Below are 144179 nucleotides of genomic sequence, written 5' to 3' on the forward strand. Positions count from 1 at the left end.
TTGATTCCAGAGAGAAAAAAAACATTGATGTTGATTCTAAAATGGGCAGCAAAATTAAAAGAAATTTTAACCTGTCGTGGTTGAATTTGATTCCGAGTAGGGAGATAAAAATATATAAGAAATATTTTTTTACAGATTATAGGGAGTTCCCCCAAAAGTTAAATCAGCAAAGACAAAAAAAAATCCACTCACTTTACTATTCTATCTTTCTTTTGTGATGCCCCTCCTGGAGATAGGCTGTTAGATGAATTCCCCGTTTTATTCAAAGATTCCTTGATGAATTCCTCACCTTGGCGACTAGATAAAACGAAACCGGTTTCATTTCGCTCTACTTCAGGGCTCTTACGATAGTGACTAATCGTGGGAAGTTCCGTGGCATCGAACAGAAGTAATAAATTAGAAATCATTAGCCCAGCTGTCAGTAGTCCAAATGCCATTGGAATGTCGTCCATACAAAGATTCACTCAGTCACTGTTTATAGTTTTACTGGCAATTACCGTCAATGTCCGAAACAACGATTCGATGAACTGTGTCGCGAACTCATTAAATTTATGAATGATTTCCTGGTATTTAGAGTGACACAACAACCCACACGCGCTTTCTACACGCACTAAAGCAGACGAAAATTTTAATAATGACGCAGCAAAGTCAATGCAGCTAAGTCGTCTGCTTTGACGCTACTCGGTCCTAAAGCTGACTGCTTTATGATACCGTGTACCTTGTCTGCAGACACGGGGAACGCGTAACTGTCCATGGCTGTCAAACGCCCACCAGTAAAGCTTAAATGAGTACCGAGACGATCTCTTGGGTCGCGTCAAATTTTTCCGTTCTAGCACGCCGACAGTTTCTTCCGGTGGGAATACACAGTTCTTGCTTTCTTGCCTCCATCTATCCCGTTGGTTGCCAAAATTAGAAAACATGCTGAGGGAATCGCCCTTTCTTCTACTCTTTTTTTTTTTTTTTTTTTTGTTTGTTTGATCAACACTTGACTGCCAGGAGACCATATGTGAACCATATTATGGCGTATAATCCACAAGAAAAAATAAATAAGGATTATATCAAGTGAAATCCACTTTACAGGATATCTGAAAGAAAGCTTTATTAGAAGAACTATTGATAACTTTTACTGTTATAATGATTTATTCAAGAAGAATTTTCCTGTTCAGTAAACTTAAGCAGTCCCTACAGCCTCTCCGGGTGCTCTGAGGATGTCAAGGAGGCACTCCTCTTGTCCTGTGCCTTATGTTTGAATAATAGAAGCAGTTTGCTTTTATTTCAATTTCGATTATTTTGGTCTTCAATGCGGAGAAAGTAATCTCTTACGACATGAATAGCGTGACCAGATTTTCAGGAATGAAAATTGGAATTAAACGAATTCTGAAGATGAAAAAATCGGGACATTTCGCCGGACTAAAAGCCAGGAGGACGTAATTTTACTGCCTGGCTTTTCTATGGCACCTTAATATTAGCGACACTAATTATTATATTTTAACATAATGCACAAAAAGATATGTCATTTTATTTTTGCTTCAAGTAAAATTATCAATCAGTTAACAGCAGCAACACAAAAATCCTAATTCAGGTATAGTTATCATGTTTTACAAGGTGTGATCAAAAAGTTCGGGGACAACTAATATTTGGGAAAATGATGAAGTTTGCCGGCTATACTTAATTCTATTTAGAAAGATTTGTAGAGCCGTCATAAATTCACTAAAATCCGACCAACAGAAATCCAGCAGTTATCATCATCATCATTATTATTATTATTATTATTATTATTATTATTATTATTATTATTATGTCCTTCCGTCCGTCCGCATGTAAGAACTCGACTTCTAGTGGATGAGCCCTCGTGGGTAGGATCGCCATCCTATCCACATCGGGTGGAAAAGACCTGAGTTCGAGTTCCGTCGTCGATGATGTGAGGAATTTTTATGGGCCTTTTTCACATGGTGGCTGAGTTATTCGGTCTCAGTGAGGGTAGCATGGTTTATTCTTCCCGAAAATCGGGTTTTTCGTCTATCAAAAAACAGAAAATCTACCTCAGAACATACGCAATTTACAGACAAACACGGAGCAATATGACTTTAGTCGCTGATGCTCCTTAAAAAAGGTGTGTGTACCCTGTACGAACGAAAGATGTTTTATGTGAAAACATCTTTGACGAAAATATTAAACGGAAATGACTCAAATTGCTCACGCCCGCTACTTACTCTACCGAATCTACGTTAGTGACTGCATTAGAGTCATTTAGGAAGTGACGTAATTTGTGTCATTTCCGTTTCATTTTCTTGACAAATTGGTTTTACTTCAGTCCAAAAATTGGTTGATACCGCGAAAGATGTTTTCACATCAAAACTCTATTACAAACTAGTAGATGAATTTTGATGAAATTTTTATATTTGACTCTTTTAGAACGATTTCTTGAGCTCTTCCAAATTTCATTACAATTAGACCAATAAAAATCCGACCATTATTATTATTATTATTTCATTTATTTATTATTTATATATATATTTTTTTCATACGTATTACTTATCCATATCCAGGCTACCATATTTCGATTTGTGATATGGCATGTCAATTCTGTATGCAAAAACTCTTTCGCGGGTATTTAGTATTCGATACTAGACTTGACCTTGGTACTTAGCCCAGGAGGGCTAAGTACCAAGGTCAAGTCTAGTATCGAATTCACTTGTCGGATACGAAAGTAGCAGCATGTTAGGCAACAAGAGGGAGTAATACTCTTGATATGATTATCAGCAGCGATTATTCGTGCATTAAGAATCTGCAGATAAAAGACCCACTAGGTGGCAGTGATCACAAAGTATTGATATGGCATTTCCTTAAAAAAAGATGTAAATGCCAGCAAGGGAAAAGTTTTGCTTTCGTAAAGGTGACTACAATGGTCTCAGACAGTGTTTAAATTCTGTGCAGGGGACCAATTGATGATGTTACCATCAGCAAATTCGGAACGGGAAACATTCGAGGAATTAATCATAGGACCTAGTAGGCTTTTCGTACCAGCGAAGAAATACTCTTCACGGTATAGGTATTCTATACCATTAGTTTAACTGACATCCAAAATGGATGTCAGATGAACTAATGAGACTCGTGGCGGGGAAGAAAAATGCGTGGGATGCATATAAATTATCAGACGAAACAGAAGCCTATGGTAGATATAAGCTAATCAAGTCACAAAGGAGGTTAGGCAAATGAAGACTAATTACGAGAAATCTTTGGCAAAGGAGAAAAAGAAAAACAGCAAAGACCTCTTTACTTATGTAACTCTAGAAGAAAGGGGATGAATCAGATTGGTTCACTGTTGATGATCGCACTCAGTTTGCTGACAAACTGAATGAGTATTTTGCATTCACACAAGAGGAATTCTTTAGGGAAGTGGAGGCCAAAAGTTTATCAAACTCTTAACAAGGTGCTAAATGATTTTGCAATAAGTGAGAGGAAGGTGAAAGAGAAATTGTTGAAGTTAAGTATAAGAAAGGCACCTGAGGTAGTTGTTGGTGCATCAGCTTCTGTGGCCATAATGCACCTCCCAAGGTTTTTGCAGTACTTTGATCCAAGCCCGAGACGGGATTCGAACCCGCGACCTTTCGGTTGCCAGGTAGGCACTTTACCCACCCGGCTAGCCCGGTCGGCAGCACTTGAGGTGGATGGGATCTATCCAGTTATATTAAGGGAGACTTAATCATAAGAGTATCCTTGGATTCAGGGGAGGTCCCCGCGGACTGGAGATGTGTGAATATATCCCCAATTCACAAAGGGTGATCAAAGGGTGACACGAGTAATTAGACCTGTTAGTTTAACTTCTGTTCCAGAGAAAATAATGGAGTCACTGGTAAAAGAAGTAATGCAGGATCGTCTAGAAAACGGCGCAATTATTCTTCAAACATAGCATGGGTCTGTTAAGGGAAATCTTATTTGACCAATTTGATGATTGGTTACTGTGATGTGATCACAAAGGAACTGGCCGCAAAAAATAATTTTGATATCATACTTGGATTTCAGAAAGCTTTTGTTACTGTTGTACACAAAAGATTGCTGTACAAATTGAAGCAATATAACATTAAGAACAAGTTGTTGCTATGGTTAAAGGGATAAAGGTTCAGTGGGAGAGGACAGAGTGGTAATCATTGGGCACTGTTCTTCATGGACTAATGTTATTGAAGTCCCCCGATGTTGGGCCCATTGTTGTTTTCTATATTTATCAATGATATTGATGAAAGCATATCAGGCTTAATGTCCACGGGTGCTGATACAAAGGTTGGCAAGTGGGTGAATAGCTGTAATGACGGTATGCTAATGCAGCAGGATATAGAATAGTCAGATAGATGGGATGAGATGTGGCAATTAAAGTTTAATATTGACACATGCAAAGTACTGCATATGGGTAGCAGGAACCCCAGAGTAGCGTACTAACTGTGTACTACACTCAAGATAGTGGAAAATGAAAAAGACCTGGGGTAATTGTGCAGCAGATATGAACTTCTCTGAGCAGTGTAGACAGGCTTCTGGGACAGCTAATGGGATTTTGTCAGTGATATACAGGAATTTTTCTAGGAGGGATAAGGAGGTGATTTTCCAGTGTATAAGGCAATAGTTGTGGAAGTTGATAGTTAAATAAATTCAAGGAAGAACTAGACAAACTATTGGAGGGAATGGATCGGTGAAATAGGAATTATTATTTTTATTTTATTTTATTTTTGGTTGATGCTGTATAAACTTGCTTTCTTGAGTCATTTTCCTCTATTAATGCTAATGCTAGTGCTAATTTTCCGCCTACAGAACAGGCAAAGCGACCTTTTGAATACAATGCAGAAGACTGGTGAGAGACTTAATTCAAATGCCCTGTAGATGTCTCTGATGTATAAGAGACTAAGACAACTTAGTCTCTTAGCTATCAACTAATAAGAGGAGAATACAAGGGTAGCGAAAATCTTCTTTGGCAAGAAGTTCCACCTTCCCCCATATACACCGATGAACCAAAACATTATGACCAGCGAGTCGTTAAGCAAATCAAAGCAACTACAGGTGGACTTCGGCGCGCGCGCGGGTCGGGACACGGTATAAAAAACACCTGATACTGAGCTCCGTTAATCAGTGTTGCTCTTGTTCTTCAGATGGAAAAGGCAGCGGACTTAAGCGAGTTTGACAAAGGCCAAATTGTAATGGCCAGACGACTGGGTCAGAGCATATACGAAACGGCACGGCTGGCGGGATGTTCACGGTCAGCCGTAGTTAGTACCTACCGAAAGTGGTCCGAGAAGGGGGAACCCACGAATCGCTGGCGAGGTGTTGGACGACCACGACTCATCGATGCTCGAGGTGGGCGAAGGCTCTCCCGGATGGTACGTGGCAACAGAAGGACGCCTGTGGCGCAACTAGCCGGTAATTGGAATGCTGGTGACGGGAGTAATGTGTCACAATACACTGTACATCAAACACTGCTGAAAATGGGCTGCTACGAGTGCCCATGCTAACCACGGTTCACAGGCGACAGTGCTTACAATGGGCATGCAATCATCGAAACTGGATCTTGAGTGAGTGGAAGAAAATCGTCTGTTCTGATGAATCACGTTTCCTGTTGCACCATGTGGACGGCCGGGTACGTGTGCGTCGTTTACCTGGGGAAATGATGGCACCTGGATGCACCGTGGGACGAAAACAAGCCGGTGGCTGCGGTATCATGCTTTGGGCGATGTTCTGCTGGAATACCCTGGGTCCAGTCATCCATGTGCCTGGCTCTCTGACGTCTACCACCTACTTTACATCATTATCGCTTCTCGGCCTTTTGGCTAAGTTCTGGGGGGGGGTTGAAAAGGAAGATCTTTACGTCTTATTTTGTTGTTTGTTTTTATTTAATGATAATATTAAATATTCTTATTTTGTTCCTTTTATTTATATAGACCCTTTTTTCTTATACCCCCACTTACACATCTGACTTTGGATTCACAGGAGAATTCCAGATTCAAGGGAACTTCTCAATTACGTATAATTCCCTTCGGAAAGGCTGAGTGTTCAAGAATGACAAAAACATACACTAATTTATAACATAACATAGTTTATTTACATATATATATATATATATATATATATATATATATATATATATATATATATACAACATGATAAAGTGATCAAAACTCAGGCATATACTAATATTATTCAGATAGTATGAATCAGAGCTGTAATACTCAATATGTTCTACGTTGATAATGATATTAGTAAATTAATAAGAGGAGTTTACCTCAATATAGTACGTGGAACACTTCCGTATGATACCCTCCAGAAATTAAAACGGAAAAAACGAAAAAATCGACAACTTACCGGTACATTAAAGTAAAATATAAATAATTAAAGTAAATTATAAATAATTAAATAATCAATTTAACACAATTCAAAATCAATTCAAAACAATTAAAATTCAAATTAACGCAATTAAAAGAATCTAACGAAAATATTCAAAACGATTTTCCTTCCTGAAGCTGACAATGCTTTTCGACCGACTGTCGTGATCACAGGAATGAAAATTATCGAATCAGGCTAAACCTGCAACTTAAATAGTGATTATGTGTCTTCGCGCATGCGCGTAAAGGTCCACGCATCGGAGATCAAATATGGCCGCCGAACATTAACAGAATTCTCGTGTAATTTAATTTCAACGGTTTCTGCAATTAATAGTCGCGTATAATTACGTTGAACGTTAAGTATTTTGGCCTCGTTAAATAAAAAAGTATGTTTTTCGTTAATGGCATGAAAGGCTAATTCTGACGCTGCTGAACGAGAAGCACGAACAGAGGCTTCGTGTTGATTTACACGGATATTAAGAGAAAACCGCGTGGAACCCTGATAAGACGAGTCGCAATCACCGCAAGAAATGTTGTATACTAGATCATTAATTTGTGTTGCGAACGCCGAAAGAACCGAGCGATTGTTCAGTATAGTGTGTAACTTCCGTATAGGCCTAGCTATAATTTTAAATTCGGTATCTTTAAAGAATCTGTTAAGCTGTTTGTGCCACTGTTCAACATATGGGACAGAAATAAAGTATTTTTTGATATTACTATTGTTGATTGGTGCAGTATTTTGTATCCTATCCTTAGCTTGTACCCTAATTCGATTTATAGTGTTAATGGGATAACCCCTGTTCAAGAATCTGCTAGTTAATATTTGTATTTCTGAGTCTAAAGCAGAATCCGTCGTTGAATATTTATAGGCATTTAGAAATTGATTAAAGATAATCGATCTTTTGTAGGTGAACGGGTGGTAGCTATTATAATGTAGAAGCATACCGGTGTTTGTGGGTTTTCGATAGATGCTAAATTGTATTTTGTTCGAGTCCCGGGTAAGCGTGAAATTTAGAAAGTTTAATGACTTAGTATCCGTATCTTCCCTTTCCAATGTAAATTTGAGTCTAGAATGAATATTGTTAAACGAATGTAAAATGTCTTGGATAGTACTACTATCGGTAATAACTAGAACATCGTCTAAATACCTCCCATAGTATGTGATACGGGGACGAAAAGGTGTCAAATGTATCTGCTCAATCGTTGAGAGATAGATCTCTGACATTAAGCCACTCAGGCTCAAACCCATTGGTAATCCAAAAATTTGTTTGTACACTTTGTCTCGAAAGGTGATGTAGTTAGCCTCAACTAATAGTTTAATTAAGTGAAAAATCTCCTTTATAGGCAGCTTCGTATAATTAATCGGTGTCGAGTTTTTATTTAACATATCCCAAATAATATCTAATGTGTATTCAACGTTTACATTCGTATATAATGATGTAACATCTAATGAGAATAAATTGTCATTGTCGCCGAGTCTACAGTCTTTAAGATTATTAAATAATGTATCGTAATTCTTGATCCCAAATTGTATAACCTGTCTAAAAGGTTTTATAATGTTATATACATGTGTGGCTAAGGCTGAAAATGCCGAGTTCCTGTAGGAAACAATAGGTCGAATCGGAAATCCAGGCTTGTGTAATTTTACCTGACCAAAAAGTGCAGGAATATTGTATGTTCTGGACTTCAATTCCTTCAACTGAACCATAGTAATGTAGTCGTTTTTACGATATGTGGTTAACGTTTTATTGTATTGATTTACCAAATTGGTAAACAGTGTCGGGTCCACTTCACAATAAGTGGAGCTATCAGATACAACTGAATCTAACTTATTAATATAATCATGTTTATCTAGTATTACCACTGTATCTCCTTTATCTGCCCTCTGTAGAATAATGTCCTTATTTTCTCGAAGTTCTCGTAAAGCTGAACTGTCATGTGTATTCAATTTAGGAAGTCGTGTTTCTTTTATGTTATTTACTACTTGGTTAACTTGTTGAATAAATACATCTTTTTGTGGAACACTACGAAGTCCAAATTCAAAATCAATTACGCATTGTTTTTTTGGCAGCTTTCGAGGTGGTAAATTATAATTTAATCCTTTGGATAAAAGTGAAATCTGGTCCTGCGATAGTGTACACGAGGAAAGATTTGTAACCTGTTGATGTGTCGGTTCGTTGGATACTGGGTGAGGGGGTGTTCGTGAACTAGCCGACATATTCTGTGGTAGTGCGTTATGTGTCTGTGGGGGGGATGTCACCCAACTCGTGTGAACTTGGTCGCAAGCTCGCGACAATGTGTTAGAATTCGTATGAACGTGTCTTGAACTATTCGATAATGTTTGCAACTTATTAACGTGTCTGTTTTTTATTTCTGAGGCTTGTGCTTCCCGTCGCAAATCTATGGAGGTCTTCAATACAGACCAATCGTTCGGATGTAGATAATTTTTTAATTTATCGCGAAGCTTCCTAACCTGGGAAAGGTATTTTTGTTTATCCGAATATCGAGATTTTAAGGCAAGCTTAACAATATTACTTGATGTCGCCAGTGATAGTTGTTTTATGCCTGAAATTTTTTGATTTAAATTCACCCTGGCAAACTTCGGAACGATGTTGTTTTGAAGGCAATATTTTAGGAAAGAAATATGGTAACTTTGGGCCGAGTACCTTAGTGTAGATTTAATGTAATTTTGTACCAAGCCATTCAAAAAATCTCCCATAATTGTGTGTATCGATTGTATACTACTGGAGAGACAGGAAGTGAATGAAATAGTCAATAAGAGTATGAAAATTAATTAGATAGTATGAATCAGAGCTGTAATACTCAATACTCAATATAATAAACACTATAAATCGAATTAGGGTACAAGCTAAGGATAGGATACAAAATACTGCACCAATCAACAATAGTAATATCAAAAAATACTTTATTTCTGTCCCATATGTTGAACAGTGGCACAAACAGCTTAACAGATTCTTTAAAGATACCGAATTTAAAATTATAGCTAGGCCTATACGGAAGTTACACACTATACTGAACAATCGCTCGGTTCTTTCGGCGTTCGCAACACAAATTAATGATCTAGTATACAACATTTCTTGCGGTGATTGCGACTCGTCTTATCAGGGTTCCACGCGGTTTTCTCTTAATATCCGTGTAAATCAACACGAAGCCTCAGTTCGTGCTTCTCGTTCAGCAGCGTCAGAATTAGCCTTTCATGCCATTAACGAAAAACATACTTTTTTATTTAACGAGGCCAAAATACTTAACGTTCAACGTAATTATACGCGACTATTAATTGCAGAAACCGTTGAAATTAAATTACACGAGAATTCTGTTAATGTTCGGCGGCCATATTTGATCTCCGATGCGTGGACCTTTACGCGCATGCGCGAAGACACATAATCACTATTTAAGTTGCAGGTTTAGCCTGATTCGGTAATTTTCATTCCTGTGATCACGACAGTCGGTCGAAAAGCATTGTCAGCTTCAGGAAGGAAAATCGTTTTGAATATTTTCGTTAGATTCTTTTAATTGCGTTAATTTGAATTTTAATTGTTTTGAATTGATTTTGAATTGTGTTAAATTGATTATTTAATTATTTATAATTTACTTTAATTATTTATATTTTACTTTAATGTACCGGTAAGTTGTCGATTTTTTCGTTTTTTCCGTTTTAATTTCTGGAGGGTATCATACGGAAGTGTTCCACGTACTATATTGAGGTAAACTCCTCTTATTAATTTACTAATATCATTATCAACGTAGAACATATTGAGTATTACAGCTCTGATTCATACTATCTAATTAATTTTCATACTCTTATTGACTATTTCATTCACTTCCTGTCTCTCCAGGTAGTATACAATCGATACACACAATTATGGGAGATTTTTTGAATGGCTTGGTACAAAATTACATTAAATCTACACTAAGGTACTCGGCCCAAAGTTACCATATTTCTTTCCTAAAATATTGCCTTCAAAACAACATCGTTCCGAAGTTTGCCAGGGTGAATTTAAATCAAAAAATTTCAGGCATAAAACAACTATCACTGGCGACATCACGTAATATTGTTAAGCTTGCCTTAAAATCTCGATATTCGGATAAACAAAAATACCTTTCCCAGGTTAGGAAGCTTCGCGATAAATTAAAAAATTATCTACATCCGAACGATTGGTCTGTATTGAAGACCTCCATAGATTTGCGACGGGAAGCACAAGCCTCAGAAATAAAAAACAGACACGTTAATAAGTTGCAAACATTATCGAATAGTTCAAGACACGTTCATACGAATTCTAACACATTGTCGCGAGCTTGCGACCAAGTTCACACGAGTTGGGTGACATCCCCCCCACAGACACATAACGCACTACCACAGAATATGTCGGCTAGTTCACGAACACCCCCTCACCCAGTATCCAACGAACCGACACATCAACAGGTTACAAATCTTTCCTCGTGTACACTATCGCAGGACCAGATTTCACTTTTATCCAAAGGATTAAATTATAATTTACCACCTCGAAAGCTGCCAAAAAAACAATGCGTAATTGATTTTGAATTTGGACTTCGTAGTGTTCCACAAAACGATGTATTTATTCAACAAGTTAACCAAGTAGTAAATAACATAAAAGAAACACGACTTCCTAAATTGAATACACATGACAGTTCAGCTTTACGAGAACTTCGAGAAAATAAGGACATTATTCTACAGAGGGCAGATAAAGGAGATACAGTGGTAATACTAGATAAACATGATTATATTAATAAGTTAGATTCAGTTGTATCTGATAGCTCCACTTATTGTGAAGTGGACCCGACACTGTTTACCAATTTGGTAAATCAATACAATAAAACGTTAACCACATATCGTAAAAACGACTACATTACTATGGTTCAGTTGAAGGAATTGAAGTCCAGAACATACAATATTCCTGCACTTTTTGGTCAGGTAAAATTACACAAGCCTGGATTTCCGATTCGACCTATTGTTTCCTACAGGAACTCGGCATTTTCAGCCTTAGCCACACATGTATATAACATTATAAAACCTTTTAGACAGGTTATACAATTTGGGATCAAGAATTACGATACATTATTTAATAATCTTAAAGACTGTAGACTCGGCGACAATGACAATTTATTCTCATTAGATGTTACATCATTATATACGAATGTAAACGTTGAATACACATTAGATATTATTTGGGATATGTTAAATAAAAACTCGACACCGATTAATTATACGAAGCTGCCTATAAAGGAGATTTTTCACTTAATTAAACTATTAGTTGAGGCTAACTACATCACCTTTCGAGACAAAGTGTACAAACAAATTTTTGGATTACCAATGGGTTTGAGCCTGAGTGGCTTAATGTCAGAGATCTATCTCTCAACGATTGAGCAGATACATTTGACACCTTTTCGTCCCCGTATCACATACTATGGGAGGTATTTAGACGATGTTCTAGTTATTACCGATAGTAGTACTATCCAAGATATTTTACATTCGTTTAACAATATTCATTCTAGACTCAAATTTACATTGGAAAGGGAAGATACGGATACTAAGTCATTAAACTTTCTAAATTTCACGCTTACCCGGGACTCGAACAAAATACAATTTAGCATCTATCGAAAACCCACAAACACCGGTATGCTTCTACATTATAATAGCTACCACCCGTTCACCTACAAAAGATCGATTATCTTTAATCAATTTCTAAATGCCTATAAATATTCAACGACGGATTCTGCTTTAGACTCAGAAATACAAATATTAACTAGCAGATTCTTGAACAGGGGTTATCCCATTAACACTATAAATCGAATTAGGGTACAAGCTAAGGATAGGATACAAAATACTGCACCAATCAACAATAGTAATATCAAAAAATACTTTATTTCTGTCCCATATGTTGAACAGTGGCACAAACAGCTTAACAGATTCTTTAAAGATACCGAATTTAAAATTATAGCTAGGCCTATACGGAAGTTACACACTATACTGAACAATCGCTCGGTTCTTTCGGCGTTCGCAACACAAATTAATGATCTAGTATACAACATTTCTTGCGGTGATTGCGACTCGTCTTATCAGGGTTCCACGCGGTTTTCTCTTAATATCCGTGTAAATCAACACGAAGCCTCTGTTCGTGCTTCTCGTTCAGCAGCGTCAGAATTAGCCTTTCATGCCATTAACGAAAAACATACTTTTTTATTTAACGAGGCCAAAATACTTAACGTTCAACGTAATTATACGCGACTATTAATTGCAGAAACCGTTGAAATTAAATTACACGAGAATTCTGTTAATGTTCGGCGGCCATATTTGATCTCCGATGCGTGGACCTTTACGCGCATGCGCGAAGACACATAATCACTATTTAAGTTGCAGGTTTAGCCTGATTCGATAATTTTCATTCCTGTGATCACGACAGTCGGTCGAAAAGCATTGTCAGCTTCAGGAAGGAAAATCGTTTTGAATATTTTCGTTAGATTCTTTTAATTGCGTTAATTTGAATTTTAATTGTTTTGAATTGATTTTGAATTGTGTTAAATTGATTATTTAATTATTTATAATTTACTTTAATTATTTATATTTTACTTTAATGTACCGGTAAGTTGTCGATTTTTTCGTTTTTTCCGTTTTAATTTCTGGAGGGTATCATACGGAAGTGTTCCACGTACTATATTGAGGTAAACTCCTCTTATTAATTTACTAATATTATTCAAATTTGCCTATGTAGCATGAGATATAAGTGCAATTTAATACATTGGGTTTACACTAGAAGTATTTCTTTCTACACAACAAACTTAATATCCTTACAAAAAAAACTGCTATAGTTTCTTCTTTCTTCACATGAATAACAAATACTTAAGGGGATTAGTTGATACCTTTTCTCCTATGTAAATCAAATTCTTACCTTATAAATTGATTTAGGGATTTCACTCCTAACTTCTGATTTATTTAGAGCCCTTTCTGCCTTGGGGAATATAATTTCACAAACTTTCTCTATTAAAAAAGATAAATCGTACATTTAACATCAATTTCTGGACTAATGCTTGTCCCAAGGGTTAGCTACATTCAGAAGGCTGTTCTTTTCTCTGTATTTCTCTACTCTTCCCTTCCAAAATATCTCATACATATATGTTAGACAACAACTAATAACAAATATCCAATTTTTCTCCTTTGCCTTTCTACATGTCTAATTATACAATAATCAAAACCCATAACTATCATCTGACTTATCCCTATATTTATGTATATATATTTAACTTTTTGTACATCCTTTCCTTAACATCTTTCTAAACTTCTACTAATCCGATATTAGAGTTTGTACATCTTTCCCTTAGTATCTTTCTAAACTTCTACTAATCAGCTATTATTGTTCCTACAGTCCTTTAGGTAAGTGAGAATACTATATAACTAGTCAGTTAATTTAATTTTTCGAATCGGACTTCTCCATTTTGGGGCCTTTAGCTCCTTGTCTGGGAATGGCATCATCGTTTGCCAAGGGCATTCATCTCAGGACTTCTAGTTTCTCAATGGGTTGTAGTCTACGTCTGGATAGGGCATCACTGTGTCTCTTAGGAATTTATTGGCTCGTCTTCGATACTGCCACTTAGCCTATGGTTCAGCTATTCTGGCAGACTCGGGATTACAACTTTACCTTCTCAGCTCACTTATCTGCGCCTTTGCCTTTACCACTGCCTTTAGATGATGGACTAGGGTTATTTCTCTTCTTACACCACTTATTTTCACGCTGGCCACTTTCACTACCTTCCTATTACGGACTAGGCTTATTTCTCCATACACTTCACTCGTTTGCATACGGGCCACTACCCTTGCCTTCCTCCGATGACGGACTACCCGACTGTTCTCTTCTATCATGAAACTCCTCTAACTTTTCTTAATTTACTGACTGTACTTAAACTTATCTAACCCTTCACTACTCCATCTTAACTTTGTCAGATTTTTCTCAACTGCTGACCTGAGTACTTATCTAACCCTACACAACTTATTAACTCATTTTCCTACTAACACTGTCAAAAACTCAACTCTGTGTCCTCTTAACTCATTTTCACAAAACACCAACAAAAACTCAACTCAGTGTTTTCTAACTCGTTTCCATAAACACTCACATAAACTCAACTCTGTGTTGTTTTCCTATCTCATATTAAAAATACCAACAAAAACTCAACTCTGTCTTTGATTAACTCATATTTACCGACACCGATAAATATCTCAACTTTCCCTGTCTTACTAACCCATTTCCACAAACACCGACAAAAAAACTCAACTTTATGTTTTTTTAACTCATTTTCACAAAACACCAACAAAAACTCAACTCAGTGTCCTCTCTTGGCTGCGCACGCTCTCTTTTTGTTTTCCGAATTTGTGTACCGCCCTTTTGTGTTGGCCCACCTTCGCTCAGAAATTTAACCACTCGTATTTCAATATTTAAATTTACATCCCGACTATTCGCTAGTGTGGGTTTCCCATGCTATGTCCATCCCCGCTAGATTCAACCTCCCATTTTAATATCACTATTCCTTTCCCAGGCCGTCTGTTCTCTTTTGAAATAGGCCGACATTCCTACAGACACGTGTTACTAGATTCGCACCTTCCATAAATTTCTTCGAGACCAGTTATTGCAGACTACCAGACGCTAGCCCTATTGTTTTGGACACAGTATTAGTCGTGTACTCACTTCCTGTTTGTCTCCGATCAAAGGGATGTTCCGACTAATTCGGCTCACCTTTCTATTGTTCTCTCCAGTGACTCTTTTGTTGCCTATTTACTGATGGCTCTGCTACCCGTTTTAGACCTTCAGATTTGTTTACGGTACTTCTAGCTGGTTTATCCATCTGTTGGTAGAAATTTCGTGCAGTAATTCTCACTACTCTCCCTTGCCTTCGATTAGCCCTCTCCTTAATTTAATCTCCCCCATATTTTTTTTTACGATCCACTTTGTTCAATTTATTTGATTTGTTATATTTTATTTTACAATATAACTATTCCTGACGTATCCTTTCTTATTAAATTCTCAGTTTGGGAACGACGATCAGTTATCTTTATATACAATTTACTTGTAAAATTTTACATTTTACAGATCAAAGTGTAAGCCAACTATAATACTACTTTACATCATTCCTGACCAGGTACACCCTTTCATGGCAACGGTGTTCCCCTCTGGCGGTGCCGTCTTTCAGCAGGATGCGCCATGCCACACGGGTGCCTCCGTAGCCAGGTGGGAAGGAGCAGCAGTGCGTAGCACACGCTTCTTGATTAGACCGGGGTTCGAGCCCATCACCACCAAATACGGAGGATGCGGAAAGGTCAGGGAATGACCACCGCATATCCCGGAGCAATATGGCCTTAGTTTCTAATGCTCCTAAAAACCAAAACAACAACAACAGCCATGCCACACCGACCGGATTGTTCGAGACTGGTTCGCGGAACATGAGGAAGACTTCCAGGTATTGCCCTGGCCTCCAAATTCCACAGACATCAATCCCATCGAGCATCTGTGGTTTGTGTTAGAACAACTCCGATCTGTGGCGTTTCAACCACGGACCTTATAGGAGCTAAAGAATCTGCTGATTACATGTTGGTATCAGATACCACAAGACACATTTAGAAATCTTGTAGCGTCCATGCCTTGCCAGGTACGAGCTGTTTTGGCTGCACGTGGAGGATCAACATCATATTAAGTAGGTGGTCATAATGTTTTGGCTCATCGGTGTAAATCTTACTAGAGCCTCAGTCAATACCTCTTGTAGTCCTGGAGTGAGGTACGTGCAGAGCATGGCAGTATCAAAACATTTAAAGCGCCCAGATCCAAACAAGAAAACGTCCAAGTATTGATTTTTTCCCCTTAATATCCATTATCACATAGATTCCATCGTTTGGCTGCCCACGAGAGCTATCAGGCTTTCGTCTTAACACGGCCCTGCATAAGTCAACAGCGACATTCACATTGCGAGATGAAGCCCGTATGATGCCAGGGAAAAAAATGCACTACCGTTTGTGTTGGTGCAAAAATCTACTTATCTGCTGCAACAAAACAATTAACATAATGTCAACTTCTCTTGCCCAGGCTGTACAAGGTATAAACGTATTTACCGTATTTGTCGGCTTATAAGACGCTGCGGCATGAAAAACGATTAAAATTCAATAAAAATAAAACCCAAAAAAACCAATAAAGAAAAAAGGTATAGGATTATTACTCTTATTATTTTAATATTATTCAACTTCAGATTTATTACTGACTTGATCATCATTATCCTCAGCATCATCATTATTATCATCCTCTTCACTAGTATCACTGTCACTCCCATACAATAAATGATCTTCTGTGCCATCCCATACAATAAATGATCTTCTGTGCCATCCATGCATTACCTATACTTGGTTATTACTGAAAGTGTACTAACGGATAGTATAACTCCGTTAACTAATATACGTTAACTCTCGGTTTTGCGCATGTGGTGTATTGCCACTTTCGGCTTCTAAGACGCAGAGCGATTTTTTAAGGTATTTATAAGGAAAAAGTGCGTCTTATACCCCGACAAATACGGTAATTAATGCATAATTATAGAAACGCATTTTTGATTTATTATATTGCATTTATTATTTCCTAGACTTTAATACCAAGCCTTGACTTTGCACTTGTTTGCAAACGACAAATTCTTTTTGCTAGCTGAAGATAAAAGTCTCGTGCCTTCAATTCAATTTCCTTTCACAATCATAAAAGCAGACGCGAATGCTTCTGCGTTTCTTCCGTGATGGCAGTTTACTTACGCTAACAGCGGCTCTGAAATTGTGTCGGGAATTGCGCATCGACATTACTTCACTGTATTATTTCACAATATTGGTCAAATTGAAAATGAGCACGGACAGCTGAATAATCTCTACATAAAGCGGCCAGCATAGATTTAATACCATAAGAAAACAATTCCCTCAAAAAAAGGCAGTTTTCAAACCAATTCTTTAAATAAAAAAATTAACTTAAATAAATACAAAGATAAATAAAAATAAGTTCATTGTGTTAAAATTAAAGATTTTTCCCATCTATTAATTAACATGAGTTTGTTACAGGGCCGTGCAAATGGGAGGTGCATTAGATGCGTCGCACCGGGGCCTCGATCTTGGGGCCCAATAAACGGAGCCATCAAGGTCTCAACATAAATAAACGATGCCCCTTAACCCATTTTGCATCCGGGCCTCCAAGTACCTTTGCACGATCCTGATTTGTTAGCTAATTATTAACAGGAAAAAAATTAGAAATACTGCGTACGTTTAGGGGGAACTACTCTATCCCCCTACAACTTCCAACCGCTGATTTCAAATTAAAGTAGAAGCGTCGAAGGCTCACATTTTAATCCAGCCGCTTTTGTCGACTCTGCTTTTAAAGTTATTTTTGGCCATAAACGCCATAAATTTACCATGGATCACATTGAAAACTATATTTTTGTTTACAAAGGTTCCACGTACGAGTTGTAAAATGATTCTTATAATCATTTTGCATTGTGACTTATAAAGATTTAGCGGAGTGGTGTTGTTAGGCGCGTTAGCATATATGCGCAATGCGCTTATTGTCTTCACCATGTCCATCTCTTGGCATATAACAACTCAACTCCCAATGGACGGGGCGGATTTTCATGAAATTTTATATTTGGGCCTTTTAGAAAGGTTTGTTGAGCCACGCCAAATTTCATTAAAATAGAGGCAGCAGAAAATACGACTATTATTTCTTTGCCCGTCGTCCGCATGTAATAACTAGACTTCCCAGTGGATGGACTTTCATTAAATTTTTGATTTCGCTCTTTTATAAAGATTTGTTGACGCTTCCCAAATGTAATTAAAATCGGATTAATAGAAATTATATATATTTTTCTTAATATATATCACATAAGCTATCCACATACCCCATATTTTAGCTGAAACACTGTTATCATGTTTGAAGCTGTACGGTGGCTGGAGGTATGAGGACAATTTGGCGGATGTCAAATTGTCCTCATTATAAACGTAATTTTCTCGGTATTATTACCTGTTTTTCTGAATTATCAGTTAGGAGATTTAACTGTATGGAATGATAAGTTGCGATGTCTAAAAGGCTGTCGTAATTATAGACAACGCACCCTATGAAAATTGTGGTAACGATTCATCTGATGCCCATTTTTCAAAAATTGCGAATGATGTCATACACACACACAGCAAAAATATACTCACCTCTATAACGTGGCTTTTACGATGCCTGGAAGCAGAGAGATTATACACCAACTGATCCGAATGCCTCCTAGATAATCCCTCGTTTATTTGATTTCTTCACTAAATCTAAATTGAGAATAAATTCCATTTCTCCACCCGCACATAAAACAGTTTGAAGAATTTCCTGATTGATAGACGCCGCAAACATTTTGACTTTGCCAGCATTTAAAAATGAATTTTTTGTTTATACTCCAGGACGACCACACGGTCAGAGGAGTTCACAAGATAGAGAGAAACAGAATCATATTTAGCAGTCACAGGCTTGAACCCTGGTCACTCAAATCACGTGTACTTATGCTCTCTTCTGTGTGACCACTTGGCTGCCAAATTGCTGGTCGATCCAAGTTTCATCAATATAAACTAATATAAAAAATAATATATAAAAAAAAATATAATTTTTTTCCAAGAACATCTGATTTCATGAATTTTTCGAAGAGATTTTCTTTAAAAGTAAAACTTATATTCCCTTTCAGAAAAATTGATTTAGGTATTGTTGGAATTCTTTTCTCATTATGTAGAAGTCTTGGAACAGTTCGCCTTATAACTGAGAAGAAGAAGAAAAACGGCGTCTATCTTTATTGCATACAAAAGGAACACGCTGTACACAATACCCTTCACGGCTACAAGCCAGCGGTTTACAGTACTGTAAAGGCCAATACAATGTAATAAACAAATATAATATAGGAGAAAACAAAACAATACAAGTGTAGGATTAAACATTGGAGAAAAAAATTACAAATTTACATATCAAAACATATACACAACAGCATATTATCAAGTTAGATTATTCTCCGGAGAGCAGTCCTTTTACAGTTCTGGAGTCATCCGAGCAGGCGCAGAAAGTTGGAACAATGTAGTGATGGATCCATGGCAATGATGGACAAGACCTCGGGAGCAGGTTCTAATTTCCTATGACATAGTCCTGTGAAGGAAGTCGATGGAGTAAGTTCTGCCTATATTTTTTATCGACTGCGAACTTGTAGAGATCGTCGTCCAAGGAGGGTATGTACTGCAGCATTTGCACGAGTAAGAACCGATCGGATAACTTTAACTAGTTTGGGGGGGGGGGGCTGAAGGACTGGATTGGCCCGAAGGCTTGGTATGGGATTCTCCATCCGCAGTTAGCCCAGAAGTCTGGTTCCAAAATAATGCCAATCATCATTTTTACAGCAAAGACGAGTCTTCTCATCGATAATGGCAGTGTGGGGGGGGGGGGGGATTAATAAAAATAATGTTATCACTTGTCTTTTGTTTTCGTTGAGTTTTGTTTTGACTTCCACCCTACTGAAGTCACAGTCCTACCCCACATTACGCAAATCTGATTGCAATTCACAGAACATTCTGGATTCTAGGGTGTGTAAAGCCGGTGTTAGCAGAACATTAAAGACACACATTTATTTACAGAAAATTTACAACCTTTAATAAACATTATATACAGCATAATAAAACAGGCCTACCTGCTCTGGATTCATAATGCGAAAATTTATTTTTATTTGTTACACAGAGCATTGATAAAACTACAATAAATAAATTAGCTTTCGGCTGGGTGGCAGCCTTCATCGGATTAAAATACTTGAATGGCAGTTGGAATAGAGATGCACTGCCAGGATGGTGCGTGAGGCACGTGGTTAATTGTTTGTTGATGTTTGTGGCTGTGACGTATGGTGGTGACGTGGCCAGCGTTTGTCTATGGATAGAATTACTGGCTCTGTGATGGGGTTAACTTGACAACCACTGTTCCTGTTCAAAGCGGTGTCCGAGCATTTTATATTTAGCGATTCCAACCAGGTACGCCTCAGGTAATGGTGGGACCTGTCCACAACCACGACATCGCGGTGTGGGTCGATGTCGTGGTGGGTTGTCCAGACATGCTCGGCGATAGCTGAGTGTTCTACATCTGCCAAACGGATCGCCCTTTTATGTTCTGAGAGACGTTTCTCGAGTCGACGTCCAGTCTCTCCAAAGTAGCAGCTCGTGCAGTCACGGCAAGAGATGCGATAGACCAAACCACTCTGTAGAAGGGTGGGGACAGGTGTTTTTATGTTGGAAAGGAGAGAACGCAGTTTCTTGCCTGGGAGTTGGATGCACTTTATCCCATGCGATCTTAGGATTCTACCGATCTGCTGTGACAGGTTGAGGTAGTATGGGATGAATGCCCTCGTGGATGACTCGTCACTGTTGGCGTTGCTGTTGGTCGTCACATTGTCGCGTGCTTGTAGATCACACCTGTCAAGGACGTCGATGGGGTAGCCACACCTCGTAAGGTCTACTTTGACTCTGGTGATCTCTTTGCGTCTTTACTCATCCAACTCCCAGGCAAGTGCATCCAACTCCCAGGCAAGAAACTGCGTTCTCTCCTTTCCAACATAAAAACACCTGTCCCCACCCTTCTACAGAGTGGTTTGGTCTATCGCATCTCTTGCCGTGACTGCACGAGCTGCTACTTTGGAGAGACTGGACGTCGACTCGAGAAACGTCTCTCAGAACATAAAAGGGCGATCCGTTTGGCAGATGTAGAACACTCAGCTATCGCCGAGCATGTCTGGACAACCCACCACGACATCGACCCACACCGCGATGTCGTGGTTGTGGACAGGTCCCACCATTACCTGAGGCGTACCTGGTTGGAATCGCTAAATATAAAATGCTCGGACACCGCTTTGAACAGGAACAGTGGTTGTCAAGTTAACCCCATCACAGAGTCAGTAATTCTATCCATAGACAAACGCTGGCCACGTCACCACCATACGTCACAGCCACAAACATCAACAAACAATTAACCACGTGCCTCACGCACCATCCTGGCAGTGCATCTCTATTCCAACTGCCATTCAAGTATTTTAATCCGATGAAGGCTGCCACCCAGCCGAAAGCTAATTTATTTATTGTAGTTTTATCAATGCTCTGTGTAACAAATAAAAATAAATTTTCGCATCATTATATACAGCATTTACATAAAAGAAGCAAATAATTACATACAAGCATACCAATTTCCATATATTTGAACCACACTACAGTACACTACACTATCCCTCTCTCTCATCAACTGTTCTCAATTTACAAATTATTAACATCAGTTTGTATCAGTTATCTTACTTAATTTGAATTCTCGATGATTACTCAATCATTCTCTTACATTGCCAATTTTTATCACTTTCATCAGTAAAACTCATTTCAACTCTTATTACTCTTTTTTTTTTATTTATTTCTAGCCTTTAACACATGAAATATATTGCAATTGGTATCATCTTACCTCAGTATTGTTCTTTATAAATCCCTCATTCTACCTTAGTTAGAATATGCGTTGAAAAAAATGAAGAATCAGAATGCCACAGAGGAAGATGAAGTTACTGTAGAGTTGTTAAAATTGGGAGGAAGAGACATAACACAAAAACTGGCAAGGCTCTTTACAAAGTGCATTAGAAAAGGTGTGACGCCTAAGCAGTGGAATAATGCAATCATAGTTTTGCTGCATAAGAAAGGAGATAAATCAGAAATTGGAAATTATAGACCAATTAGCTTGTTATCCCACATCTACAAGTTGTTCACAAGGGTCATTACTTACAGATTAGAAAGAATACTTGATGAGAATCAACCGAAAGAGCAAGCTGGCTTTAGGACAGGATTCTCAACTATGGATCACCTTCACGTAATATCACAGCTAATGGAGAAAGCAAATGAATATAAAACACCATTATGCCTGGCATTTGTGGATTATGAAAAGGCATTTGACTTCATACAGCATAAGGCAATGTTTCGGGCACTGGAAAGACAAGGCATAGATACCCCATATATTATGATTTTGAAGAAAATATATGAGAACGCTACCCCCTTTATTAGACTAGACAAAGACATTAGGAAATTTAAAATCGAGAAAGGAGTTCGACAAGGAGATACAATATCTCTGAAGCTGTTTACTGCTGCCCTTGAGGAAACTTTCAGAAGATTAGACTGGTCGCAGAAAGGAGTCAATGTGAACGGAGAGTACCTGAACAATTTACGATTTGCAGATGACATTAAGCCATGATCCCAAAGAATTAGAGGAAAATCTTAATCAGTTATGCAAGACTTAATATTAATCAGTTATGAAAAAGGATTTTGGACTAAAGATGAATATGGCTAAAACAAAAGTAATGATGAACAAGTATGCCACAGAAAGGGAAATAATGATTGAAGGAGCAGTAATTGAAAAGGTGGAGTCATATACTTATCTGGGACAAGTTATTAGCTGTAATAATGATAAATGGCTGGAAGTCAAGAGAAGAATAAATTTTGGATGGATAGCATTCAGGAAATATAGTCACATACTGAAGAGCAATATCCCAGTTTGTCTGAAACGTAAAATAATGAACAGATGTATACTCACTCCCCACCATGACTTATGGAAGTGAAACTTGGGCACTCACCAAAAGAATGGAAGAGAAGCTGAGAACTACACAGCGAAGAATGGATCGAATTATATTGGGAATCAGACTGTTAGATAAGAAGAGAAACACATGGATTAGGCAGCAAATTCAAGTAAAGAACATTCTTATCAAAACTAAAGAGCTAAAGTGGTCTTGGTCAGGACACAGCTAGAAGACATGATGACAGATGGACTAGGAAAATAACTGAGTGGTACCCAAGAGGAGCTAGAAGAAAACCTGGAAGACAACGGCGGAGATGGATAGATGAAATTCATGAGTTTGTAGGTAGTAAATGGATGGCCATTGCACAAAACAGAAGGAACTGGAAAGTTGCTGGAGAGGCCTTCATCCTGCAGTGGATTGAAAATGGCTGATGATGATGGCCACCCTTACATTATTTCATTATCATTTAACATTCATAACAAATTGTCTCAACCTTAGTAACTAACTTGCCTAATACTACAACAGGAATGTTCTTTTTTTAAAAAAAAAAAAAACAATTGCTTACAAAGCTAGGTTATGAGTCCATGAGTTAGGGGTTCAATAAAAAACAGGAACAGACTTACGTTCCGAAATGGCCGCTGTTTGTAATTTCCTTGCGCTCAGGCTTCCTTCGTGGCAGACAGGCTTTCTTCCATTTCTTGGACACTGCTTTCTTAGTGGCAGACAGGCGTTTCTTCCATTTCTTGGGCACTCTGCTTCCCTTAGTGGCGGACAGGCTTTCTTTTCTTGGCTCACATATCTTTACAACTGGCCATTATCACTGTCTTCCGATGCAGGACCAGGCTTTCTTTCTCTTCTTGACTCACTTATCTGCACAACTTTCAACGCACATGTTTCCCACTCTTCCATACCTCCAAAAAACATCATCTCTTTGAGTTCGCAGTTACTCGTGCCCTCTACGCCTCACTATCCCTTTCTCTCACGTTTTTTCTTCTTTTTCTTCTTCATCTTGCTACCACGAGATGTGAACTCCGACCACCAAAAAATCTACTTCCACCTTTACCCGCAAACTCACGACTTTCTCTCCAGACCACAGAGAAGTCAGATACAGAGTGGACACTATATCAATTTAACCTCTCCCCCGAACTTTACTCTTTCCCTCAAGTTTGGAATGCCTCCCCCAAGGATGCCAACCAATTCCCTTACTGTTTTATTTTTTTTCATTCCTTCCTATTTGCTAAAAGAACTCACCCTCAGCTGTCTCCCTAGCGCACAAACCAACCCTTCTCTAGAAATTTCTTATTTTTTTTTTCTCACGGCAGTATGACCTTTTCATGTTTGCCGGATCACTTCCAAAACACTCATTTTCGTGTTCACACTTTCTCTGCTAAATATGATCAACTTATCCAAAATTCAGTCACCCTGACGCTGTTTTCTTTTGAGGCAAACACTGGACATCCACCAATTTCCTGTTTACTTCCTAACGATGGTTTAGGTCAAAAGAGACGCTTCGCAAATCCCGTTTCATGGTCCTATTGTTCTTGCCCTCAGCAACCCTTTCACGCCTGTTCTCAAATGGCACCCCCTTCTCTAGTGCTGTCCCTGTTTGCTCTTTATATTACTCGAAATTACTTCTTTCCATTTAGCTGCTATTTAACATATTCATCTATAACTTTCCCATTCCAGTGTTTCTTCAAACACTGGAATGGGAAAGATATCCAGTGTTTCTTCAAACTTTAAACTTATTTACATTAAAACTAAATATCCAATCCTAATACTTACTATCTTTAACTTAATACTCGTTTTCCATCGCCCTTCCTGGATTTATTTTAGCAAAACAAATATTTAAATTTTATTTGTAAGATCTTACAGCAGGAAGACATCTGATGGATCACCCAGATGATCCATCAGATGGATCACCTGTCGGATGGACCACCTAGATGGCTGCTGCCATCTGGGTGGTCCTTGGTGCAGGGGAAAGCCGAAATTTCCGTATGGCCCACTTCAGTAGCCAAAATTCGCCCGCGAAAATCCGTCTCACATGCGTTGTGGCAGTTGAGGTCCAGACTTCAGTATAGACACTCTTAATAGATCTGCACCCAACAGCCTGGTCATGGACGTATGTATATATATTTGTATCCCATTAAGTATAAATAGAATGACTTGTTGTAAGATATGTAAATTTAATTGTATTTCTAGGATTTAGAGTTAAAATTCTAGTATCTTGTACAAATATAAATATTTACTTCGCTAAGTTTATTAGTGGGGTTTTTATTTTTTTTTATTTTGCTGGTTTCAGGTTTGGGCAACCTGGAGGCAGGATTGCTGGCACCCACCGGTATTGCACTGTCTCCGGTGGGTACGGGATTTGTGCGCATGTCACTAAAGGCGATAGTAGACCCAGGCCCGGCTCCTTGTGACTGGGGACGAGCACCGGGCAATGGCTGCCTAAGTGTTGGCTGCTCCCTGGTGGCGAGGTGGACTGACACAAGCGGCACACCATACACTAATACATAAAGCTCTGCAGAGTTTCTGCACCAACACAGATGCACAAGGTGGAAATGGGCTTAGGCCTAGGAGCCACCCTCGATACAAGTAAAACACACACACATGCACCACTTACATTCTTGGACTTGTTCCTTAATGAAGAAAGGAAAGTCTTCGAGGAGCTCTGTTTATTTTGCTGATTTATTTTTACTGTACATAAATCTTGTATATATATTTTGAGAATGTATATAAAATTGCGTGTGTAAATAAAAATGGAAAATGGACATGCATCCACCAGAGTCGACAGAACTTTATTTGCAGGTGGCAAAAAATAACACCTAGATTGGTGTGTTGCTGAACAGCAGAAATCGCGGATTCTCTTAGATTGGGTTGCATCATTGTTGGGTTCCATTTGAGCGAGAAAGTCAACTGTTTCGACTTCTCAGGCTGGATGTGAAGGCCCAAACTGGAGATGAATGCCTCGAGATTCTGGATTTTCTGTAGGATTAAGGCATTTGGGTAGTCAGCAGTGTCTCCAGGGTTGATAGCAGTGAACAGTTTATATCATCAGCGAAGGTGATAATATCAGTTCGGCCCGTCACGAAAGGCAGAAGAACAACTGAGAAGAAGATACCAGAGAGACCCCACCTTGTGAGACTCCAGCTGTAATAGTTCTGATGTAGTGCCGATTGGCATTGGCGATAGTCCTGTTCTCAAGCATTGTCTGAATGAACCAGAGTACGTCTCCTCCAATGAGATAATACGTAGTGGCCTTGCCAACGCGTGAACGGATACGGAATCAAATGCCGCCTGGACGTCGATATAAGTAACGGTGATTTCCGAACCGTGCTCAAATGCCTCGAGGATCTTGGTAGTGGTGGTGACTAGATTTGTGGCGGTGGATCTTGACCGGGTGGCATAATGGATCTGCAGTGGCTGATGTGGCAATATTTGGGTGGTTAGCGTTTTCAGAAGTGATTTCTCAAAGAGCTTTAATAGGCTTGATACAGAAGAAATCGGACGGAAAAGTGGCAGGGCTGAGCAGTAGAGCGTATTTTTGGCAGCGGTCTATTAAGACATGGCATGTCTATCTATTAAGATAGACATGCCATATAGGAGGGAAGAATTTTTGATGAAGCATTTTGTTAAATTACGACAGAATGGGATCAACAATAAGCGCCTGAAGGACTGAGGAATCCCGTCGGCGCCGAATGCGGCCGTAGGTGCTAAACTATTTATTGCATCGATCATCTGATATTTGGCGAGTTGAACTAAATTTAAGGGATCTGTTGAAATCGGATTGATTGGGAATTCCATTGGCGTTGTGGATTCTGGTTGAGCGGCGAACCTAGTTATATGGTCGAGCCAACTTCTTAGATTGAATGAGTCGATGGCGTCCTCTGATTTGCTTCTATGGAAGGGTTTCCCCTTATTTATGGTAGCTTCTAGGTGAAGTTTTATCCCCTCCCTCTTGTTCCTAATAAAAATCGCCTTAGCTCGGGAGAAGGCAGTTCTGTCCGAGGATGAGCCGGAGTTTTTTACCTTGTGGGGGGTGGAATTTCAAATTGACGATATTATATATATTTAGTTATTTTTATTATTTATTTTATTTTTTTTATTCTTTAGTTGTATATTTGTTCCCTTATAGTGAGTTTGTCCACCTTATTTTAATTTCCCCACTTACACATCTGACTTTACTTTACAGGAGAATTCCAAATTCGAGGGAACTTCTCAATTAATTATAATTCCCTTCGGAAGGGCTGAGTGTTCAGGAATAACAAACAACACATTTTAATAAGCAACAAAGGTTATTTACATATATATATATATATATATATACAACATAATATGCAATTGAATAAAAAAACATGTAATATGCATACAAAGTTAAATATAGGATACCTTGCATATATTATTCTTATATTAACAATCAATATGCTATTTTCATCATTATACTCTGTGTTCTCTCCATTCTGTTACAATACACTGAAGACCAATCTTAACTTTTCTAAAGTCTCTATTTGTTATTAGTCTTCAGTTGGGCCAACAATTCTTCATCAATACAAACACTATATATTCAATTATTTATCCTTAAAACAATCAATTATCTAATTGAATTCAATTCAATTCAATTATAATTCAATTATCTATCTTTGAACCTCTTTGAATCAACAATTCTTCATTAATACAATCACTATATACAATTATCTATCCTTAAAACATTATAAAACCTTCTCATATTAACTTTACTATCCTCCTAACACATTATATAATCATTTGACAACAATCTAATCTATTACTTATCTTTCGTTTATCGTGCATTCTACAATAGCCTTTTTTTTAAATAATTAAACTCTGTTTGTATATCTATAATTTACTTCAGAGATAATTTATCTATCAATTTACTTTTAGTGCTACCACTCTTTTTCATTTTAATTAATCACTATACTGTTTCCTAACAGTCCTTGTTAACTTACATTACTTACTATTATCTTTTTTCTTTCCTTTCCGGGGAGGTTTCAAACTTCCATTTTTGGCTCACTGAGGTTCTCCTTCATCTGCTTTCATCTGGAACTGCTATAGATAATTATCAGGAACTCTTTGCTGCATGGATCTGGCGTCCTTCCTCCACTTTATTCGGCTACCTTCCATTCACTGCTTCCTTCCTTCTCATTGAGCTACTAATTCCGAGTTTTCGCTCCTTCACGAGCTACTGATTCTGCGGATTTCGCTCCTCCATCGAGCTGCTAATTCTGCAGTTTTCGCTCTTTTTTCTCCACCTTATTAAAACCTTTCACAAGGAGAAAGCTCATAGGGGCTACCCTCGCTTTTTCCGCTCCACCTATTAAAACTCTTTCCAGAAGAAAACTTCCCAGGGCGCTACCCTTCTCATTTTTCCAACACGACCGAACGCTCAAATGTTAACTGACACATATTTTCTACTACAACAGAACTCTCAACTGTACATGTTACTAACACATTTTTACCTATATCGACGAAAAACCCAACTGTCTGTTCTAACTCATTTTTACAACTCTGACAAGAATCTCGACTTTGTCATTCTTAACTCGTTGCCCCAAACACCCACAAGAATCTCACTTTGTCTTCCCCTAACTCATTTTCGTAAACACCCGCATACAGCTCAACTACGGGATCTGACGCCTAACTCATTTCCATAACCATCCACCTAATGCTCAACTGCGGGGTCTCACCTCTCTCTCCCCCTCTTCACTCACTTTTTGTTCATCTCGATTTCTGTACCGCCTACATATGTCAAATCCGCTCTAATTTTCAGTTAACCAATCTTATTCATTTTATCAACTTTCCCTATTTCCTATTCGTCCTTTAAAATTTCTCAAGCTGTATGTATCTTCAGAGCTAATTTTAATCTTTCTCACGGTGTCCGTTTAGTGCCCTATCCCTTCTTATTTTGAGAACTTTGTAAAATTTCTCAGGCTGTCAGTACCTTTGAAGTCAGCCGCTTATAGTTACACTGTGGTAGACTAATTTCCCACGATCTAACAACTTTGCCATCACGACAGCCAGCCGCCAGCCTTAAATCTAATTCCCAGCATTTCGTTCCGTATATACTATCTTCTCTTCTCCAGGTGTCACGATTAAAGAAATGTCCTGACAGTAGCATGTTCCACGGCGCTATTGTTTACCAGATTTGCCACCTTCTGCTAATAGCAGTAGTTACGCGCTTCTATTGTTTTGGTTTGTCTGTGTGAGCTGGGAATCGAGTGTACCCAGGTTGCTAATAGCTTTCCACTTACCGCTCCCCTTGTACAGACGTTGTCTAATTTAATCCCTTGACTTGTAAGGTTCGCTCCCCCATATTGCCATATCTTAATCTTTATTTTACATAAATCTCACTTTTTTTTTTTTTAAATATTAACCATGTAAGATTTTACATCTTACAACCTCTTCTGCATATTCTGTTTGACTTGGAGGCTTTCAGAGACTTTTCGATTCCACCAGGCCTTTGAATGCTCTGTAATGGTTAGCTTCTTCGTTGCAGCATAGAGAGAGAGAGAGAGATGGTGGCTATCCATCTCGTCATTAGGTCAATCCCGAGTTCAGGGTCGCATTCCTCAAGGACATCCCATGGGATTGCTTGGGCCGCATAAACACACCTTTCAGGTTTGAGGTATTTGGGCGCTCTAATTGTTTTGGCTGTGACTGTCCTCCTGCCAGAAGTGATGGGCATTTCTATTTGCACAGAGAGAATGATGAGGTTATGATCAGACTATATTGCTTGTAGGATACTTCTTGATCGAATTTCTCCACAGAAGATACGCCAAGTTTTTGTTAGCGTTTTCGGAGATTTTAAAGTGGGATTCTTGTTATCTTCCCCTTCCCTCCTATTGTTTTTTATTTAATGATTATTTCAGAAAATCTGACGACACTTGCACGCTTTGTTGCTTGTTTAATTAATTGGCAAGCGTGGTACTCCAGTGCTTCCTTATACAAAGAAATTAGCATTAAATATGTTTTTACCTTGACTATGTAAACTTTTCCCTCTTGTATTCTTGATGTAGATGATAGTATTTCCATTCTTTCTTTGCTAATTAAACTTGAACGAATTATTAAACTACTGTATGCAGTTATGGGAAACCGGAGGGTATTTACCATTTCCTCATCCGAGTCGACTGTGGCACTGCTGTGCGTGAAATGGAATCGTCCTGGCATTTTGCCAGGTACGGTCAGACAGTATGTTTGCAACAAAAATACGCATGCAAAGCCATTGGAATGGTAGTCAGTAAGTATTACTGTCCTGAAATATGTACAGTATTTATTTTTTATTTTTTCTGAGTACCTTTACTTTTACTGTTTGCAGTGACTGACCCAAGATTTTCTGGGATGGGGATAAAACACCTAAAGGAGGGGGGGGGGATAGGGCAATGTCCCGGAGAATCACTACGTTTTAATCATCATGTAATAGTAAAAAAAAAAAAAAAAATTTCCCCTTCAGCCCCTATTTGGAACCGCCACTGCCTGTTTACAAAAGCTCAAGTAAATCAATCTACACCTTTCGGGTAGATAAATTTTTCTGAAATTAAGTATCAATGTAGGATTATTTGATTTCCAAAATAGGACGATATATTTTGGTGATGACAATTGGATGGATCAGGGAAACAGATCGGATAAAAATATACTGTACATGTATATACATGTACTTCGCTACAGCATCGTGAGTCAACGTTGAGTCTGTTGAAGCATCCTATTTACCTAGTTCCAAATGTATTAATGCGCACTGAAGACTATTGTATTTCTGCGGCGAAAGGCAGACCATTCAGACCTGTTGATCGGATTTTTCAAATGGAAATATATTTATGGCGGCTTATGTAAATTTGTAATAAGCCTATACATATATACACACACATTCTGTATATTTTGACATCAAGATTAAAATTCGCATCGTGTACGAACTGAGTTAGTGGGATTATCAGAGATATGCGATAATTTAGCACCTTTAGTGAAAACTTTGAACACTTTGTGATTCGAAGAAAATAAATATCCTGTTTATACTCCGGGACAACCACATGGTCAGAGGAATTCACAAGATAGACAGAATACAAGAAACAGCACCGTATTTAGCAGTCACGGACTTGAACACCGATCACCCAAGGCACGTGTACTTATGCACCCTCTTGGCTGATCACTCAGCTACGGCGGCATCACTGGTCGCCATGTGAAGAATGCGCAGAAACTTGTTGCGCACCGATCATTTCTATAATTTTTGATCATGCTGCATGCAAAACTTTTCTTAAGGTTTAGTATATATAAGGTTTTACCTGATCAAATATTTATATAATATTGTATTTATCGTTGACTCACGATGCTGTCGTGAAGTGTATAAGAGCTTTAATTACAGTCGATTTTGAGTTGAGTTTTTATTTTACAAAATTATTATCTCAACGTTAAGGAATAAAGTTATTCGAAACTTTCAAGTAGAAAAATTATATTCCTCAAAATTAAAATAAAATAGAATTAAATTACAATGAATATATATATATATATATATATATATAAGTAATCATATATTTTCACTTAAAAATATATTTTATTTATGTTTTGCGATCTTTGGTTTGGTGTATTTTCTTCATGTTGAAAATGAAAGAGAAAATTAACTCGCTGGCCATTGGCAAAGCTAGTTTTACAGAGATGCCAGAAGGATTTAACTTGCTTATAAAAAGCATAATTTTATATTTACAGTATGTTTTCAATGTTTCTAATTTGATACGTTAATAACAAAAACATAACTGTTCATGTTATGAACACACCGAATTTGACAATTGGTTTTTGTACCAGTTGTACAAAATAACTGCTGAATTTACCTCATAAATTACACTTGAAGCGAAGCAAACCATTTCTTATAATTCGTAATGGCTTTTGCTTGTTCATTCTGGCTGACATGATAATTGGAACTGCTGATTCTCTTTGTGAGAGCAGACAAAGAGAATCACACTTCCACTACATGTGGGCGGTGGGTTAACAACCTAAAATAGAACCACATTTATTACGTCAACAATAAATTTTCTTTTGCTATCATCCTCTTCTTCTACCATGACCCGCGACGAGTTGATTATCAGGGCCCTCCGACCTCGACAGCTAATAGATAAACAAGCTCCCCACAACGATTGCAATTTGTTTGGACGAAGATACAGACAGATCAATTATAAACTGTACAGTTTAAGAGAAGGCTTGTTCTATGACTTCTACTAGAATGTACATGATGTTGTTTTTAGAATGAAGTGCACAAATAAATTGAAGCTTTCTGGGCCGTATCTTGCTGTATATTTGCATTTATGGTAGTCGTGGCAAGCATGAAATGAAATAGAAAAAATATCAAATCTCATCTACCCGTGTATATTATCTTTTAAAGTGCCTGTATTCTTTGATCGGTTTGCTGGGCGAAAAACCCGAGTTTTTGGTAATGGGGAGACCTTGATGTCTTAACTTGAGACTGACTAATTCAGCTACGCAGTGAGGGGGGGGGGAGGAAAAAAGTTCCTCGCGTCATATTGGGGATTACAGTATTTATTTTTTAAATTAAAATCCCAAACATGAAGTAAATTAGAAACTGTAAAGTTCAGAGAATTTCTATATACAGATCAGTCATTCGTTGGGTTCCCTGGTTCCGCTCATTCCGTACACCTTTCACTCATGTAATTCGTGGTACCGACTGCTAACGTAAGTAATACTTTTCTTAGACCAACAGTGTTATTAATGTGGAGAGAAATTGCAGCGTGAATGCGTCTTGGAATAGTATTAGTAGTGGCAAATGATGCAAGAAAGCAAGCTTATACAGCATTAGCAAAAAAAAAAAAAAAAAAAAAACAAGAAAAACCACTTCCTTCATCACCTGGCCATCCCCTCTAAGAATTTGTCTACTTCTTAGTTAAAATTATTCAAACTGACCACATACCACTTCCACATCTAGTAAATAACGTTGAACCACCTGTTTAGGATAGGACCAAAGTTTGGAAGAACTGAAATCAAGTTTTCTTCTTCCCACTGAGGAACTGCCTGGAGATCGCCATTTAAATTGGCTGTGGATATTCTTATGTAGAGCAAGGTTTGCCAAACTGGAAAGTGGAACGTAGTGTGCTATCATCAGTAAAACTATGGAGAGGATTTCCAGTTAGTTGAAGGTTTTTAATATATAAGAGGAAAAGAGTAGGAGAAAGAACCGAACCTTTGGAAACATCAGAAAATTAGTTTAGAAATTAGAAGACAGAGAGCTACCTTCAACAAGTGATCAGAGAGAAAACGGACTACTCAATTGGAGAGGGGGAAAAAAAAATTCCATAAAGTCGGAGTTGTTTATAAAACTTTTATGCCAAATATGAGCAAACGCTTTAAAAAAAATCTGGCACAACTTCTCGAGTTTCATTGACCTCTTCCATAGAATTTGCCTAAAGATGAGTTTCACAAACCAGTATACATGTGCCATTAGTGGATGGATATTGATGATATCATACCGGCGATTAGTGATTGGATGGAAGGTTTCGAGATAGCTGTAGAGTTGTGGTTGACCAATGGATTCTTCATTACTTTGGAAATAGTAGAGGTAACTGCAATTGAATGATTATCAGAACAGATTTGTCACCATTTTAGGAATTGGATAAATATGAGCAAATTTTCGTGCAGAAGGAAAAATACCAGTGGAATAAGAAAGTTTAAAATGGCAAGCTCGGGAATATAGGTTTTGAGAATAAGTGGTGATAGTGGAGAACAAGTGGTGATGACAGATGATAGTTTACCAGGATTATCAATACAAGTTAGAAAAAAGTAGAATGCTAGAAAATTTTAGCTAAGGATGCAATAGAACATCTTTGTAACAAAGATGGGAATACTGAAGGGGGAGAAGGTTGCAGTCAGCAACTCTGGCAAGAGATCAGATGGTTCATCTACTACTTGGACAGGAGCAAGTTTTCTATTCTTAGCTGTTCAAAATCGAGATTGGTTTGATTAATAACGTTTCCAATAGTTGCATGCCTTAACATAAAATGATTCTAGTGATTTGGATAAAATCCAGTTGCGATATGCATCACTCTTACCTTGAACATTTAGCACATTTATTGTAAACCAAAGTTTCGATAAAGGACAAGATTTTAGAGTGGAATACAGAATAAAGGATTTCATTCCTAAAAGAATTTCACTGACATGGTTGAAACAAACATTAGGATTACATAGTTTAAAACTAATCCTGCCAAGGAAAAGAGGAATAGGAATCATGTAAAAAAGTAAAGTAAAGTGCAGCCATTATCAACCCACTGCAGGATGGAAGCCTCCTCAACAATTCATGCTGAGGGAAAGTGGACCATAATCTGCCACGCTGGTCCAGTGCGGGTTGGCAGATCGACCGTATTCAGCAGTCAGGGGCTTGAACCCCGATCTACTCAAAGAGCGTGTGCTAGTGCACTCCCGCTCCTGCCCACTCGGCTACGGAATCATGTAGATCGACCTATATTGCATTCTGTAATGCTAAACGACAGAAGACTGAAAATGACCATGAGAGTGGCTTCATCAGAGAAGAGACTATCACTTAAGTTGTGATCTGAAAATATACTGATCATATACTTAGTTAAGGAAGAATGGTTGCAGGATAGATGTGTGGAAATTTGCTATCAGCCACGGGTAGGTGATTTTGGAACAAACTTCCATCTGATTTTGCAGAAGTCAGGAGGAGGATCTAGAAAGACAAGTGATGTGGGAAGTGGTTTTTTTTTTTGTGATGCTATAAGCTTGCTTTCTTGTATCATTTGCTAATACGAGGGGGTGATCATTTAATTCGCAGACTGGTGCAAGATCTTACCTTAATTGTCATAATCTGAATCTTCTGTGGATTTCTCCTCGAAATACTCTCCCTTGAACTTTACACACTTTCGCCACCATACATTAAATGCTTCTTGCAAGTCAGTTTTCAAAAGACTGCAAAGTGCTTCCGTTGTGGCTCTGCGAGCATTGTTGAGTTGGTCGCAAAATGCTTGCCTTTCAGAACTTTCTTCAGACATGGAAACAGGAAGAAATCTAACTCCAGTGAACAAGGGGGGGGGGGTGGCAGAAACTTGGCACTTATGGCAGTGATCACAGGCTGCACAATATTAGCCGTATAGGACCTGGCATTGTTGTCTTGATGGAGAAACCACTTCACACCAGAAAGCTCTTGATGTGTCTCACGATTGGCATGGTGAAGTTTGACTCTGAGAACGTCAGAGTATGCTTTCTTTGAAGAAAGCATTTACTGTCCAACTTCAAACTTACAGATGTAGTTTTCATCTTTTTTTCTTTTTTTTATGTAAACCCGAAACACGAGAGTTATTAGAACCTATAGTACTTAGTACCGTGCTTGGTTTGGAGGTTGAGAAGACGAAAGAAGATATTTCTTGACATTGGATTTGAACTTCTGTAGACTGTAATTTTCAGGAAATACGTATGAAGGAAAGTTGTTCCAGAAAACGGCAGTTGAATGAATAAACGAGGAAGATGAAAAGTTGGTTCTGTGAGTTTGAAGTTGGACAGTAAATGGATGTTGGCTGCACGTGTTCGGACTGTTTTGAAAGAGAGAGAGCTGGAATTATAGAAGCCAATTCAGAAGAACAGTGCCCATGGAAGTATCTGTAGAAGAGGCATGCAGCAGAAACAGTACGTCTATGAGAGAGCGAGTGGAGACACTCTGTTAGAGATGAATCATTAATTAACCTAACTGCCTTCTTCTGAATGGAATCAAGAAGCCTGAGAGAGGTTTTGGGGGCACCACCCACAGATGTGAGAACAATATTGCATGATAGGCCGGATTTGCGATTTGTAAAGAGTGAACAGCTATTTGGAAGAAAAGTAACACCGAGAGCGAAAGAGAAAACCAAGTTTTTTAGATGCAGAGGAAGCAATATTTGTAATGTGCTTGTGCCAAGAGAGATTAGAAGTCACGGTAATCCCCAAAAGAGATATATCATTTTGCCTAGAAATCGGAGCGCCACCAAAGATAAGCATAGGAGCAGAAGAATCCTTTTTGCGAGATATAAGACAAGACTGAGTTTTAAAAGGGTTGAAATGAACTAAGTTGTCTTTGACCCACTGGAGAATTACCTGAAGATTGGCATTTAAGGAATTGGTAGCAGAATTTCGAGAAATTGAAGCTGATTGAGGGGGCAAGGTTTCTCAAAATCGAAAGTGGAATGCAATGTGCTATCATCGGAAAAACTATGGATAGAATTTCCAGTCAATAGAAGAAGGTCATTAATATACAAGAGGAAAAGAGTTGGGGGGAAAGAACTGAACCTTGGGGAACACCGGCATTAGTCGAGAAGTTAGAAGACAGAGCCATCTACCATCATTCCCAGTGAGCGATCAGAGAGAAAACTGGATAACCAATTGCAAACCATAAGATGGAAGCTTGTTCAGACCTTTATGCCAGACACGATCGAAAGCCCTTGAGATGTCAAGAGCAACTACTTGTGTTTCACCGAACCTTTCCATTGAATTAGTCCATAAATGGGTAACATAAGCCAGAATATCACCAGTGGATCGACACTGCGGAATCCATACTGGCGATCGTTGATCAGATGGATGGTTTCTAGCTAGTTTAAGAGTTGCCAGTTAATTGATTTCTCCATTACTTTAGAAAGAGTAGAAGTAATTGCAATGGGACGATAATTGGATGGGAGGGATTTGTCACCCTTTTTAGGAACTGGCTGGATAAGAGCAAATTTCCAAGCAGAAGGAAAAACACCTTTGGGATAAGAAAGTGAAAAAGGCAGCAAAGAATAAGAGTAATTTCAGGAGCACAGGTTTTGAGAACAAGTGGAGAAATACCGTCAGGACCTGGAGCTTTCTTACCATCAAGATTCGTCAAAATCCTTCTGACGGAAGAACTCAGGAGGCATTGAATGGAGCGTTTTGGAAATGATGGGAGGTGTTTTACCAAGATCATTAATACTTGAGTTGGAAGAAAAATGGGATGCTAGCAGGTCAGCTTTATCCTTAGCTGAAGTGACAACAGAACCATCTGGTTTGGACCGAGGTGGGAGCAGAGATGGCCAAAAGTTGCAGTCAATAGCTTTGGCAAGAGATCAGAATGCTCGGCTACCGTTAGGGCAAGAAGCAAGTTTTCTACTTTTAGCCTTTTCAAACTGATTAATAACTGCTTTACGATTGTTGTGAGCTTTGGTGTAAGCAGAAAATGAAACTGAAGTATTGGAAACAAGCCAATTACGATATGCAACATTCTTCTCTTGATCAACCTTAGCACATTTATTGGAAAACCAAGGTTTAGATTTTAAAGTGGAGTGTGGGATAAAGGATCCCATTCCTGCCAGAATAATTTCACTGACACGATCTGAGCAAACGTTGACATCAGAAGTTTTGAAACAGTAATCCGACCAAGGAAAAGAAGTCTCGCAGGTCATCCCATTTTGCATTCTTGTAATGCCAAGCAACACGAGGTTGGGAATAGCCATGAGATAAAGACTCCATTGTAGAAGAGACAATCACCAAGTTGTGATCTGAAGTGCCTATAGGACCTCTCACTTCAACCGTGTTGACTGTATGATTAGGATTGTCCAGTATTCTTGTAGGTAAATGAACAATCTGTGCAAGGTCATTAGTAAGTGCAAAAGCCTTAGCTTCTCGACCAGCTGGGGGGGGCGGTGTGACTAGAAAACGTTAGCCAGCTGGAGTTGTGAACCTTAAAATCACCAAGGAAAATTACCTCACTGTTAGAAAAGTTGGACTGGAGAAAGTCAAGTTGCAAAGAGAGGAAGTCAAAGAGCTCCAAGTGATTAGTGGAGTTCAAAGAGCTCCAAGTGATTAGTGGAGTTTGGAGAACGGTAGAGACAACAGATGAATTTGACACAATGAGGTAGAGAGATTTTAAGCCAGAGAAGATCAAAGAGAGGAGATTCCAAATTGCCAAGTCTCTGACAGGGAATATCAGAACGGACATATGCACAAGTACCACCTGTGAGGCGAAAGGAATCATACAGCAAATAATAATATCTGAGATGAGCAGTAATTGAATCAACCGATAACTGAGATTCTGTCAGAAAAAGTACATGGGGTTTGGCAGACTGCAAGTGGAAATGGACATCGTTGAGATTAGAATTGAGACCACATACATTTGTGAAATGAATTAGGAAGTGTTTGGGAGGTTTAGATCTTTTTGCATATAAGCTTGCTCTATTAGTTTGACAAATCATGGTGTATTCAATGGTAAGAAAAAGTGGGTGGGACATGCTGTATGAAGTAATGAAATTTTTGTATATGGCATACACATGGTAAGAATATACCCAGATCCTTGGTATAACGTGGCCTCGAAATGCCCCCTGCATACACACTACTCGGACTTCCTCCAGTCACTATCTGGCAGAGTAGAAGTAGCAAGATTATAAACTAGTTGATCCAGAAGCCTCCTAGTTACCAATAGATTCGCTCCGGTGTACTAACTAGTGGCCGGCCTACAAACACCGTTTTAGAGCTGTACCCTTGAAATGTAAGGAATATTGGATCTCACCATATTCATCATAACCTCAAAAGTCATCAATCTTACTGCATGATGGAAGAGATAGGGAAGGGTTGACCTGAACTTAGCTATAGAGACTAAACATGGGTTGCACCACTTCAAGCCTCCAATAAGCAAAGTAGTGGTATTGCACTGGTTGATGAGAGTCATTTACTACCAAGAATCTTCCTCGTTTATTCATTCAACTGCTGTTTTCTGGAAGAACCTTCCTTCATACGTATTTCCTGAAAATTACAGTCTACAGAAGTTCAAGTCAAATGTCAACAAATATCTTCTTTTGTCTTCTCAACCTCCAACCCAAGCACGGTACTAAGTACTATAGGTTCTAATATCTCTCGTGTTTTCGGGTTTCAAAGAAAAAAAAAAGTGTGCTTGGTAGCGAACAGGGAGAGAGAGAGAGCCTCTGTTGGCAGTTATGAAAAGTTCGGGCAGTAAACATAAAATCTTGCACCAGTCCACAAATTAAATGATCACCCCTCGTATTAATATTAGTTTCTTTGGCACTTAACACAGTCATAGTTCTTTCTTTTATTGAACTATGTTATTACTATTTATGAAGCGTTTATGGGACCCCTTCTGTGTTTGAGTGAATTGCATCCAATGCACCCCTGAATAAACATGGCCCTGAATAAACTAGTCAATTTTGAAAACACTAAGATAGAAACTTGCTTCTTGTCGATTAACAAACCTGTTGGTCAACTCCTCTCCATCCATACTTGCACATCTTACATCCTGTCAGTTTTGTGCACCATCGTTGGCAAATTAATAAAGCTAAGTTGTTATTAATTTATTTTTCTTCTTGCATTGATGACCTCAGTGAATTCCTTCTACCATACAAAACACGTTCCATTAAATTCCTACTGGTCAAGCTCAGTGCGCTCATGAATGAGCCATAGAGTGGATAGTGGCTGCTTCAAAGAGAAATAACCTGGATTCAATTCTCATCTGAACAAAGTTTGGGAGAACTTCCTATCAAGGAAGGTTTGAACTAGCTACTCTTGTCTAACCATTCTTGGTTGAATGAATCTATAGGTTCATTCCTTCCCTAAGTCAGGATTTTGTCCAGCAACAGGTAAACCAACTGCAGCATGCATTTAAGGGTCACTTCTCTCATGAATCATACATCCATCCAAAGCTTTATCCAAAAAAGTTGTTACTAATGATCAAATGAAACTAAAATTCAGAGAATCAGAGAATGCAAAACTACTTTCATCCAGCACCATCATCATGCACAGCAAGGGAGACATGCAGTTATCTTACCACCTAGGTCAGATAAGAAGTCCATAGCATAAATTTTGCAAATGCTGTTTATTTCAACAGATATGCTATAAACTGTGAAAGTGTTGTTCTGATAATGCACATAGAAATGGAGTTATCCATGAAAATTTGAATATTAAACAAATTTTCTTCTCTACAATCCCCCATCTACCTTGGGTGCTATTTTTGGGAATTGAAAGTTGAGATTATTTGAATTCATGGATTTTCTTTAATATGCACATTTGTAAATTACAGATAAAGTTAAATAAATAAATAAAATTAATTTAATATAATTGTTAAGTTCTAAATCTTCAAGGTGGTAATTACAAGTTATAGCACATCTGTAATTAATAATGGCATCCAAATGTCAGAATAAATGGTGTATAACATTTCCACATGTTGGGTAAACTTTTGAGAAAAATAATTAACCTTGTTTTTATCTGCAAATACAACTAACAATCTGTTACTGTACATTCCATATTGATACTGTTTGTTCAACATATACATACGAGACACCCATCCCATCCTCTTTTGAACTCTGTCAACCATTTTGCAACTAACTGGGTGATACTTCCCCAAACACTAGTCATCCTTCTATGGATTTCTTTAGCATTTTTATCCTCTTTGGTGAAAAATTTGATTATTGAACAATGCTCAGTTTATTGGATATTCATTCTTCTTCCATTTACCAACAAAAAATTAAATTTTATAAACTGCATAAGACATTGACATACAATTTTTTTTTTCATTTCATAAGGCATTAAGCTATCAAAATAACCTATTCTGTAATTTATTAATGCATTTTATATACTCTGTTCTCAGAACTTTGACTATCCTTCATCACATATATTACATGTCATTGACACACTATGATGTTTTAAATAATTATTGTAATTGTACACTTCCTCTGACCCTGTGATTATTGCTGGGTGTAAACAGAAAATTTATTTATTTATGATATTAGGTTCTAATGTGCCTTATAAATCAGAAAGTGAAGCTAAACCAAAGGTTTTGGTTTCACTTTTGGTATTGTTTCAGCAGTCAGTCTCAAGCATGCATAGTTACGTGTACTCAGTTTTCATTGTTTGTATGGAAAATTAAGCCACTTTTAATGTATCATAGTGAGAATCCACAGGCTTTCAAAAATGTTTTTTTTTTTTTTTTTTTTCCCAAGATTCTCATTACCAGTATTTTGGAAATCGTATAAGAAGTGGATTACTTCAGTGCTTTTGCAGGACAGGTTTCTGCACTGTTTTGTTTTAGAAGTGTAAAAATATTTGTTGGAAAAGAACATTTCATTCAACGTATTGTCAATCCTCGACAACGTTCCTAGTTATCCTTTTCATATTGTAGATTCTCACCCTCAAGTTAGCTTCCTCCAAACACTACTTCCCTACTCCAACTTATGGATCATTTTCACCTTCAGTATTATTTGAGACAAACCATGATTCAGATTATTACTGTTACCAATAGAAGGAAAGGAAGCCTCTTTCACAGTTCTGGAAGGGATATAACATCCCTATGGCAGAGAAACATTGCTAGCTACTAGAATGGCATCAAGCAACCTCCTGTAACTGGTTGTTGTATAAAGCTTTGCCCAGTTTGTCTGTGACCATGAATATTTCCAAGAAATGTAAGGAAGTGTCAGAGAGGAGATTTTCTGGAAGTGAATATTAAAGATGCAATTGAGTTGCTGGAGTCTCAAAGAGATTGCACAATTTGATTTGAGTTGCACGCACAAATGCAACTTGCAGAAAGGATGAATCTAATTATGAAACCTACACTACCTCTTCAAAGAGCCTTAAACTGAAAAGTTTAAGAGAAATTATGACAAAGTTGGAAAAGACAATGAGTCAGAGAATTGCAATTCCAATGTTGAAAGAAGTAGTAATGTTATCAGAGGTCTTTGTGATGTCATTGTTTGCTATATGATGAAAATAATAAAACTAGTCAGCTTTCTTTGCATGAATTTTTGAAAAACAGAATTAGTTTATATCAAGTGTATATATAGTGATTGTATTTATTCATATTTCATTTAAAAAAATATTGGAAACCTTTGGGAATGTACTGAACACGAGTTATAAGAGCTTATAAGGAAAATTAATATTCAGTTAGCATGAATTTAATTAAATATACAGTTTTCCACAAGTGCATTGTGTACATTAATGCAACATTAGGTGTACTAAAATTGCAGTCATTTTTCGTTTCAAGCACTAGCTAAACCGGCACAACTCACTGGCCCACATGCTGTTGCATAAACCATTCCAAAACTGGTGCTACTGATTGACACAAAATCTCTCATTATTGGGCATAGCAGGGCATTCTTTTAATGAAGTTTGTACTGTCTTGTTGTGGCACAGAACTCTACTTCATTTCTTTCATTTTATGGATTATTTTTGGTTGTTTTACAGCTAGGCTGGTTATTCTGTAATATCCAAGTTTCATTGTCTTTTATTAAAGGTGTATTTTTTCACAAATAGTTCACTCTAACAAGATATTTTCATTCTAACAAATTTGGTTGAGTTTCTTTCAAGAGGGAACAATCTTGGAGTAGTATTAGTATTAGTATTAGTAACGGCCGCATGGTGCAAGAAAGCCTATGGCTTATGCTGCACCAGCCAAAAAAAAAAAAAAAAAATCCGAACAAAACGATGATAAAAACAAAAAATAAATAAATAACTAAATAATAATAATTAATAAATAAAAAAAAATAATAAAATAAAAAATAAATAAAAAGGAAATTAAACCTATCATCCTATGCGCTTCCCTTACCCGAAAGTACTATCCAGATGACCTTTGAATTTCCCCAAACTGTCGGCCTCTACCACCCATGAAGGCAACTTATTCCAGTAATTTATAACTCGCTGGCTAAAATAGAACTTCCTGCAGTCCAATCTAAACATTTCCCCCCGTAACTTGAATTTATGTCCCCTAGTTCTAGCATCATTTATAATCTTGAAAATTTTGTCCTCATTCATTTTACTGATGCCTCTCAGAGCCTTAAACACCTCAATCAAATCTCCTCTAAGGTGTCTAGTTTCCAAACTCTGCAACCCACATATTCGAAGTCTTTCTTCATAAGGACGCCCCTTTGCCGATCTCACCAGGCGAGTTACCCTTCTTTGCACCCTTTCAAGAAGCTCGATGTCTTTCTTCAGGTGCGGTCTCCATACTTGAACACAGTATTCCAAGTGTGGTCTAACATAAGCCTTATATAATGGGATTATCACGTCCCTATCTCTACTTGCAAAAGTTCGATAGATCATCGATAGGACACCATGGGCCTTCCTTGCAACCTGTTTACAATGCTCAGAGAATTTCATGTCTGACCGTATCGTAACACCCAAGTCCCTTTCCTCCAGTACTGGCTTTAGTTGAACTCCACCAAGTGAATACGTTTTTTTGGGATTACTGTTTCCCAGGTGTAATACCTTACACTTTGTTGGATTAAAGCACAGCTGCCATTTTTCTGACCATTCCTGAAGTCTATCTAGGTCTCTCTGAAGAAGCTCAGCTTGACAGTGATCATTAACTACTCTCCCAATTTTAACATCATCTGCAAATTTAGACATCACGCCCTCTATCCCTTCATCAATGTCGTTTATGAAAATTAAAAACAACAGTGGTCCTAATACTGATCCTTGGGGAACCCCACTTCTTACATCAACCCAATCTGAGGAATAGCCATTTATCACAACCCTCTGCCTCCTGCCCTGAAGCCATCCTTCTATCCATCTAAGGATTTTCCCAGTGATTCCAACCTGTTCCAGCTTATAAAGCAACCGCTCATGTGGGACTGAGTCAAAAGCTTTGCTGAAATCTAAATAAACAATGCCGAAATTATTCCCTAAATCCAGCTCGTGAGTGACCCTTTCGAAATAGCGAACCAGATTTGTTAAACATGATTTTCCCTTTACAAAACCATGCTGAGTATCATTGAGAATTTCAATTCGATCCAAATGATCCTGAATTCCACCCTTGATCATTGCCTCCATGATTTTCCCTACTACTGAAGTCAGACTGACAGGTCGATAATTTCCAACTTCACTTTTAGAGCCACCCTTATGTATGGGAGATACATTTGCACTTTTCCAATCCAAGGGAATCTCCCCAGAGTCTAATGATGTTCGCATAATTAGCCTCAATGGTTCAATGCACTCGCTTGCCGCCTCTCTTAAGATTATAGGGTATATTCCATCAACTCCAGGAGCTTTACTGGTCTGTAGGCTCGAGAGTTTTTTCATTAAATAATCTTGCGAAATTTCAATATCATTAATTACATATTTTTTAACTTCGCTCCCACAATTTCCCTTTGCCACAAAAGGCTTTTCATTTGTAAATATCGATGCAAAATAACTGTTGAGTTCATCTGCAACGGCAGCTGGTGTATTTATTACTATCCCCTTTCCCTTACGTAAAGGTCCGATCTGGTTTGTCCTGCTCTTCTTGGCATTTATATATGTGAAGAATTCTTTATCCCCCCCTCTTTGCTCTGTTTGCTAGTGATTTCTCATAAACTGCCTTTGCCTGTCGAACCTTTTCTGTGGCTCTATTACACATCACCTTGTAGCTGTTATAGGCTTCAGTACTTTTTATTGTTCTGTAACCTTTCCATGCCACCTTTTTCTGCTCAAGTAATGCGGCAACTTCACTAGTCATCCAGCTTGGAACCCTCCTCGTGGAGTATTTTTTTAATGGTATATACGCATTCAAGGCATCTGTGATTAATGTTTTAAAAGCGTACCACAGTTCAATTGTATTCATTCTCTGCGCGATATCTCCCCAGGTAATAGAGGCCATGTAGTACCTTAAGGCATCGTAATTTCCTTTTCTGAAATTAAAACCCATTCCTTTGCCTTTTACTTCTGCTACCTCTCTCGTCATCATCCACCGTAGAACTCCGTGATCACTTCCTGCTACTGGTTCCTCTACTGTCAGTCCTGTTATGTCATCCGATTCATGGGTGATGATGAGGTCTAGGATATTCTTTTCTCTAGTACTTTCCCTGACATGTTGATACAAATAACAGTCATCTAGTTGATTTAAAAATTTTGTTCCCCATGTCGAGTTTCCTTCCCATTTATTCCAATCAATTAGAGGCAAATTGAAATCACCCATAATAAGGCATTGACTCTTACTTGCCCATTCCATTTGCATGTAGAGGCTTTTGTCATAATCTTCACAATCACCTGGTCTGTAGATTACTCCTACTCGCATTATACCTTTGTTTCCAACTATCTCACACCATACAGACTCTATACTAGCATGTGAAACATCTGAATCCGGGAAAGCTATCGTCGCACTCAGGCTGCTTCTGATAAGAAGCATTACCCCACCACCCCTTCTATCTAACCTATCCTTCCTAAATACATTATACAAGCCGTACTGAAACTCGTCATCCCCAATTTCCGGGTGGCACCACGTCTCTGTAAGCCCTATTATGTCCGCGTTACTTGTTTTAACCTGCAGTTCGAATTCGCTCATTTTATTGATGACACTTCTAACGTTACTGTATAAACAATTAAGATTTACTGTTCTTGTATATTTAACAACCCTTGAAGTTTTTTAGGCTCTCGTCCCTGATATTAGCTACCCGTGCACGTGAAACGTCTTTGCCCCCAGAACATCTAGATAATACGTCCAGTTGGGGTAACAGATAAGAACTCTTAAGGTATGTGCAAGAGTTACATTGACCAATATTATCAGATAAACGCGTGTCAGTATTACCCACATCCCCCCTAACTAGCAGTTTCCCTGAACCTTTAAGGTATCCTCAATAATACTGGCAAAAACTTTTGCACCACCTTTGTTTAAGTGTATCCCGTCTCTACAAAACAAATTCCTTCTACCTACAAGTGTGGGCCATGCTGATAGAAATTTACCCCCTAAAGCCTTGCAGATTCCTTCAAGTCTTGAGTTAATCCACAAGGCTCTTAACATATAATCCCTCCTATCGTGTCTGGGCAGAATTGCAGACACATAGACATTATGGCCTAGCTCGCGACATTTCCTCAGCATGGTCCTGTATTTTTCCAACAAATCGTCAGATCGTGTACGTTTAAGTATACAGCAATTTATTTCAAAGGTTAATTTTTGGGTCTTCACTCAGTTAATACATTGCAGTTGGGAGCGATATGGCAGAAAGATATATAACTAAAAGTTATATATCTTTTCTTTTTATTCACCACTGTCTTGTCTTTCCTGAAGATGGAGCTCCACTGGATCAAATTAAAATATTGTCAGAAATTTGCATTCAACTTACATTTGGTTTTCAAGTTTAATTTTTAATATATAATTTTGCACAGACTGTTTCCTAAGTAACTCACAGGGAGATGAAAGTGTGTTGGCAGTTTTGCGATATATTTCGTTTCATTTTCAAATTTGTAAAATGAAATGGTCATTTGAAAATTTTCAATTTTCAAATGGCCACAACTGGCAGGAGAGAAGTCTTATGACTTTTCACTGGCACTTAAGTAATTTCAAAATTGGCATGTAAAATTCTTCGTGAATATACTTTCATTTTGTATTAAAGTATAATTTTATGTCCTGTGAGTCTTTACCAGTTATAATTTTACTGAAAACATTTCATCCAGTCGATTTTTGGAATAAAACTTTTTCAAAAGCATTTTAAAAATAAACTAAATCCCTATGTTCTTCTTTTAAAATCTCTATGTTAGCAGCATGTTTATTTTTATATTCTTGTACAAACAGAATTTATAAAAGATGCAAACAGAATTTATAAATAAATAATATAGAAAGTAAATACATGCTGGAACTGTTTTGCACTTTTCTATACTGAATTTTTTAAAATTCAGAATAGAAAATTACACAGGTTATTTACACAACCTTACACAGGTGCTGTGTAAGGTTGTGTAAATATAAGGGTTATTCAAATAAAAAATGAACTTTTTAGAATAAACAGTTCACAGATGCACCCAGACCACACCCTCAGCACTGAACTACACTGATTGTCGGTAACATTCAACATGCAGTGGTTTCCTTCACCCTCTCAATTTGAGCATCTTTGAAGAGGACAAAAGGTGTCTCTTGCATGTAACATAGTAGTTGCAATTTCTGTGCTCCCACACCACATAGAAAAGGCTTGGTTCAAATCCTTACAAGATGGAAGGAATTTTTTGTGGGCATTTTTTTCCAGCAGTCCCAGTTACTCACTTTCATGTGAAAATTGGATTATTTCTACAAGAAACTGGCAAACTGATCCTAGAATACATGCAGTTTACAAACATAATACATCAATACCTCATAGCCTAGCAACACTTCCCACCAATACCACTACAGCCAAGCCTGAATATCAGGTGCTGTGTAAGGTTGTGTTATTGTTGCAAAGCAACTGCATGTCATGCATTAGGCTGACTTGCTGTTTGCCGTTATGACCCATGTTAGCCACTCTATTCTTTTGCTGTAATGATGGGTATTGATTGTGGTACCTTAAGGCAACAAGAATATTACAGAGGAGTGAAATCAAATCTGAATGATAACAGTACCTTCCCTGTATCCCATATGGAAATATCAATGTTGTTTGCTGCATTCATGCCTCGTGTTGAGTATCCAGCACTTATATGTACCCACTAGCCATAGAGGACACTGCTATCTGTTCTGTGGGTAATCATTCCTCACTTTTTATATGTCCCATCCATTTATTCCAAATTTACATCTCATTTGAATAATCCTTATATTGTACTAAACATATACTGAGAACATAAATATAACACTTCACTTCATGTTTTAGAAATAAGTTTTCCCACATATTTCTCCTACCTTAAAATAATACATAAATGTCTAATTTATCTTTACAGATCATCATCATCATCAGCCATTTTCAATCCACTGCAGGATGAAGGCCTCTCCAGCAAATTTCCAGTTCCTTCTGTTTTGAGCACTGGCCATCCATTTACTACCCAAAAACTCATGAATTTCATCTATCCATCTCCGCCGTTGTCTTCCAGGTTTTCTTCTAGCTCCTCTTGGGTACCATTCTGTTATTTTCTTAGTCCATCTGTCATTATGTCTTCGAGCTATCTGTCCTGCCCAAGACCATTTTAGTTCTTTAGTTTTGATAAGAATGTCCGTTACTTGAGTTTGCTGCCTAATCCATGTGTTTCTCTTCTTATCTAACAGTCTGATTCCCAATATGATTCGTTCCATTCTTCGCTGTGTAGTTCTCAGCTTCTCTTCCATTCTTTTGGTGAGTGCCCAAGTTTCACTTCCATAAGTCATGGTGGGGAGTATACATTGGTTCATTATTTTACGTTTCAGACAAACTGGGATATTGCTCTGCAGTATGTGACTATATTTCCTGAATGCTATCCATCCAAAATTTATTCTTCTCTTGACTTCCAGCCATTTATCATTATTACAGCTAATAACTTGTCCCAGATAAGTATATGCCGCCACCTTTTCAATTACTGCTCCTTCAATCATTATTTCCCTTTCTGTGGCATACTTGTTCATCATTACTTTTGTTTTAGCCATATTCATCTTTAGTCCAAAATCCTTACTAACTGTGCATAACTGATTAAGATTTTCCTCTAATTCTTTGGGATCGTGGCTTATGACCACAATGTCATCTGCAAATCGTAAATGGTTTAGGTACTCTCCGTTCACATTGACTCCTTTCTGCGACCAGTCTAATCTTCTGAAAGCTTCCTCAAGGGCAGCAGTAAACAGCTTCGGAGATATTGTGTCTCCTCGTCGAACTCCTTTCTCGATTTTAAATTTCCTCCTGTCTTTGTCTAGTCTAATAAAGGAGGTAGCACTCTCATATATTTTCTTCAAAATCATAAATAAAAATGGTATCTATGCCTTGTCTTTCCAGTGCCCGAAACATTGCCTTATGCTGTATGGAGTCAAATGCCTTTTCATAATCCACAAATGCCAGGCATAATGGTGTTTTATATTCATTTGCTTTCTCCATTAGCTGTGATATTACGTGAAGGTGATCCATAGTTGAGAATCCTGTCCTAAAGCCAGCTTGCTCTTTCGGTTGATTCTCATCAAGTATTCTTTCTAATCTGTTAGTAATGACCCTTGTGAACAACTTGTAGATGTGGGATAACAAGCTAATTGGTCTATAATTTCCAATTTCTGATTTATCTCCTTTCTTATGCAGCAAAACTATGATTACATTATTCCACTGCTTAGGCGTCACACCTTTTCTAATGCACTTTGTGAAGTGCCTTGCCAGTTTTTGTGTTATGTCTCTTCCTCCCAATTTTAACAACTCTACAGTAACTTCATCTTCCCCTGGGGCTTTCTGATTCTTCATTTTCTTCAATGCATGTTCTACCTCATCAATATATGTGTTGCTACTTTGCAATCCATCTTCCCCACTGCTGGCATCATTCCCTCGCTCCTTGTATAATTCTCTATAGTAGTCTTCTGCTATTTGAATTATGCCTTCTCTGCTGTTTATAAGTACACCATCGCTATTCTTCAGTTTCAGTATCATTTGTCTTTCTGTATTACTGCTCATGGCTGCTAATTTAAATCCTTTGTTTTCCCTTAATGCTCGTTCTACTTTTCTTGTGTTAAATCTTCTTATGTCCTCTCTGAGTCTCTCTCTTTCTAATGGCTTTGCATAACTCAGTATACTAAGATATACTATCTTTACAGATAGTATATCTTATCTTTCTATTAGATTTATAAGTGAAAGTGCATGAAAAATCTTCATGCCTACAAGTGTTACAAATAAATTATAAAATTTTTGCAGTAAGTTTTAAAAACTTATTTTTGCTATGCTAGACTATCTGTAAAAAGTTCTAATAAAACTAATGGTGCTTACTTTCTATTTCTTTCAACATGGAGAATAATAGAGACTATTTTCATTTTATTTCAAGATGATGAATTGAAATAAAAAATACCTTTTGTGTTGTGCAGTGAGAGACAAGAGACAACATATTATTTTAGAGCAACGTATTTTTGTTAGTTTAACTGCTAGATTGACAAATCTGTACATGTCTGTTCACATACCACCAGTTCTCCTACTTTGTACATTTAAGTATATCAAACTTACAAAATGACATTCAAATTAAAAACATCAATAAATTTCACAGATCATTTCGCATGCTAAGGCAAATAACACCACCTCTAATTATAAAAAAATGTCTGTACAAAAATCATAAAAAGATTTTGTTGAAAGTTGTCTCCGATTTTCAAATTGTAGCAAAACAGTAAACAGTTGTGTGTTGATATAACTCCCCAGGATGCAGAACACAAGGAGGAAAGCTTGGCTTGAAAAATAAAACAATTAAAATGAAATATTAATTACTTGTATTCAAGAAAATTACAAATTATATCAAATTTAAAAATAGGTATTCTTCACTTACAGAATTTATTTATTATTAATTTATTATAGGCAAATATTTTCTAAAAATATATTTATTTTTCGAATATTCTTGCTTGTTCGTAGTAAGAACTATAAAGCTACTATTATAAGAAACTATGATTTTAATTCTATGTAAATTTATAAAATTCCCCTCTCCAACTTCACTTTCATCCTCATTCAATTTGCTTGAATTTTTTATATTCATATTCGTTTTGACTTAATTTTTTATATTTATTTTGACTGAATTTAAGAAATAACTTTGTTGCGTACTATGTTTAATACATAATAGGGCATCGAAAATCCAAACGTCAATAATCCGGATGAGCCAGAATGAGAAAATCCAAACGTTAGTAATCCGAATGAGCCAGCATTTATTTATTTTTATGCTGGTGCCATAAAATAATTATAATAAGCAGCGGTTATTGTTGATCACGCTTGCGAAATGAATTTTGATTCTATTAAACGGCAATTCTAATAAGCAAAAATCAGAGAAATATTATCCACAGACTATAAAAATGAAGATTTTATCTTGCACAAATTTACACTTTTATTACTTTGTCAATTAACAAAATTAAATGATAGGTGAAAATCAGAAGAATATTATCCACAGGTTAGCAAAATAAAAATAAATTTATGCTTATGCACATAGTTTAATTAATATACACACAGCATCAGTTAAACATAACACTCTGTAATCTGTTATTTAACACACTTTGTAATCTGATATGTCTGTTCACTGACTTATTTTTCGGGTTGTAAAATCTAAAGCAATAAACAAAGACAAGCGTCAATCAATAACAAAGACCATGGCACACAAAAATTGCGACTAACACAATACGCGTGCAAGTGAGAGATGGAGTAAAAAATTTAGATATATCTAAACTTTTTACTCCATACTCAGAATCTTCTTCATCTATTAAAATGAAGAAATTTAACAATTAAATCAAAGATTGAGATTTTAAACAGACTTTCAGAGGAGAAAGCAGGTCTTTGTTAGCAAATTTTTATGAGGTTGGAAAGGCAACCATAACAGACATTAAAATTTTTTCCTTGTTGTTTTTAAAGTACGCATCGAAACTTTATTCAGATGATGTTAAAAAAAAAAAAAAAAACTACAAGAACAGTTAATAACCTATCCCTCGAAGATGCAGTTTGTTGTTGTAGTAAGGTTTTAGGAGCATCAGCAACTAAGGCCATGTTGCTCCGTGCATATTGTCTGTAAATTGCGTGTTCGATGATTGATTTTCTGTTTTTATAGATGAAAAACAGAAAGCTTCCGGGAGAAAAAAAAAACCGTGCTGTCTTCACCTGAGACCAACTAACTTGGCCACGCTGCGAAAAAGGCCCATAAAAATTCCTTATGTCAATGGACTCTTAACTCAGGTCTTTTCCACCTAGTGTGAGTAGGACGAGGATTCTACCAATTGTGCTACTCACGAGGACTTGGTACGAGAAACAAATTGAATGCTGTTCAACTCAACTACTCTTTTGTAAAGAATGAAAGATCTGGTAGCAAAGAAACGAAGTTCAAAAGTGGTGTAGCAAAAAATAAGTAATTATTTTCGTTAAAGGGCCTATACATATGTTATTGTGGCTGAAAGTTCCATTTTTTTTTTTTTTTTTTGTTACCTATGAATAAAAATACACAATTACAACTTTGGTTTTTATTTCTTTCTAAATTTACTAAACCCTTTTCCTTTTAAGTCTCCAGAACAGTATTTTTGATAAGTTCGAAAATCTAAACAAATCGGAAGTCTGAACTACCCCGGGCCCAATTAGTTTGGATTATTGACGCTGTACTGTAATTCTGGCCTATTTTCAAACTCCATATTCCAAGGTTTTAAAATTTAGTTACTGGATATTTACACCCACGAGTGAGGGTGCATTACTAGCACAAGCTCAAGCAAGGCTATTTGAAATCAATTACATTAGTTATTAGCTTTAGATATACGAATGAAGAGAAGACTCTGAACATTTACATAGTCTTCTTCGTATTTTAAAAGGAAGAAATTTTTAACAATTAAATGGAAGATTGAGAAGAAAAAAAAATTTCCAAAACTCACGAACCTCTGTGAAGTGCATAAAGAATAATTTTTTATGTATCAATTAATAATATTTTAATAAATCAATTATATCATTTACAGTAAACCCCCGCTATTCGCGGTATCTGTATTCACGGTTTCGCGGTCGCTGATTTAATATAAAATGAAACATAAAAAAATGTGAATTTTAAAATGCCGCGAACATTTTCCGCCATAAAAAACATGGCCGTGGCTAAAATTATCTTTCCCGGTCAAAACAGCGCTCAGTGGGTGGGGGGAATTGGGTAACAAAATCGCGAGCGTGGATGTTTCTTGCTAATCCTTGTTCAGTATGTGTTATGCACTTGTCATGGAAGGTTTCGTCATTTGCTTTTATAATTTATATGCTTATAAATTGAATAAAATTTATCTTTTTGTAAATTGATATGCTTACAAAAGTGATAAATCTACCGTTTTGCAGAGTAAAACAGACTTTTTCGAGTGTTTTAACGGAAGAAAGTGACTTTATTGTGGACAAGTTCTTTCTAACCCGTACAAAAATTGGCTACGAATAACAAGGGAAATGTGAAAAGATCAAAGAAGGTGATGACATTAGTGAATAAAATTGAGTTATTAGACAAAATTTCTAATGGTGAAATTTTCTCCTCAGTGGCAAAACATTATAAAATCAATGAGTCAACGGTACGATCAATCAAGAAATCGGTAGAAAAAATCTGCCGTAGTGTCCGTGAAAACGCGCTAATTGCTTCAAAAATTTGCTCTGTAACTCGTGTTGTTAAATTAGAAAAAATGGAAAAAGCTTTAAATCTGTGGATAGAAGACCGAACTCAAAATAAAATTCCGTTAAGTTCACTCATCATTCGTGAAAAGGCAAAACTTTATCAGCACTTTAGCGAAACTGGTGATAGCACTAGAGGGATAAGTTTTTTAGCTAGCAAAGGCAGTTGGTTTGAAAGATTTGTTTGAAATTTCTAATAAATATTACATTTAATATTAAATTGTTTCTTATTTTCATTTCGATGCCATATGCTTGCATTTCACTATGTACTGTCTATGTACATAGTCATATTATGAAGGTACATATAATACATACATAGACAAAATTTTAGACTAGTTTTTCTTATATATTTCATACTTTGGAATGGGACCCCTTTATTACTATAGGAGCCATAACTCAGTATTCGCGGCATTTCTCAGGAACGTAACCCCCACGAATAGCCGGGGTTACGTTCCTGAAGAATAATGTATATTAATATATGAATTAATTAATTATGTCATTAATATTTATTATCCCTAGTGGTCTCAAATAGGAATTCACATCTAACTAGGTCCTGGTACCAACAACAACAACAACAAAAAAAAAAAAAGCTTCAGAACACTATGATATTAAGTGAAGCCTGGATGTAATTCATAAATATAGTTATCTTGAAAAATGTTAAGTGAGACAACATTAAGCAAGGCTGTATTAATCACATAATTTACTAATATCTACAAATGAAAACAAAAGAAATAAGCTTCTGCAGAAAACAGGTAATAGGTATACAGGTACAGAGTAGATCGTTGGTTATCCAGAATAATTTGAAAGGCTGATTTTTTTTTCTTTTTGTATTTTTTTTTTTTTTTTTTTGGTAGTATTTAAGACAAATATTTATTATGCTACGTGAGTATTTCTGTCTGATTTTTTACATCTTATATCTGGTAAAATGATGGATTAGGACTGATGGGTTTTCTCGGAAACCACGAGTGATAAGAGTTTAGTCAGTTGCTTCAGCGAACCCAGTTTTCCATTACATATTTTGTTCTCTTCATTTCATATTATGTTTGGCTCCAGATTCGGTAAGAATATCAGCCCGAAACTTTTTTTTTTTTTTTTTTTTGTTAGTTGTTGGCATATCAGCTTCTGTGGCTATAATGCACCTGCCAAGGTTTTTGCACTACTCTGATCCAAGCCCGAGGCGGGATTCGAACCCACGACAGAGCCCAAAACTGTGCAATTTATTATTTTTATCAGTTTTTTTTTTAATGGTAAAATGTCAACAAAAAGAAACAGCACTGAAACAGGTTCCTTAATAATATCAAATTGATATTATTAAGGAACTTGAGAGATTTAGAATTGAAAAAAAAAAAAAAAAAAAGGTCAGAACAAGCAAAACAAATGAGCATTAGTTTAAAAAATTACTTTAAAATTTTTCCACATAAAATTTGCAGTAAAATATCTATCTGAATATACATATGTAAATGTCCAAATTTAAGTTATTATTATTATTTTTTTAAATTAAATAAATTTGTTTTATTTCATGCTATTTAAAGTATTTTTCTTTTATCTTAATACATTATAACAGAATTTATTTAATTTTACCTTACGTTCAATCATGCAGAAAATTTTGCAATCCGGAAGAGGTCTCACATTAATTATTCTGAATAACTGACGCTCTACTGTATAGTATACCTTGTAATGCTACTTTTCAGTCACCAAAATAGGCAAACTTCTGTATAATATCTACCTTGTTTACTGCATCTGGATAATTCTGAGCTTCAAAACATAATGCTCCATGCTTCTTATAAATGGCTCCTTTTTTGCCTCTCAAAATATCACTGGTAGGAAGGAAGTTACTAGTATAAAACTGAACACCAGGCTGTGTACTATATATTTCCATAATTCTTCCACTTTCAGGATGTGATACCCTAAGAATTAAAAACATTAAAAATAAACCTTTGCAATTAAAAATGAAATTTGGCTATAAGTGTACATTATTACATACACATATTACATACATTATTACAAAAACTCTTCTCCTCCACCCCCCCAAAACACAATCTCCTCAGATTGACCAAATTCATACTTCCCTTCTATCCAGGTATAGGGGATACCATTAATAGGCTTGCTAAAAAAAGAACAAGACATTAAAGTCAGAATTAAAATAGTAAAAACCTTAAACAAATCCTTAATCCCCACCTAATGAAAGATGAGTCTACAAACTTAACTGATGATGTAGTAAGCATTACACAGGGCAAACACTCAGAAAACTACAACAACCTTCATTGTACAAAGCGAGGGAACATAACCCAAACTGATGCAGCATACCACTCCATTTCTGAACACATTCCTTCCAAAACAGGAACATTGGTAAATTTGTGCTCCTCCCATACTGAATAACTCTTCAAGAGTATCATCAAGAACCAATAACAGGGAACCAAACAGCAGCCATCGCAACACCTAACAAAATAACCATAATCCTACATTCAAAACCAAATGCCCTGTAAGAACCATGGACAGTGACAACAAGGTTAACAATTTTGCCAGCAGTAATGATACTGCATCCAGCAACATATCAATTAATCAGCCTCACTCTCTAGCATTTAGTGTAGCTCACAGTGAATAGAAATCACATGTCTGATCAAGAATGGAAATACTGATTACCTGACACCCCCCCCCCCTCTCTCTCTCCTTATGCTCTTTCTTCTAGGATTCATTGTATCAGTAGTAATAATATGGAATGACTATGTACAAAAATGTAGTCTTCTGAGTATGGAATTTTATATCTTTACTAATTCCCCACAGGTGAATCATCCACAGTGTTCCAAAATATATGGGTTTTTTGTTACAGTGATTAATTAATCACATTTAAATTATGAAAAATCAATGCACTTCAGTGTATATTTTAATCAAATCGTAGTAACGTACATTCCTGTGTACGTTACTATGTTCTTCAACAATCTTATTTTCAATATTTTACTTTTGCAATTCTTACAGTACTATTGATCAGAAAGAAAATACTGCCATTATGAATATACTTTATTTTTACAAGACATTTTAGATTAGTAAAAAATAATAATAATAATTAAAATGTATCTATCTGCAGCTGTGCAAGCTTCTAAATTTGGTATGTAAAAATCATCACATGCAGCCACTTAAATTACAAAACATCTTTTTAAAAAAAAAAAAAAAAACTTATGAAGTGATATTTTATTTTTAGAGTATAGATTATATCAGTTTTTCAAAGTGGGTATCACATCTTGTTCTAATGATTGTCATCAAAACAGCATCAGCATTATTTTCCCTCTAGTTTCAGTACCCCAGCCCAGAATTTTGTAATTATTTAGCACTCCACCCTTTTTTTATTTCTTATTTTTAAGTTGATGGTAAATGCAAAAGTATTCAAATTCCTTTGTTTCCAGCCAAAAACATCTTAAAATGAATAAGAAAGAGGAAATATGTACAGACACAAGCTTAACCAAGGCCAACTAAAACTGATTAACAATTTATACCTTGTGTCCAGAGCTCACTGGGTTATATTACCAAAAATTATTTTAAAAAAATAATAATAATAACTGACAGCCAGTTAGCTCTGGACAAACTTTCATTCTTTTAAAGCCGGTAACTGACACAATCAATTTTAGATGGCCTTGGTTAAGCTTGTACTCAGTCTGCACATCTTCCCTCTTTCTTATTCATTTTAAGATGTTTTTGACTGGAAACAAAGGAATTTGCATACTTTTGCATTTACTATTAACTTAAAAATAAGAAACAAAAAAGGTGGGCATGCAAAATTATTACAAAATTCTGGGCAGGGTATTGAATTATTTTTGGCATGTTTGTCACTAGTGTGTCACCATCAAAAAAGTTGAAAAAGAACTGGATTATATTTTCATTAAATGAGGAAAAATATTAATGGGTAATATTTATAAATGGCTGCACTACAAGCATTTAAATTAAGTAATAATAATTAATGGACATGTATAAAAATATACAGACTGATGGGTTAACAGGAAAAAAAAAAAAAAGATTAAGCCACACTCTTATCCCACAAGGGAGTAAGTTTCATTTCTCTTATTTGGTCAATCCTTGTTTGTTTATTACATTAATTATAATTATCCATTTAATTTCTCAAAATACACTTTTATGATTTTTTTTTTTTTTATTAAGAATTATATTCTTATAGCATTAAATACATAACTTCATCTCTCATAAGAATGATTTTGTCCTCCCGGTATTTATTTCCCTAATACACTTCTTTTGAGTCAAATAATTCTGTACATCCATTGGAAACTAATCGTAGTCATTTATTTAATTTTATTTTAAGGTTTGACTTCTATCTTTTTTTGTATTTGTACACATGCTAGTATGTGCATCTTCCAGAATGTTCAAAAGGTTTCTTTAAATTTCATCCTTATATTTTATGTACTGGAATCTTTCTTTTATTTTGGAAGACAGTCAGTAGCTAACAAATTACTCCTGCCCATTTTTTAGGCAAGACTATTTTGTTAGCTAGTTCATTTCTTGCTTAAATGACAATAATCTGGTCATTGACCAGATTATTGTCATTTAAGCACAAGAAAAATGTTTGTGTTCTGTGAAATGCAAAGAAGTAATAAAAACATATAGGCATCAATATATTTTCTAATACTAATGGAAAAAAAAAAAAAAATTGCAAAAAAATAGTAAAACTTTCTGAAGACACGTATACTAAAATAATGTGTAATGCAATGTCAAAATTTGGCTGTTAGCCATATGGTGCAAGGAAGCCTGAGGTTTTTGCTGCACCAGGCAAAAAAAAAAAACCTGAGTTACTCTGAGAGAGGAGGAGGGGAAATCACCAAGGAGGAGAAGAATGATGATATCCAGCTCACGACCCTGGGTGTGGCAAGCCCATACTCACCAGTTGTGAGCCCCTGGAGTAAAATATTGATCCATAAGTCAAAAACAAATTTGATGAACAAATGATTTTTTTCTAAACAATTTTTGTAAAAAAAAAAAAAAAATCAGAATTTACAGAATTTTTTTCCTTTTTATATAAATTTAACTGTAGTTTTCAGACTTCCAGTGGAATTTTACAAGTACTGCCAGGTGTTCTGTTGAACTGTTTCACCAAAAGTAGCTAGCATCTACAAAGTCTACATTTCATATTTGGATGCACAGTAAAAACAAATTCTTGTGATATAATTTGAATTTTTTTTCTTTTTTTTTTCCGTTTTTTTTTCTTTTTCTTTTCTTTTATATTTTTTTTTTGTACTGAAAGTGAATGAATGAAATAAAAATTTATATTGATTTAGTGTTCTTCCAAAATATGGAATGCAAACATATGGTGTTCCACATAAGGACAACAAAGGGTCAATACTCAATTAGGCCAAAAGTGGGCCTATATATTAATGTCTTTAATAAAAATCCAATAAATAAGTGGCTCAAAGTCCATACTGAATTTCTAATTTTTTATGTAAAACAGAAAGTACCAAAAACGTTTTTTTTTAATTATGTTAATAACTAAAAAGTTATTTAATGATACAAATATTTTATAATACAAAGGAACTGAAACACTTACCTAGCAACCAACCTTTCTGTTCCTATTTCACCACGAACACAAAAATTATGGTCAAAACCGCCTTCTGGAAGCTGAGATATTATATCTCCTATTTTTGTTGGCTTTTGCAGGTCAAGAAGTGTGTTCTGAACTGAGGCAATTTCACCTGCCAATAAACAACACATTATCCAGCAACAACATTTTATGCGATATACTGGTATCATTATTCATTACTATCCGATTATTTAACCAAAATTAAAAGAGCCTGAATTTAAAATGGCAACTAATCTTGTGTAATTTGGAAAAATAAAATTTATACAGGTTTTTAAAAAACAGGATTTATACAGGTTTTTAAAAGTATATGCAAAAAATTCTGGGGTGTATTCTAGAGTCCAGAATAAGGAAAAATGCCATATAATCATGTGCAATTCTGAATGATTAGAAAACTATGCCTATTTTTTAAAAAAATAAAAAAAAAAATTCAGACAGCTATGGCTGTCTGATTTTAAGAAATGGCTATGGAGTTTTGAAAGGTAAAAAAATAATACAAAAATCAGACTGGTTTGATTTAATTTAAATGTTTATGGTGCATTAGCTACTAAGGCTATAATGTTCCATGTATGTGCTTAAAGCAGTACATAAGGTTACACTAAATACACTAAATTAAAATTTTGAAATTATTTAAAATTTTTAAGGCAAGGTCATCCTGATACGTATAGTGGCAACCCAGTAAGTACTATACATTTCCAACTGCCACTCATTTGGAGAGAGGTCTGAGTTTCATTTATGTTGCAATGTGACAAATGCTGGCACTCAGCTCGTGCACACCCTGCATTCTCAGCAACAATCACATAGTTCTGCCTAGTAAATGTTTTAGCATTACGTACACATCCTCATACATGCTCTCTGTTTGTCTGATATGATCACGCTCAGCACATTCCATTTGTAACATTTTTATGTATGTATTTTTATAGCTGATGAAGAGATCCTTAATCTCAAAAGCTTCTATTTAATTATTTATCTCATTTATTATTTTTAGCCCTGTTAAACTCAGTTACCATTTTTCCGGGTCTTCTTGTTTATCTATGAAGCCCGGAACAACAAGATGCCTGTTCAAATTTTGATTTATGTTGATGACCGGAGGAATTTCTAAAGTCATTTTCTTTTGAGGTTAGACAATTTCAGGTGGAGAATGTAGTTTTTTCCCCCTGAGCTATTCCAAGTTTCTCAGCATGTGAATCAGCCTGTGAACATACATTTCTACAGACATAATACACTTACAGTTATGAGCAAGAACATGCTTGAGGCTCTTAACATTCTCCCCCTACCTCTGCAATTCTTATCTTGTTAAACGTTTGTTATATAACTAGTTCCTTCAAAGTAAAATTTAAGTATTGTTTTTCGTTACATTCTTTTATCAGAAGAAAGTCTGAAGAATTGCAATTTTTTGCAGAAACGAGGGCAAATGTTTTGCTTGGAGCATCTGCAAGTGCAATAGGATCAGGAATTGTTTGGGCATTATACTGTAATACCATCAGTTGTGTTATGGATTTTGTTCCAAGTTGATTGGGTCACTGCTGAAGCAAATTCACTCCAATAGTTTTCCAAAATTTTTGGCTGAACTGCATTTGCTCAATACTTTATTCTGTGCTCCTCTTGCTTCTGTACATTCAGATATCCACTATGAATCAGAAAGCATCAATATTTTCAGGATTGTATGGTTTGCCGCTTGTTATTCTCTCTGTGAGATGTTTCACTGCTGCATTTATTGTTTCATTGTGAATATTGTTTGAGTCAAACTGTGCTAACTTACTACAGTTCCAATCAGCCTGCTTTAATTTACAATGATAATAATAGTAATTTAATAGTAATTGCCACTCAAAGGGTTTTCATGTACTTCCCAAGTAAAAGCTGAGAGCAAAGAAGGAGAACAGATTGACAAATCTATTGCTGGTGAGGTACATGTAGAAAAATGGAAACAGGTGTTAGTACCATTATTAAGAAGAGAAAGGTTATGTTGATCTATTATTCATTCTATGAGTCTGCATGAATTGATTTCAGGGCATCCCCACAATGGGTTATGACCAGTGAAGTCTCCCAGTAAGCATAACAGAGTGGGTAACTGCATGATAAGATTGTTCAAGGTCATCACAAGTGACATATCCTGGAAGTAGATAGGTGGAACATTCTGTTAGAAAGAAACCCACTGCTTATAGGTTAGTATTAATCTCTTCATTTGCTGGACTAGCATATAATTATTAACTAAAATTACCACACCTCTGTGTACTGGTCCAGTTCCCATTCTATCCTTAAAAAATGTGTACTGTTGAAAAGATTGACTTTCTTGTGATTTAAGATATGTTTCTTGTAAACAAAGTCATACTGATTTATATTTATATAAAAGTAATTGCATGTTGTCTAGATTTTTACAGAAACCTTGACAGTTTCACTGCATTATTGTTTTCATTTAGATTTTCTCATTCCTTCTGACTGTTTTCAAAGAGAACTTAGGTTTTTATGTTTTTTCATTTTTATTTTTTTTAGAAGCATGACTTCTCTATTCATATCTTCATTTGTGGGAAAAAAAAAAAAAAAAACCCTCCCAAAGCAGATTTATTTCTTCATTTTCCTGCTAATTCCATTTTGTTCTGATAGGTGTGTGTGTTATGGGTGTTTAATGGCACATAAGCTAGTGTGCCTTGTTCTGATAGGTCTGCTGAAACAGATATTTTCATTATTATTCAGTTTAAGGGAAGTATCTTCCAACTGAATTAAAATGGGTGTAATAAATGCTTGCTTTTTTTTTTTTTTTAATCAGGTTGTAATGTATGTAAAAAAAAATTTTCACATAAAGAGTGAAAGATTCAGATGGGGCAATCATTTTTGTTTGTGTCGCTCTTGATCACCACTTTGATACTATTGAACATGGACTTTAACAGTGGTTAGGCAAGTAAACAGTGCTGCTCAATAAAAACTTTTTTTTTTAGTTTTCTGTTTTTGTATTTATTTTCTTGTTTCTATATTCCATATTCTCAGAAGCATGGTAGGTGTTCTCTTTGCAGTTTGGACATGATGGTTTTGGTTCCATGCAGTTTTTTTCTTTAGATCTGCAATGGGCATGTACTACTATGCCTCTGAAGGCTGTTTGTGAGTGGCCTTAATCTGGCATCTGAAATGTCTTAAAGGGTTTGGAATATACAGTAGTACTGGGTAGTTTAAATATCTTGCTTTAACAATTGGCGGAGGTCAAGGTGTATTACATATTAGAATTATATTTCTGGTTGAGAGTATATCTTCCCTTCTTACGACTGAAATACATTTTATTGCAGTTCTTCCTTGATGTTTTTATTCTGAGAAAATTTCTGTTAAAGATATTGCACCAAATTTTTTACCATTAAAAGTTGTTCTGAATGTTTGGTACAGGCTGGCTGTACAAGAATACCTCCAGATCTTAATCTCTTTACTGATTGTGGGAACTGGCTAACCTTTAATTCTTCTGGATAAAGAAGGGAAACATTTTCCTGAGAGCTTGCTCCTCTTCTGAATGGATAATCAGAAAAGAAGGGACTTCTGTGTGAAATGTCCCTGTCTTTTGTCTTTTTACTGAATTAGATTTAGTGGTAGCACTTTCTTGGCTATAATAGTCGAACTTGGTTATAACGAGCATCAAGGGATCGACAAAATTTCCTTGTTATAACCATTACTCACTATATCAGCGATGAGTTAAATCTACCTCATATTTTTTTTTTTAATTCTCAGTAACTCGATAAAAAGACAGATTCAAAAAACAAAAGGAATATTAGAGAGAAAAAAAAAAAAAATAGTATTAGTATATATCTACATATTATTTGTATTAATATGCTTGAGAGACTGTTTGCACTGATTTTGATTCACTTTCACTAGTCATCATATCATCATCATCACAATCATCATCTTTATCGTCTTTGTTGAGCACAGCATCTATAATGTTTCTCTGTAGGAAGACCACTAATTAACAAGTTGTCATCAACTCGTACAAATTCATCGATGTTATTATTAAAACCTACAATGTTGTTACGTAGCAACGATTTGGATAATGGTAAATTGTTTCCTTCATTTCCATCAGCGATTGAAATTTCATTTGAATTTAATTTTGATTTCCTGAATCAATTCTATATGGTTGTCGAAGTAACATTGTTCCATGCATCAATCAATAAATTTAAAGCCTCCATTATCACTAAGTTTCTGTTCTCTTTGATTGATTAGATGTAGAACTATCAATCTTTTATGAAATCCTTTCAAACTCTTGATTACACCCATGTCCATTGGTTTGTAAATAAAATTGATGTCTCATTGGGAGGCAGAAACACTAGCTTAATGTTGGACATATTTTGAATCTGGGGATGTGCAGAACAGTTATGAACTAACAATTAAATATTTTTCTTTTTTTTTTTTTTTGAATAGCTCCTTATTCCAATCATTTACGTATTGCTAAAAAATATCTGAAATCATCCAAGCTTTCTTGTTTACATTGTAATCCACAGGAAGTTTCCTTGCATTTTTGAAACAGAGGTTTTAACAATTTTCCAATAACAAACAGTTTTTGTTGGCTTTTTTTTTTTTTATTATCAGTTCCTGTCATATTTGTGCATACGAACACCGTCAAGTGAGCTTCAATTTTTTTCACCATCACATTTTTCCTCTCTCAATTTAAATGTATTGCTGGGTGTCAAAATTATAAAAAAGTCCTGTTTCGTCTGCATGTTTCGTCATTGAAATCTTTCCTGATTTCTGCCCAAACACGGTCAATCTATTCATTTCCCATTATTGTATCTGTTTTTTTTTTTTTTTTTTTTTTTTTATTTGGTAGTTGTTGGCGCATCGGCTTCTGTGGCCATATTGCACCTCCCAAGGTTTTTGCAGTACTTTGATCCAAGCCCGAGGCGGGAATCGAACCCGCGACCTTTGGGTTGCCGGACAGGTACTTTACCCACTCGGCTAGCCCGGTCGGCATTGTATCTGTAGATAGAGATTCTTCACTAATTTTTGCATAAACAATGTTATGTCAGTTTTTAAATTGATCCAGCCGACTGTTGTTACATACAAAATCGTTGCATCCAAATTGTTTAGCAAATTTTTCTACTTGAGCCTTCAAGATCAGACCGCCTACTGAAAATCCAGCACTTCTTTGTGTAGTGAACCATTGTAGGTTCATCGATGTTTGTAACCTTGCACTTTCTAAATTTTTTATTTATTATTTTATTCCCCCAGTTATGTTCTTTTCCAGTGCTGATATGTAAACATGTTTATTCTTCCACAATATCAATACCATTGAAGAGGACAGAGGACTTTTTGCACACTTCAATGTTTTTTGCACCACATTCTAACTCACGAATAATTTAGATTTTTTTGCGAATCGAGACACTTTCTTTTGTTGGTAGAGGTGTTCTACCATTTCCAAAGGAAGGGTTCATTTCTAACTGATTTTACTTTAAAATGACAGTAAAGTGATCTGCATACAAACAATTATTGTTTCCAAAATTCTTAGAAGTCCCGAAATAAATTTATGGTTCAGCGAATACAAGACAATCTGTAAATAAGGTAATGCGATCATAGAAATTAGAGTACAGTACAAGTGGAAATGCCAATGCACTATTGTATAGCCCCCATCCCCGAAAGGACAAGATTAGGTCAAAAACTGGCCCCTAATCCAATGCAGATGATCATAAAAGCCAAGTCGCCACTTTCGTTTTTATCTATTCGAAGAAGTGGGTTTTTTCGACTACCTGAGCAAATAGTTTGCACAGTTACCAAAATTTGTACTGTATATCCTTTGTTCATTATAACAGTGAGTAGTACACTCATTATAACAGTGAGCAATTGTATGGGAATACACATATATTAAAATCATCATGGCTTTTTGTTCATTACAGTCATGATCTCATTATTTCCGTGCTCATTATAACCAAATTCAACTAATGATTGTAAATCATTAGTTATACAGTTCATGAGTACAATGTTGTTTAATCTCCTGTTATGATTAGTCAATTCTCACGTATGTCTTTCTCCCAAGAAATCAAAACAATATTAGCTTTTTAATCAAACTTCTTTTTGGTTTTTTATATCTCTTTATCTATGAAAATGAAAACAATTATAAAGCAAGAATAATAACAAATCACTCATACAGTTGCCACTGATTGATCACTAGTATAAAACTTGGCACCTAGGACTACAAAAATAAGAATAAGCAGATATATATACCTAATACGAACAAACATTTTTTTAATACATGTTTGCTTATTCTTATTTATTTTTTTATTATTTTTTACAATTCAAAACGTCATAGTAATTTTGTAATATTCAAACAACCATTCAGAATTAGACATGTTTATATGACTTTTTTTTTTTCTTCTTATTTTGGACCCTAAAATATGTCCCAGAATTTTTTTTATCATACTTTTGAAACATCCTATATAATACAGAGATGAGCAATGCTTCAAAGCACAACTTGGTAATGATAGCAACTAATTAATGATATGTCATATTGTATATTTAATCATTTATACATGAAGTTTAGACTGCGAATACTGCAAAATTTTCCCAGCCATTTTTTCCAGTTGAACTGTGATTTTTTTTTATATCACTTCAGTATATTGAATTCTTATTTTGATAGTATAAAACAGAGCTATAATGCTCAGTATGTTCTAGGTTGTATTTCAATATTTGTAGAAGAATGAGAAATTTACCTCAATATGGTACATAGAACACTTCCATATGACACTCTCCAGAAATTAAAACAAATATAAAATTAATGCAAAATGATTACTGTAATAAATTAAAAAACTTGAACTTATGTTTTTAATTTATTACTGTAATCATTTTGTTTTAATTTTATATTTGTTTTAATTTCTGGAGAGTGTCATATGGAAGTGTTCTACATATCATATTGAGGTAAATTTCTCTTATTCTTCTACAAATATTGAATTCTTTTAAAACATGGAATTTTTCCATTTACTAGTCATTCTGACAAGTACATAGCAGTTTCATCAGCATCATTATCTATAGTGTCACTGGCCAGATAATCGACTGTTTTCTACCACAACTTCCAAAAATACAGCAGTTTTTTTTTTTTTTTTTCTTTTCCTCCTGTTCTATGCTTATGTTTTTTTTTTTTTTTTTCTTTTCCTCCTGTTCTATGCTTATGTTTTTTTTTTTTTTTTTCAATCAAACAAAGGCTAGTCATTCATCAATTGTATAATGAATTTGTACAATAAATTTACACAAGTACACCATAAAATTAGGAAGTTTAGAATGATATTTTTCTTACTTGAAAGTAAAAATAAATATCCTTTCTATAAAAGAAAAATCTGCAGGCTGGTTCATACGTTGAAATGTGTTGTGACACTGTCTGGGGAGGGGGAAGTATATCTTAAAAATCACAGTATAAAACTGGTCATATTACACATTCCTAAATAAATGTACTATTTTTTTATTTCTATTTTTCAGTATTATCACATATACACAAAATGGAAAAACAAAGAATTATCAACCTCTCTTATTCTGTAGAGAATCCTACTAGTATAAATTTCATCCTGCTGCCAACTGATGTCATTAAATTTAAAGAAAAACTACTATGAAATGAAATTAGCCCCTTCCAACCATTTTCTACTGGCATTCAATATTTTATTGCTCTTTATCATGCTTTTAAAAGGTATAAACACACAGAGGAATTAGGAATAAAACACTTTTTTTTTAATAAGGAAGCTTAATTAACTTCATCTTTTCAAATATGTTATAACAAGTAGGTATACAGATCACTATGGTAGTAAAAATCAATCCTTCTGGACTATCAGCCTTCCATTCGCTATTTTTTCCCACACATCCAGTTTCCTGTTATATCTTTAGTCAGAGCTAGTCCTTTTTCTTCTAATACTTGCTTAATACCATTGTTCCGCTTGGTCTGCTGCTGGCCTTTACAACCTTAAACTTTGCTTCTCTTGCCTTTAACTGGATATCTGTTACCCTAACATTTTTCCTTATTCCTCATTTGTGGTCTTGCCATTCTTTCATCTGTTAGTTCCATTGGTTTTCCTTAAAATTCTAATTTTTGATCAATCCCTTTACTTCTCACTCAGATTGCAGCTCCATAGATTAAAATATGAAGAACATTCAATGCATTATCTACACTGATTATACATGTGCTCAATATTTAAAAAAAAAACATAGTTTTATCATATTCTCAAATGTTTGTATCTTGCAGTTTCAAGCTCAATGAAGTACAGAAGAGATATAAAATTCACAATCCAAAGGAAACATGGATGTCACAAAATTTGAAAAAAGAAAGGAATGGACAAAAAGTTATTTCATAATGTGTCTTGAATTATTTATTTCATGTCAAAAATTATTTCATAATGAAATTATTTCATTATTTATTTCATTTTAAAAATTATTTCATAATGCTGTCACTTCTGAATACTAGAAAAAAAGTTTGGTCTAAGTAGAACAAATGGGGTCAAGAATCCATAGGAGATAACCCCCAAACAAAAATGGGATCAAGAATCCGTAGGGTTATCTCAACAGAAGTGACAACTCCAGAAATGTGCCAAAATAAAGAGCTGATTATGCAGGATAGATGTATTAAAGTGTCTATGATTAACTAAGAATGTAATATTTTTGAGGGGTTGGTACCAGAAACAATTCTCCATGTCAAAGATGAGTTCTCTCTGGGTATCAAGGATGCTCACACTTTTTCCAGAAACAATGCAGGGTTCAAATTTGTGGGGAAAATTTACACATGCAAAATGGAAACCCAAAAAATGTTTTTTCAAAATTTGTGAATGGTGATGAAATATGGATTTGTCATTAGGATCTGAAAACAAAACAGTAATCCATACAATGGAAACACCATGGGTCACCACTACCCAAAAAAAAAAAAAAAAAAAAAAAAATCAAGGGCTCAATCCTCTGCTGGGAAGATCATGGCTACCATTCCTTGGGATATGGAAGGAATTAGTTTGAGAAAATAAACACTATGCTGCATTATGCAATTCTATCTTTACTCCATAGGGCCATACTATCCCTTCTTGACGGTGGCAGAGCTTGAGCTTAGGCTCTTTAACAATAACTATATGTTTATCCACTTGGCTAAAGTAACTAATATTATTTTTAAATCAAACGACATCACTAGGTGAATTCACTACTCATCAAAAACTCAAAAACACTGTTGTGGCTGGTTTAAAAGTTATTTGAGTCACTCATCAGACAATAAGTGGCCTCAGTGATCTTTGCATTGAGTAGTGAATTCTTTGATATATGCCATATAAAGCAACAATCACTAGAGATGCTTATATTGCCATTCTCAAAAATTTAAGAAAGGCAATAAAGGAACAGAGAAGAGGGAAACTGACACAGCATCTTGCTTCTTGTGGCAATGCTCTTGTACTCCAGTCCCCTAAAGCAATTGCTCTGAGAGACTGTAGATCCTAGGAGTTAAACTACCTTATAGTTCAAACTTGACTCACAGTGACTTTTCCTCCAGAAATCTGGAGAAAAATTGATGCCCATGCAGGTGGCCACTGATTTTCAGGTGATAATGATCTCAAAGCAGTTTTGAATGGCTTTTTCAGAGACCAGAACACAGAGTTCCTTTTTCCAGGTAATTCCACTTTGCCCTCAAAATGAAGAACATGCATCAAACTCAAGGAGAGAGAGATATATATTTGGGGGGGATGGGAAATTGCTATGTTGTCTCTTTATTACCAAGGAAGATAACTTTTGAAGTGACCTTCATAGGTCACTTTAATTGGCTTTCTGCTTTACTTATTCTATTGTTTATTTCCATGTCTAAACTTCTGCCTTCATTAAAGACTGTTCTTAGATACTCAAAATTATTAACTTTTTAATATTTAGTTTATACAGTGAATTTTTCTTTGTCTCTCCCAATTTTTTGTAACTTTTGTTTTTGCATAACTAATTTTAACCATACTGAAAAACATGATTGTTGTATGCAACCAAACAATTTAGAATTCTTGTTTGCATCTCAACAGAAAAATAGTGGACTTCATTTGGTTCCCAGCTATAGTAGTTTTGAATACTGTACTAGTAATGTTGAGTTATGTATTTATATTTAAAAATCATTAAACTGTATCCCATTTTATAGTTAGAATAAAATCAATAAGAGGACTGCAGAAAATGAATTGATATGTTGTAAATCCCTGTTGCCATTACTGAAGTCAATGAGGTGATAACATTCAATATACTGTCTGATGATAGATAATTCTTGAGAATAATCTTTTGAAAAATTATTTTCTACTGACATTACTAATACTGCCTGAAATGTCATGGTGTGTAGTTGCATTCTATATATATATATAAAATGAGAGGGGAAGAAAGAAAAAAAATTACCTGTTGGTATTAAAGTTTCGTCCACCGGAGTATAAAAATCGGCATTAATGTTCACAATGTGATCATAAATAGCACCAGAACCCTGGAATAAAGATTTGGATATTTATAATTTTACAAGCAAATCTAATTACTACAATCCAAATTTTAATTCATGCCTTAAATTTATGCTAATCAGTCACTTTTTTTTTTTTTTTTTTTTTTTTTTGAGTAAAACAAAAAAATCTCCATAATCAAGAAAATATCACAGAATAATAATAAACAGAAACAGTTCCAATTCTTTTTGCTTCAGTTCTAAGGTATTCCTTGAGTAGCATGGTGCATAGGTAAACTGCATTATTTTAAGATAATAAAGCACTCAAACTTATGGCGCCTCCATAGCCAGGTGGGAAGGAGCAGCAGTGCGTAACACACGCTCCTTGATTAGACCGGGGTTCAATCCCGTCACCACCAAATACGGAGGATGTGGAAAGGTCAGGGAATGACCACCGCATATTCCCGGAGCAATATGGCCTTAGTTGCTAATGCTCCTAAAAACCAAATAACAAACTCAAACTGGCATAAATGTTTATTTTCAAAATGGAAATACAGCAGACTCTCGATTTACCAGGATACTTCAAGACTCCAAACTTAAAAAAAAAAAAAAAGGAACAAATGTTTAGCCTGTTTTAGTGTGTCATGTCGATTGTTGTGTCCCATTGCACTGCAAAAAGACAAATTTTGTTTCGTTATTTATGTCAGGGATGTCGAAATTTTTTTATAGTAAAAATATATTTTTTTTTGGTTTAGAAATTGCAAAAATTATGGGTAAACGCAAAAGAATTGCGCTTTCAGTTTAAACAAAAACTTGAAATTATTCAAAAATTTTTTGAAAACAGTGCATCCGTTAAATCTTTAAAGAACCATTATAATGTTGGTGACCAAACACTGTTAAAAATAAAGGGGAACTATTAGATTTATAATCGACATCACAAAAAATAAAGGGAAGCATAGTATTGGACACACGAGTAGTACGTGGTAAGTTTTTTATCTATCACCATATTTTGAGTGAAAATTTTTTTTCACTCAATTTTTTTTTTTTTTTTTTTTAGGATTGTAAAATTTAAAACAAAAAAAAAATAATAATAATAATAAGCAATCAATATCGACGATCACGGCACACACAAATTGCACAAGTGAGATACTGAGTAACAAGCAAAAAAATAGGAAAGAAGAGAAGATTCTTACAATTATTTATGGTTTTTTTTATTATTATTTATATGACTGAAGATTTCAGTGAAGGGGAGACACACTTCACATTTCATCTTTGCATTCATGATAACTTGATTTTATCAAGAGTTATCATGAATATAAAATAAAGCAAAGCTATACCATATGATCTAGTAATTCATGATAACATAAAAACCCACAGAATTCCAGCTATTGGTATTATCACAAATGCAATAAGATTGAGCTTACTACCCGTTTATAATGAATTGCACTAACAGAAAATCCCAATAAACTGGAAAGTGCAAATTGTTTTATGGTAGTTACCTCCAGAAATGTGCTTTAGTAAAATGTGAGCTTGTGGGGTGATTAATAGTGAGTTTTCGCCTTAACCCTTTGAAGTTCCTTACAGAAATCATTTTGACCATTATCATGGTGCTGACTATAAGAATAAGTGACAGCGGTGCTAGTAAATCTACCAAGAAAAGGAAAGCAGTCGAGTTGGGTCAGAAAATTAAACTAATAAGAATGTATGAAAATGGTCAAACATTAACAAGTACTGCACTGAATTCAGATTTGTCAATAATAATATAGCAGCAATATGTTATTAGTCATTCCCGAGTTACGTAAAACTCAATGAAGTAAGAAGTTCTGTAACGTATCTATTACGTATGTCGGGAACTTCTGTATTTTTGGATTAACTGGAAAATCCCAGAAAATTGAGAGTCTACTGTATGTACATAGTCAAAAGTTTCATGGTATTTTCTTACATCTTTAGTCTTTGCAACATTACCACCAAAAAGTCACTTTGGTTCTTTGTATGCTTGTTCTACTGGAAGAACCCACGTACAAAAAAAAAAAAAAAAAAAAAAAAAAAAAATAGTATCTTCTTGTTGTATTAAGAATATAAAAAGGAAATGCACTAATATCAAAGGACCGTGAATTTTATAAATTATTTTATTTATTTTTTCATTTTTGTCCGACAAATTTCTAAAGTAATGACGCCTATCTGCTGCAATCTGACCATACTTCATGTGCATATGTGGCAGAAATGCTGTGCATAACTGAATTTTAACGAAATTTATTTTAGACCAGGGGTGGCCAACAAGTCAATTGCGATCTACCAGTCGATCGTTGCTTTAATTTTAGTCGATCACAACAAATTTTAAATATATTTAAAAAATAGATTAGTCAAAATCTAAATGTTGTTATTATTATTATTATGCACCCCACTGCATGTGCTTATTATAAATCCTGTTGAACCACGTGATTACTCTTGTAGTCACGTGCAGCCGCTAGGCTTGTCTAGTGAAAATTCACGCAGTTACCTTGTGGAGAGCATAGTGTATGTGTTGAATTCCTATTTAGCTTACTAATACCCTTTGATTTAAAATGAATACTACGAAAAAGAGTAAAAGTATCATTTTCATCAAGGGTGGGAACTAGAATACTTTTTTGTAATGATAAAAGAAAAATGCTGTTGCTTGATTTGCAATGCTTCTGTGGCTATACCCAAAAAAGAATATTTAGAAACGCACTTCATGGTAAATATCAATCGGATTTTCCGCCTAATAGTGACATTAGAAAAAATAAATTAAAAGAATTTAAATCCAAATTATTCGCACAACAAAATTTCTTCATGACACCTAGTTTACAATCTAAAGCAGTAACCATAGCATCATTTAAACTGAGTCATCTTTTTGCAAAAAAATGCAAACCATTTTCTGATGGTCAATTCATCAAAGACTGATTTTTTAGAAATAACAGCTTCTCTTTTTGAAAATTTTAAGAACAAAAATGAAATTAAAAGTTCTCTTCAAGATCTGCAATTATCTTGAAATACTGTGATGCAACGCATCGAAAAAATATGAGTGAACAATTGCGTGCTCATATTGCTAATTGTGTGTCCTTTTCTTTACAACTGGATGAATCTACAGACAACAGTGATACAGCTCAATTGCTCGTTTTTATTCGTATGGTTTCAATGATTCTGCCACTAGAGAAGAACTGCTGAGTATGGTTTCATTAAAAGAAAGAACTAGAACTTAAACCTCTCTTGGTAAGAGGATCCCTTCATTTCCCTCACCAATCTCGTTGCCCGTACACGCTCAAGCAAATCTACATCCTTCCTAAAATGAGGCCTCCAGACCTGTACGCAGTACTCAAGGCGTGGCCTGACCATTGCCTTATACAGAGGGGCAATCGCCTCCTTTTCCCTGCTAGCAAAATTCCTAGCAGGAATTTTGCTAGCAGGGAAAATTGTCAATGAATATATCATTGACAAAACCTCATGACCTGACCTGGCAACCTGTCAGCATTGCTCAGAAAACTTCATATCTGACTGCACAATTACTCCAGGTCTTTTTCATTTTCTACTACCTTAAGTGTAGTACCACACAGTTGGTATATTTCTCTGGGGTTACTTCTACTCATATGCAGTACTTTGCATTTGTCAAGGTTAAAATTCAGTTGCCACTTCTTAGCCCATCTGCCCAAATTATCTAGATCCTGTTGCAGTAGCACACTGCCATTACTGTCATTAACAACCCTGCCAACCTTTGTATCATCTGCAAACTTCGACATTAAGCCTGATATACCTTCATCAATATCATTGATAAATATACAAAACAACAGAGGACCCAACACCGAACCCTGTGGGACTCCACTAATACTATTAGTCCACGAAGAGCAGCACCCATTGATTACCACCATCTGTCTTCTCCCACTCAACCATCCTTTTATCCATTGTAGCAACTTACCCTTAATACCATTCTGCTCCAATTTGTACAATAGTCTTCCATGCGCAACAGTGTCAAAAGCTTTCTTGAAATACAAATATATGATATCAAAATTATTTTTTGCATCTAGTTCCTTTGTAACCACATCATAATATCCTATCAAATTTGTCAGACAAGACTTTCCCTTAACAAACCCATGCTGTGTCTGAATTATTGCTGCAGTCTTTTCTAGATGATCCTGCAATGCATATTTAACCAGTGACTCCATTATTTTACCCGGAACATCAGTTAAACTAACTGGTCTGTAATTAGTCGTGTCACCCTTCGATCCTCCTTTGTGAATTGGAGATACATTTGCACATCTCCAGTCCGTGGGGACCTCCCCGAGTCCAAGGATGCTCTCATAATTATGGCTAAGGGTTTGCTTAGTTGCTTTGCCACCTCCTTTAATATAACTGGATAGATCCCATCCACCCCAGGTGCCTTTCTTACGTTTAACTTCAACAATTTCTCCTCCACTTTGCTCTCAGTTATTACAAAATCATTAAGCACCCTGCTACAATTTGATAACCTTCTCCCATTTTCAAACCTTAATAACTCCTCATGTGTGAATGTAGATGCAAAATACTCATTCAGTTTGTTTGCTATATGAGCAGGATCATCAACATTCGAACCATCGATATCAAGTGGACCAATCAGATTCTTCCCCTTCCTTTTAGAGTTTATATAAGTAAAGAAATCCTTGCTGTTTTTCTTAGCATCTTTTGCCAAAGATTTCTCGTAATCTACCTTCGCCTGCCTAACCTCCTTTGTGACCTGATTACAGACTAGCTTATATCTGCCATAGGCTTCTGAGATGCTTGATAATTTATATGTATCCCATGCATTTTTCTTCTCTGTCACAAGTCTCATTAGTTCATTTGATAACCATTTAGGCCTAAACCTTGAACAATATTTCTTAATAGGTATGAAACTTTTAGTAGCAGCCACGATTAAATCCTTGAATGCTTCCCACTTAGAATTTACTGTTGGTAACACTGTCAGTTGATCCCACTGTACAGAATTTAAAAACTGTCTGAGACCACTGTACTCACCTTTACGGAAGCAAAATCCCTTTCCTTTACCCCTGATGGTAATTACATCTTTAAGTAAATCCCACATCAGTACACTGTGATCACTGCCACCTAGTTGTTCCTTTATCTGCAAATTCTTAATACACGAATGATCACTGCTGATAACCAGATCAAGAGTATGTAACGAATGCATTTCTGGCAGCTTAGTGTCCAGTGAAAATCCACATTCACCAAGGGCACTAATTTTTTTTTTATTTGCAAAAGGCCATTTTGTGTGAAATCTGAAGTAAAAACATTACCACCATATCTTATTTTTATTTACAATTTAAAGAAACAATAAAACGACAAAAATCTTTATACATTGTATACACATTTTTTAAAGTGTGTTCATATATACCTTAGAAATATAACACTTATGGGGCTCATTGAGTCTACTGTATTGAAAGTAAACTCAGGGTGGGCTATTTAAATTTCTTTGTTTTTCTTATTTCACAAAATTTATCTATAGATATTTATCAAAATTTATCAAATAAGTAGCCACAGCTTTAATGCTTACCCTCATGAAGTTCATTGTTATGCCTCTTCCAGCATATTCATGCATTGATTGTGTAGTTAAAGTGCCTCTTCAAAGAATTTGCTGTCAGTGAAGAGGAAAAATTAAAAATTATGACAGCAGAATCAGATTCATGGGGTTTCTCAAAAACTAACTGACTCACTATGGGAGGTTAACAATATCTCTCCATCATCTGCACGGACTCCTTCAATCCTTGCTATGGTTGCCATATGGCTGATGTTTTCAGTTGCAGTGGGCAGCTCATCTTCAAAACTGACGAAGCCCTGTATGACTTCTGGGAATAGGTTTCAATAATGTTAAGGACTGCTTTCATTATTTGCACATAATGGAAAAATTATTTGCACATAATTTTTCCATTATGTGCAAATAATGAAAGCAGTCCTGTCATTCCCACAAGCTTCATGAATCTTGGCCATCAACAACAACTTTAATGATGAAATTATGTATGTATAATTATTTAGGTAGTGATCAAGATGTGATGTGAATCTGCATATAACACGTATGCATGCCTATCTCAATGGATTGCCTTCACCAAGTCTATGGAACCTAACCAGATATTTTTGCATAAAAAAATTTTGCTTTTTAATTTTTTGAAATATACATTACAATGAATTTGCATCGGCTGGTGATTACTTGTATATAAGGATTTAAATATGTAAATATATATACAGTGAAACTTCCCTTTAACAGACAGCCATGGGGAATGAAAATGTGTCCGTTAGAGAGAAGTGTCCGCTAACAAGAAGTCTGAGGGGGGGGGAAAGAAAGAAAGAAAAATCGTTAAATGTTTAATGTAAAATTAAATTAAAATATATACAGATTTTGCACAATATTTTTGTAAATAATATACATACAATTGTGCTATGCATATTATGACTTTATCTTAAGAAAAATACATACAGCAATCACTTATTTTCTTCTGCACCTTCTTCCGGCTGATAATTGTTTTTAACATTTGTTTGGAGTGAAGAAACCATCGAAAGTCCTTCAGTATCTTCTTCAGCGGCGAAAAAGATTTTTAAACGATTGATTTGTATGAGCGTTTCTTCTATTTTCATCGGTGGTTCGTCGTTAATATGTTCTTCGACAGAATGACCTCCTTCCATTTCTTCATCCTCATGAGGAACTTCTTGAAAAATATCGATGATAATGTCGTTGATATCTAGAGCACCATCTTCTGCAGTGAGGTTCGAGTCTATATCTTTGTAGCCAGGGTCACTTGTAGCGGAAGTATCGTACATTATCAATAGATGTTGAAGTTCTTGTTCTTCTTAGTGCTCCACATTGCTGTTCACAACTTCAATTTTTGCGTTTGAGAAGCCAGACTTTACAAAACAGTTCACGACAGTTTGTTTTCTAATTGCGTTTACTGAAGAGGAAATCCACTGAATCGCATCTAGGATGCTGATTTTCTTTGCAAGGTCACTCGCACATGTTACATCGTTCATGTTTGCAATGAGATGTCTTAAAACATGTTTTCTGTAGTGAAGTTTAAAATGTTTTATTATCCCTTTATCCAAGGGCTGACACTCTGCAGATGTGTTTGGTGGCAGAAAAACGATTTGAATGTTGGACAATTCAATGTGCGGGTGAGATGCAGCATTATCCATGAAAAGAATAATTTTTCTGTTTTGACGAATCGTGTTTTGGTTAAAGTGACTTATCCATTTGCTCATGATATCTCGTGTCATCCACACTTTTTTATTAGACTTCCAGTCAATATTCAAAAGATTCAACTTTATGCCCTTGAAACAACGAGGATTTTGTGGTTTTCCTAAAACAAGAGGTTGTTCAAAGTCTCCCAGCATATTTGTACACAATAGTACAGTCAAGCGTTCTTTAGAAATTTTTCCGCTCTGGCACTTTTCGTTTTTTAGACTCATTGTTTTTTCAGGAAGAGCTTTAAAAAAAAACCGTTTCGTCACAGTTGTGAATATCCTTAGCTTCAAAATCACGACATAAATCTTCCAATTTGACGGTCCACTCTGTTACAACCCCAGTATCAACAGATCCACCATCACCACTTACGGTTTTCCAAGAAATTTTATGCCAAGTTTTGAACTTGTCTAGAAGTCCATCCCACAGAAGCTTTGAACTCATTTACTCCCATAGATTTCGCAACCTCCAAAGCCTTTTCCCTAATAATAGGCCCATTAATGGGAATTTTTTAGCACGTTCACAACAAAACCGCTCATACGTAACATTGTCAATTTGAAGTCCAACCATTTTCAGGAATGATTTTTGAACCTGATCATTTCCGTGTTGCCAAAATTGTTTGAGCAGCTCATTTTTTTTCTTTAGGATGTCGCTTACCTGCGTCTTCCCGATTTTGAATTTTGCAGCGAGATTGCGAACACTATTTTTTTGCCGATCATACGCATTAATGAGTTCGACTTTATCTTTTAAAGTTAAATGTTTACGAGAAGGCATTGTGACTTCACACGACACTGAACAAAACTGAAAACTGAAAAGACGAAAGGCCGACCATATCCCCCCCCCCTGCATACACCGAATTCATCAGAAGTTTTACACGTGCCTTAAAATTCTTGAAAAAGGGTTTAGAACCACGACGTAAACCTTGAAAAAATTCAGAGAATCGGAAATAGAAAATAAACACACGATTGAGGCAATACGTGGAAGAAAAGTTCCTAGAAAAAGGCCCGTGAGCTCGCCTGCTGTCCGTTATGGGGAGATCAAATTAAGTGCTAATCTAAACGAAACAGTGCAGATTGCCTGTCTGCTTCCGTTACAGAGAATGTCCGCTAGACAGAAGCTGAAAACACGTTAAAACCAATGGAGGTGAGTTAGGGAATTTGAAAATGTCCGTTGTAGAGAGATGTCCGTTAACGAGAGGTGTCCGTTAGGAGAAGTTTCACTGTATACACACACACACAGTCGGGCCTCTCTTTAATGAACTCCATATATCGAAATTTTCTATTTAGCAAACTTTTTTGATTTCTCCTTGGTCATTATATTGAAAATTAGTTTCCATATAACAAAGAAAATTTACATATAATGAACTAATTTCAAGAGACCAGGGTACGCATTAGTCGCACCTGTAGCCTTTAAGCAATAAAGCTGATGCTGTAGAAAGCATGAATTAAGAGCTAAACATATTAAGAATTAATCCCTTTGGCTTTAAAGAGCTAAAGGATTAATTCTTATTAAGAGCTAAAACATTCCACAATTTAGTGGTGCCTGGTCAACTGCTATCTGTGTCCACAGCCATTGGCAAAGATTAAAGCATATTCCCGACATGGACAAAGGCTCTGGTCAACCTGTTTTCAACTGAAAGCACCCTATTAGAGAATTAGGAGACTGATTTTCCTTTATCTCGGAAATTCATGTTGTTTCGCAGAAATGAGTCATCCACACTTTCACTAAATTTCGCCTGTCTGTTTACATGGTAGTTACAAGTGGTCCCTAAATCAGTTTTGCTTTAGCTGCTGTGCAAGTAGCCTTACAATGTCTAAGAGGAAACCTTTGAGTGTCAAGTGTGGAAGTGCTTAATAGTGTAGATAGGAGAGTTAAAAAAAAAAAAGAAAGAAATCGCTTTAAAATTTGGTATCCCTGCCAGTAGTCTATCAACCATTCTGAAAAACCGTGTTTAGATTCTCAAACTGTTTGAGGAAATAGAACCCAGTCTTAAGCATGCAAAATTATGCCTGCCTGTATGAAGATGAAAATGAAGCCATTTTTAAGTGGGTGAAGTTGATTCAAGACCAATACATGCCGATATCAGTGCCATTCATAAAATGAAAAGCTATGGATTACGCTTCTTTTCTGGGGCATAAAGCCAGTTCTTGTTAGCGGGACAAGTTTAAAACGCCTATGGCTTACTCGAAAAAGACTGTACCCATTGGAAAGAAACAGTTTTGAAAAAAATTATGGAGGACCACGAACCCAAAGGTTGATGAAACAGGTCTAGTTTTCTAATGTTTGCCAAATGACACACCAACTTTTAAAGGTGATAAATGTTTAGGCGGTAAAAATGTAAAGGTACGATGTAAAGTAAAATCCAGTGTACAACAAAAAATAACCAAATATTTTATGAAATAATTCTTAAAAGTCTACTAATATATTGTGCACATCATGTAAGTAGCTATTTCTTAATATGCATGTATTAATAAATTGTTTTAAAATGTTAGAAAAATTTATTCATTCCCACTTATTTCTGATTTATTTCCCATCTTTTACTATATTTCTGAATGTTGAATTACAGTATTTTTCAATGTTCAAAAGGTCATATTTCTGTATAAGGAAATTTCTGTTTAATGAATTTTTTCAAGTGAATGATCAATTTCATTATATAGAATGTCCAACTGTGTGTGTGTGTGTATAAAAGAACTAATTTTTATACCTGGCTATTTCATAAAAAAATTAACAGAAATTTATATCATAAAAGAAATTTTCAAATAAAGACAAGTACAAATCAGAAAGGAGAAGGGAATTCAAGCAAGGCTTGTACAGATCCTCATAAAAGGCTACTTACATGGCCTCCCAAATTAAAATAGGAATGGTTAGTAATATTAACAGGAGTAAGGTGTGTTGATGAAGCAGTAGACTGAACTACAAGTTCGTTTTCTTCATTCAGTTCATATTTAACTTGAGCAGTGACTTGACCAGGATAACCTTCTTCCCAGCAAGGGCTTACATATGTGAAAATAACAGTACTTCCTTCAACATGAGATTCCCATATGGCCTAAATAAATAAATAAATATATATATCACATATACAGAAATATATACAACTATAATGTGCAATATTAATGACCAAAGAAAGCTACACAGAAACAAATGAACTGTGGAACTGCTTTTTAACATTTTTATAGCAAAAAATTTGTTTCTTAATTCTTGGTTCAAAAAATCTAATTTCAAAAGAAAAATTTTAGAAATTTTTGATTATGTATATAATGGAACAAATTAAAATATATTAAGGTGGTTTTGTTATTCTGAAAGTTGATATTCATGTAAGCTTTAAAATTACATAATGCACCTGTTCAACCAAAACTAATCTCCGTGAGTTTAACACCAAGGAACAGATAATTTTGACCTCATTCAACACAGAATTCTCAAATTTTTAATAGAGAAACCAAGACCAAAAGAAAAAGTGAGCTAAGTGCAAAATACCTAAAAACAGGGCACAAAATGAATTCAGAAAAAAGAGGGGGGAGGGATTTTCCCTCTAAATAAGCACAACATAATCTAAGTACTATAAATGGATTAAAAAAGTCAAATTCATTGATAGCAGGCTTGAATTTCTGTAGGTTTCAATTTTCAGGAAATACACGAGGTGTGATCAAAAAAAAAAAGTTTGGGGATTAGCGGGACAAATGTGGCTAAAATGCATTGCTCTCCTAGATCTTTTGTTAAAATTGTCATATCCCATAAAAAAAATATTAATTCAGTGGCAACTTTGCAGACAGTTAAATGTCACTCACTCTGAATCAGACCATAAACAAGAAGAACTGAACCACTGGTTTTTGAAGCTGAAGTGTGGTCAGAGCGAGGATCATCTTTAATGGACAAGTGACCCCTCTTTAAATTTTGGAAACCATTTAAGTCTTTCAGTGACACATGCCATCCTTTTTAACATTTTGTGGGTTTCTCTTAACTTTCCCCTAATTTGAAACAAAATTTAATGCAAATTTCTTCAGTAAAATCACTCATTTTAAAATGCAGCAAACACATAAAAAAATCTTCTAATTCAATGTGCATTAATGCAGACAGACAGGTGAATTGTGTATTACCAAACAGGAAAAATCAAACTTGCAGTGACTACGGCTTCAAGGTAGAAAGTTGGTTCCTCAATTTTTCAATCACATCTTGTACGAAAGAAGGCCAGTTCAAAAATGCAATGCCTATAAAATGTGGGGGGGAAGAGATCATTAATTAATCTTACTATCTCTTTTGGATTAAGCCAAGAGAGTATGAGAATTTTTAGGAGCACTCCTGCAAATGTAGAAATACCTGCTTAGTAGAAAAATAATGTTTAAAGTGAAAGCCTAGTGTTTTTTATGCAAAGGAAGCAATATCTGCAATATCCTTATGCTATGAAAAATTGAGTTTTTTTGTACAACTGGAATGTTTAATTATTATGGGATATCTAAATATAAATTTGAAGTTGTGGATAGGACACTTAGTAGCAGTCAGTTCTTGGACTATGTAAGCCATTAGTTTTCAGTGTTATGCAAACTTTTGGATTCCCCAAAGGGATCTCACAAATTCCACAAATATTTTATTGGTTTTTTTATTTAATTTATATATGGCTGTTTTTTTTTTTAATATTTTAATTTTAATTGGATTTGTAAAGGATTTTGCAGTTGAAAATTGCTTGAAAGCACTGATGTTGGCAACTGTGGTATACACTAACTTGTCAGAGATACATCAAGGGAATTAATATTCTTGACTTGGTCATTACTAAAGGGTCGCTTGCCATTAAAAATCTTCACGTTACCATAAAATTTTGATATAGAAATTATACAAGGAAATAATAGTTAATAAGGATAAAGGGAAAGATGTTCATTTTAAATTCATTGGGAGCAGCTGAAATTCCTACAGGGAGTGCACAAATGCTAAATGTGAATTGTTTCAGAATATAATAATACTGTCTGCTACACTTCACACCTTTAAAAAGATGTGGTATAAGGCAGAAACTTGCAATGGATGAGCAAAGAATTGATGAAACTGTAAGGCTACCTGAGATATCTGGAGATTATCAAGAGATCCTGTTCAATGTGAAATGTATCAAGTAGTTTGTAATCAGGTTACTCAGAGCACGAAAAGCTATGGAAACACAAGACTAGGTTAGTAGGGGTATTTCAACATAGTAGTTGATATAAAATCAAAATATAAAGTTGAAATAAAATAATTTTGGGGTTAAAGACAAACATAAGTTATGTTTTAAAATGGAAGTCTTACTTCCATACACTGCTTGGCTGTTCACTTAGACATTAGTGACATGTTTGCTAAAAGAGACCCCCACCAGCTGATGAAAAATCAGTAGCTTCAAAACAGCTGTCCTGGAAGTGTCTCAGATTTTTAAATGTATAGTGAATTCACCTATTCAGTTGATGCTATAAAATTTAAATATATTAACAACTTAGGTAGAATTGTGGATAATAGTATTTGTCTCTAAGTCAAACATAAGCCCAAGCACTTGGTTTTCTGTGAAAGCAGAAAGCCTCTCCATGATCAAAATCAAATGCAGGTAACAGACATGAATTTTGATTTTAGACTAAGGCAGATTATGAAAAGAATTTAGCAAAAAGGTACAAGAAAGATAATAAAGAATTCTTTGCATATGTGAAAGGAAAAGAATGAACAATAATGGTCAAACACAGGGGAACATTATCTATAATCACATAAGAATATAGTTTTAAAGGGGATAAAACTTAGTTAAGCATTAGATGACTTTTTCATTAGCAAAAAAAAGAGAGAAAAAAAAAAACCACCCTCTGAAGGTGTGGGGTTTTTTTTTTTTTTTTTACACACACTTATATGGGAAATATGCAACATCTCTTCTACACACAAAAGAAGTTCTCTTGTTTGTTTGTTATTTGGTTTTTAGGAGCATTAGCAACTAAGGCCATATTGCTCCGGGAATATGCGGTGGTCATTCCCTGACCTTTCCGCATCCTCTGTATTTGGTGGTGACGGGCTCGAACCACGGTCTAATCAAGAAGTGTGTGCTACGCACTGCTGCTCCTTCCCACCTGGCTACGGAGGCACCCAGAAGTTCTCTTAAGGGGTGATCCAGCCAACTATAACCCTGTAAATCTCACTTCACTGAACCTTTGATTAAGGATGCAGCAAAAAAATCACCTCAACAGTAATGATATAGGAGTCATAATATGGTTTTGTTAAGGAAAATCTTGTCTGATCCTGTTTGTATTATGAGGTCATCACACAAGAACTGGATTCAAGGAATAACTAATACAATTTACTTAGATTTTAGAAAGTCTCTTGAATCTTACATGAAGGCCTTGGCATTAAGGAAACGTGGTATTTGGAGTAGGTTATAACTGCTTAACGCTCTGACTGGACCAGAGTTATGAGTGGTGATAATGTAGTGACAATTGTATCAAATTTCAAGTCAAAATTGGCTGATAATATTACAGTGGGCTTATATATATATATATATATATATTTTTTTTTTTTTTTTTTTAAATTAATTAATTTATCTTTTTTTTTTTTAGTACTTAGCCACTGAAATCTCAGGAAATTAGGTGGCAGGACCTGCCAGAGTACTTACTTAAAATACAGTCAGTCCTCGTATAACACGTGTTTACACTACATGAATTCGGTCATACACAATTTATAAATAGGGGAACGATATCTTATATAACATGAACCGAATTCGCTTATGCACGATTCAACTTTGTGCTTACAAGAAATGGCAGTCGAACGCAGAATCACCCCAACTGAACGCAACACGATTGGAATGAAGAGAAGATTCTGAAAATGTATTTATGTTTCTTAATAACGTAATGTAAAAATAATAACGTAAAAACCAACACAATTCCAGCTATCGGTATAATCGCAAATGCAATTAGATCGAGTTTACTACCAGTTTATAACAGATTCCACTAGCAGAAACGCAACTGGAAACTGTTTTTATTGTTTTATGGTAGTAACCCCTAGAAATGTGCTTGAGTAAAATGTGAGGTGTTAATAGTGTATCTCTGCCTTTACGGTGTTGTTTATTCAGTTGCTACGGCTTTGTTTATGTGTATCAAGCGTGCCTCCTCATTTTGTAATTGTGCTTTATTCCCTAAATGAGTAAAATACTTAAAAGGTGTAAAAAGGAAGCGTCCTGGTGAAGACACTGCAGATTCAGAGAGAAAAAGAAAAGAAATCGATAAACAGAGGCGGACTGGGTCAAAAATTCTTACCCAGGAAAATTTGTAGTGGCCTCATACTAGCGTTTATGGCCAAAATCACACCGACCTCTGGCCCACCTGGGTTCCTCCGGTAAGGCTTATGGCCAGTCCACCTCTGTCGAAAGAGAAAAAAATATGAAATTGTGAAACACTTTGAGCGAAATGAAAGACCATGTGATATTGCACGTGATACAGACCTAAATGAGGCAATGCCGAGAATTACAAAGAATTCAGAGAAAATAAAAACAACTTTCGTGGCAGGAACAACTCAAAGTGTAATTAAAATCCATTATATTAAGACACAAGAATTGGAAGAGATGGAACGGCTGTTATCTGTTTGGATAGAAAATCAAACAAAAAAACAAGTTTGCTTACGATAGAAGCAAAAGCATTAGCAATATTTTATCACGTAATAGTCGTAATAAAATACTTGCGTATTTTATTACAATTATTTATTGTGTTAAAACGTAATAAAATACGTAAGTATTTTATTACGATTATTTATTGTGTTTGGTAATGTTTTGGTTACAAATGTGTGTTCAATCTTGGGTGGTCGGCACCTAACCCTATTTTTCCCATAGGGCCTGTTGTTTATATTGCATGATTTTGCATTGCACGAGGGTTTCTAGGAACACAACTATCATGCTATACGAGGACTGACTGTACTGGTATACCTGATCTGCCTCCACAGGGCCAAGTGTGGACAACGGTGGGCCCCAACGGCCGAATGACCAATGGTACACGACATTACACTTAACAATATCCACACACTTTTAAATCTCTGGCCTCAACAGTCTTCTGTTTCACATGACAATGTATATTACGCGGAAACTGGAGAAACCCATTGGATTTCAGGAAGGCTTTTGATACTGTTGCACATGGAAGACTACTGTACAAATTGGAGCAGTATGTCATTAAAGACAAGTTGCTGCAATGGATAAAGGAATGGTTGAGTGGGAGAAGGCAGAGAGTGATAATAAATGTACACTGCTCTATGTGGACTAATGTTATTAGTGGAGTCCCACAGGGTTCAGTGCTGGGCCCATTGTTGTTTTGTGTATTTATTAATGATATCGATGAAGGTATATCAGGCTTAATGTTCAAGTTTGCAGATGATACAAAGGTTGGCAGGGTTGTTAATGATAGTAAAGACAGTATGCTACTACAACAGGATCTATAAAATGGGCTGAGAAGTGGCAACTGAAGTTTAGTATTGACAAATGCAAAGTACTGCATGTGGGTAGCAGTAACCCAAGAGAAACGTACCAACTGTGTGGTACTACACTCAGGGAGGTGGAGAATGAAAAAGACCTGGGGGTAATTGTGCAGTCAGATATGAAGTTCTCTGAGCAGTGCAGATGAGCTGCCAGAGCAGGTCAAAGAGTTTTGTCAATGATATATAGGAATTTTGCTAGCAGAGACAAGGAGGTGATTATAACTTTGTATAAGGCAATGGCCAGGCCACACCTTGAGTAGTGCATACAGGTCTGGAGGCCTCATTTTAGGCAGGCTGTAGAGTTGTTAGAACGAGCACAAAGGACAATAAAATTGGAGAGAGGAACAAATGGGTTCTCTTACCAGGAGAGGCTTAAATTCTATCAGTTGCGGCATCTGGAGACCAGGCACCTGCAAGGTTATCTGACTGAGGTGTACAAGGCCTTGAATGGTTTGAGCAGGCTCAATGCTGATGGAATACTTCCACTTGTTGAGATTAAGAACCTAAGGGGGCATAGATTAGATGTGCAGAAGTTTGCCTTTAGCCAGTGGGTAGTTTATTGCTGGAATAGACTTCCATCTGTTGTGGAAGTTGATAGCTTAAATAAATTTAAGGTTGAACCAAACAAACATTTGGAGTGATCAGATGGATGAAATGGAAGGGGGGGGGGGGGGTTTGGCTGATGCTGTATAAGCTTGCTTCTTTGCATCATATGCCTCAACTAATGCTAATGCTAACCCCTGGTGCTATTAGACATGAAAACACTTTACAGTGGGCACTGCTGTTAACAAGAAAAATTATCCAAGTGGTCTTAAGAATGGCAATTAAGCTTTAATGCTAGTAAATGTAAGGGTCAAGTGAAATCCACCGTAACCTCAAGTTAGATTATCAATTGGGCCTGTAAAGATAAACAGGTAGCTGTTCTACACATTTTGAATACTATAGACAGACTTCATTTCATGGGATACTGTCAATGACATATGGGAATTTTACCAATAGTGATAAAGTAATTATTTTGCTGTACATAACAATGTAGACCACATCTTGAATATAGGCCTCAATTCAAGGAAGAGACAAGCTTCTTTGAATGCATACAAAGGAGGGCAACAAGACTAGTCATGAATACAAAGATATTCACACATGTAGACTCCAGTTAAGCATAAAATCTGGAAACTAGGTATTTGCATGTAATTTGAATGAAGTATTTAAGACTATAAGAGAGCCAAACAAACACTTTCTAGGATGATGTAAACAAGGAGATAAAAAATTAAAGAAAGATAATTGTAAAATGGATGTAATGAAATATGCCTTTACTCAAAGACTAACTGCTGGAACAAGTTATCACCTAACTTTATAGAGGGAGAAAAATAAATGCAAAGGTAAAGAAAGCCAACACGAGAATCACAGCAAACTAAGGGAAATGTACTGGACAAACTGGTTTGCCACTACCACAATTTCTCCCTGCATTCTTGGTAAAAGATGGTGTGTGTTATCAGTAGTGGCAGTAGAATTCAAGAATGATATATCGATTGACACATGGGAGTGACAGATGATGTACTAATTGATGCGTGAACACAACAGACGATAACATCATAATGTTAAGTGGTTGAGTGACGTTATGATATGTATATACAGGGTGTCTGAAAAATATTGGTACAAACGTACAGGGGAGGTAGGTAACATCTAAAGGAATGTGAATCGCATAGGAACCCATAACCATAAACCGTCACCGTAAGTCGGTACATGGCGCTGTTCATCAGTTCGCGAGAGGGAAAATTTCTGGTTTACTCATTCAAGCAGTAGTCACCGCACAAAGAGATTGCATTGATATACGAACTGTGAGCTGGCAGACATACACCTAGTGTATGGATTAGCAGAGGGCCCACACGGTGTGTCCCCCCATGCGGCACAACATCACTTCGCAATAAATGTGTGGGCGGGTATGGTCGGCGACTGCTTAGTTGGTCCATACCTGTTACCATCCCGCATGAACTCCACTAAATATCGGATCTTTCTTGAACAAGTTCTACCAGGGTTACTTGACGATGTTCCAGCAAATGTGAGATGCAACATTTGGTTTCAACATGACGGGGCACCTGCCCATTATGGAAGATGTGTTTGTGCCCATTTGAACAGGCGTTTTGGGTGTCGATGGATTGGCTGTGGTGGACCCGTTGCCTGGCCCCCACGCTCACCTGATTTATCGAGCCTTGATTTCTTTCTGTGGGGGGCCCCTCAAATCTATCCTGTATGAATCACCTGTGGAGACGGAAATGGATCTCGTGGCGAGACTCGTCTGCGCTGCTGCTACTGTCAAAGAAACTCCAGGTGTGTTTGACCGTGTCTGCCAATCCATGCTGCATCGGTGTAACACATGCATCGCGTCTCATGGGGGAACCTTCGAGCATCTGTTGTAACATCATGAAATGCATCCATCTCTTACTCCATTGTTAATATTATATCAAATAAATGTTTGCCACTAATTACTGTCTTGTGTCATTTCTGCTTCTTGTGCCTCTGCTACTACTTTCCCGTGACGTTTCCGGTTATGGATTCCTATGTGATTCGCATTCCTTTAGATGTTACCTACCTCCCCTAAACGTTTGTACCAATATTTTTGAGACACCCTGTATATATACCGTATTTCCCCATGTATAAGACGCACCGTTTTTCAAAAAATTTGGGGTCTAAAAACTGGGTGCGTCTTATACAGTGGTTGTAGATTTTTTTTTTTTTTTTTTTTAATTTGCATTTCCCGCTTTTTCGCACTTGTTGTCTTTGCGCTCATTGTTTCGCACTTGTTACCGGTATATTAGGTTACGTTTTGCCACGTTCTGCCCAGAAATGGCTCAGAAAAGATTTTCATACAGTGCTGAATTCAAGTTAAAAGTGATCCAGTTTGCAAAAGTGAATGGAAATCGTGCTACTGAACGTAAGTTTGGTCCTCCTCCAAATGAGAAAACAATCCGAGACTGGCTACGGGAAGAAGAAACCCTACTGAAAACGCCACAGCAGAAGAAGGCCATTAGAGGAAGTCAGCAAAATGGCCTGATTTAGAGAGGAAATTTAAGATATGGATTGAGGAGCAAAGGGCAATTGGAATTCCTGTGTCCACAAAGATGGTTCAGCATGAGGCAAGAAGAATTGCTGATGAAAAAGATGTTACTGATTTCAAAGGACACAATTGGTGCTTCAGGTTCGTGAAACGGAATGGACTAAGCATGCGTACATGCACCAGACTTGCCCAAAATATGCCTGAAAGCTATGAGCAGAAGGTCCTTGAATTTCATCGTTTTGTCATTCGATGTCGGAAGACACATCAGTTTGAGTTGGGACATTGCAAATATGGACAAAGTCCCCCTTCAATTCGATGTCCCAAGTAACAGAACTGTTGATAAGAAGGGGGTGAAAACTGTAACTGAAGACAAGTGGACATGAAAAGAGCCATTATACAGTTGTTCTAGCTTGTGCTGATGGAACCAAGCTGCCTCCTATGCTGATTTTCAAACGCAAAACAATGCCAAAAGAAGACATTCCTCGAGGAGTGATTGTCCATGTTCATGACAAGGGTTGGATGGATCAGGATGGGATGAAGATCTGGTTTGAGAAAGTTTGGAGCAGGAGACCAGGTGGACTCTTACGCAAGCCTGCCCTATTGGTGCTTGATCAGTTCAGGGCACACATAACAAAAAATACGGCCGCCTCCGTAGCCAGGTGGGCAGGAGCAGCAGTGCGTAGCACACGCTTCTTGATTAGACTGGGGTTCAAGCCCGTGATCACCAAATACGGAGGATGCGGAAAGGTCAGTGAATGACCACCGCATATCACCGGAGCAATATGGCCTTAGTTGCTAATGCTCCTAAAAACCAAATAACAACAACAACAACGTAACAAAAAATACAAAGAAGATTTCTGCAGAGCAAAACTTGCCATCATACCTGGAGGCTTGACATCCCAGCTCCAACCACTTGATGTCAGCATTAACAAACCCTTCAAAGCTGCCACAAGAGATGAATGGAACCAATGGATGAAGTCTTCTGGGGACAATTTGACACCAGCAGGAAGAGTGAAGAAACGAACTATAGGAGAAGTTTGTATCTGGGTAGATCCTGGGAAAATATCAAGACTGAGATCTTTGTCAAGTCATTTAAGTGTGGCATTTCAAATGCCATAGATGGAACTGAGGATGAGGCAATATATGAAAACAGTGATTCGTCATCAGACACAGATGAGGACAAGCTAATGGATGGGAGTTTTGACAGTGATGAGTTGTATGAATTTTATGATGAATAAAACTTGAGTTCAATAACTTTATGTAATACATAATTTTTCAAATTTCGGGCCCCAAAATTAAGGTGTGTCTTATACATGGGGAAATACGGGTGTGTGTGTGTGTGTGTGTGTGTGTGTGTGTGTGTGTGTGTGTGTGTGTGTGTGTGTGTGTGTGTGTGTGTAAAGAATCTTTCTTTAGTTTTCTATTATTTCCTAACTTAACATTTAAGGCCAGGTTAAGAAATGTAAAGAAAAATAAAGAAACTTTTTCCTTTTTTCATAATCTAACTGTTTTTAACTAGTTTAAAATGAAAATCTATTAAAAACAGACAGTTTTATGCATGAATCCATCCTGAATCAGTGATGTAAACTAACTTAAGCCTTTTTAACTAATTCAAAATGAAAATCTATTAAAAAACACTATATTCAATGGCATGTCTGGAGTGCACACCCTGTTCGAAGTAAACCAGTTTTTTAAAATAACAAAAACAATCATGAACTCCAATAATCTTCCTTTAATAATGAGAAAAAACTAATCATTACATCGTCTGTCACACCTACACGTCAATCAATATATCGTTCTCCACTTCTACTCCTGCTACTGATAACATGCACTGTCAGTTTACCGAGAAATGCAGGGAGAAACTTATTGGACAAACCAGTTTGTCCAATATTACCTATAATTCTCGTGTTTGTTTTCTTTACCTTAGCCAGCTTGTGTAATTGAAAAGGGATAACTTTTTCAGCAGTATTTAGAATATCTGTAAATCCCCTGGCCACAGTTTATCATGACAGGAAGCTCATATATATATATATATATATATATATATATATATATATATCTCTTATTTTAAAGGAAATATTATGGCAAATACTATATAAGCTTTGCTTCCTTGCATCCAAGCTTCATTTTAGTACCAATACAAATATTAATACCCATTTTACTAATCACTGGGAAATAAAACAAAGGCAACATAAGAAGCTTAAATATTTCTACATGAAAAAGTTTTAAGAGATTATCTATATTAAAATATTCAAAATACCTTTATTTCAAAAGAGACAACCAGGAAATAAATGAATGCTTAAAAGGTTGGTAGGTGTGTGTGTGTGTGTGTGTGTGTGTGTGTGTGTGTGTGTGTGTGTGTGTGTGTGTGTGTGTGTGTGTGCACGCGCACTGATATCTCATTTTCTTAAAATATAAGAGCAAACAAGCACAATCACTATCAGTAATGATTTTCTGGTTATCAGTTATCTTTATATTACAAAAAGAAGGTTATTTTTATCTGAGATAAAAATAACCTTTATCTCAGAAGATATGGTATCGCAGTATGGCTTTTACTGATGGTATTCTTTCATTCTAGCAGATCAAAATTCAGATTATAATAATTTCTTTCTAGTAAACAGTCTGTAATAATCTTTCAATAGGAGCAAAAAATTCAGAAATAAAGAAAGCTACTCTCGTATATTGATATAAGCTATGTCCTGGATAAATATTTATTATATCTGTATTTCAAGATATTTGCCAAAGTGTGCTATACTTGAATAAATAAAAACAAATCCAACAATTCAGCTGATTATTTTAAACCAAACTACGATAATTCTTTTAATATTAAATATAATATCCACACAATTCACACATACAAGAACACATACATACTGCCATAACTACTATCAACTTAAATTTACAGGATGTAGAACATCCTGTAAATTTAATTGATTTAATTGAAAATATTTTTACAAGACAATAATCTTTGATTATTGTCTTGTAAAAATATTTTCAGGAAGTATACTTTTTTTTAATAGAGAAAGGAATAGATAGCCATTAACTTTAGTTGTCATATCAAACTATAACTGAAATAAAAGAATCACTATAATTGATGTAATTCTTTGATATTTCACTGTTTACTGTGAAAATAACAGGATAGGCTTGAACTGCACACATAGCTGCCAACTTTTGACAAGCTGGAGATCAAATAACTGCAAGTGAGAATAAAACAGATTTTTTGGCCAAAATAGGCAAAGAAACAGGAGGAAAACAGGAGGTTTAGGGAAAAAGCAGTAGGATAATACCATTATCCACAGTTCTACATAAGTTGTAATAAAATATCTTTTTAAATCATATAGCACATCACCGGAAAAAGCAGATCTACCATCTATTTAAATAGGCCATGTTTCAAAGCTTACTAGTTTTCTCATCAGCTGGAAGGAAGCCAAGTATGCTTAATGAACAGCTGTTCTGGCATTGTGCAGCAGAGTCATCTTTTCTTGTGATGTTATATTTTTTTTTGTTAATTGTTGGCGCATCGGCTTCTATGGCCACAATACACCTACCAAAGTTTTTGCATTTACTCTGATCCAAGCCCGAGGCAGGATTCGAACCCGCAACCTTTGGGTTGTCAGGCAGGCACTTTACCCACCCGGCTAGCCCGGTCAGCTGATGATGTTATATCATTTAAATAGATATTAGCAACATAGGCAGAACACTTCAAATACAAGGCCTTGGTCTTTAGTGTAAGCCAATATTTCCGTGATCAAAATTGAAAGGAGTACAGCATTTGAATTTGATTTGAACTACCATTGAAATGTATCCCCGCAAGTATAATTAAAAACAATTTGTGAAAATGAAAATAAATATATCTAAGGAAAAGAGAAATTCTGTATAAATTTAAATTTCATATCGGAAAATTTCAGTTGGGGAAAAAATTCAAATTGCAGCCACTCCCCGACTTACGTAAGGGTTGCGTTCCGCAGAACTCTACATAAGTTGGAAATTCCCTAAATGCTTATGCAGCACTCACAAATTTGATTGAAGCAAAAAAATATTCGACAAACATGTAAATAGAATTATTTATTCAATTTTTTTTAAATCACATGCAGGAAAAATTACAAAAGTAGAAAATTACAAAAATTTCAAAATTATATTATAAAATTACAAAAAGAGAGAGGAGACAGGCACAACATCAGCAAGTTTTACCTTTCGAGCATCGTTGCCAGAATTAACTCTCCAGATGGTAAGTATGCCGCTGTGGAGATTTAGAAGGGGTTTTTTTTCAACACATCACAAAATTTTTCTGCAGCTGCAGAATCACTACTGGTGACTTCTCCGCATACTTTAATCTTTTGGAAACCAGTGCACTGCTTGAACCTATTAAACCACTCTTTGCTTGCCACGAACTTGGCGTGGGGTTCGCCGTACTTATCCTTAATATCTTCATAAATACTTCTTGCTTTTGTTTGAATGGCCATTGGATTCAGGGGCACTTGCTTCTGAATCTGATTTTCCATCAATATTATTAATAGCTTTTCCATCTTCAATATAGCACCTGAACACTGTTTTGTGATCACTGTTGATCTTAAATGCATTGATCCTTTAACATGTTCTTTTCTACATGGACTGTACCTTAGTATTCACTGTTGAAGCAACGAGACCTAATTCAGAGCAATAGATGACGAACTTTGTCCGGCTTTGTAATTCTTAATTAATCATCTTCGTTTCTAAATCAATTTTGTTTTGTTTCTTAGCACTGACAGTACTTCCACTTTCCGTTGGTCCCTTTCCCTTCACCATTATAATAGGTAAATAGGAATGATGAAAAGATTCTGAAAATTTGTTTTTTTATATGAGTGACGATTTCAGTGAAGGGGAACTCATCTCACCATAATAACATAACGTAAAAACCCATAGAATTCCAGCTATCGGTATTATCACAAATGCAATAATATTGAATTTACTAACCATTTATAATAGATTGCACTAACAGAAAAGCCCAATAAACCGGAAAGTTCAAATTGTTTTTATTGTTTTATGGTCGTGACCTCCAGAAATGTTCTTTAGAAAAATATCAATAAAGGCATTCAAAATTGATTCTTATAACGGAACATATGGTAACGATGAAAGGGTAGTGTAATTTCCATTATAAAAATGGCATTTTAGAGAGATAAATAGCTTAGTTATATACCGAAAATTTCAACTTCCAAGGTCTTGGAATGAATTACCAAAAAAAAAAAAAAAAAGTGTTATTGGGTTCACATTACGATATTTTCACGATACCTACAGGATGCGAAATACGTTTCCACGGTTTTTTAAAGTTTGCTTTAGCTGGCAAAAACTTACATAAAATCAAATTTCCGTAAGTCAAGTATTACATAAGCCAGGAGTGGCTGTGCAAATAAGTGGGCATTATATTTTCTCATAAAGAAAGTGCTGTTTATTTATAATAAAACACCAAAGCTACTTCCTCTCAACTTGAGAGATAATGCTACAACATGGGCTTCATCCTTTTCTTACCTTATATAAAAAATATGGTTGTAAACCCTTTCAATCAATTAAAATAAAATATGGGTTTTTAAAGCTTTCTACTAAAATTTCATGCATCACTGTAATTATGCATTCTAACAATTATGAATGATATGAGTATTTTCCCAATTAAATTTAGCAGTTCACTTGTGATAGCTCTGGTACAGTAAATTTTCACTTTCTATCCACCTAGAAGATCAGATTTTTCAATGCCAACAGAAATGACTTCTATTAGCATTGAGATCCTCATTGTCCTGTAACTGCTGTTTTGAAAGACTGAACTGTCAGTGAGAAAAAAAAATTATAGGATGATGAGATTTTTTTTTGTCACCTACAGATAGGCACTGCAAACTTAATATTATAAATAGCAATATTGTGTATGTGCTATGAAAACACATCTGGGAGCTCGCTATGCAATCTCTCTTCCCCGCTGGCTGGCTGGCTATGGCCATATAAAATGAAAATACAATATGTGTACACAGTGATGTCATGGTAGGCATCCAGGCAAATGTCTAGGGTGCTATTTGGGTAGGGGTGCTTCGCAGTCATGCAGATTATTTAAAAGGGTGCCAAATGCTTGATTTGCCTAGGGCACAAAAATATCTCACAACGGCACTGTGTGTGTACACACACACATATATATGTATACTGTAAATTTTTATACCTCAAGATCTATTAGAGCAAGTCGAGGAAAATTGAGGTACTATTACTGTACTATGCTTTTTTTGTAAAAAAATTAGGTGCTGGTACTCATTCTTTGCTATCAAGAAAAATTGAAAATTAAAAGGATATGAAAAGTACCCTAAAATTTTTTTTCCTGATATTGTTACTTTAGTAGTAATGTTTTTGGAATAAGAACAACAAATTTAGTATATTAACACAGTTTATTAAGCATAAATTTATTATTAAATGTATATAAAAAAAATAAGCAAAATGTGAGTAAAATAAGTAAATAAATCGGCCAACTACTGAGTGCCGAGCACTCAGGATGAAGTCCGTAGTCACGAATGGTCGTTAGTGTAGTATCTCAAATACGGGGCGTTATGGTAACTGAAAAAAAGTTTCTAGTACTCCGAATTGGCCTGAAACTAAGGAACTAACGAAAACGTTGTCTGTTTGAGTCTTTCCAGTTGTTGTGAATGACAAGAGTGGGAGAAGCGACCCCGACTTCTTCCTGGAGAAGCAATTAAAGTCTTGGGGGAAAAGCGACTGGCAGGTGAGGGCCATGCAAGACTCCACACAGGTGCCTCTCCCCACCACCGCCACCTCAGCACTGGCTTTCTGAGTACCTCCTGGCCGAGACAACTCCAGCTTTCAAAATTGTTAAAAAATATTTCTTTTCGCAAAATTTATAAATGATTGTTATAGAATTATTAACTAACTAACTATTTAGCAACCTTTTTGTCAGACTTAGTACAAAGAATTGAAGTGCAATAAAAAATTGCTTTTTTAATTTTAACACAAAAAGTAAATGACAGATTTCAATCGGAATAATTTTCCCTTGATAAGCATCAAATAACACATAGCTAATGTGATTTTTAAATTTTTAGCTCCATTAGCGGCGGAAATAGAGGAGGGAACACAAAAATTACTCATATTTTCCTGTCTGGCACCGCCATTTTTAATTTAAAAAATATTTTAAACCTACTAGTTGACCTCTTTCCATCGGTGTATAATAAGCTATAGGTTGTTGACATTTTATGTCCCTCCCCCATTTCTCAGACAAATTTTTGTCAACAACGATCAATATGGCATTATGTTGGCCCAAATGATGTACAAACCCATGCAAAATTTCAAGTCAATAGGTCGAGTGGTTCCAGAGATACAATGCTGTGACTGACAGACAGACAGACAACTGAGTGACATTATAAGAGTCCTTTGTTAGACTACAGACCCTAAAAATAAATAACATGTAAAAATAATTTCAAAATAAAATTTTTGTAGAATATTCCAAATTTTTATTAAGTTTGCATCAGACCTCTGCTGACTTCTTTTCTTCCTCTTTGTGTGTCGGTTGGCGAATGACGTTTCCGAAGCAGCTACGAATTTTGCTGGTCAGTGGTGGGCCTACAATTTTAAGAAACAGTAGTGAACAAACTGCTGTTGTCATTAACAAAGCTGTGGTTGGGCTGGCAATCAGATTCATTTGTAAAAATCCTCGTTCACATTCATACGATGAAATTGGTATCTTACTCAGAGCATACATCGAATACTTCAATTCTTCCAAAACCATCTTTTCAATTAGGTATTCCTGAAATCCACGAATTGTATCTCTTTCATTTAACTGTAACCTGATTGACAATTTTCTAACTTCATTCTCACCAAATGCCAACATTTCTTGTTTAGAAGGATTAATTCAAGAAGCAAGTTGTTTTGAACAGGCTGGGCAGAAAACTTGTTTCTTGCTCTAATGGTAGCCGAGAATTCTGGTCTCTTGACAAAGCTATTGGCCACAACTTTTGCCCATCTCTGCTCCCACCTCTGTCCAAACCAGATGGTTCTGTTGTCACTTCAGCAAAAGATAAAGCTGACATGCTAGCATCCCATTTTTCTTTCAACTCGTATTAATGATCTTGGTAAAACACCTCCCACCATTCCCAACATGCTCCATTCAATGCCTCCTGTGGTCTTCCGTCAAAACGATGTCAGAAGGATTTTTACTAATCTTGATGCTAAGAAAGCTCCAGGTCCCGATGATATTTCTCCACTTGTTTTCAAAGCCTGTGCTCCTGAACTTACTCCTGTTCTTTGCCGCCTTTTTTCACTTTCTTATTTACAAGGTGTTTTTCCTTCTGCTTGGAAATTTGCTCATATACAGCCAGTTCTTAAAAAGGGTGACAAATCCCCCCCCCCATCCAATTATCGTCCCATTGCAATTACTTCTACTCTTTCTAAAGTAATGGAGAAATCAATTAACCACCAACTCTTAAACTACCTAGAAACCTTCCGTCTGATCAACGATCGCCAGTATGGATTCCGTCAGTGTCGATCCACTGGTGATATTCTGGCTTATGTTACCCATTTATGGACTAATTCAATGGAAAGGTTCGGTGAAACACAAGTAGTCGCTCTTGACATCTCAAAGGCTTTCGATTGTGTCTGGCATAAAGGTCTTCTAAACAAGCTTCCATCTTATGGTTTGCCAACTGTTTTTGTAATTTGCTATCCAGTTTTCTCTCTGATCGCTCATTGAGGGTGATGGTAGATGGCTCTCTGTCTTCTAACTTCTCCACTAATGCCAGTGTCCCCCACTCTTTTCCTCTTGTATATTAATGATCTTCTTCCATTGACTGGAAATCCTGTCCATAGTTTTGCCGATGATAGAACATTGCATTCCACTTTCCATTTTGAGAAACGTTGTTCTGCTCAATCAGCTTCAACTTCTCGAAAATCTGCTACTAATTCCTTAAATGCCGATCTCTAGGTAATTCTCCAGTGGGGCAAAGACAACTTAGTTGATTTCAATCCTTCTAAAACTCAGTTTTGTCTTATATCTTGCAAAAAGGATTCTTCTGCTCCTATGCTTATTTTAGGTGACACTCTGATTTCTAGGCAAAATGATATATCTCTTTTGGGGATTACCCTGACGTCTAATCTCTCTTGGCACAAGCACATTACAAATATTGCTTCCTCTGCATCTAAAAAACTTGGTTTTCTCTTTCACTCTCGGCATTACTTTTCTTCCAAACAGCTGTTCACTCTTTACAAATTGTAAATCTGCCCTAGCATGGAATACTGTTCCCACATCTGGGGTGGTGTCCCCAAAACCTCTCTCAGGCTTCTTGATTCCGTTCAGAAGAGGGCAGTTAGGTTAATTAATTATTCATCTCTAACAGAGTCTCTCCACTCGCTGTCTCATAGACGTACTGTTTCTGCTGCATGCCTCTTCTACAGATACTCCATGGGCACTGTTCTTCTGAACTGGCTTCTATAATTCCTGCTCTCTCTTTCAAAACAGTCCGAACACGTGACCGCACCCGCCAACATCCATTTACTGTCCAACTTTAAACTCACAGAACCAACTTTTCATCTTCCTCGTTTATTCATTCAACTGCTGTTTTCTGGAACAACCTTCCTTCATATGTATTTCCTGAAGTTCAAATTCAATGTCAACAAATATCCTCTTTCATCTTCTCAACCTCCAACCCAAGCACAGTACTAAAGGTTCTAATACCTCTCGTGTTTGGGGCTTACATAAAAAAAAAAAAAATAATAATAATACCTTTGTTGGCCTCGTTTTCCTTCTCTCGTCATTGGTATTGTCACTAGTTCTTAAATTTGAATTTTTTCTTTTTTTTTTTTTTTTTTCGGAACTGTCCAAAATGTCAGTGTCATTGGGATATTCAGCTACTGTGATCATACGGAAAAACGTGGATAATGCACTTCCGCAAAACAACAGATGATTATTTGTCGGGGTAAAAGAAAATCACTCCCTCCTAATTCTTGAACAGGGTCCTTACAGTTGATTCACAGAGGTGTCCAACCTATGGCCTGCCCGGAAAGTGAACTAAAACAGCATTTTAAATTTTGTTAATTATCAAAAAAATCTCATTAAATGTTTTGCTCAGTAAATGTAATTGTGTATTGTACTTAATAAAATTTCCAAATATTTTCAATTTTACTTTTAGAAGCAACAAGATATGGAAAATGTAACACACTAAAGAAATCTAACTTTGAATTTTTTTTGAATATGGCAACTGTACTGGAAAAGGTTGGACACCACTGCACTAGAAGTGGTGTCCAACCACTGCAGTAGAAGGTGAACCATAGCCCATTGGGAATACCCCTTGATCTGCCTGCTCACTCTTGACCAGCGCAACTTCTCCATATGTGGGACAGGTGGTTGGATGGGTTTTTACCATGTACCACTAAGTTGTAGAATGCTTTAGCTCTCTTAATTCATGCAGCAGCACTAACTGCCTAAATTGCCAAGTTAATTCTCTCCTAATCCGTTCGCTATATGAAAATTTTCTCGCTCAATGGAAACTATTTTAAATAAATTTTAAATCAAAATAATTAGAGGTCCGACTGAGTAATTTAGAATTATAAAAATGGTTATACAGTTTTATATACAAAATATCTTAACAATAGAGAGTGAAAAATGCAAATTTAGTTAAATAACTAAGCTTATTTGAATAGTACGTAAACATGTGAAAAAAATTTATGGAATATTACAAATTTCGAAGTGCGCTGCATCCAAATGTCACACGTCACTGTTAATAAAGGTGCCGGTATGCCGTACCATTGCATACCATCCCAAAAAAAGCCCTGATTACAAATATTGTAATATAATCCTTACTTGCTTTCTCCTTATGTCAGCACTAGCTTCCTTTTGCACAAATGTAAATTAAATAATATCACCACAACTGAAATGAAAATTATGGTTGGCCCTCTATTTTCTGTATTATATTCAGTATATTCGTTTCAAAGCTATCTGTCAGGCTAGTTGTTATCTTGCCTGTTTGCTGTTAAATTTAAAGTTTAGCATAAATTGCCTTTATGTTTATTAATTGGACCTAGTTAAACAGGCAGATAGCAATCAGAAACAGATAGCCTTGCTAATTATTGGTGGGATATATTGAATGGGGTTAGCCCTTGAAAAAGTTCCATTCAATGTATCTGTATATCAATAATTAGCTACATAATCATTATTGTATTCTATATTATATTATTGCTAATTATATGTTTATTTCTAGGGTATGGCAATGTAGACAAACACAAGTTATCTTAGTCTTTATAAGTTCTTTTTTTGCCTTACAGCCATCTGTATACTGTTATGCCTATGTTTTAATACACTTTCAGGACCTATTATACTCTTACTATAGTAAAGACACACACACAACCAACCACAGGATCTGATGGTTTCGTATTGCCACAGCATAGCAGTTGTAGGGTGGTGAGATTCAATTCTGAGTTGTACGTTTTGTTGAACGCTCAATTAGCCATTGACAAACTGCCATGACTGAGTGAATGGCATGTATTTTAAAAGGTGTTGAAGCATATGCCTGTCATAAACATCTCATGAAGATGTTTAAGACAGGAATTTGATGTGATAATATGTAGTCATATACTATCGTGTAACACAATTTTAAAGTAAGTTGATGCTTTCCATCTTAGTGTTAACATATTTAAAAAAAATTCTTGATTTGCACATCACTTCATGCACCAGAAAACATGCAAAGGTTGAGGAATAAAAATTCAAACATGATAATACAGTAAAGCCCATTCAGAAATACAACATAAAATGCTCTTAGAAATGTCAAAACAATAACTGTGGATATCAATCTTTTTCTCCAGTGGATTTGCATTTTCATCCATATAAAATGCAGGTTGTGCAAAAGTGGAAAAATAATACTGAAGGGCTATAGGCATAAAATTTACCAACTGTTAACAGCTACAGACAAGATAACTGATATCAGTTATCTTGTCTGCAGTAGATGACAGTTTGGCATGCATAATACTTTTATAGATCTATAATTTGCTTAATGCATGTGTCCCAACAACCCTTGTGTAGTCAATAATGGTTTCAGACTGGTAAAATTTTATGCATATATGTTTACATCAGATGAAACCCATTTCCATCTCACTGGTTACATCAATAAACAAAACTTTCAATAGTGGGTTAAAGACGATCCTTTGTAGCTGCATGAGAGACCACTGCAAAGTTAGTAAGTTACTACTGGATGCACCGTGTCAATATTTTCAATAAATGATCCACATATTTTTAAGTAGCTTGACCAGATGATGTATCAGAGGAAACTGACTACAACAAAATGTTATAAAATTTCTTTGGTGAGGAACTACTTCTGAAGGAAAAGGATGACCTATGATTCCAACAAGATGGTACATCATGGAACAGACAGTAAGACAAAGCAAAGGACAGAATTGCTATCCTAGGAAACAGAATCAGTTTTCAGCTTATTGTTTTTAGAATTGCTTAATTTCTAGATATGGTGACATTACATAGCTTGCAAAATTATCCGATGTTTTTTTTTTTTTTTTTTTTTAGGGGATACCTGAAGTCCAACATATATACAAAAAAAAAAGTCTTAATCTTAATAATAAAAGAGATTGAGATCTCAAAAACAACTACTGAAAACATTGGGAGGATTGATAAGAATCTACTACAGCAGCTAATTTAAATTTTTTTGACTAAGATTACAAGAATTTTTAAATTATAACGGAATAATAATTTATAAATGTTATTTTCAAAAAAAGTAAGTAAGTAACATAAACAGCATTGATTAATTTAGTTATATTTGGTTTTATTTATTCTGCCCTATTACAACAGCATGCTAAAAACCACCAGATCCTATGGCTACACTCAGTAGAAGATACATTTATTTTCTCGAAAGTGTCAAAATTACACAGTGGATATCACTTTTTCTCTCAAAATATTAAATTTAAAGCACCTTATCAAAACCTTTAAAGCCACCATGCAAATGATGAGGACCACTGTTAGTTCTCAACTGATACTCTTGATCAAGAATATGGAACTTTCCGTTAGCTATTCGATTGGCAAATCTTCCAATTGTAGCACCAAAATAATACTGATGGCTTAAGTAAGCTAAAAAAAAAAAAAGAGTAAATAAAGCAGAGTTATGTGACTTGTAATAACTCATTTTTAATTAAATAGCAAATACATGGCATTGTTTTACAAAAATAGTAATTCTATGAAATGGAGAATTTAATTCTTCTTTCTGTCAGTTCTCCCAGATGCTTATATTTGATGCTGAGCTACAGGCAATTTAAAGTGATTTAAAATAAATTAACTACCACTGAGACTTTCATTTGTTCTCCTCTTTGCAATACTCAATATTTTGAGAACTGTTGTTTCAAGATAGCAGAATGCATTTTATTTACTTTCTAAATTTTTCTCAATATACAGGATAAAATATCATTATGTAAATAAATATTTTATTTTTTTCAAAGAGAAGATCTTGTAATCTTCATTAAACTATATTTATTTTAATATAGACTATAATATTTTATTTTAAATAGTGTTCATATGTATAACCTCATTATTGATGGCATTTCCTTTTTTTTTTTTTCAAGGTTAAACATCAATTAATTCAATAAAGCTACGAGAGTTGTTCAATAAAAACATGTTTAAGACTTCTAAAAAACTTTAATTTAAAAACTACTTTAGCATTTAGACATGCATTCCACTGCTTCACTAATTTATATAAAGTACTGCTTCTCCAAAAAAGTCTGAACTGAAATGATATCCTTTTAAACTTTAAAAGGATATAGTTTCAGTTTGGACTTTTTTGATCCAGTAGACTTTCTAGTAGCTGGCTTATGAAAACCATTTTAGAGCCATACTCTTTAAATGTGAGGAATACTGGACCTTGCCATGATGCCCATGGCAAGAATCAGTCATAGTAGAAGAGATGAGGGATACCAGAACCTTGCTCTGAAGACCAAACATAAGTTTCATTACTTCAAGCCTCTGTGCTAGTTTATAACAAGGCCTGTTTTATTTCCTTTGCTCTCTGTTATCATTGTGAATGTAATTTCCTGTAGCATTTCAATGCCACATAAAAGCAACCCCCACCCCAAACAGACCAAAAGTCATGGTAACAAATCTGAACCATACACAGGGTGTTTGAATGCCTCCACAGTGCATCTTTTGAAGAGAAGCTTGAATCAAGTTGGCAATGCATGAGCATGTTGTTGTGCAGTGAATGCATTACCATAAACCAGGAGATTCCTTCCATAAGTCATGGTCACTTCCGTTTAATGCCAAGATGGAAGTGGTTCAAAGTTTTAACATACCATTCCAAGTTAACGATAGCACCTGATTCTTTAAAATCTAACAGACAAAGGACCACAGTGATCAAAGAAAACAGTTACTATAACTCATCCTGCAAAATCTGGAGCCAACATTTTTTCAACCTTGGATTCAACAGAGTTTCCATCATATACTAGAAAATATTCTGGTTTCAAAATGGTGGCACCACTCATTGACTGCCACAATATTATTCAAAAATTCAACCCTTCTTTGTGACAGTGTAATGAATATACAAACAATAATCCCATTCACAAATCTTTTCTTCTTTCATTAACCAAGTTCATCAATAATGGTGTAAACACTTCCTATGCTGATGATCACCAGTTGTGAATCACTTATGATTCACAACTGCTGATCATCAGCACTATAATGGAAAAATTACCAGAAGGTCACCACTGTCAATGGATTTTGTAGGGCACAGCTTTCAAAAAGTGGAAAACTATTCTGGACTTTGTGGTATCAAAAATAAATGGAAATTATTTATTTACTTATATGTACAGGGGCGGGGCTGTCCTGAGGGTGCAAGAGGTGCACTGCACCCGGGCAGCAACATTCAAGGGGTGTCTGAAAACCTGAAATTTACATACACATAAGAAAATTTTAAAGGGGGGGGTGCCAAATTTCAATTGCCACCCGAGCGCCACATACCCTAGGAATGCCCCTGTATATGTCCTTCCTTCTCAAAACTCTTTGCCAATCTACAACAGTAATTTTGAGCAACAACCTATAACTTCTTCAGTTTAATTTCTAAAGGACACACACACATGACACACTATGTGTGCCCTTCAGAAGTTAAACTGAATCACCCTTATGTGGCACTGAATGCTACATTCCCAATGATAACAAAGAGCAAAAAAAAAAAAAACAGGTCTTGTCATGAACTAGCATGGAGGCTTGAAGTAGTGAAACTTATGTTCGGTCTTCAGAGCAAGGTTCTGGTACCCCTCATCGCTTCTATTATGCAGTATGACTGGATCTTGCTATGGGCATCATGGCAAGATCCAGTATTCCTCACATTTAAAGAGTATGGCTCTAAAATGGTTTTCATAAGCCAGCTACTAGAAAGTCTACTGGATCTAGATGTCTGCTAACTTGCTAGCAGACATCCAGATCAGCTAGTGTATAATCTCACCTCTTGTACTCTGCCAGCTAGCAACTAGACAAGTCTAAGTAGTACTGATGCAGCCAAGTGGTCAGGAATGAGAGTGCAGTAGCACAAGCTCTTTGAGAAAACCATGGTTCAAGTCCATGACTGCTAAATATGATTGCCTTTATTCCTGATTTTTTGTAAACTCCTCTGACCTGGTGGTCATGCCAGAGTATGAATATATTTTTTTAGTTATGCAGGGGCATTTTCAAGGACACATTGTCATTAATTCATACAAAATTAGAGGGGAAGCTTTTTGTATGAATGAAATCATTAATTCATACAAAACGGTCCCCTCTACTTTTGTATATAGATGAATTACATCAATGTGTTAATTTATGCATATGCATGTCCATTTCTCCCACCTGCTGAGAATTGTCATACACAATGTATTTTAATTGAACAACCTTTGCAAAAGAAATAAATTTGATTTGCATTAATGTGTTATTTTACTATATAATATTAGTATCCAGTTTTATACAGTGTTAATTATACACAGTGATCACCGAATTATGACCACCTACCTAATAACTTCATGGGTCCTCCTTTTGCTCTCAGTACAGCAGCTATCTGACGTGGCGTTGATTCAACAAGATGTAGGAAGTGTTTGGGAGGTATGGCCAACCAAGCTGTGTTAATGCGGCTAGCAATGCAGGTATGGAGATGATTGGTGTATCTATACACCTGATATGCCTTTCCATAATATCCCACAAGTGCTCTATGGGATTGATATCGGGGGAGTTCAGAAGCCAATCGATAGTTCTGGAAGTCAGAACTATGTTCCTGAAACCATTCCTGCACATCGAGTGCCTGATGACTCGGTGCATTGTCATCTTGGAAGACACCATTGCCATTCAGAAAAAAGTGCAACATAGCAGAGTGTACACAATCAGCAAGCAGTTGGCGATAGCAGAAACCACTGATACGTTGTTCCACATACACTAGGGGTCCACGTTCCTGCCAGTGAAACATGCCCCCACACCATACAACCACCTCCACCGGCCTGCACTTTTGATACCATGCATGATGGATGCAGAGCCTCATGTTGTTGACACCAAATCCGTACCACGATCATCCACAGTGTGGAGTAAATAACATGACTTATCCGACCAGCACACCTTCTTCCAGTCTTCTAACGTCCAATTGCACACTCTTTGCATCAGGCTAGTCTTTTACACCAATAAACCTTGGGTAGGAGAGGATGCTGTAGGGGTTGTCTGCTGGTATACAGCCCATACGTGCAAACATGTGATGCATGGTCATGCCAGATACTGTTCCGGGTTGGCGCACGTTGTATTGGGTAGTCAACTCTTCAACAGTGCTGCGCCTGTTTGCCTGTACAAGTCATCGGACCTGGCGCTCATGTCTAACATCAACCTTTCACTGACCTTTGCAGTTTTGCCATCAGGTCGTCTGACCATTTTGACGCCAGTCCTGGTACACTTTAACAACAGCAGCTCTCAAACATCACACCAGTTCAGCCATTTGGGAAATTGAGGCACCAGCTCATTGAGCTTCCACAATCTGTCCTTTATCAAAGTCCAATAAATCCTTCCTTTTACCCATTGCTCAGAATTTTACTACTTACAGAACCACTGACACATTATCTATGCTACGTGGGTCGACTAACTGTGCACTCTCATACCTCACATGGTCAACGGGTCGCATTCAGTTTTCATAGGGGTGGTCATAATTTAGTGATCATTCAGCGTATATCATTTCATACAGTATTTGGTTTTCAGTTGAAGGTATTAACCTGCTGACAGCTGCATGAATCATATAAAAAATATTGCCATATTGGGGATTATTTTGATTCATTTGAGAGCTATTTAAAAATGACCTTACTGAAGTAGTTGAGTTAATCCTGAATAAACAGAATAGCTTGTGTGTGAAACAACAACAAAACCAAAAAAAATGGGTGACCCTAATGCTACAATGTGGTGATAGAATCACACAGTTGATCCAGAAATAGAGCCACTTGTGTAGTTTTAGTGAAGGTTTGTATCGGATATAAGGAAAGTAGAAAAAATATGATGAAACTACTTTTTTACATGTGCATTATGCTTTCTTTGAAAATCATGTAATTAAATTATTATACAGGATGATATACAGGGGAACACCCTCCTGCTGAACTTTCAGTATGACTCATCTAGACATACATATGAATCGCCCCCATTATTCTTCATTATTAAACATGCACTAATCTGAATCAGCACATGTGGAACAGAACATGTTTTGTGTTTTATGACATTTTAAAATGAGAAATTTTACTGAGCAGTGTATTTGCATCAAATTTAGTTTCTAATTACAAAAAAAAAGTATAACATAAACCCATGAAATGTTAAAAACATTTCATGGGTTTATGTTACACTTTTGGAGAAGATGCTAAGTGCCATTCAAAGACTTTTCAATGGTTTAAAAGTTTAAAGAGGTTTTCTGCGAAAGGTATCTTCACTTTAAAAAAACCAATGATCTCATCACTCATGTTAATGATCTGATCAGGAGTGATCATTTAACTATCTGTGAAACTAGCAAATGGGAAATGTGAATCATTTCTAAGACAAGATTTGGGAATGTGACACATTTCAGCCAAGTTTTTGCCTCATATGCTCACTGATGATCACAAAGAGTGGCAAGTCTTCACATGTCAGGATCTTTTTCAATATCATGCTACTCACCCACATTGTTTCTTCCATCATTACTGAAAACAAATGATTGATATATAGCTAAGATCTTGAAACAAACAGCCCAGTCATCTGAATGGAAGACTCAGTCCACTCCAAAGCCCAAAATAAGTAAAAGTCTTGACCAAATGTGACAATTGTGTATCTTTTTGACTTATCATGGCTGCATCATTTCATTACAAAGTCATGAAAAGTGATACTGTCATGATAAGTCCTGCATCATTTGACTTATGACTACATCATGACACTGGCAAGTGCTTCACAACAATACCTCTACACACTTGGAGCTTTCCATTCAAGAATTTCTTATGAAACATTCCATCACTGTGGTCCTTTCAATTCCAAAAGAAGCCTATCAAAATGCCTCTATAAGCTGCACAAGCATTGGAATCCGCATATATGGTGTCATGGAGACTACTTCAAATGAGATCTATCTGAATGTCCAGTGGACTTTTCCAAATTGTGAGGTGTGATCAAATAGTTTGGGAACTGAACACAAGATGAATCTGAAAACATCTCTCTCTCTGTCAAATATTTTGAAATTTTGACTATCAAAGATGCATTCAAACAATCTTTATTACATTCTTTACTTAAAACAAAATTCAAGTGCTCGAAATATCTACTTGTGGTTTGGATGCACATCTCACACCGACATGAAAGTGATTCCCAAAAATAGCGCAATCAAAAGGGTAATTAGGATATGGTGAGGGTGGTGCCAGATACTGATTCATCATAAGCACCAAATGGAGTTAAGACAATAATTGAATCTATAATTTTTAAATTATGACATTAACTTTAATAATAATAATCATTATTATTAAAATCTATCATAAAAATTTGTTGCCTTCTTAGGCTAAGTGAATAAGCAGAAACCAGTAAGTTACTAACTGATATTGAGAAACCAACAAAATTTCAGGGAGCTTTAACTCAACAAGATGGCATTTTCAAACCCACATTCATAACAACTTCTTTCTTTAAAGAAATTGAATTGAATATACCTCACCAGTATAATCAATTCAATGCAGTGCACTGCATTAAAATTTAATATAATATTACCTAATTTAGCATTATTCAAACTTTTGGTATCTTCTGTTGTCCTCCCATTTATAGATATACAGGATGTTTCAAAAATGGTCAATAATTTAAAGGTGAAAAGTACAAACTAAAATAAGCAAAAAAGTCAATAAATAAATAAATAAATTTAGTAAATCTAGTAAATAAATTTGATGAATTTGAGGTATTGCTCAAAACATCAAAGGCAGATATTGTTGGGATATCAGAAACTTGGTGTCACACAGATATAAGGAATGCAGAACTGGAATTTGGGGAGTACAACGTCTACAGAAAGGATAGACTGGATAGGAAGGGAGGAGGGGTTATGCTATTAGTTAAGAAATACATAAAATCCAAGGAAGTGAAGCCAGTGGACATCGCTGGACAGTGCAGTGTCGAGTCAGTTTGGTGTGACATAAGCATTGGGAGATCAAAATTGAGAGTAGGAGTGTGCTATAGGCCTAATGACTCTGATGAGTATAATAAGAAACTGTACAGGGAAATGGAGTGGGCCAGTAAATCAGAGAGTCTTATAATGGGAGATTTTAATTTCCCAGATATTGACTGGAGTTTGGAGGCTGGTCACTCACACACTAGCAAGGCTTTTGTGGATTTATTGGATGATTGTTTTCTACATCAGCATGTTCGGGAGACAACTAGAGGGAGGAATACTCTTGATTTGATTATCAGCAGTGATTCTTCATGCATTAAGAATCTGCAGATAAATGAACCACTAGGTGACAGTGATCACAGTGTGCTGAAGTGGGATTTACTCAAAGAGGTAACTACCATTAGGGGTAAAGGGAAGGGTTATTGCTTTCGTAAAGGCGACTACGATGGACTGAAACAGTATTTAAATTCTATACAGTGGGACCAATTGATGATGTTACCAACAGCAAATGCAAAATGGGAAGCATTCAAAGAACTTATCTTGGAAGCTACTAGGCTTTACATACCAACTAAGAAATATTGTTCAAGGTTTAGGCCTAAATGGATGTCAGATGAACTGATGAGGCATATGGCAGAGAAGAAACATGCATGGGATACATACAAATTAACACATGACACAGAAGCCTATGATAGATACAAGTTGATCTGTAACCAAGTTACAAAGGAGGTTAGGCAGGCAAAGGCAGAGTACAAGAAATCTTTGGCAAGGGATGCAAAGAAAAACAGCAAAGAGTTCTTTACTTATGTAAACTCTAGAAGGAAGGGGATGAATCAGATTGGTCCACTTGATATCGATGGGTCAAATGTTGATGATCCTGCTCGGGTAGCTAACAAACTAAATGAATATTTTGCATCGACATTCACACATGAGGAGTTATTTAGCGAGGGGAAAGCCAGAGGTGTATTCAACTCTAGCAGTAAGCTAGAGAATCTTGTAATAACTTAGAGTAAAGTGGAGGAGAAACTGTTGAAGATAAACACAAGAAAGGCACCCGGGGTGGATGGGATCTATCCAGTTATATTAAAGGAGGCAGCAGAGGAAGTAAGCAAACCCTTAGCCATAATTATGAGAGCTTCCTTGGACTCAGGGGAGGTACCCGCAGACTGGAGATGTGCAAATGTGACCCCAATTCACAAAGGAGGATCAAAGGCTGACACAAGCAATTATAGACCTGTGAGTTTAACTTCTGTTCCAGGAAAATTAATGGAGGCACTAGTTAAAGAAGCACTGCAGGATCATTTAGACAAGACTTCAGTTATAGCTCGGACACAGCATGGTTTTGTTAAGGGGAAGTCTTGCCTGACCAATTTGATTGGATACTATGATGCAGTCACAAAAAAACTGGATGCAGGGAATAACTTTGATATTATATACTTGGATCTTAGAAAGGCTTTTGATACTGTTGCACATGGAAGACTGCTGCACAAATTGGAGCAGTGTGACATTGGAGGCAAATTGCTGCTGTGGATAAAGGGGTGGCTGAGGGGGAGAAGACAGGGAGTGGTAATCAATGGACACTGTTCATCGTGGACTAATGTTATTAGTGGAGCCCCTCAGGGCTCAGTGTTGGGTCCATTATTGTTTTCTGTATTCATAAATGATATTGATGATGGTATATCAAGCTTAATGTCGAAGTTTGCAGACGATACAAAGGTAGGCAGGGTTGTCAAGGACACTACTGACACTATGCTGCTGCAACAGGATCTGGAAAGGTTGAGCAGATGGGCTGAGAGGTGGCAAATGAAGTTTAACATTGACAAATGTAAAGTACTACACATGGGAAACAGCAACCCCAGAGCAACGTATCAACTCTGTGGTACTACACTGACAGTGGTAGAGAATGAAAGGGACCTGGGGGTGGTTGTGCAGGCAGATATGAAGTTCTCTGAGCAGTGCAGACGGGCTGCAAGAGTAGCTCATGGTGTATTGTCAATGATATATAGGAATTTTTCTAGCAGGGATAAGGAGGTGATTATTCCCTTGTATAAGGCAATGGTCAGACCACACCTAGAGTACTGTATACAGGTCTGGAGGCCTCATTTCAAGAAGGACGTAGAGCTGCTGGAACGAGTACAGAGAAGGGCAACAAGATTAGTGAATGGAACAAAGGGGTGCTCTTACGAAGAAAGGTTTAAGTTTTGCAAATTACAGTGTCTGGAGACTAGGCACCAGCGAGGTGATCTGATAGAGGTGTATAAAGCATTGAATGGTTTGAGCATGCTCAATGCTGATGGGATTCTTCCTCTCGCTCAGAATAATCACCTGAGAGGGCATAAATTCAAATTGAGGAAAGACAGATGTAGGATAGACGTGCGGAAATTTGCCTTTAGCCAGCGAGTGGTTGGTTGGTGGAACAGACTTCCATCCCTTGTCATGGAAGTTGATAGCCTAAATAAGTTTAAGGCTCAGCTGGACAGGTATTTTGAACGAACAGAGGGGTAAAGTGGAAGTGGGTTTTTTTTTTTTGGCTGATGCTGCATAAGCTTGCTTTCTTGCATCAAATGCCTCTACTAATGCTAATGCTAAGTCTCAGTAAACATCATGCCACAAATGAACCGTTTGAGATAATGCACATTTTCTGTTAAGATCTGCCACTGATTATGGGGGCACTAGTTTAACAAAAAGCTGCGAATCCTTTGCTAAGGGCGGTTTTATTAAATATAAGATATTATATTTTTAATTTTTGGTTTCAACACCACAGGATTTTACACGATGTTATAAAAGGTGTTAAAAATGCTGTCCTTGCATCCGTACGCAGCTTTGTAGTCTTCTCTGCATTGAGTTGCGAATCCTCTCAGGCATTCCTGGGTCATTTCTGATTTGCTGAAAGGCTCCAACCCGATGCTGCAATTCCTCAACTGTGTTAATGTCAGAAGTGTACACCAAGCTTTTTACATGACCCCAGATACAAAAATCCATAGGATTTAAGTATTCTTCATTGCTGTAACCTCTTTTCATGTTGACTATCCTTTGATAAGTACTAGTATGCCTGCTACATTTCAGAGCATTGAGAGAGAGGGGAAAGGGAGAGAATGAGCATAACCTAACCTAACCTAAACAAACAAGTCAGTGTTGGATCCAAACTCTGTACAGTTCACCTTGTCATGATAATATATTTAATTTTATGATAATATATTTAAAATTTGATTAGAATGACTTATTTTTATTGATATAGTGCATTAACATTGCAAGCCATAACTACACTGCATAACAGGAGCATGTATTCACAGGATGCAGTGAATACATGCTACAGTCCAGCCTGAAGAGACCTTTAAGAATTCTTCCAGTCTCAGACACGATTTGAACAAGCAACAAGTGGAGAAATCACTACACTGCCACTGAAGGTTAACCTCAAGGATGAATGCTGGGTCTGACAGACCCAGTTAATAAAGACACTCAACTTCTTGAAAAGGTCTAAAGACAGGCAACCAACTTAGTGAGATCTGCAAAAGGTCTGATCTGCACCCATAAGAGGAAATATTTCGAATGTGAGCTAATAGAGCTTGGCCACTACGAAACTTGGTGGGGGACCTGATTGAGGTCTGTAAGGTTTTGAAAGGGGGGAGTAGTAAAATGAATGATAGCAAAATTTTCACTATTATAAATGATTCCAGAACTAGGGGCTATAAACTCAAATTAAGCTTGGAGAAATTCAAAAGTCACCTATGTGAGGAGGGAATCACAAAGGTAGTTTATTTTTTTTTTTTTTTATTATCTGCTATATATATTTTATTTTTCATTATTTTTATTGTTTATCATTTATTTATATATATAAATTTTTTTTTTTTTTGGCTGGTGCAGAAAAAAAACAGTGGCTTTCTTCCGCCATATGCCAATACTAATAAGATGACACTCTTTACAGCATAAAAACAAAATATCCGAAAGAATATTTTTATGATTTATGCAGTGGACTTCATTAACACAGCAGTATCTACACACTTACTGTATGCTTCAAAAAAAAAAAAAAAAAAAAAAAAAAAAAAACCACCCTGCATGCTCTGAAAAAAAAAAAAAAAACACTACAATTAATGGAAGCCTTTTCTTTTTTACATAAATACTAATTATTTTACAAACAACTCACTCAATACCATCATTAACTCCTTATTATATAATGTATGTCACCGCAGCGTGAAAAAACATTCAAAATATACTTCTACAAAAAGTGACAAGTGGTCAAACGGAGTATGAAAGATCCAAACAACAAATTAAACACTTTGGTGACTGTGGGAACAAATATACAAGGAAGGGGGGAGCTACATTTTATATCATCTAAGAGGTAAATATATAAATTTGATTCTGCTGACCAACAGTTTAATTCTCCTGCCATGTGCTGGTACTTATATATTCACAAAAACTACCAATGAATCTGTAATATGTGTATATGTACATAAGTCTGCCTATATTTTTTTTCTTCTTCCTTTTTTTTCTGTATTGTGCTTTTTATTTTACATGGTTAGTAGCAAGTTGTGTGCTAGTGCACCATTCATGCTGCCATGTATACCATCATATTCTTATTTAACTGTTATTTTATGTTGGTGGTGTGGTGTTGCCTTTTGAGTGCTCTGATCTTTCCTAATATACATTTTTCGCTGCATAATGGCCACCATTATTCAAATTTGTTGCATTGATGGGTTTATTGAACACTTTCAATAGTACAGTCATTAAATTCCCTTCCCTCCCAATGAAATGGCAGTCTGATAATTGGTTCCCCTTTTCTGTTTTGTATCCTTTTTATATACTGGGGTTTTTTGTTTTGTTTTTTTCCTCTCAGCATATTTCTCCAAACTGCTATATGGACACATGTATTCAGGAATTAAAAAATATATTTCTAAATACATTAATGCTATAATAAAATATCACCAAATTCACTGCAGGGTGCTCATAGGGGCTACAAGCTCAGTGACATACTGATTCAATCATAGAGGCCCATAGCCAAGTGGATATAATATTTATTGAACTTTGCCTTGTGGTTAAAGTTACCATCACAACAGCACTATATCTTATGACATAAACGAGAGGGAGAATTAACAGAGGAAATACAAATAACAAAATGGTATAAAAATATTGTGACTGTTTTGTATCGCCTACTTTTTAATTGGAATCATTGGCATTCCTTCTCATATTTAATATAATATAATCAGAAAAAGCTATAATTGGTGTCACTTGGGTTTTTGTTAAAAAATAATAATAATAAATAATGTCAATATGAATACGCACAATTAAACGTAATCACAAATGAAAATCCTTGCTGTTCAAATTCATAAAAAAAAATAAAAAGTTCTTATGCACGCAGGGGAAGGATGGGGGTAACAAGCAGCCACGATCTGAAATTATAAACGCTTTCTTTATACAGGAAGAAATTTTTCGCAAAAATGGAAGAGGATAGATACGATTATTTTTATATCTCTTCCAGGACCAACTTGATTGCGGAAACAGGGTCGAATACGATTTTTAAGAATACATTTGTTAATTTAATTTACAGACCACTTCACGTAAGAAATATGTGAAGAAGCAAATTTTCAAGGGATACTAGTTCATTATAAGAGAAAAATAAACTTGCGACAAGATTCGATATTTGGGGGTTATTCTGTGTATATCAATAATCGAACTTGGCACAATTTCAGTCTCTAACAATATATACAAAAAGCAAAACAGACCATGCAAGTTGTCAAAGCCTAGAACAACATCGGCCAAATTTCCTTTCTGATCAGGAACCTTAATAGAAGTTATTGATGCTCCATAAGTTATAACTTGGACACTCATTTTTCCATTCGTCAGAGTAAACCTTCTGACCGGCTCAACTTCGGCTGTACTTCCTCCTTCTTTCATCAAAATTCCAAAACAGTCCTCTTCTATCATAGTGCCTTCCATGATAATGTTATATGTTTAGTAATCTCATGGGTTATTAAAATTTGAGAATTGTGGTCCTAAAGTCCTGGCAGTATGGGATTCAAAAGTTATGATTTTGAGCAAGATAGACAACCACACCCGACTTTCTTCCATATTTGCACCACAACTCATTACATGGTATTGCCAGACACGTTAAACTAAATTCACACACTCATTATATATGACTTATAAAGACTGAAGTGCAGTAATAACCAAGACTTTTAATACGATAATGCTGCCCCCTGCTGTCGAATACGGGAAGTATGGCACTTCAAACTTCAACAAACGCTCACAAGGAATAAAAGTTCAAAATTTTTAAATTGGTAAAAAAAAAAAAAAAAAAAAAACTCATACAGTGAAAAAAATCATGCAAAATCTCTTTATTTATTGGAAAACAGCGTCAGAGATATCCATATTACTCTTGCATCAGCCTAAATAGTTGATAACTATGAGAAGCAGAGAAACTACCATATTGTAAATTCAGACAGCGCCTGCGCACAGAATGCATCCTGAAATGGAAAGCCTGACTAGTCTTCATTATTATTTAATGGCCTTCATCACACCGAATGGAAAAGACCTGAGTTCGAATTCCGTAACAACGGGAGGAATTTTTATGGGTCTTTCTTCACAAGGTGGCCGAGTTGGTCTCAGGCGAGGGTAGCATGGTTTTTCTCCCAGCAAACAGCAAATCGACCACAGAAAACAGTTCACATTAGTAAGTATTAATCTGTACACAGAGCACAAAAATTTACAGACATACATGAAATATGGCTTAAGTTGCTGATGCTCCTAAAATCTTACAATAATAGCACTTCTAACTTATATATATAAATACATCTAACTATATAAATATAGTCATATATATATATATATATATTATATATATATATATATATATATAAAGACATACAGTATACCTTGTCCATAGTGTGTAAGAGTATTGCTGCTTTATCCCTTGTAATTTTATTCTTTATGCTTTATTCCGCTTCTCTTCTACTGTTATGGACAAGTATAGAAACACAGTTCCTGATGCATGGTCAGGTGTAGTCTCCCCTGATGATATATACCATGTATCAATATTTCCTTTAGCTAACAACAGCTTTTTGCTATCCCTTTTTTCGACTTATAACTAAATTTTCCCATCCATTTCTGATTATGGCTAGCTCACCTTTTATTTTATTTGTTTAATCATTTTGTATTAAGCATTTTACTTTACAGCTCCCTCACCTCTAATTGGCTTTGTAATTCAGCCTATAATTCTCTTAATTCATCATAACATAGAATATTCACATTATTTCTTTCTTTTTTACATACATCTTATTTCCATTATCCTCATCCTTCTAGTTGTTGAAATTTTGTGTATGTTTCACTTCCATCTTTGCACCTACATCAAAATTTATCAGACTAATTAAATCCTACATGCATATATAAACTTTTGAAACCTTTACTGCTGCTTTGTGTGTTTTGGTGCATCTGTCATACCTTACTTATTTATTTTTATCTATCAACTGAACTTTGTGGTTTAAACTCATGATTTAATATTACATTTTATAGGTATATAAAGACATATAGATATATATCTAACTATAGGGCAATGGTCAGGTCACACCTTGAGTACTGCGTACAGGTCTGGCGGCCTCATTTTAGGAAGGATGTTGAGTTGCTAGAACGAGTACAGAGAAGGGCGACAAGATTGGTGAGGGGAACAAAGGGATGGTGGACAAAGAGCGCAATTTACTAGCAAGTTACCACCGATTAATACTAGAGAATAGCAGAATGCTAGCAAGTGAGTTAAATGTAAATAAGGGACCTGTAAGGTCCATAATTACACACAAACTTCGGAAAAAGAAAAATTTGCATTGTTTGTTCAATACTGTTCTCATGATGAGGAAAAACGTAGACAATTAGATGCTTGCAAAGATCTTGTCAAGCAGTTGATATTGAATGATAGACTGATTACAGATGATAGACTTTTTACTGCAACCCAAGTTGAAATTGAGATTGACAGAAGGCCAATTTGATAGCGTTTATGACATTCAGAAGAATGTAAAAATGGAACTAAATACTATCACTGCAGACGGTTTTCCAAGTACTGTATTTCCAAATCTTGAACAAACTCTGTAACACGTGCATTCAGTTCCTTCGAGGACTATTTGAGGTAGACAAGTAAGAAAATATTTTTGTTACCCATATGTTGAATTCATTAACTTTACTTTTTTGGCATACTGTGTACATCTCAAAAGTCTATTTCACGGATTAGATTACATTACTCGTATATTACAAAACCACAAATACTCATATATTACAATTTTATGGCAAAATTTATATTGAAAAAATATGAGTATAAAACGGACTTTAAACATTGCAGAACATGCATACTGACAACTACATGAAAATGGTTGTTCGACTATACGAATCACCAAATACACTGCTCGAAAAAATTAACAGAAAAAAATGTTTTTCGTAAATATTTTATTGCGAACAGTGTTGCCGAAGGAGAATATTTGTTATGATAGGCATCCTGACATGCAAATTCCAAGTCTCCAGTTTCTTTTGTTTCCAACCCGTCGCGGACCAGTAGCGGACGAATCGTCGCAGACCGGTAACGTCCGCGACGAACTGGAAATTAAGCCCGGAGCACGCTTTGAATAGCACTGGTTTAGATGATTCTTTTAGATGGAAAGTTGGAAGACATGAAGCCTGGCAGCCGCAGGCAGATTAGCATTAGCATTAGCATTAGTAGAGGCATACGATGCAAGAAAGCAAGCTTATTCAGCATCAGCCCAAAAAAAAAAAAAAAAAACCCTCTCCCATTTCACCCCTCCGTTCGTTCGAAATACCTGTCCAGTTGAGCTTTAAATTTGTTTAGGCTATCAACTTCAACAACAAGTGATGGAAGTCGGTTCCACCAACCAACCACCCGCTGGCCAAAGGCAAATTTCCGCACATCTATCCGACATCCGTCCTTCCATAATTTGAATTTATGCCCTCTGAGGTGATTATTCTGAGAAAGATGAAGAATCCCATTGGCATTGAGCATGCTCAAACTATTCAAGGCCTTATACACCTCTATCAGATCACCTCGCCGGTGCCTAGTCTCCAGACTCTGTAATTTGCAAAACTTAAGCCTTTCTTCGTAAGAGCAACCCTTTGTTCCATTTACTAATCTTGTTGCCCTTCTCTGTACCCGTTCCAGCAGCTCTACATCCTTCTTGAAATGAGGCCTCCAGACCTGTATACAGTACTCAAGATGTGGCCTAACCATTGCCTTATACAAGGGAATAATCACCTCCTTATCCCTGCTAGAAAAATTCCTGTATATCATTGACAAGACACCATGAGCTACTCTTGCAGCTCGTCTGCACTGCTCAGAGAACTTCATATCTCCCTGCACAATTACCCCCAGGTCCTTTTCATTCTCCACCACTGTCAGTGTGGTACCGCAGAGTTGATACGTTGCTCTGGGGTTACTGTTTCCCATATGCAGTACTTTACATTTGTCAATGTTAAACTTCATTTGCCACCTCTCAGCCGATCTGTTCAACCTTTCCAGATCCTGTTGCAGCAGCATAGCGTCAGTAGTGTCCTTGACGACCCTGCCAACCTTTGTATCATCTGCAAACTTGGACATTAAACTTGATATCCCATCATCAATATCATTCATAAACACCGAAAACAACAACGGACCCAACACTGAACCTTGAGGAACTCCACTAATAACATTAGTCCACGTTGAGCAGTGTCCATTGATTACCACTCTCTGTCTTCTGCCACTCAACCATCCCCTTATCCATAGCAGCAATTTGCCTCCAATGCCACACTGCTCCAATTTGTGCAGCAGTCTTCCATGTGCAACAGTATCAAAAGCCTTTCTAAGATCCAAATATATAATATCAAAGTTATTCCCTGCATCCAGTTCTTTTGTGACTACATCATAGTATCCAATCAAATTGGTCAGGCAAGACCTGCCCTTAACAAAACCATGCTGCGTCTGAGCTATAACTGAATTCTTGTCTAGATGATCCTGCAGTGCTTCTTTAACCAGTGCCTCCATTAATTTACCTGGAACAGAAGTTAAACTAACAGGTCTATAATTACTTGTGTCAGCCTTTGATCCTCCTTTGTGAATTGGGGTTACATTTGCACATCTCCAGTCTATGGGTACCTCCCCTGAGTCCAAAGAAGCTCTCATAATTATGGCTAGGGGTTTGCATACTTCCTTTGCTGCCTCCTTTAATATAACTGGATAGATCCCATCCACCCCAGGTGCCTTTTTTATGTTTATCCTCAACAATCTCTCCTCCACTTTCCTCTCAGTTATTACAAAATCATCCAGCTCACTGCCAATGTTTACTTTACCTACATCATTCTCCTTCCTGAATAACTCCTCATGCGTGAATGTAGATGCAAAATACTCGTTTAGATTGTTAGCCACCTGAGCAGGATCCTCAACTGTTGAACCATCAATATCCAGTGGACCAATCTGATTCATCCCTTTCCTTCTCGAGTTCAAGTATGTAAAGAACTCTTTTCTGTTTTTCTTTGCATCCTTTGCCAAGGATTTTTCGTAGTCTGCCTTTGCCTGCCTAATCTCCTTTGTGACTTGGTTACAGACCAACTTATATCTATCATAGGCTTCTGTGTCACATGCTAATTTATATGTATCCCATGCATTTTTCTTCTCTGCCATATGCCTCATTAGTTCATCTGACATCCATTTTGGCCTAAACCTTGAACAATATTTCTTAGTTGGTGTGTAAAGCCTAGTAGCTTCCAAGATAAGTTCTTTGAATGCTTCCCATTTTGAGTTTGCTGTTGGTAACATCATCAGTTGGTCCCACTGTATAGAATTTAAATACTGTCTCAGACCATCATAGTCGCCTTTACGAAAACAAAAACCCTTCCCTTTACCTCTGATGGTAGTTACCTCCTTGAGTAAATCCCACTTCAACACACTGTGATCACTGCCACCTAGTGGTTCATTTATCTGCAGGTTCTTAATGCATGAAGAGTCACTACTGATAATCAGATCAAGAGTATTGCTCCCTCTTGTTGCCTCACGAACATGCTGGTGTAGAAAACAATCATCCAATAAATCCACAAAAGCCTTGCTAGTGTGCGAGTGACCAACCCACAAATTCCAGTCAATATCTGGGAAATTAAAATCCCCCATTATAAGACTCTCTGATTTACTGGCCCACTCTATTTCCCTGTACAATATCTTATTATACTCATCAGAGTCATTAGGCCTATAGCACACTCCTACTCTCAATTTTGATTTCCCTATGCTTATGTCACACCAAACTGATTCGGCACTGCCCTGTCCATCGATGTCGACTGGCTTCACTTCCTTGGACTTTATGTGTTTCTTAATTAATAGCATAACCCCTCCTCCCCTCCTGTCCTGTCTATCCTTTCTATACACATTGTATTCCCCAAATTCCAGTTCCGCATTACTTATATCTGTGTGACACCACGTCTCTGATATCCCAACAATATCTGCCTTTGATGTTTTGAGCAATACCTCAAATTCATCAAATTTATTTACCAAACTCCTAGCATTGGTGTACACGCAGGTATACATGCACCTGTTTCTATTCTTAGCTACCCTAACACAACCCATGTGTTTACTTGTAACGCAATGACTACCAGCAGTCTCTGAAATATCCTGCATCTTGTTTTTCAGACTTCTGCTCATTTCAATAGAAGCAGTGCAAGAATCACTTCCACCTCTGCCAGTGGCTACTGTTAATCTATTAGTCCTTGTATCCCCCCCAACTAGCAGTTTTCCGACCCACCTAACACTGCCTCGATAGCATCAGCAAAAATTCTTGCACCCTTTCTATTTAAGTGTATCCCATCCCTGTAGAAGCAATCTCTCCTGTTAACAAGTACAGTCCAGGCTGAAAAAAATTCTACCCCTTGAGCCTTGCACAATCCCTCCAGGGCCGAATTGATCGACAAGGCTCTCATCATATACTCCCTCCTATCGTGTCTGGGCAGAATTGCAGACACTTTCAAGTTCAACCCTAATTCACGGCTTTTTTTCAGCAGTGACCTGTACTTGCTAAGTAATTCCGCCGGTCTCCTACTCTTAATATCATTCGTGCCAACGTGTACAACTATATCACCTTTTGTGCCCTTAAAAGATGATATCCGCTCTACAATGTCATCAACCTTTGCCCCTGGCAGACATACCCTGGTCCTATTCCACCTATCCTTTTTACAAAGCATGTTCCCCGTTTCCCTGACAATAGAGTCACCAACAACTACTAGTTCCTGTGGGACCAGCGCATTCTGCCTAGGGGGCTGCTTCTGTGTTGCCTGATGACCAAGTGCAAGCTCTGGCGTTGATGTGGGCAGCTGAGAGCTTGATGGGCCCCTCAATTTATTTCCTTCGAGGGCATCCACCCTGTCCTTCAAGCTCTCATAAAGGCCCATAACAACCCTGAGTTGTCGCCTGATTTCCTTGCACTCCTTACATCGTGCACACACAAAGACATCCCCCTTGGCAGTATCATGTCCCGTACCCAACTGCTCCGCAAACATCAAGCAAACAGTGCATTTTAATAGACTGTGATTCAGAGGGCAACTGGCCCCCTCAGTTCTCCCCTGAACCACAGCACTCCCATTAGCTTGAGCCTTTTGCTTTGCTGCTCTGGTTAGAGTCATTATTCCAATGTAATTCAATAAAATTTAAAACAAAAATTAAATCCTTAAGTTATATTATATATATATATATATATATATATATATATGGATATATATATTGTTTTTTTTTTTTTTTTTTTTCGGTATCTAGTGTTCCCTTTATACAACTTCCGTATCACGTGTACCACTATAGTTATGTATTAATTATTTGTTACGATTAAGTCGTTATATATATTTATAGAGTTAAAAATACAATTTAATTGACAATAAAGTTTATCAAGATTAATAGATTTACCGAATAATTGACAATATTATATTATGCACTATACTACACTAAGCTTATGCTGTCGTGTAAAAATGGCGGGAATTCACGAACGAGTATCAAGTATGTATTAATTATTTGTTACGTTTGTACTCTAAGTCGTTATATATATATAGTTAAAAGAACAATTTAATTGCCAATGAAGTTCGACAAGATTAATAGATTTACTGATTAATTTTCACGTAACTATGGCGGCTGTCTATGAACGGTAAACTCGTGTATTTGATACCCTTTCCGATACTAAGTAATACCTACAAATCTCTATCTAAGTTACTTTAACTTTAAGTACCGTAAATAGGAATATAAAGCTACTCTAGAAATAAGTTAATATGTCAATTTAAACTAATAAAGCAGAATATAAATCAGTAAAAACTTCTCTGTTCCAGTAGCGGCAGAAAGGCACGTCCGCACAGGAAACTCTCGTCTATGTAGATGTGCTACTTTGGGTTAATGTGCCACGCAGTATCGTCTCGGCACTATGGAAGCAGTTTCAGGAGACAGGAACCATTACAAGAAGAGCAGGCTAAGGTCACCCGACGACTACGTCAAACAGAACAAACTGCTATCTGGCTCTAGCAGCAAGACGGAACTCTACAGTATCCTATCATCAATTGTCTCTTGAGGGTGATGCAGCCATAGGTGAAAACATTTCCAACCGCACTGTGTTAAGAAGGCTCACTTCAAGTGGCCTCTATGCAAGTTTGTCTTCAAAAAAGGTCTTCTCTGCAGTACTTTCCCCGCATCTGGAAGAAAGCGATAGTTAAACTACTAAGAAAACCCAATAAACCTCCATCGGATCCCAGAGCCTTTCGTCCCATTTCTGTCCTACCGAATTTTGGAAAACGAACGACTACTCGTCCCAAGGATCAATGATCTCTTCCAAGCCAAAGTTATCTCTTCACCTGATCAGTATGATTTCGTTAAGGGCAAGTTCAGTGAAAATGCACTTCTTGCGTTAAGAAATTACGAAATCACATCCAGAGTTCGTTCCACTTCTAAATGTGAAATGGCTATCTTCATAGACTTCAAGGCTGCTCTTGACTCCTTCTGGTAGGAAAGCGCCCTCTCAAGTCTTCGGAACATCTCATGCTCCTTGCATTTGTACCAAGCTATCTCAGCCTACTTTATTTGTTACTCTATTTGAATATGTCGATGACCTTGTCATTGTCTTCTCTGGAAACTCCAGGCAACAAATTTAAGAAACAGCCTCTCCAGTCTTAAAGGATCTCATCTAATGGGCAATTACCAATTTTAAGTTTGCAATGGGCAAACTCAAAATTTCTCCATCCAAAACCCTGCTCATATATCAAGAAAATGCCATATATCAAAATCTTAAAACACATAGATGTGATCATCGATGACAGACTCAATTTTATTCTCCGTATAAACCACTTTATAGATAAAATGGAGACATTTACCATGGCTATTTTCGGATTACGAGAACTGATTGGGGACTTAAAATCAGAGTTCTCTTATATTACAAGGCAGTATTAATACCTATTGTAAACTATGCTGCTCCAGTTTGGTATGACAGAATTAAAAAACGTCAAAGTGAAATCAAAATTACACTTCTTGCAGAGATCCATGATTCTTACAATACTCTGCTCCTGCAAGATTGTCTCAATTGGTGCCCTGCAAGTCATAGCTAGAGTATTACCTCTGGACTTGCATATTCTACCTCGTGCATTCTCTTACTTTCGAAAACATCAAACCTCCATGGAATTCTACAGAATACAGAATAACATTCTTGCAGACACCAAAGCTGAAAAAGCCTGGATTTGGTCAAAATTAATAAAAATTTGGCAATATCATTGGAACACAACCTCTAAAGGCAAAATTGCATATAAATTTATACCAGATATCTCCTTTACTGCCAAGAAAAATTCCCTATGGTTCTTTCCAAACCTCTACACGTCATTTATCATAACTGGACATAGCTCTCTTAACTCCAAACTCTATCAGTTCACAATAAGTAATACTGACCTTTGTTTTTGGCTCCAACTGGAGGACTGGAACCACGTGCTCTATCACTGCCCTTCGTACACTGACTTACCGAAATCGCTACAAGACCATATAAACACCTGCAATGCAAAAACATCTAGTAGAATCTGCTTCATACCTCGGAATCCAACAACAATGTGCTTCTGATTTATTTGCTAGAAGAAAACTTGTGTTGGCCAATCCTGCTTCACCTACAATACGGTTCCTCCAGGACGTTCAACAATGTTGCCGTCAGCTTCAATATAGTCATCTTACCTCAGTGAGTGTTGGCTTACAAAGTTGAAACCGGATCACTTTGAATAGCTCTTAGATCATGTTGTTGAAGATCCACCCCATATTGATCCAGTTTTTTTTTATTATTTTTACTTTTATTTCCCCTCAGGCCTGGGCAACCCGAGGATTGCCGGTTTCCACTGGAGACAGTGCAATACCGGTGGGCCGTTCACTTTTTTTTTTTTTTTTTTAGCCGTTACCCGTTTGGGCAACTGTGGGTATTATTTTATTTTATTTATCTTTTTTCTTTTATTCTAGTCTATGTTTACCGTTATTACTTTATTTTATTTTTACTTTTCTTTATAAATTTTTATTATCTTATTTATTTTATATATATATATATTTTTTTTTTTTCTCTGTTGGTACCCTTAGTTGGGATAGCCGTGGGTAGGGGTTTTTGCTGAAACCCACTGGTATTGCACTACCTCCGGTGGGTGCTGGACTTCACCCTCTCCAGGACAGACAAAGGCAATCTCCAAGGCAGAATGCGCTGGTTCAAAGGAACTAGTTATTATTGGTGAGTCTATTGTCAGGGAGACGTGAAATATACTATGCGAGAAGGATAGGTGGAACAGGACAATGGTATGTCTGCCAGGGGCAAACGTTGATGACGTTTTAGCGCAGATATCATCTTTTAAGGGCACAAAAGGTGATATTGTTCTACACGTTGGGTATAAAGACATTAAGAGAAAGAGATCTGCAGTTTTACTCAAGTACAAGACAATTTTGAAAAAAAATTGCGATTTAGGGATAATTGTGAAAGTGCCCAGACACGATAAGAGGGAGTATATGATGAGAGCCTTCTCAATCAATTCGGCCCTGGAGATTGTGCAAGGCTCATGGGGTAGAATTTTTCCAGCATGTTTGTGCTTGTTGACAGGAGAGACTGCTTCTACAGGAATGAAGTACACTTAAATAGTAAGGGTGCAAGAATAGCATTAGCATTAGTAGAGGCGTACGATGCAAGAAAGCAAGCTTATTCGGCATCAGCCCAAAAAAAAAACAAAAAAAAAACGCTCCAATTTCACCCCTCCGTTCGTTCCAAATACCTGTCCAGTTCAGCCTTAAATTTATTTAGGCTATCAACTTCCACAACAGAAGATGGAAGTCTGTTCCACCAATCAACTACCCGCTGGCTAAAGGCAAACTTCCGCACATCTATGCTACAACTGTCTTTCCTCAATTTGAATTTATGGTGATTATTCTGAGCAAGAGGAAGAATCCCATCAGCATTGAGCATGTTCAAATCATTCAAGGCTTTATACACCTCTATCAGATCACCTCGCCGGTGCCTAGTCGCCAAACACTGCAATTTGCAAAATTTAAGCCTTTCTTCGTAAGAGCAACCCGTTGTTCCATTCACTAATCTTGTTGCCCTTCTCTGTACTCGTTCCAGCAGCTCTACATCCTTCTTGAAATGAGGCCTCCAGACCTGTAAACAGTACTCAAGGTGTGGCTTGACCATTGCTTTACACAAGGGAATAATCACCTCCTTATCCCTGCTAGAAAAATTCCTGTATATCATTGACAAGACATCATAAGCTACTCTTGCAGACTGTCTGCACTGCTCAGAACACTTCATATCTGCTTGCACAATGACCCCCAGGTCCTTTTCATTCTCTACCACTGTCAGTTTAGTACCACACAGTTGATACGTTACTCTGGGGTTACTGCTTCCCATAGGTAGTACTTTACATTTGTCAATGTTAAACTTCATTTGCCACCTCTCAATCCATCTGCTCAACTTTTCTAGATCCTGTTGCAGCAGCGTACTGTGATTAGTGTCCTTAACATCCCTGCCAACTTTCGTATCGTCTGCAAACTTGGACATTAAGTCTGATATACCATCATCAATATCATTTATAAATACAGAAAACAACAATGGAACGAACACTGAAACCTGAGGGACTCCACAAAGAGCAATGTCCATTGATAGCCACTCTGTCTCCTCCCACTCAACCATCCCTTTATCCTTAGCAGCAATTTTGCCTCCAATGTCATGCTGCTCCAATTTGTGCAGAAGTCTTCCATGTGCAACAGTATCAAAAGCCTTTCTAAGATCCAAATATATGATATCAAAGTTATTCCCTGCATCGTTTCTTTGTGACCACATCATAGTATCCAATCAAATTGGTCACACAAGATTTCCTCTTAACAAAACCATGTTGTGTCCGAGCTATAACTGAAGTCTTGTCTAGATGATCCTGCAGTGCTTCTTTGACCAGTACGTACATTAATTTCCCTGGAACAGAAGTTAAACTAACAGGTCTATAATTACTTGTCGTCCTTTGAAATTTCATTCACATTTGCACATCTCCGTAAATTCTCCTCTAGCATTCTCCTCCCTGAATAACTCATGTGTGAATGTAGATGCAAAATACTCATTTAGTTTGTTAGCCACCTGAGCAGGATCACCAACAGTTGAACCATCAATATAGTGGACCAATCTGATTCATCCCTTTCCTTCTAGAATTTACATAGGTAAAGAATTCTTTGCATCCTTTGCCAAGGATTTCTCATAATCTGCCTAATCTCCTGTTTGACTTGGTTACAGACAAGCTTATATCTATCACAGGCTTCCATGTTACCCATTAATTTATATGTATCTCATTCATTTTTCTTCTCTGCCATATGTCTCATTAATTCATCTGGCATCCCTTTAGGCCTAAACCTTGACCAATATTTTTTAGTCGGTATTTAAAGCCCAGTAGCTTCCAAGGTTAATTCTTCGAATTTCTCCCATTTTGAATTTCCTTTTAGTAACTTCATCGATTACTCCCACAGTATGGAATTTAAATAGTCTGAGACCACCGTAGTCGCCTTTACGAAAGCAAAAACCCTTCCCTTTACCCCTGATGGTAGTTACCTCTGAGTAAATCCCACTTCAGCACACTGTGATGTAGTGATTCCTTTATCTGCATTCTTAACGCGTGAAGAATCACTACTGATAATCAGATCAAAAGTATTACTCCCTCTATTTGCTGCCCAAACATGCTGATGAAGAAAACAATCATCCAATAAATTCACAAAAGCCTTGCTAATGTGAGTGACCAACCCACAAATTCCAGTCAATATCTGGAAAATTAAAATCCCCATTATAACACTCTGATTTACTGGCCCACTTCATTTCCCTGTACAGTTTATTATACAGTCAGTCCTCCTATGACACGTGTTTACGCTACACGAATTCGATCATACACGATTTATAAATAGGGGAACGATTTCGTATATAACACGAACCTATTTCGCTTATGCATGATTCGCCTTTGTGTTTACAAGAAATGGCAGTCGAACGCGGAATCACCCCAACTGAAAGCAACACCATAGGAATGAAGAGAAGATTCTGAAAATGTATCTGTTTTTTATATCAGTGAAGGGGAAACACATTCACCATAATAACGTAAAATTCCAGCTATCGGTATTATCGCAAGTGCAATTAGATCGAGTTTACTACCAGTTTATAAGAGATTCCAATAGCAGAAAGGCAACTGGAAATTGTTTTTGTTTTATGGTAGTAACCCCCAGAAATGTTATTTAGTAAAAATGTGAGCTACTGAGGTGTTCATAGTGTCTCTCTGCCTTTGGTGTTGTTTATTCAGTTGATACACGCGCGCAGCTTTGTTTATTAGCATTAGCAGAGGCATATAATTAAAGAAAGCAAGCTTATGCAGCATCAGCCAAAAAAAAAAAAAAAAAAAACTTCCATTTCACCCTTCCATTCGTTCGAAATATCTGTCCAGCTGGGCCTTAAATTAATTTAGGCAATCAACTTCCACAACAAGGGATGGAAGTCTGTTCCACCAACCAACTACCCGCTGGCTAAAGGCAAATTTCAGCACAATCTATCCTACATCTGCCTTTCCTCAATTTGAATTTATGCCCTCTCAGGTGATCATTCTGAACAAGAGTCAGAATCCCATCAGCATTGAGCATGTTCAAACCATTCAAGCCTTTATACACCTCTATCAGACCACCTCGCTGGTGCCTAGTCTCCAGACACTAATTTGCAAAACTTAAGCCTTTCTTCGTAAGAGCAACCCTTTGTTCCATTCCCTAATCTTGTTGCCCTTCTCTGTACTCGTTCCAGCAGCTCTACATACTTCTTCAAATGAGGCCTCCAGACCTGTATACAGTACTAAAGGAGTGGCTTGACCATTGCCTTATACAAGGGAATAATCACCTCCTTATCCCTGCTAGAAAAATTCCTGTATATCATCGATAAGACACCATGAGCTACTCTTGCTGCCCGTCTGCACTGCTCAGAGAACTTCATATCTGCCGGCACAATTGCCCCGTCCTTTTCATTCTCTATCACTGTCAGTGTAGTACCACACCGATACGTTGCTCTGCGGTTGCTGTTTCCCATATGTAGTACTTAACATTTGTCAATGTTAAACTTCATTTGCCACCTCTCAGCCCATCTGCTCAACCTTTCCAGATCCTGTTGCAGCAACATAGCATCAGTAGTGTCCTTAACAACCATGCCAACCTTGGACATTAAGTTTGATGATATACGATCATCATTATTTATAAATACAGAAAACAATAAGGGACCCAACACTGAACCGTGAGGGACTCCACTAATTACATTATTCCACAATGAGCAGTGTCCATTGATTACCACTCTGTCTTCTCACCCTCAACCACCCCTTTATCCATAGCAGCAATTTGCCTTCAATGCCACACTGCTCCAATTTGTGCAGCAGTCTTCCATGTACAACAGTATCAAAAGCCTTTCTAAGATCCAAGTATATAATATCAAAGTTATTCCCTGCATCCAGTTCTTTTGTAACTGCATCATAGTATCCAAACAAATTGGTCAGGCAAGACTTCCCCTTAACAAAACCATGCTCTCTCCGAGCTATAACTGAAGTCTTGTCTTGATGATTCTGCAGTGCTTCTTCAACCAGTGCCTCCATTAATTTTCCTGGAACAGAAGTTAAACTCACAGGTCTATAATTACTTGTGTCGGCCTTTGATCCTCCTTGGGGTCACATTTGCACATCTACAATCTATGGGTACCTCCCCAGAGTCCAAGGAAGCTCTCACAACTATGGATAAGGGTTTGCTTACTTCCTTTAATATAACTGGAAAGATCCCATCCACCCCAGGTGCCTTTCTTTTGTTTATCTTCTACAATTTCTCCTCCACTTTACTCTGTTATTACAAGATTATCTAGCTTACTGCCAGAGTTAAATACACCTCTGGCATTCCCCTCGCTGAATAACACCTCATGTGTGAATGTCGATGCAAAATATTCATTGTTTGTTAGCTACCTGAGCAGGATCATCTGATTCATCCCCTTCCTTCTACATAAGTAAAGAACTCTTTGCTGTTTTTCTTTGCATCCCTTGCCAAAGGTTTCTTGTAATCTGCCTTCGCCTGCCTAACCTCCTTTCTAACTTGGTTACAGATCAACTTATATCATAGGCTTCTGTGTCACGTGTTAATTTATGTGTATCCCATGCATATTTCTTCTCTGCCATATGTCTTATTAGTTCATCTGACATCCATTTAGGCCTAAACCTTGAACAATATTTCTTAGTTGGTATGTAAAACCTAGTAGCTTCCAAGGTAAGTTCTTTGAATGCTTCCCATTTTGAATTTGCTGTTGGTAACATCTTCAGTTGGTCCCACAGTATAGAATTTAAATACCATCTCAGACCATCGTAGTCGCCTTTACGAAAGCAATAACCCTTCCATTTGACGGTAGTTACCTCTGAGTAAATCCCACTTCAGCACACTGTGATCACTGTCACCTAGTGGTACCTCTATCTGCAGATTCTTAATGCATGAAGAAACACTACTGATAATCAAGAGCATTTCTCCCTCTAGTTGCCTCCCAAACATGCTGATGTAGAAAACAATCATGCAATAAATCCACAAAAGCCATGCTAATGTGTGAGTGACCAACCCACAAATTCCAGTCAATATCTGGGAAATTAAAATCCCCCATTATAAGACTCTCTGATTTACTGGCCCACTCTATTTCCCTGTACAGTTTCTTATTATACTCATCAGAGTCATTAGGCCTATAGCACACTCCTACTCTCAATTTTGATCTCCCAATGCTTGTCACACCAAACTGACTCGACACTGCACTGTCCAGCGATGTCGACTGGTTTCACTTCCTTGGATATTTTATGTGTTTCTTAACTAATAGCATAACCCCTCCTCCCTTCCTATCCTTTCTGTAGACGTTGTACTCCCCAAATTCCAGTTCTGCATTCCTTATATCTGTGTGACACCACATCCCTGATATCCTAACAATATCCACCTTTGATGCTTTGAGCAATACCTCAAATTCATTTAATAAACTTCCTAGCATTGGTGTACACGCAAGTATACACACACCTGTTCTTTTTCTTAGCTACCCTAACACAACCCACGTGTTTACTTGTACCACAATGACTCCCATCAGTCTTTGAAATATCCTGCATCTTGTTTCCAGGCATCAGAAGCAGTGCAAGAATCACTTTCACCGCTGCCAGTGGCTACCGTTAATCTATTAGTCCTTGTATCCCCCCAAGAGCCGACCGGGCTAGCCGAGTGGGTAAAGTACCTGCCCGGCAACCCAAAGGTCGCGGGTTCGATTCCCGCCTCGGGCTTGGATCAAAGTACTGCAAAAACCTTGGGAGGTGCAATATGGCCACAGAAGCCGATGCGCCAACAACTACCAAATAAAAAAAAAAAAAAAAAAAATCCCCCCAAGCTAGCAGTTTTCCGACCCACCTAACACTGCCTCGATAGCATCAACAAATATTCTTGCACCCTTTCTATTTAAGTGTATCCCATCCCTGTAGAAGCAGTCTCTCCTGTTAACAAGTACAGACCAGGCTGAAAAAATTCTACCCCTTGAGCCTTGCACAATCTTTCCAGAGCAGAATTGATAGACAAGGCTGTCATATACTTCCTCCTACTTTCAAATTCAACCCTAATTCACGGCTTTTTTTCAACAGTGACCTGTACTTGTTAAGTAATTCCGCCGGTCTTCTACTCTTAATATCAGTGCCAAAGTGTACATTGTCACCTTTTGTGCCCTTAAAAGATATCTGCTCTAGAACATCAACCTTTGCCCCTGGCAGACATACCCTGGTCCTGTTCCACCTATCCTTTTTACACACCATATTCCCCATTTCCCTGACAATAGTCACCGACAACTACTAGTTCCTGTGGCAATTATATATTTGCTGATGCTATCGAGGCAGTGTTGGGTGGGTCGGAAAACTGCTAGCTTGGGGAGGGGGGGGATACACAGACTGAAAGGTTAACAGTGGCCTCAGGCAGAGGTAAAAGTAATTCTTGCACTGTTTCTATTAGAATGAGCAGCAGCCTGGAAAGCAAGGCAATGGAGATTTCCAGGACTGCTGGGGCAAATAAATACATGGGCTTTGTTAGGGTAACCAAGAGTAGAAACAGGTGCATGTATACTTGCATGTACACCAATGCTAGGAGTATAGTTAATAAATTTGATGAGCTTCAAGTGCTAGTCAAGACATCAAAGGCAGATATTGTTGGGATATCAGAGACGTGGTGTCAGACATAAGCAGTGCAGAATTGGAATTTGGGGAGTACAATGTGTACAGTAGGATAGACAGGACAGGTTATGCTGTTAGTTAAGAAACAAAATCTAAGTGCATCCAATTGATGTTGGTGGACAATGCAATGTTGAGTCTGTTTGATGTGACATTAATGGAAATAAATGAGCAATTGTGCAGAGAAATAGAGTGGGCCAATAAATCAGAATGTCTTATAATGGAGGATTTTAACTTTCCAGATATTGTCTGTAACTTGTGGGTTGGTCACTTGCCCACTAGAAGACTTTTGTGGATTTATTGGATAACTGTTTTCTACAGCAAAATGTTTGAGAAACAACTAGAGGGAGTAATACTCTTGATCTGCTTATTGGCAGTGATTATTCATGCATTAAGAATTTGTAGATAAAGGAACCTCTGGGTGACAGTAATCACAATGTACCGATGTGGGAATTACTTAAAGATGTAACTACCTTCGAGGCTAAAGGGAAGGGCTTTTGTTTTCATAAAGGTGACTACAGGGGTCTCAGACAGTTTAAATTCTGCACAGTGAGATCAACTGATGCTACCAACATTGAATTCTAAATGGGAAGCCTTCAGGGACTTCATTTTGGAGGCTAGTAGGCTTTTCATTCCAACTAAGAACTACTGTTCAAGGTTTAGGCCTAAATGGATGTTAGATGAAATAAAGATTATTATTATTATTATTATTAGCCATATGGTGCAAGGAAGCCTGAGGGTTATGCTGCACCAGCCAAAAAAAATTCCCCAGTTACCCTGAAAAAGAGAAAGAGAGAGACAGAAGTAGAGAGGAATCACCAAAAAAGAGAAGAATGATGATATCCAGCTCAGGACCCTGGGTGTGCCAAGCCCATACTCACCAGATGTGAGCCCCTGGGGGTAAATGTTGCAGAGAAGAAAAATGTATGGGATGCATATAAAGTATCAGGTGACACAGAAGCCTATGGCAGATATAAACTAGTCTGTAATCAAATCACAAAGGAGATTAGGCAGGCGAAGGCAGATTACGAGAAGTCCTTGGCAATGGATGCAAAGAGTTCTTTACTTATGTAAACTCTAGAAGGAAAGGGATGAATCAGATTGGACTACTTAACATAGATTGATTGACTTAATGATCATGCTCGGGTAGCTGATAAACGGAATGAGTATTTTGCATCTACATTCACACAAGGAGTCATTCAATGAGGAGTGTCAGAAATTTATCAACCGCTAACAGGGAGCTAAGTGATTTTGTAATAACTGAGGGCAAAGTGGAGGAGAAATTGTTAAACATAAGGAAGGCACCTGGGGTGGATCTATCCAGTTATATTAAAGGAGACAGCAAAGGAAGTAAGCAAACCATCAGCCATTTAAATGAGAGCTTCCTTGGAATCAGGGGAGGTCCCCATGGACTGGAGGGGGTGCAAGTGTATCACCAATTCACAAAGGGGGTTCAAAAGGTGACACAGGTAACTATAGACCTGTTAGTTTAACTTGTGTTCCTGGGGAAATAATGGAATCGCTGGTTAAAGAAGCACTGTAGGATCATCTAGTCAAGTCATCAGTAATAGTTAAGACACAGCATGGGTTTGTAAGAGGTCTTGTGAAACTGGTCTTGTCTGACCAGTTTGATTGGATACTATGATGTGGTCACAAAGGAACTGAATGCCAAAAATAATTTTGATATCATATACTTGGATTTCAGGAAAGCTTTTCTGTTGCACATGGAAGACTGCTGTACAAATTGGAGAGGTATGGCATTAAGGGTAAGTTGCTACAGTGGATAAAGGAAAGGGATGGTTGAGTGGGAGACGACAGAGATTTTTTTTTTTTTTTTTTTTTGATTTGGTAGTTGTTGGCGCATCGGCTTCTGTGGCCATATTGCACTTCCCAAGGTTTTTGCAGTACTTTGATCCAAGCCCGAGGCGGGAATCGAACCCGCGACCTTTGGGGTGCCGGGCAGGTACTTTACCCACTCGGCTAGCCCGGTCGGCCAGACGACAGAGAGTGGTAATCAATGGACAGTGCTCATTATGGACAAATGTTATTAGTGGAGTTCCCCAGGGTTCAGTGTTGAGCCCATTGTGATTTTGTATATTTATCAATGATACTGATGAAGGTATATCAGGTTTAATGTCCAAGTTTGCAGACAATACAAAGGTTGGCAGGGTTGTTAACGACAGCAGACAGTATGCTACTCCAACTGGACCTAGATAAGTTTTGCAAATAGGCTGAAAAGTGGCAACTGAAGTTTAACCTTGACAAATGCAAAGTACTGCATATGGGTAGCAATAACCATAGAAACGTAACATTTGATGCAAAACTTAGGAAAGTGGAAAAGACCTGGGGGTAATTGTGCAGTCAAATATGAAGTTTGCTGAGCAGTGCAGAGGGACTGCCAGGGTAGGTCATGGAGTCTTGTCAATGATATAATATATAGGAATTTTGCTAGCAGGGACAGGGAGGTGATTATCCCATTATACAAGGCAATAGTCAGGCCACACCTAGAGTACTGTGTACAGGTCTGGAGGCCTCATTTTAGGAAGGATGTAGAGTTGCTAGAACGAGTACAAAGAAGGGCAACAAGATTGGTGAGGGGAACAAAGGGATGCTCTTACCAAGAAAGGCTTAAGTTCTGCAAATTGCAGTGCCTGGAGAGTAGGCACCTGCGAGTTGATATGATTGAGGTGTATAAAGCCTTGAACGGGTTGAGCAAGCTGAATGCTGATGGGATTCTTCCTCTTGCTCAGATTAAAAACCTGAGGGGGCACAGCTTCAAATTGAGGAAGGACAGTTGTAGAATAGATGTGTGGAAATGTGCCATTAGAGTTTATCATTTGATCTTTTTTTGCGCTAAACTATAACTTAGTCATCATCCAAAAATAACTGTCGTTATTGGTGATCAATTTCACTGACCATCATATATGCATACATAGAGCTTTAACTCTAATTAAATTAGCATTATTCCATGGGGTTAAATCTGGTCTGCTCTGGAAAGTGGAGACCAGCTTTAACCCCACAGTGGTAAGAGCCAAAATAACTAAGGCAATGAGGCATCACTTGATTGTGTGTACTCTCCAGTGGTTTGTTTCGGAAAAAACCCTTTCTGTCTGGGGGGGGGGGACCATACACACTTCCCTGAGACTAACTCAGCCACCTTGTGAAAAAAAAGGGGCATCAAAATTCATGGTCATTGACAGGATTCAATATTGGACGTATTTACCTACCACGGGCAACATTTTTTTACATGCAGCCAGAATTGCATGCAAAACTATTAGAGGGGCGAAAACAATACATTGACACTTGTGCCAACTGATACCCTTTCCCTTTCATAGTTATCATTGCTACCTATTATCTTCTGGGAAATAGCCAATTCTTTTTGCAAAACACAAGTTCCCGCTTTGGTTATACTGGTGCACAGTGGTATCGTCACCATTCTTCCTATACCGAGTAAAACGATCTGGGTCCAATTCCAGTCAATGACACTAACTTTTATGGGTTTCTACCTCCCATAGCTGAGTTAGTCAGTCTCAGGCTTAGATGACAGATTTTTCACCTGGAAATTCGTTTTTTATCATCCAGCAAACCAATGGCAGAGAACACACGCAATTCATGAGCATAATACAATTGGGCAGATGAATGAATATTCCAGATGGCTTTAGTGTGACTTTTTTATTAATACTCCCTAATTAACTCAATTTTTTTAACACAGCACATTAGAATCAAGAGGTCGTGTTTTTCTTTGGTAGCCTTTTGCCTTAATCCACAAAAATCATTTATCTTTTTCGCTATATGGCGAGTCTCCAAAATTGCAACTTCAAAACTTTTCTTTACTCTGTTGAAGTGTCCAGAAGAGCTGGGGTAAAGGTATGGCAGTTGTATTTCATTCTGTTGAGAATGAATGTGCCTAGACATTCTTAGAGGTGAACAGAGGTCTAAAAGGCCTAGAAGTAAATTAGAACAATATGAATTAGAGAACTGTTCTTCAAGAAGTGATTCCTTGAACTTCAAGTTTAATGATGAAAATTTTGTACCAAAGCAGTCAGATATATTTCTTGATATTATGCTTAAATGTTCCCGCTTTGGTTATACTGTACATTGAAATTAATTATTTTTTTTCTTTGCGGGAGAACTTTTACAGGTCTTTTCGTTTAATAATAATAATGGAGTAGTTTTTATAAAAAACACAAAAAGGTATGATATAATTTCATATTTACTTTCTTTTGTGATTGTTGCTCTTCTGCAGTCAACTGCCTGAATATTTATTCAGTCAAGGATGCTATTACTTTTACCATTTGATTTTTATTTACATACAATATTCACAATATGAGATATACTTAAATGATGCCAATTAGTAACTACTTAAGTAGTTGGCTATGTACAGAAATGATGCTATTGCACTAACTTGTACGTAAGTTAACTTCTTTTGTAAACTGTCGCTCTAGCCCTAAAATTACGTTGTAATCTTGATTTTCATTATTATTGTCTGAGTTGGTGTGGATGGCACCTCACCAGAGCCAGGGTTATATAGGCCATTATTTACTTTGCACAGTAATTGAACTGGAAAATATCAACCAATAAATCAATATTTGGAAACAAAAATAACATTGTTTATCAGCTAGTTAATGGATGATGTCTATCGTAATCTTCTGGAATACCTCTCTGGCAAGAAATGTAACAATTAACAACCTTAAGCTGAATTTTAAAAAGGACACTGAACTATTGTTCTAATCAAGTCCAAGCACTAACTTCACAATACAAATTGTCTTGGCACTGAATCTGATGTTGGAAAATAAAATAAATAGAACACTATCCCAAGCTTTGGGCATAAGGGAAAGGGATCACTGTCACAGCAATGCTGTAGCAAAACTGCTACACCGCATTTGCCAATAGAAGAAAGCCCAAGGCCCAGTGGTTGGTTAATTTGGTTTAGTAGTTGTCAAAGATCACAAGGACCATTTTGCAATCTGGTGCGGGTGCCTGGAATCTAGTTTTGGCACTGTGGCTGCAATCATCACCATTGTGCTGATTTCCACTTGTTTTCACTTTCTTGCCAGGGAGGGAGAGAGAAACCCTGTAAATAGCATATTTTCTATAGTTAGTTTTCCTAAAAAAAAAACCCATTCAGTGCTCACCAGACCAACTAACCCCGCTACTGTGTGAAAAACTGCCAATAGACAAGGTATCGAATCTCTTAACCATTCAATGCCATGAATCTAATTTAGTTAAATTTCACTAGCTATTTTTACTGAGTTATTTCTAAGTGACTTGACTCAAATCACTTGACTAGGTGGAATCAGCCATTTTGTCCATCCCTAATCTGTAACATTTTCTCATATTGAACATATATCCTGAGTTTGTAGGTCATGCAGATGAAACAATGCAAAACAATCAGTGTGATTATTCCAATTGATTAGTATTTACAAACTTCCTTCTGGGGTCAACTGCTGCAGAAATGTATTCAATTAACAAATTTCCACTCATACTAAACTCAAATTTTTATAATTTTATAAACATTTAACGAAGACAGTTATATGTGCTTATTAACAGGATATTACAAAAATCATGTAGTAGACTATTATTCATACAATTTTACAAAACATAGTATCTTTGGCTTAAAATTTTTTTACATACAATTCACAATAAGTTGGCCTTAATCAGTGGCATTTTCTTTGTATTTTGTTAAATAATACAAAACAAAATTATAAAACCTGAATGCCTCAATAATGCTTTTCTGTTAAAAAAAAAGGATGCTAACAATGCCAACCTTTACTAGTAAACTGAAAGAAAATTTGTAGAGAGAAAGGTCATATATATAAAATTTAAAAAAATTGGTAGACAAAATTCATCTTTTTTTTTAGTAGCAAGTTAAATTAATATGTATATATAAAAAGAATTTTAATGCCTATCATAAATCATAACACTTTATCAGAACAGTGAGCTGCCAATGGTTCCAATATATACAAATAACATTTTAAAAGTAATATCATGTAAGGTGAAATGAGTGTCAAAAATATTTATCATCCTCCACTTAATGGAGGTATTACTGCTACTTCATCGCCATTCTTCAAGCATAATATATTGTCATCATCAATATATTCCTCATTGAGAGCCAGCATTATGTTATTTTGTAATCCTTGTAATCCCTCAAAGGAATGTAATAAGGTTTCTTTCAGAAGTTTTGTTGTTATTGGTTTTGCAATCATACGCATTGGAAGTTCAGATTTTCCAGTCAGTTCTTTGGCTTTAGCAAAAAACAGCACCTTAATAAAAACTGTATCTTCTTTATCCATTCTATCCTGTTAATTAAAAATAATTTTGTAATAAATAATTCATTTATAGACTTTTGAAATTCATAAAACTACATTAATAATAGCATAGTGATTTAATTATAAGCAGCCACATGCTTGAACCAATCAAGCCACGGCATTTAGACATTAATACTATCAGGGAGTATTACGTCATTCATGACAAGTGTTACACAATTCATTGAATATTCAGGGTTAGAACCACAGCATACATTGTAAACTCAAAATTAATTTTAAAGAATGTATTAAATTTATTATTATTTTTTTTAGCCAAAGGTCACTACGAGTTGTTAAATTAGGAATCTGCATATTTTAATAGGTACTTTTGTATATGCAACTGTCTTGTGGAAGTTACAACTTGTGTAATTGCTGCTATTAATTAACCCATTTGAAGATCACCCTGTAAAGCGTGATTTTACAGGGTGATCTTCAAATGGGTTATTGCACTACCTCGAATAAGTAACGCTTCACCAATGGAGAAGACTATTGTTACTTATTCCCAGAGGATACCACCACCCAGATGGCACCATTTCAAGGCTTATTGGCCAATCCTTGGTGGGCATTTTAACATCTATGCTAAGAATATAATTTAGAAAATTCAGAAAAAAGTGTAAGATTTAGAAACAATGTTTCTTGATGGCAGATCATACTAAGCTATATTGCTGACACTTAACTGTCACAGATGAACAAAAACAAATTTGTAATAATAAAAATAACAAGCTTTGTTTTCTGTTTTCATTGCAAATGAATTAAAACAGGGATATCCAACTGTTGCAGACTGCAAACTATATGCAGTGCTCCAGCTGGTTCTGTGTGGCCAATAAGAGTATTCCCAAAATGTGCTAACACTTGTCTTCTCTTTTAAAAAAAAGGCACAAATTCTTTGTTGCAACACTTCACAAAAAGTGCTTAACTAAATAATGTTTTCTAATTGATTGCATATGATATAACTTTTTGTCTGAAGCAAATTCATGAAATTTTTCAAATCCTGATATAATATTATAATATATTAAATTTAAACTAGAGTACCCATGACAAATATTTCAACAAAACTTTCAGAGAAGTAAAGAGTGAATTAATAAAACCTTTTATTCTGCTCCCTTTGCTGCTAGCTAAAGTATCAGTGGGGTGAACTCTGGTAAAAATGCAATTTGATCTTTTTTATATGCACGACTATATTGTCCTTTACAAATTAAAATTGTTGCACAAAAATTAACAAAAAAATATGGAAACTGCTCTGTCCGTGAGCAAAACACTTTGTTGAAAATCTCACCCTGAGATTTGTTGATTGTAATGACAAAAGCTAAGAAATTGTCTTCTCTTCAAATTAAGTGGCAAGTTAGTTTCACTGGAGCTATATCAATTCACAGGATCTGAAAATCAGTTGGAAAATTTTCTGGAAACTCCCCCTCTCCTCAATTTTATTGCTAAATAAAAACTTATGCAAAAGGAATAAAGTCAAAAGTTTGTCTTTGAGTTATTCAATTTCAAAGAACATTCAAGACAGTGGGACATAAGCAAATTATTATATAGATTGTGGTTTTTTTTTAACTTTAAGAGTTTAATTCTTATTTGTATGCCTCTGAATGGACAGTTATTTGTATCTGTATATTGGAGAATATATTTTGTAAGTAATGTAGCCTATAAGCAGGTACTACAGTAGTAGCAATGGCAAATGATGCAAGAAAGCAAGATTATATAGCATCAGCCAAAAAAAAAAAAAAAAAACCGCTACACTTCACCCACCCATACCCTACAACAATTTGTCTAATTCTTTCTTGAATTCATTCAACATAAAGGCAAACTTCCACAAGTTGAATTCATGCTTTCACATATGTGAACTCTCAGCAAGTGGAAGAATGCCATTAACATTCAGCTTACTCAATTCATTCAAAGCTTTAAACACCTCAAACTCTTCACCTCAAATTCTTCTCTAAATTTCGAGATGCTGTATTTGCAGAACTGAAGAACTGATTTGCAGAACCGAAGCCTTTCTAAGTAACAGCACCCCTTTGTTCCCTTCACCAGCCTTTTTTTTTTTTTTTTTTTTATGTAAACCTCAAACGACAGGTATTAGAACCTATAGTACTTAGTACCATGCTTGGGTTGGAGGTTGAGAAAACAAAAGATATTTGTTGACATTGGACTTGAACTTCTGTAGACTGTAATTTTCAGGAAATACATATGAAGGAAGGTTGTTCCAGAAAATGGCAGTTGAATGAATACATGAGGAAGATCAAAAGTTAGTTCTGTGAGTTTGAAGTTGGACAGTAAATGGATGTTGGCTGGTGGTGGCATGTATTCGGACTGTTTTGAAAGAGAGAGTGGGAATTATAGAAGCCAATTCAGAAGAACAGTGCCCATGGAAATATTTGTAGAAGCGGCATGCAGCAGAAACAGTATGTTTATGAGACAGCGAGTGGAGAAACTCTGTTAGAGATGAATCATTAATTAACCTAACTGCACTCTTCTGAATGATATCAACAAGCCTGAGAGAGGTTTTGGGGGCATCACCCCAGATGTGGGAACAATATTCCCTGGTAGGGCGGATTTGCGATTTGTAAAGAATGAACAGCTGTTTGGAAGAAAAGTAACGCCGAGCACAAAAGAGAAAACCAAGTTTTTTAGATGCAGAGGAAGCAATATTTGTAATATGCTTGTGTCAAGAGAGATTAGAAGTCAGGGGTAATCCCCAAAAGAGATATCAGTTTTCCTAGAAATCGGAGTGTCACCAAAGAAGAATCCTTTTTGCGAGATATAAGACAAGACTGAGTTTTAAAAGGATTGAAATCAACTAAGTTGTCTTTGCCCTACTGGATAATTACCTGGGGATCGGCATTTAAGGAATTGGTAGCAGATATTCGAGAAGTTGAAGCTGATTGAGCAGAACAAGCTTTCTCAAAATGGAAAGTGGAATGCAATGTGCTATCATCAGCAAAACTATGGATAGGATTTCCAGTCAATGGAAGGTCATTAATATACAAGAGGAAAAGAGTGGGGGGAAAGAACTGAACCTTAGGGGCCACTGGCATTAATGGAGAAGTTAGAAAACAGAGAGCCATCTACCATCATCCTCAGCAACATTCAGAGAGAAAACTGGATAACCAAGTACTAAAAACAGTTGGCAAACCATAAGATGGAAGCTTGTTTAGAAGACCTTTATGCCAAACATGATCGAAAACCTTTAATATGTCAAGAGCAACTGCTTGTGTTTCACCGAACTTTTACATTGAATTAGTCCATAAATGGGTAACATAAGGCAGAATATCACGAGTGAATCGACACTTACGGAATCCATACTGGCAATTGTTGATCAGACAGAAGGTTTCTAGGTAGTTTAAGAGTTGGCGGTTAATTGATTTCTCCATTACTTTAGAAAGAGTAGAAGTAACTGCAATGGGACGATAATTGGATGGGAGGGATTTGTCACCCTTTATAGGAACTGGCTGGATACAAGCAAATTTCCAAGCAGAAAGAAAAACAGCTTTGGAATAAGAGAGTGAAAAAAGGCAGCAAAGAGCAGGAGTAATTTCAGCACAGGTTTTTGAGAACAAGTGGAGAAATACCATTGGGACCTGGAGCTTTCTTAGCATGATGATTCATCAAAATCCTTCTGATATCCTTTTGACGGAAGACCACAGGAGGCATTGAATTGAGTGTGTTGGGAATGGTGGGAAGTGTTTTACCAAGATCATTAATACATGAGTTCGAAGAAAAATGGGATGCTAGCAGGTCAGCTTTATCCTTGGCTGAAGTGACAACAGAACCAACTAGTTTGAACAGAGGTGGGAGCAGAGATGGGAAAAAGTTGCGGCCAATAGCTTTCTCAAGAGACCAGAATGCTCGGCTACCATTAGGGCAAGAAACAAGTTTTCTACTCTTAGCCTGTTAAAACTCTAGTTTGGACTGATTAATAACTGCTTTACAATTGTTGCGAGCTTTGGTGTAGGCAGAAAATGAAACTAAAGAATTAGAAACAAGCCAATTACGATATGCAACGTTCTTCTCTTGAACAGTCTTAGCACATTTATTGAAAAACCAAGGTTTAGATAAAGGATGAGATTTTAAAGTGGAGTGTGGGATAAAGGATTCCATTCCTACAAGAATAATTTCACTGACACGATCTGAGCAAATATTGACATCAGAAGTTTTAAAACAGTAATCCGACCAAGGAAAATAAATCTTGCAGGTCATCCCAGTTTGCATTCTTGTAATGCCAAACAACACAAGGTTGGGAATATCCATGAGATAAAGGCTCCACTGGAGAAGAGAAAATCACAAAGTTGTGATCTGAAGTGCCTAAAGGAACTCTCACTTTGACTGTGTACTTAGAAGGGTTGTTTGTGAGAAAAAGATCAAGTGTGTTGGCTGTATGATAGGATTGTCCATTATTCTTGTAGGTAAACGAACAATCTGTGCAAGGTCATTAGTAATTGCAAAAGTCTCAGCATCTCCACCAGCTGGGTCGGTGTGACTAGAAAATCGAAGCCAGCTGGAGTTGTGAAAATTAAAATCACCAAGGAAAATTACCTCACTGTTAGGAAAGTTGGACTTGAGAAAATCAATTTGCAAAGAGAGGAAATCAAAGAGCTCCAAGTGATTAGTGGAGTTGGAGGAGACAACAGATGAATTTGACACAATGAGGTAGAGAGATTTTAAGCCAGACAAGATCGAAAAGAGGAGATTCCATATTACCAAGTCACTGACAGGGAATATCGGATCAGACATATGCACAAGTACCACCTTTGAGGTGAAAGGAATCATACAGCGAATAATTTGGGCAACTGAGATGAATCAACTGATAACTGATATTCTGTCAGAAAAAGTACATGGGGTTTGGCAAACTGCAAGTGGAAATGGACATCGTTGAGATTAGAATTCAGACCACGTATATTTGCAAAATGAATTAGGAAGTGTTTGGGAGGTGTAGATCTTTTCGCAGATAAGCTAACTCGATTAGTTTGACAATTCATGGTGTATTCAATAGTAAGAAAAAGTGAGTGGGACATGCTGCATGAAGTAATGAAATTTTTGGATACGGCATACAGGTGGTAAGAATATATCCAGATCCTTGACATAACGTGGCCTCGACAATGCCCCCCACATACACACTACTCAGACTCTCTGGCAGAGTAGAGGTAGCAAGGTTATACACTAGCTGATCTGGAAGCCTCCTAGAGAGTTACCAATAGGTTCCGTCCAGTGTACTATCTAGTGGTCGGCCTGCAAACACCGTTTTAGAGCTGTACCCTCGAAATGTAAGGAAGATTGGATCTCGCCACGATGTTCATCATAACCTCAAAAGTCATCAATCATACTGCATGATGGAAGAGATGTAGAAGGAACTTATGTTGACCAGAACTTAGCTCTAGAGACTAAACATGGGTTCCATCATTTCAAGCCTCCAATAAGCAAAGTGGTGGTATTGCACCGGTTGATGAGTCATCTACCACCTAGTACTGCCTGGTAAGACAGAGGGGCGGCATTCTTCCATGTGGTGTGGGTGCCACACCTCGACTCCTGCTAATGTTGGTTCACACCTGGGTGGTCACCCACCATGTGCTTGAGCATGGAGGTTATACCCAGGATTACTAACAGTCTCACCATCGTGAAGGTGCAAGCAGAGGATTTGGCTGTCACAGACCGTCCAGACTTCACCGAAATTGGGTCCACTTGAACTGAGTGTCACCCGAATATCAGTTCCATCAGCATTTTAGACTCCCAAATAGTAAGTACAGCTTATCTGGCATACGTGAGAGAATTTCTGTGACAACCTCAAGGACCTAGTCTGGTTACTCTTCTCTGCACCCATTCCAGCAGATCTACATCCTTCTTAAAGTGAGACCTCCAGTACCTAAATAACGTACCCAAGATGCAGCCTATAGGCAGAACGTGGTTCCTCAGTGGTTTGCATTTGACAGCCCAACCTGAATTAAAATCAAGGAACACTAATTTGTACATTCACACAAGGAGTTATTAAGGATTGAAAATGCCAGAAGGTTATCAAATTGTAGCAGGGTGCTTAATGATTTTATAATAACTGAGTGCAAAGTGGAGGAGAAATTGTTGAAGTTAAACATAAGAAAGGCATCTGGGGTGGATGGGATCTATCCAGTTATATTAAAGGAGACAGCAAAGGAAGTAAGCAAACCCTTAGCCATAATTATGAGAGCATCCTTGGACTCAGGGGAAGTCCCCACAGACTGGAGATGTGCAAAAATGTATCCCCAATTCACAAAGGGGGATCGAAGGATGACAAGTAATTACAAACCAGTTAGTTTAACTTCTGTTCCAGGTAAAATAATGGAGTCACTGGTTAAAGATGCATTGCAGGATCATCTAGACAAGACTGCAGCAATAATTCAGACAGCATGGATTTGTTAAGGGAAAGTCTTGTCTGACAAATTTGATTGGATATTATGATGTGGTTACAAAGGAACTGAAAGCAAAAAATAATTTTGATATCATATATTTGGATTTCAGGAAAGCTTTTGACACTGTTGCACATGGAAGACTACTGTACAAATTGTAGCAGAATGGCATTAAGGGTAAGTTTCTACAATGGATAAAAGGATGGTTGAGTGGGAGAAGACAGAGGGCGGTAATCAATGGGCACTGCTCTTCGTGGACTAATTTTATTAGTGGAGTACCACAGAGTTCGGTGTTGGGTCCACTGTTGTTTTGTATATTTATCAATGATATTGATGAAGGTATATCAGCATGATATACCTTCATCAATAAAGGAGGCAGCAAAGGAAATAAGCAAACCCTTAGCAAAACCGAAGTTTGCAGATGATACAAAGGTTGGCAGGGTTGTTAATGACAGTAATGGCAGTGTGCTACTGCAACAGGATCTAGAAAATTTGGGAAGATGGGCTGAGAAGTGGCAACTGAAATTTAACATTGACAAATGCAAAGTACTGTATATGGGTAGAAGTAACCCCAGAGGAACATACCAACTGTGTGGTACTACACTTAAGGTGGTAGAAAATGAAAAAGACCTGGGAGTATTTGTGAGTCAGATATGAAGTTTTCTGAGCAGTGCAGACAGGCTGCCAGAGCAGTTCATGGGGTTTTGTCAATGATATACAGGAATTTTGCTAGCAGGGAAAAGGAGGTGATTGTCCCTCTGTATAAGGCAATGGTAAGGCCATGCCTTGAGTACTGTGTACAGGTCTAGAGGCCTCATTTTAGGAAGGATGTAGATTTGCTTGAGTGTGTACAGAGAAGGACAACAACAAGATTGGCAAGGGGAATGAAGGGATTCTCTTACCAAGAGAGGCTAAGTTCTGCAAATTGCAGCAGCTGGAGACTAGGCACCTGCGAGGTGATCTGACTGAGGTCTATAAGGCCTTGAATGGGTTGAGCATGCTGAATTCTGATGGGATTCTTCTACTTCTTTAGATTACAAACCTAAGGGGGCATAAATTCAAATTGAGGAAAGGCAGAGATAGAATAGATACGTGGAAATTTGCCTTTAGCCAGTGGGTGGTTAATTGCTGGAAAACTTCCATCTGTCGTGTCGTGGAAGTTGATAGGTTAAATAAATTTAAGGAGGACTGGACAGACATTTAAAGGGAACTGTCAAGTAAATTTTTTTTTTTTTTTTTGGCTGATGCTACATAAGCTCGTATGCTTGCTTTCTTCCATCACATGCCACTATTACTACTACTACAGTTAGAAATTACTTGAAGAGAATAGGAAGTAACCACCAAATACTAGTACGTACTTAAAACACAAGGCAAAATAAAAATTGTCTAGTCCACAATTAAGGAATGCAGCACCCATGTTATTATAAAATAATGCAATGGATTATAAATTTCTACTAAAATGATATTACTAAATGAGCATTTATTTTAATTTTTTAAAAAAAAAGGAGACAATTGAAAAAGAGGGAAAAGACAAACTTGGTAGCAATGGAAAGAACGGACAACATTTTTAATTAAATGGTTAAAATTTCCTAATGGGAAAGCAATAAT

At 36.6% G+C, this 144179-nt stretch overlaps 3 protein-coding genes across 8 annotated transcripts in view; all 3 read right to left on the reverse strand.

Moving 5' to 3' along the window:
• LOC150084986 (uncharacterized) overlaps positions 1-696 on the reverse strand; it is a 52245-nt gene extending 51549 nt beyond the window's left edge. The window contains exon 1 of the mRNA XM_090376422.1: positions 193-696. Within this exon, the coding sequence (XP_090232548.1) occupies positions 193-452 (260 nt within the window). The 5' untranslated portion in view covers positions 453-696. The remainder of the gene's footprint in view (positions 1-192) is intronic.
• A 48996-nt stretch (positions 697-49692) lies between these two features.
• Positions 49693-113308, reverse strand: LOC150084987 (galactose mutarotase). Its single transcript, XM_090376727.1, has 7 exons — positions 112879-113308; positions 100505-100659; positions 78918-79127; positions 68838-68919; positions 58476-58620; positions 54660-54840; positions 49693-50018 (listed from the first exon to the last, which is right to left on the reverse strand). Exons 1-7 carry the CDS (start codon positions 113090-113092, stop codon positions 49941-49943), a joined length of 1065 nt encoding a protein of 354 aa, XP_090232853.1. The 5' UTR covers positions 113093-113308; the 3' UTR covers positions 49693-49940.
• Positions 113309-135692: 22384 nt separating this feature from the next.
• Positions 135693-144179, reverse strand: part of LOC150084988 (uncharacterized) — a 121236-nt gene continuing 112749 nt past the window's right edge. For all 6 annotated transcript variants that reach the window (XM_090375687.1, XM_090375685.1, XM_090375688.1 and 3 more), the window contains one exon: positions 135693-136191. In XM_090375687.1, the coding sequence (XP_090231813.1) occupies positions 135913-136185 (273 nt within the window). In that variant the 5' untranslated portion in view covers positions 136186-136191 and the 3' untranslated portion in view covers positions 135693-135912. The remainder of the gene's footprint in view (positions 136192-144179) is intronic.

The sequence above is a fragment of the Mastigoproctus giganteus genome, chromosome 6 (assembly GCF_048544385.1).
Source record: "Mastigoproctus giganteus isolate SK-2022 chromosome 6, ASM4854438v1, whole genome shotgun sequence".
Taxonomy (NCBI): Eukaryota; Metazoa; Arthropoda; class Arachnida; order Uropygi; family Thelyphonidae; genus Mastigoproctus; species Mastigoproctus giganteus.

Coding starts and splice junctions, on each gene's coding strand:
- LOC150084987 (XM_090376727.1), bottom strand. CDS start 113,092: ATGGAAGGCACTATGATAGAAGAGGACTGTTTTGGAATTTTGATGAAA. Junction 68,920..78,917: donor ATTTTAATTTGGGAGGCCAT/GTAAGTAGCCTT, acceptor TCTTTATTCCAG/GGTTCTGGTGCTATTTATGA. Junction 54,841..58,475: donor ACAGAAAGGTTGGTTGCTAG/GTAAGTGTTTCA, acceptor TTTAATTCTTAG/GGTATCACATCCTGAAAGTG.